Here is a 107,500-nt window from a genome sequence, read left to right as displayed (position 1 = left end):
TAAGACATACTAAATAATTAGGTGAACAATAATGTTAATTCATGAATATTAAATGAATAATGTGTGGATACAGGCTCTCGGGACGTGGCATTGAGATTGATAGTACAGCCTTGATAAGACCTTCTCCACTGCTAGGAAGACACTGCTGTTGCTGTTGCCTCGCATTGGCAATATTCACCCTGGTACCATCATCTCACCACTGTAGTTACACACTCATGTATTATTTACCAGAAGTGTGGTAAATGTGAGGGTCAATGTGGCTTGGCCTGGCTGCTGTATCCATCTTTGTGTAAAGCTGTGTTTTCATTGGTTGATTGATTGATTGATTGATTGGTTGGTTGATTGGTTGGTTGATTTCTGAATGACTGTGTGTTTTGATTTCAAGAGCAGATTCATACCACCTGGTTCTGGCCACCCTAACCCATACCACCTGGTTCTGGCCACCCTAACCCCATACCACCTGGTTCTGGCCACCCTAACCCATACCACCTCACTCACTTACTGTTCTTCTCCTTCTATTCCAACTTGGCCTTTGTGGAGAGAGATCTTCTAGTTGGTGTGCATGTGTATGTGCATGTGTGCATGTGTGTGTCCACAGTGTGGCAAGTAGAGTGGTTGGGGTTGGGTTTGATATGTGGACGAGATAGACACCAGTGAGGCAGAGTGAGTCTGGTACCAAAATAATACAATAATGGTTACCAACTGATATAAATCCAGTGTGTGTGTGTGTGAGAGAGAGAGAGAGAGGAGTGAGAGAGAGAGAGAGAGAGAGAGAGAGAGAACACACACACACACAACCCTCCAGTCCAGTGGAGAGCCCATTGCGTGAGAGCCTGTTTCATTACATTTCAGATTAGGTCAAGCTGCTGTTACCTGCTAAGGCTTCTTGGGAAATGAGGCTGGCTGCATTCTCCCTGCTTCTCGTGACCTTGGAGGTCATTTGGAGGAAGGATGCATTCATCACTGTGACACATGTATGCTGTGGTAGAGAGGAGGAGGAAGGGAGAAGGGGGAGGAGAGAGAGGTGATAGCCACCATGCTAGACTGTTATCCCCACCACAACACCCATGCTAGACTGTTATCCCCACCACAACACCCATGCTAGACTGTTATCCCCACCACAACACCCATGCTAGACTGTTATCCCCACCACAACACCCATGCTAGACTGTTATCCCCACCACAACACCCATGCTAGACTGTTATCCCCACCACAACACCCATGCTAGACTGTTATCCCCACCACAACACCCATGCTAGACTGTTATCCCCACCACAACACCCATGCTGACTGTTATCCCCACCACAACACCCATGCTAGACTGTTATCCCCACCACAACACCCATGCTAGACTGTTATCCCCACCACAACACCCATGCTAGACTGTTATCCCCACCACAACACCCATGCTAGACTGTTATCCCCACCACAACACCCATGCTAGACTGTTATCCCCACCACAACACCCATGCTAGACTGTTATCCCCACCACAACACCCATGCTAGACTGTTATCCCCACCACAACACCCATGCTAGACTGTTATCCCCACCACAACACACTCCAGCAACCCTTTGAGAAAACACAGTGCTATACCTCAGATTGCAGATTGAAAACACAGCCTCATTTTCCCCCTCTATAACACTAAATGAAGAGTTACTTTACGTTACGGCAATACTTTTGTTTGCCTCATAAGAGCTTAGAATATGCATAATAGAATATTCATGCCGTGACCTCTACTTCTTAGTGTTTTTAATACACATACTAGGTTAAAGGATAACAACTGGCACTGGGAATCAAGTTTAGCTGTTTGTCTTTAGTGTTTTTAATACCATACTAGGTTAAAGGATAACAACTGGCACTGGGAATCAAGTTTAGCTGTTTGTCTTTAGTGTTTTTAATACACATACTAGGTTAAGGATAACAACTGGCACTGGGAATCAAGTTTAGCTGTTTGTCTTTAGTGTTTTTAATACCATACTAGGTTAAAGGATAACAACTGGCACTGGGAATCAAGTTTAGCTGTTTGTCTTTAGTGTTTTTAATACACATACTAGGTTAAAGGATAACAACTGGCACTGGGAATCAAGTTTAGCTGTTTGTCTTTAGTGTTTTTAATACGCATACTAGGTTAAAGGATAACAACTGGCACTGGGAATCAAGTTTAGCTGTTTGTCTTTAGTGTTTTTAATACACATACTAGGTTAAGGGATAACAACTGGCACTGGGAATCAAGTTTAGCTGTTTGTCTTTAGTGTTTTTAATACACATACTAGGTTAAAGGATAACAACTGGCACTGGGAATCAAGTTTGCTGTTTGTCTTTAGTGTTTTTAATACACATACTAGGTTAAAGGATAACAACTGGCACTGGGAATCAAGTTTAGCTGTTTGTCTTTAGTGTTTTTAATACACATACTAGGTTAAGGGATAACAACTGGCACTGGGAATCAAGTTTAGCTGTTTGTCTTTAGTGTTTTTAATACACATACTAGGTTAAAGGATAACAACTGGCACTGGGAATCAAGTTTAGCTGTTTGTCTTTAGTGTTTTTAATACGCATACTAGGTTAAAGGATAACAACTGGCACTGGGAATCAAGTTTAGCTGTTTGTCTTTAGTGTTTTAAATACGCATACTAGGTTAAAGGATAACAACTGGCACTGGGAATCAAGTTTAGCTGTTTGTCTTTAGTGTTTTTAATACACATACTAGGTTAAAGGATAACAACTGGATCTGGGAATCAAGTTTAGCTGTTTGTCTTTAGTGTTTTTAATACACATACTAGGTTAAAGGATAACAACTGGCACTGGGAATCAAGTTTAGCTGTTTGTCTTTTGTGTTTTTAATACACATACTAGGTTAAAGGATAACAACTGGCACTGGGAATCAAGTTTAGCTGTTTGTCTTTAGTGTTTTTAATACACATACTAGGTTAAAGGATAACAACTGGCACTGGGAATCAAGTTTAGCTGTTTGTCTTTAGTGTTTTTAATACACATAATATGTTAAAGGATAACAACTGGCACTGGGAATCAAGTTTAGCTGTTTGTCTTTAGTGTTTTTAATACACATACTAGGTTAAGGGATAACAACTGGCACTGGGAATCAAGTTTAGCTGTTTGTCTTTAGTGTTTTTAATACACATACTAGGTTAAAGGATAACAACTGGCACTGGGAATCAAGTTTAGCTGTTTGTCTTTAGTGTTTTTAATACGCATACTAGGTTAAAGGATAACAACTGGCACTGGGAATCAAGTTTAGCTGTTTGTCTTTAGTGTTTTTAATACAGGTTAAAGGATAACAACTGGCACTGGGAATCAAGTTTAGCTGTTTGTCTTTAGTGTTTTTAATACACATACTAGGTTAAAGGATAACAACTGGCACTGGGAATCAAGTTTAGCTGTTTGTCTTTAGTGTTTTTAATACACATACTAGGTTAAAGGATAACAACTGGCACTGGGAATCAAGTTTAGCTGTTTGTCTTTAGTGTTTTTAATACACATACTAGGTTAAAGGATAACAACTGGCACTGGGAATCAAGTTTAGCTGTTTGTCTTTAGTGTTTTTAATACACATACTAGGTTAAAGGATAACAACTGGCACTGGGAATCAAGTTTAGCTGTTTGTCTTTAGTGTTTTTAATACACATACTAGGTTAAAGGATAACAACTGGCACTGGGAATCAAGTTTAGCTGTTTGTCTTCCTAGTCCAGTTCCTATTCACATTCATTAACTCATCCACGTCTCCTTTTGGTCCATGGCTTCAAATGCACTCATGTCCTGCTCATCAATATGACACACACACACACGCACACAGGGAGCGTCTGAGGGGATAAGAGTATTGATCAGAGTGAAGTCAAGATCAGCCTCTATTGTGTCTGACTCCCCAGCCCAGAATGACAGACAGATGATGGGTGGCAACATTCGGCCAGCGGGCCAAAACCGTCCTGCAAGGGATTTTTTGCCCCCCAAAGTTTTAGACGTTAGCACTTAGCGCTGCTAGCACACCTCCTCCGAAACAACCGCGAGTGAACATGTCAGGTGCTGCTGAGGCGCCAGCAGGTTTTGAAGGATAACAGTGTGAAGAGGCTTTGATGGCTGTGCTGCTCTTCACTTCCAGCCCCTCAGAAAGACATGCTCATCACAAGTGTAGATAAACAGAGTGTGTGCGTGTTTGTTAGTGGTGTGTGCGTGCGTGTTTGTTAGTGGTGTGCAGGTCAGCTGTTTCTTCACACTACCCGCCCACAATTAAAAATAACCCATCCACAACCGCCCAACTATATGTGATAAAGTAAAAATCTGATGCTCCCCATGTCGCTTCTCTCTTGTCATTATATGTTGCCCCAGAAGAATAAATAAATACTTGCTCAACAGAATAATGATCGATAGAATGAATGCTTCAATCTAGTCTCTGTCATCTTTGTTCAGGGAGCAAAGACCTTTAGGGACTGGGGAGAAAATGCAATATCACAAAAAAATGAAAAGATTTTCTGTGTAAAGGGAGGCTGCATGGCCTCCCTGACAAAGGCCATGCAGCCGAAACACTTCAGAGTTATTACACTTTGTTCCCATTGAACATACAAATAAAGGCCTTTTAATGAATTATATGAAGAGTGCCTTGGTCCTCCTTTCTTTTTCATGACATCAGTTAGACCGGTTGTAAGGAAAAAGAAAGCTGTGAAAACGACCCAATGTTTTTCTGATAAGGTTTCAGTTTGGCTTCGATGCATATGTGATGTGGTTGAAATAGTCTACTATCAGCTTTTATGATGAAGACAGCACATCTACAGATCTGGAGGGACACAGAAATGGAGCGATAGAGAAAGAGAGCAATCACAAGCCAATGTTTGCCGGTAGTTAATTGTTCATTTGTATCCCATAAAGGTAGCCAATTATGTTTGTGTATAATAAATCTGATAAACAGTGTGGTTGTGACTCTCTATCTTACAATTGAGCCACAATAGACTATCTAATGCCCACGAGGCTAGCATCGGTAGCATGTTTCTACTTGAGTGAAATTGAGTAAAGTAACAGTACTTTTACTTGAGTAAAATGTCATTCAAGTAACAGTACAGGAACCCACCAGATACAACCCTAATTCTGTAAACAAGGGCACCCTCATAGACGTCATCCTGACCAACTGGCCCTCCAAATACACCTCCGCCGTCTTCAACCAGGATCTCAGCGATCACTGCCTCATTGCCTGTATCCGCTACGGAGCCGCAGTCAAACGACCACCCCTCATCACTGTCAAACGCTCCCTAAAACACTTCTGTGAGCAGGGCTTTCTAATCGACCTGGCCTGGGTATCCTGGAAGGACATTGACCTCATCCCGTCAGTTGAGGATGCCTGGTCATTCTTTAAAAGTAACTTCCTCACCATTTTAGATAAGCATGCTCCGTTCAAAAAATGCAGAACTAAGAACAGATATAGCCCTTGGTTCACTCCAGACCTGACTGCCCTCGACCAGCACAAAAACATCCTGTGGCGGACTGCAATAGCATCGAATAGTCCCCGCGATATGAAACTGTTCAGGGAAGTCAGGAACCAATACACGCAGTCAGTCAGGAAAGCTAAGGCCAGCTTCTTCAGGCAGAAATTTGCATCCTGTAGCTCCAACTCCAAAAAGTTCTGGGACACTGTGAAGTCCATGGAGAACAAGAGCACCTCCTCCCAGCTGCCCACTGCACTGAGGCTCGGTAACACGGTCACCACCGATAAATCCATGATTATCGAAAACTTCAACAAGCATTTCTCAACGGCTGGCCATGCCTTCCGCCTGGCTACTCCAACCTCGGCCAACAGCCCCCCCCCCCCCCCCGCAGCTACTCGCCCAAGCCTCTCCAGGTTCTCCTTTACCCAAATCCAGATAGCAGATGTTCTGAAAGAGCTGCAAAACCTGGACCCGTACAAATCAGCTGGGCTTGACAATCTGGACCCTCTATTTCTGAAACTATCCGCCGCCATTGTCGCAACCCCTATTACCAGCCTGTTCAACCTCTCTTTCATATCGTCTGAGATCCCCAAGGATTGGAAAGCTGCCGTAGTCATCCCCCTCTTCAAAGGGGAGACACCCTGGACCCAAACTGTTACAGACCTATATCCATCCTGCCCTGCCTATCTAAGGTCTTCGAAAGCCAAGTCAACAAACAGGTCACTGATCATCTCGAATCACACCGTACCTTCTCCGCTGTGCAATCTGGTTTCCGAGCCGGTCACGGGTGCACCTCAGCCACGCTCAAGGTACTAAACGATATCATAACGGCCATCGATAAAAGACAGTACTGTGCAGCCGTCTTCATCGACCTTACCAAGGCTTTTGACTCTGTCAATCACCATATTCTTATCGGCAGACTCAGTAGCCTTGGTTTTTCTGATGACTGCCTTACCTGGTTCACCAACTACTTTGCAGACAGAGTGCAGTGTGTCAAATCGGAGGGCATGCTGTCCGGTCCTCTGGCAGTCTCTATGGGGGTGCCACAGGTTCTATTCTCGGGCCGACTCTTTTCTCTGTATATATCAATGATGTTGCTCTTGCTGCAGGTGATTCCCTGATCCACCTCTACGCAGACGACACCATTCTATATACTTCCAGCCCGTCCTTGGACACTGTGCTATCTAACCTCCAAACAAGCTTCAATGCCATACCACACTCCTTCCGTGGCCTCCAACTGCTCTTAAACGCTAGTAAAACCAAATGCATGCTGTTCAACCGTTCGCTGCCTGCACCCGCACGCCTGACTAGTATCACCACCCTGGATGGTTCCGACTTTGAATATTTGGACATCTATAAGTACCTAGGTGTCTGGTTAGACTGTAAACTCTCCTTCCAGACTCATATCAAACATCTCCAATCGAAAATCAAATCTAGAGTCGGCTTTCTATTTCGCAACAAAGCCTCCTTCACTCATGCCACCAAACTTACCCTAGTAAAACTGACTATCCTACCGATCCTCGACTTCGGCGACGTCATCTACAAAATAGCTTCCAACACTCCACTCAGCAAACTGGATGCAGTTTATCACAGTGCCATCCGTTTTGTCACTAAAGCACCTTATACCACCCACCACTTTGTATGCTCTAGGGCTGGCCCTCGCTTTATTCGTTGGATGACCCACTGGTTCCAGGTCATCTACAAATCCATGCTAGGTAAAGCTCCGCCTTATCTCAGTTCACTGGTCACGATGGCAACACCCACCCGTAGCACGCGCTCCAGCAGGTGTATCTCACTGATCATCCCTGTTAAAAAAAGATGCCTGAGGGAGTGACTGAGTGACCAAGTGTGAATAGGTGAGTGAGTGAATGTCAGCTGGTCCCATGAACAAGTAACAGATGAGGGATTGAATGGGTGAAAGAATGACGTGGCTACCACGTTGCAAGAGCGTGAAGCAAACCTGTGCCCATGAGCAGATATGAAGAGTGCCTTGGTCCTCCTTTATTTTGATGACATCAGTTAGACCGGTTGTAAGAAAAAAGACTGTGTGACTGTGTAAGAATGAAGTCTTGCTTCTCGCTTCTCCTCATCCAATGTTGCTAGTGCAACATCATTTTGTTGACTCTACCTTAAATATATGGAGAAGGTCATTTGTAACAACGTTCAGGTAACCTTAGCAAAATGATCTAATTATCAAGGTCAATGTACCATACTACTATGGCTTACCCTGTAAAACAACACATTTCACTGCACCTACTGTATCTATCTGGTGTATGTGACAGAAAAAATATTTGTATTTTATTTACTTTTTAAAAACTTTTTGGTGAGTCTGCGTTCCAGCGTGCATCTGTGTGGATCCATCTGCCCCTGTGTTAATGGCTGTCCCTGTGTTAATGGCTGTCCCTGTGTTAATGGCTGTCCCTGTGTTAATGGCTGTCTCTGTGTTTATGGATGTCCCTGTGTTTATGGATGTCTCTGTGTTTATGGATGTCTCTGTGTTTATGGATGTCTCTGTGTTTATGGATGTCTCTGTGTTTATGGCTGTCCCTGTGTTAATGGATGTCTCTGTGTTTATGGATGTCTCTGTGTTTATGGATGTCTCTGTGTTTATGGATGTCTCTGTGTTTATGGATGTCCCTGTGTTTATGGATGTCCCTGTGTTATTGGCTGTCCCTGTGTTAATTGCTGTCTCTGTGTTTATGGATGTCTCTGTGTTTATGGATGTCCCTGTGTTTATGAATGTCCCTGTGTTAATGGCTGTCCCTGTGTTTATGGATGTCTCTGTGTTTATGGCTGTCCCTGTGTTTATGGATGTCCCTGTGTTTATGGATGTCTCTGTGTTTATGGATGTCTCTGTGTTTATGGATGTCTCTGTGTTTATGGCTGTCTCTGTGTTTATGGCTGTCCCTGTGTTTATGGATGTCCCTGTGTTTATGGATGTCCCTGTGTTTATGGCTGTCCCTGTGTTTATGGATGTCCCTGTGTTTATGGCTGTCCCTGTGTTAATGGATGTCTCTGTGTTAATGGATGTCTCTGTGTTTATGGATGTCTCTGTGTTTATGGATGTCTCTGTGTTTATGGATGTCCCTGTGTTTATGGATGTCCCTGTGTTAATGGCTGTCCCTGTGTTAATGGCTGTCTCTGTGTTAATGGCTGTCTCTGTGTTTATGGATGTCTCTGTGTTTATGGATGTCCCTGTGTTTATGAATGTCCCTGTGTTTATGAATGTCCCTGTGTTTATGAATGTCCCTGTGTTTATGGCTGTCCCTGTGTTAATGGCTGTCTCTGTGTTAATGGCTGTCTCTGTGTTTATGGATGTCCCTGTGTTTATGGATGTCTCTGTGTTTATGGATGTCTCTGTGTTTATGGCTGTCTCTGTGTTTATGGCTGTCTCTGTGTTTATGGATGTCCCTGTGTTAATGGCTGTCCCTGTGTTAATGGCTGTCCCTGTGTTAATGGCTGTCCCTGTGTTTATGGATGTCTCTGTGTTTATGGATGTCTCTGTGTTTATGGCTGCCCCAGTTTATGGATGTCCCTGTGTTTATGGCTGTCTCTGTGTTTATGGATGTCCCTGTGTTAATGGCTGTCCCTGTGTTTATGGATGTCTCTGTGTTTATGGCTGTCCCTGTGTTTATGGCTGTCTCTGTGTTTATGGATGTCTCTGTGTTTATGGTTGTCTCTGTGTTTATGGATGTTTCTGTGTTTATGGCTGTCTCTGTGTTTATGGCTGTCCATGTGTTTATGGATGTCTGTGTTTATGGATGTCTGTGTTTATGGCTGTCCCTGTGTTTATGGCTGTCTCTGTGTTTATGGCTGTCTCTGTGTTTATGGCTGTCTCTGTGTTTATGGCTGTCTCTGTGTTTATGGCTGTCTCTGTGTTTATGGATGTCTCTGTGTTTATGGATGTCTCTGTGTTTATGGCTGTCTCTGTGTTTATGGATGTCTCTGTGTTTATGGCTGTCTCTGTGTTTATGGCTGTCCCTGTGTTAATGGCTGTCCCTGTGTTTATGGATGTCTCTGTGTTTATGGATGTCTCTGTTTATGGCTGCACCTGTGTTTATGGATGTCCCTGTGTTTATGGCTGTCTCTGTGTTTATGGATGTCCCTGTGTTAATGGCTGTCCCTGTGTTTATGGATGGCTCTGTGTTTATGGCTGTCCCTGTGTTTATGGCTGTCTCTGTGTTTATGGATGTCTCTGTGTTTATGGTTGTCTCTGTGTTTATGGATGTTTCTGTGTTTATGGCTGTCTCTGTGTTTATGGCTGTCCATGTGTTTATGGATGTCTGTGTTTATGGATGTCTGTGTTTATGGCTGTCCCTGTGTTTATGGCTGTCTCTGTGTTTATGGATGTCTCTGTGTTTATGGCTGTCTCTGTGTTTATGGCTGTCTCTGTGTTTATGGATGTCTCTGTGTTTATGGATGTCTCTGTGTTTATGGCTGTCTCTGTGTTTATGGCTGTCTCTGTGTTTATGGATGTCTCTGTGTTTATGGCTGTCTCTGTGTTTATGGCTGTCTCTGTGTTTATGGCTGTCTCTGTGTTTATGGATGTCTCTGTGTTTATGGCTGTCTCTGTGTTTATGGCTGTCCCTGTGTTTATGGATGTCTCTGTGTTTATGGTTGTCTCTGTGTTTATGGCTGTCTCTGTGTTTATGGTTGTCTCTGTGTTTATGGCTGTCTCTGTGTTTATGGCTGTCTCTGTGTTTATGGCTGTCTCTGTGTTTATGGCTGTCTCTGTGTTTATGGATGTCTCTGTGTTTATGGCTGTCTCTGTGTTTATGGCTGTCTCTGTGTTTATGGATGTCTCTGTGTTTATGGCTGTCTCTGTGTTTATGGATGTCCCTGTGTTTATGGATGTCTCTGTGTTAATGGATGTCTCTGTGTTTATGGATGTCTCTGTGTTTATGGATGTCTCTGTGTTTATGGATGTCCCTGTGTTTATGGATGTCCCTGTGTTAATGGCTGCCCCTGTGTTAATGGCTGCCTCTGTGTTTATGGATGTCTCTGTGTTTATGGATGTCCCTGTGTTTATGAATGTCCCTGTGTTTATGAATGTCCCTGTGTTTATGAATGTCCCTGTGTTTATGAATGTCCCTGTGTTTATGGCTGTCCCTGTGTTAATGGCTGTCTCTGTGTTAATGGCTGTCTCTGTGTTTATGGATGTCCCTGTGTTTATGGATGTCTCTGTGTTTATGGATGTCTCTGTGTTTATGGATGTCTCTGTGTTTATGGATGTCTCTGTGTTTATGGATGTCCCTGTGTTAATGGCTGTCCCTGTGTTAATGGCTGTCCCTGTGTTTATGGATGTCTCTGTGTTTATGGATGTCTCTGTGTTTATGGCTGTCTCTGTGTTTATGGATGTCTCTGTGTTTATGGCTGTCCCTGTGTTTATGGATGTCTCTGTGTTTATGGTTGTCTCTGTGTTTATGGCTGTCTCTGTGTTTATGGTTGTCTCTGTGTTTATGGCTGTCTCTGTGTTTATGGCTGTCTCTGTGTTTATGGCTGTCTCTGTGTTTATGGCTGTCTCTGTGTTTATGGCTGTCTCTGTGTTTATGGCTGTCTCTGTGTTTATGGCTGTCTCTGTGTTTATGGATGTCTCTGTGTTTATGGCTGTCTCTGTGTTTATGGATGTCCCTGTGTTTATGGATGTCTCTGTGTTTATGGCTGTCTCTGTGTTTATGGTTGTCCCTGTGTTTATGGATGTCCCTGTGTTTATGGATGTCCCTGTGTTTATGGCTGTCCCTGTGTTTATGGATGTCCCTGTGTTTATGGCTGTCCCTGTGTTAATGGATGTCTCTGTGTTAATGGATGTCTCTGTGTTTATGGATGTCTCTGTGTTTATGGATGTCTCTGTGTTTATGGATGTCCCTGTGTTTATGGATGTCCCTGTGTTAATGGATGTTTCTGTGTTTATGGCTGTCTCTGTGTTTATGGCTGTCCATGTGTTTATGGATGTCTGTGTTTATGGATGTCTGTGTTTATGGCTGTCCCTGTGTTTATGAATGTCCCTGTGTTTATGAATGTCCCTGTGTTTATGGCTGTCCCTGTGTTAATGGCTGTCTCTGTGTTAATGGCTGTCTCTGTGTTTATGGATGTCCCTGTGTTTATGGATGTCTCTGTGTTTATGGATGTCTCTGTGTTTATGGATGTCTCTGTGTTTATGGATGTCTCTGTGTTTATGGCTGTCTCTGTGTTTATGGATGTCCCTGTGTTAATGGCTGTCCCTGTGTTAATGGCTGTCCCTGTGTTTATGGATGTCTCTGTGTTTATGGATGTCTCTGTGTTTATGGCTGTCTCTGTGTTTATGGATGTCCCTGTGTTAATGGCTGTCCCTGTGTTTATGGATGTCTCTGTGTTTATGGCTGTCCCTGTGTTTATGGCTGTCTCTGTGTTTATGGATGTCTCTGTGTTTATGATTGTCTCTGTGTTTATGGATGTTTCTGTGTTTATGGCTGTCTCTGTTTATTGCTGTCCATGTGTTTATGGATGTCTGTGTTTATGGATGTCTGTGTTTATGGCTGTCCCTGTGTTTATGGCTGTCTCTGTGTTTATGGATGTCTCTGTGTTTATGGCTGTCTCTGTGTTTATGGATGTCTCTGTGTTTATGGATGTCTCTGTGTTTATGGCTGTCTCTGTGTTTATGGCTGTCTCTGTGTTTATGGCCGTCTCTGTGTTTATGGATGTCTCTGTGTTTATGGCTGTCTCTGTGTTTATGGCTGTCCCTGTGTTAATGGCTGTCCCTGTGTTTATGGATGTCTCTGTGTTTATGGATGTCTCTGTGTTTATGGCTGCCCCTGTGTTTATGGATGTCCCTGTGTTTATGGCTGTCTCTGTGTTTATGGATGTCCCTGTGTTAATGGCTGTCCCTGTGTTTATGGATGTCTCTGTGTTTATGGCTGTCCCTGTGTTTATGGCTGTCTCTGTGTTTATGGATGTCTCTGTGTTTATGGTTGTCTCTGTGTTTATGGATGTTTCTGTGTTTATGGCTGTCTCTGTGTTTATGGCTGTCCATGTGTTTATGGATGTCTGTGTTTATGGATGTCTGTGTTTATGGCTGTCCCTGTGTTTATGGCTGTCTCTGTGTTTATGGATGTCTCTGTGTTTATGGCTGTCTCTGTGTTTATGGCTGTCCCTGTGTTTATGGATGTCTCTGTGTTTATGGATGTCTCTGTGGTTATGGCTGTCTCTGTGTTTATGGCTGTCTCTGTGTTTATGGCTGTCTCTGTGTTTATGGCTGTCTCTGTGTTTATGGCTGTCTCTGTGTTTATGGCTGTCTCTGTGTTTATGGCTGTCTCTGTGTTTATGGCTGTCTCTGTGTTTATGGCTGTCTCTGTGTTTATGGCTGTCTCTGTGTTTATTGCTGTCCATGTGTTTATGGATGTCTGTGTTTATGGATGTCTGTGTTTATGGCTGTCCCTGTGTTTATGGCTGTCTCTGTGTTTATGGATGTCTCTGTGTTTATGGCTGTCTCTGTGTTTATGGATGTCTCTGTGTTTATGGATGTCTCTGTGTTTATGGCTGTCTCTGTGTTTATGGCTGTCTCTGTGTTTATGGCCGTCTCTGTGTTTATGGATGTCTCTGTGTTAATGGCTGTCCCTGTGTTAATGGCTGTCCCTGTGTTAATGGCTGTCTCTGTGTTTATGGATGTCTCTGTGTTTATGGATGTCCCTGTGTTTATGAATGTCTCTGTGTTTATGGATTTCTCTGTGTTTATGGATGTCCCTGTGTTAATGGCTGTCTCTGTGTTTATGGATGTCCCTGTGTTTATGGCTGTCTCTGTGTTAATGGCTGTCCCTGTGTTTATGGATGTCTCTGTGTTTATGGATTTCTCTGTGTTTATGAATGTCCCTGTGTTAATGGCTGTCTCTGTGTTTATGGATGTCCCTGTGTTTATGAATGTCCCTGTGTTTATGGATGTCCCTGTGTTAATGGCTGTCCCTGTGTTAATGGCTGTCCCTGTGTTAATGGCTGTCCCTGTGTTAATGGCTGTTTCTGTGTTTATGGATGTCCCTGTGTTTATGAATGTCCCTGTGTTTATGGATGTTCCTGTGTTTATGGATGTCCCTGTGTTTATGGATGTCCCTGTGTTAATGGTTGTATCTGTGTTAATGGCTGTCCCTGTGTTAATGGCTGTCCCTGTGTTAATGGCTGTCCCTGTGTTTATGGATGTCTCTGTGTTTATGGATGTCTCTGTGTTTATGGCTGTCCCTGTGTTTATGGATGTCTCTGTGTTTATGGCTTTCTCTGTGTTTATGGCTGTCCCTGTGTTTATGGATGTCTCTGTGTTTATGGTTGTCTCTGTGTTTATGGCTGTCTCTGTGTTTATGGCTGTCCCTGTGTTTATGGATGTCTGTGTTTGTCTGTATCTGTATATTAAACCGATTATACCCTTAACTGAATCTATAAAGCAGTTCTCCTATCCGAGACTCTTCTTTCCTCCACCCCTCCTCTCCCCAGTGACAATTCCTCCTTTAACTTACCTCCTGTGTTTGCCACGGGGCCAAGTTGTTACACGTTAACAGCCTGACCTTTTATCTCTGGCAGACAGATGTCGCGGGGTCGGCAAGGGTCATAATTGAATCTCTAACCGGCTCCACGGCGTACGTTGACTCCCTGTGACAGCGATCAATACTAACGTCCACTCTGGTGACATCAAGTTCAACAACCCCTGTCTGGCCCCCTGAGTCTGCCTAAGATGACACTTAACCCTTTATAGGATCAGACAGACAGACAGACAGACAGACAGACAGACAGACAGACAGACAGACAGACCAGACAGACAGACAGACAGACAGAGAGAGAGCCTGGTAGCTACCAGGGGACATTGAATTATGAACGTCTGTAGAGGCCATGACACCCCCAGGAGTATTTTCCATAAGCCATGCTTAGTGTCTCTCTCTTCCTCCACGCCTCTCCATGTACTTCATCATGATGTAGGCTGAGTCATTGTGCTTTGCTACTGTCGCCGTAAGGCTTATCTCTGCCATAATCCATGTGGGTGACGTGAGTCCAGATGGTTATTTCATTGTGTGTACTCATGGGGGGCTGTCATCCCATTTATTATCAGAGTCATAGTTTTATGGTCATGTATATGATGTCTTCTGATAGACACATATTCATCTAAGCCTCTAAGCAACAGTATCAGATGGGGTTTGCTTAGCCTGGGTGTGAATGGTAGATCAGAGCTCACGAGAGAGAGAGATGTGGGTCCTTCGTGAGATCCAGATTTGGCTCGTTGCACAGTGAAATATTTGTCCGGCACTCTGATCGTATTTGTTTGTCTCTTGAGAGAGCGAGAGAAGGATGACAGAGATAAACTGGAAGTGGGGGATAGAGAAGTTTATCGTTATCATTCCAGCATGACTAAAATATTCTCTTGTGGCGGTAATTGTGTTTTCCTACCCTACCAGATAGTAGATAGCATACAAGCCCATTGTAGCCTTCAATCTTCCATGCTGAGTCTCATTTTGTAGATTTGAATTGGCCCAGTTGGAATCATCACCTTAAGCTGCTAGAGAACCCTGTGGAATCCACTTAAAAATCTATTTCATTCTTTGTTTGCAACAACAACAAGAAATAATATAGAAAAAGAAGGCATGGTGTGGAGTACTGCTGGTGTGTATGTGTGTGTTATGCAAATAGGAACGGAATGCTGGGCTGGCAGCGAGCACTAACATGTTTGTAAGTGCTGGTGTATGATCAACATAAGATGTGTTGAAATTGTGCCCTCTGTTGGTGGAAAGTACATAACCAGAGAAGCATAAACATTGCACTTGCTCGCATAACACATGAGGAACTAAACATTCTAAATCTTCAAAAGCTACAGAACTGTGAGCTTAAACACTGTATAGCTATTGCATTGCATTGCTTTCTTAGTAAGCAAGTCAGAAAGGGAGAGGAAGGAAGGCATGGAAACAAGGAGGTAGAGAGAGGTTGGCCACTGTAGTTGTCATGGAAACGGCGAGGCGGAGCATGTGGAGCCTCTTTGAGTGGGACCAGTTTGTTATTGGAGGTCACGTGGCCAGTCGCTAGGGACAGATGCACGTCCTGTACCTCGGATTGAAGCGTCGCGAGCTGCTGCTATCGCTAGTTTGAACAAAATGGCTGCAGAGGCACCACTAACGAAAGCCCGCTGAACGGTAGGAATTATCATCGACGATGTTTTAATGGATATCTTGGAAATACCCCCTCTCCAAATATTGGATTTTGCAAGAATTTGCTCTCTTGGATTCTTCTATTTGCGAACATTTCACAGTCGCGTGCTGTAAAACATTTTTTTTTTGCACTTTAAAAATGTCAGCTCATCAAAGACAAGGTAGGTTACTGAAAATGCATATGGTGTTCGTTTTTATATTTAGCTGGAAAAGTACACAAGTTGCACCGATATACTTTATCTTGCTTGACATTAGCTAGCTTGTTTGCTTAAATATCGCACTCTGCTGCCATTTCTTCCTTTCTCTGACACTTGCTCTATTTCACGTTGTTTCCTGAGATAATCAACATTTGCTTTGGTTGTTTGCAATTAAATTCGAGACTAGAGAACACGTTTTGAACCTAAAACTTTGCCAAATGGTTAGGACTACAGAGAGCTAACGGTAGCTGTATTGCTTTGCTACTGTAGCTTCTTGCTGCGACCGAAATATTGGTCTGTAATAATGGTATCAAGGACAGAACATCGATTATTGTCATGCAAATTACACCTCAAATCGATTTCAAATTCACTAAAGCCCATAGTGGGAAATGAGGTAAGACGTATTGTAATTTCTAATCTTTTAACATGATTTATTTAGAGAAATATTTATAGAGGGGCGGGGATTCGCATCCAAGCAAAGCGCCCCTGATATGCGGCTGCAGCTTCCGATTGATAAACAGCATCAATTTATCAAAACAGTGCCTAATGCCTTCGTGTTTGAGTATTGCAACATTGTTGGGAATTTTCTAAATTTGACTACCAAGGTCTTGGTTATTACAATGAAGTGATTTAATAAAAACATCTTTAAAATGTATTCATAAAAGGAAACAAAACTGATCTGAAATGCAAACATAATGCACACTGGGAGGAAAATTATCAGTATAGCTAGAAAGAAGCAACTTTGACCGTGACATTTGTATTAACCAATGACATTTAATAATGGGCTTCAACAACATCCCACATGCGCATGCCGACTGGCATATGTGTTTGAAATGCTAAACACATAGATCTATTCTAGAGTAAGCAGGTAGGCATTCGGTACTGCTGTGGTGATAAAACAGACAATGTAGTCAAATACAGATACAAAATGAGCTGGTTGGGGTCACAAGCAGGACTACTATCCAATGGGTTAGGGTTATGGGGGTGGTTAAACAAATTAGCCAAGGAATTGCGGGCTCTATCTGAGGTTATACACATTTGAGATTAGAGTGGTTTGGAAGTCCATCTTGGATCCTTTCCAATTCTCATGGCACTTCCGGTTAATTGCTTTGGCCCTGGTCTTGTCTAGAAGCAATACAGTATTTGTCCAAATGGACTTTTCGTTGCAGGTTAGGAGAATTGGGTTAGGGCAACAACTTTTGGCGTCAAATTTGACAAGCTGCATCCCATCTAGACATAACCTTTGGCCCTTGTGTGGTCGGAATACAGCCAATCAAATCTCTCTAGTCTAACCAAACAGACATGGCTGAAGCTGGGTCCACACTTACAAGCTTGGTTCTCTGCTTAAGCCTTCCATGTTTCTGTTGGTTGCTGATTTTTAAAAGGTAGCGACGAGCAAGCGATTTCCTCCTCTTGCTTTCTCTGGCATGAATACACATTTATTGTTGATGACAACTGCCTCCTGCTCTGGGCATGCAGTCATAATGGCTGGGCTGCCCTGGCATGAGTCTCCCAGAGAGGAAGGGGCTTGCCAGGCTGAAAGATGTGCCATGTTGCCAGAGTTGGATTGCGCTCCAGAGGAAGGTTGCTTTATTGTTCACAGGGCTTTGTTTATTTGAATAGAGACATGAAAGCACATGGTTATTTGTGAACATGGAGAGACCCATCAGATGTTGCAGCAGTTTATGCCAGTCAACACCCGTCCCTAGATGTGTTTATAGGAAGATGGCCCCTACCATTATTTTAACGAGAGGGACTCCATGGCACAATGAGCTGTTCTTCTACAGTTCGAATCCTTTGAACTGTCAATATGTCATAATCTCTTTTTAATTTAAACACATTTTCTCTTCCTGTATCCCCTTATCCCTGTGACATCTGTCATTACACTGTCTTCACAGTCAGTTGACATCGACCACCCCACACACACTCTTAATGCTCTGATTACTATACAGATCAGGTCTTAGGCCTGCACTCAGTTCCTCTCCTCAGCTCAGCATACACACAGTGGCCTGATGGTTAGGTTTCTGTGGCAGCTCTGGTAGTTTGGCTTACATAGTAGTTGTTTGCCTATGAAATGACTAACCTTGCTCTTTGTGAAATGCTCTGATGTCAAACTGTTTCTTAGAGAAAGGTTTACATGTTTTGACTTTGCATGCCACACTATTGGCTAACCAGGACAGGATCTCTGAGGTAATGGTTTTGATTGGCTCTATTTCTTACAATTTAGCATTGTTGATAGTCCCAAATGATTCCCTGATCTGCCCCCCCAGATTTGCCAGGCAAGGCCGAGAAGAAGAACACACACATATCAACAACTCAAGAACTGTCAGAAGAATCCATCTTCTTATTAATCAGCTCTGAATAAGTACAAAGCGATCGAAGCACAGATCAGCATAACTAAAGCATATCACTCTCCTAGTCCCAACTCAGCAGTTTGGTCCTCGGGCGTTCTCTAAGCAGCCAGAAAGGCAAATTCATTCTTGATAATTGAGTGCCATACAAGTGGATGTACTAGGCTGAATATGAAGTATAGTGTATGCCTAAGTGAGGAAAATCCTTGATCCACAGCCTCTTCACATGAATCACTTAATCTGATTCTGAATACCGCCAACACCCAGCAGGTTCTGTCGCTAACTAGTCATTAGCTCAACTCTATTAAACATCTTTTTGTTGATGATTTAAAGAGTGGACCTTTTCATTCTTTGTTGTGGGTTTCATATGTTAGTGTAACTAAGCAGTCAACAGCCAGTCTGTTTGATTTGTCAGATAGCCTTGCAATAGATTGTCGTTTGCGTTCAGCTCACACACTGTGCAAATTGTGCAGACTTGCAAGGGAAATATCAGTTTGGGAAGGAACCACACTTGAAGATTTTCTCCCCACTACCCACTATTAGAATCTCTCTGTTCTAGATTAAACATCGATCTCAGTGGGAGATCCTGGTGATTTTATAACTGCAAATTCAAAGAGATGTGCAAGCTGGCAATGGAAATATCACAGTCTGAAAACCCCACTTTGAGATATTCTCCAAGATATCCTCGTGAATTCATGAACGGATATGGACGTCCATCCTCCTAACTAGTCTACCAGACCTGAAACGGAATGGACGCCATATCTGTTGATAAGATGTAGACTAGACCTCTGAAGCACAATCCTTCTGTTTCCTTATAAACAACTCCCTTTATAATGTCATCGTTGTCTTTTGCCCTATTATGGGCAGCAGTCATTCAATGGCACCATGTTGGTAAACGTTAGGCCAGGTTTAACGAGCCATGAAGCTGGGGCTTTTCTCTCTGCTAACGCATGTTCACTCCCAGAGGGGCTGAGCTCTGGGGCAGAACACTTGTCATTCTCCAAGTAGACCTAAATGAGGCAAAGGGGAGATTATTGAAAGGCCCTTGAAGTGAACAGTAGGGTTTGTCCCCCTGAGGTCTGACTGAAGGCTTGGCTTTCTGGTTTCGTAGACTTCTGAAGAGAGGCCCACTTGACGTGACCAATTTGTGAGTCATCCACTGATTCCACTCTCTAACGGCCTCTCAAGCCCAGTGTCAGTACTTCAATAGACTTTATATCCTTTAGCCTTGTATGTAAAAATATTTAGTATAATATATATATTTTTAAATTACACTAAGAAATGCAGACTAGGCTACTTGGCCAAAGTGGCCATTGAACATGTTAATGGCAGTTAGCTCATCAGTTGGACCTTCAGCAAGTCTAGCAAGTTGTTTTTATTGAATTTACACAAAGTTCTGGAGTTCTTCACCTGCTTCAGTAAAAATTGTTCCTGACTGCCCAGCCCTGCACAAAGAAGCATTTATTACGTTGATTGGTCTTAATTTAGTCTTCTTTCTACGCGAGTTTCCCTTCACATACAGCCCTTTCACTCTTCAGACCTGCTGGATAATGGATTTTTATGAAGATGAATGTGGAAACAGAGCAAGTGCCACGTGATTGGAGTCTAATGCGTTATTTTGTTGGGGACGTTCTGTGATCTATTGGAGCAGTAAGTTGTTTGACCGGGCTCGTGAAACGGCTGCTCTGGTTACTGACGGAGAGGATGAAAGTCATCGGGAACTTCAACTGCTGGAGCCGATCCGTAGCTTTTATTTCTGGGGGCCTGCTAAGAGTGCCAGGAAGAGTGTAGCATCTGAAACATCTCCTGGCCAGAGCATTAGCATGACTTCATAGACAATAGCTTCTAGTTCTTTGAAGCGGGAGATCCTCTTCGCTATGTTAGAGGAATATCATCAACTATTGCCCAGTTGTTGTTTTTTCTCTTTCCTTATACAGTACCACTCAAACGTTTGGACACACCTACTCCATGCTGTCATCAAGGCAAAGAGTGGCTACTTTGAAGAATCTCAAATATAAAATATATTTCAATTGGTTTAACACTTTTTTGGTTACATGTGTTATTTCATAGTTTTTATGTCTTAACTATTATTCTACAATGTAGAAAATAGTCAAATTTAAAGAAAACCCCTTTAATGAGTAGGTGTTTCCAGACTTTTGATTGGTAGTGAGTGTGTGTGTGTGTGTGTGGATAATTCTCTCTCACACACATACGCGTTTGTTTCATGAGCAAAAATTAAAGATCCTGGAAATGTTCCATACGCACAACGTGTATTTCTCCAATTTTGTGTACAAAAATGTTTACATCCTTATTAGTGAGCATTTCTCCTTTTGCCATGATAATCCATCCACTTGACGTGTGGCATGTCAAGAAACTGATTAAACAGCATGATCCTTACATAGGTGCACCTTGTGCTGGCTACAACAAGGGCCCTCTAAAAAGTGCAATTTTGACACACAACAATGCCACAGATGTCTCAAGTTTTAGGGAGTGTGCAATTGGAATGCTGACTGCAGGAATGTCCACAAGAGTTGTTGCCTCAAGTCTTTTTAGAGAATTTGTCAGTAGGTCCAACCGGCCTCACAACCGCAGACCACGTGGAACCGCCCAGGACCTCCACACCTGGCTTCTTCACCTGTGGGATCGTCTGAGAACAGCCACATTTAGTCATTTTAAGTCCCACCCTTCAGCTACCATCAACCCCTGCCATCTATCTCTGAACACCATCCAGTTATGATTTCTATTTGCCATATATTTTTCAGATGTGATGTTTCACAAATGTTCTAAACCTTTCTTTTCTCATAGTTTCTACAGATTGTAAATTTAAAGAAACATTTTTGTTCAGATTATTATTATGTTATTGGTGAATTGACTATGACTTTTCAAATCACCCAGCAGTGCTATTTGCAGAGTTTGCTCCTGGTAAATTCTATAGCCATTCCTGAACCTGCAACCAAAAACAAGCTACATATTTGACAGTACCAAAACAAGTACTCAAATGATTCTTTCTTCGCAGCAAAGTCTGCAGTGCTGGGATGGTTGTATCACCCATTAATATAACATTTAATTGGTAATTGACATTTAATTTGCAAGAATTTTGTATAATTTAAATTGAAAAACAAAGTTTTGCGTATCAGTTCATAAACCATGTGCCATGGAATTGGTACATGGAGAATCTCCTCTCAACTATCTTGCAATCTGTATGGCACAGTGGTCACTTTGTTGTTGTCCTGAAATGAAACTGCTATACTTTTTATCACCATTTAAAAAAACAAAACAAATGTTGGTATTTAATGCAGGGCCGACAGACAGGTTCCTTACCTTCTCCCCTTCCAAGTGCTTTTTCCATTTATGTGGTAATGCTGCAATTAGTTGGTTTTAATTTTAGATTGAGAAGACATTTGTGTTACCTGCATGTGTGACAAGTCAACCAGTCCTATAATTTGTAATTTTATAATTTATTTTCAAATTATTATTTTTTTGATCAATTAGTATATTTGAGTTTTAACCATAGTATTTGTTGGAATATTTGTTCTGCCTTTTCTGGTGGATTAAACTGAAATTGCAACCAGCTTTCTATTGCTTGTTTTAAATATAGCGATATTTTGGAGATTTCATTTTCAAATAACAGGAAGAGAGCGGTTGTAATTGGGGAAAAAGGCCATTCTTGAACATGGGGTGAGCCATTCTTACTAAGCTGCTAGAGAACCAGTTTGAATTTAAGTGTTGTTGTTGTATGATTGAAGCCTTTCGTGAGATGATTTATTATTGAATCGTTTATGCTCTCCAAATTAATATTCATTATAATTTTGTCTGGCTTACCAAATAAAATATAATGAACCCATTTGTATAAGAGATTCTCCAAAATTGAAATATTCCAGGCTTTTATGTATACATTCCAGTCATACTTTATCAAAAGCCTTTTTCAAATTCCGCTGTGAATACCAGCCTGGTTTCCCAGATTACTTTAATTTAACTGTCCTTTTTTGGCAGATGGATGGAGAATTTTAAGCAGTGTTTTGGGATAGCCGAAGGGCTCCAATGTGGCACATCAGATCTCGTTTTCCAGAGCGTTTTGGGAAGTGTGGTCTGTCTTCCTAATGTACGATCGTGCCAAACAGAGGGGCTGCAGTCTGATTCCGCCATTGCGGCTGCTGCGGTTGCTAGCGAGCAAGCAACCCTTCTCCCAGGTGCTCAGCAGCCTCACTCTTATTTGTCTTGCAGTGCTGTCATTCCTGGCTCTGTGCCCAGTGACTATCGTCTCTCGCAAGCCCCCTTCCCCCCACCAAGCGCACACCCACCACCTCCCCCCTTCCTTGTATGTGTTCTCACATACACCCACCACCTCCCCCCTTCCTTGTGTGTGTTCTCACATACACCAGAGTGTCTGGATATCAAAAGCAACCTGCACACCCACCACCTTCCCCCTTCCTTGTATGTGTTCTCACACCCACCACTTTCCCCCTTCCTTGTATGTGTTCTCACATCCACCACTTTCCCCCTTCCTTGTATGTGTTCTCACATCACACCCACACTTTCCCCCTTCCTTGTATGTGTTCTCACACCCACCACTTTCCCCCTTCCTTGTATGTGTTCTCACATCCACCACTTTCCCCCTTCCTTGTATGTGTTCTCACACCACCACTTTCCCCCTTCCTTGTATGTGTTCTCACATCCACCACTTTCCCCCTTCCTTGTATGTGTTCTCACACCCACCACTTTCCCCCTTCCTTGTATGTGTTCTCACATCCACCACTTTCCCCCTTCCTTGTATGTGTTCTCACATACACCAGAGTGACTGGATATCAAAAGCAACCTGCACACCCACCTTCCCACCCCATCATACCATTACCCTCTTTATTGTACGGTCCTTCCTCTACCCTCTCTCTGATTGCCTTTTGTCTGCCTTTGTTCCCAGAAGCAGTCTGGTTTAATAGACATCACCTCTCTAATCCTCTTGTTGTGTTTTAGTGGTTCAATCCTCCAGCACCATTGTTGTAAGGGGTTTACCTCAAGAAGCAGTATCAAGCTCAAGGCTGTACGTTTAGCTTATCAATCACTGTCTTCCTGCTCCAAACTGACTGGCATTGCCTCTGTCCATGTCAGTCATTCAACCATCTGACTGTCAAAACAACTCATTTTTTCAATGTCTCTCTCATTTAGGTACCTTATTTTGCCATTTCTTGGGGATCCACCTCCCTAGACCATGCACGCTTTCTCACACGCACACACTAGGGCTGCACAATTAATCGGATTCACATTGAAATTGCAATATGGATTAGATCCACGTCACGTGATATTTTGAAAGGCATCTCAGCCCAGTGTAACAGACGTTTCTATAGTTATTTTCCTCTTGCAGTGGCTTCCCCCACACCACGCGCTACTCTGTCACGCAAGCAGCACCGTTCCTCCTCCTCGCTGTTAATTACTATATGTTTGCATGCTGTTCTGTTGGGTCAAATGCAGTCAACCGATTGTTCCAAACAAGAACGATGCTGCTTTCAACTTCCCTTCTTAAATAAGTCATTCTATGATTCCGGCAGTTCATCCAAGTGATTTGATCTTTGTTCCACGTCAAATTGCAATCGTAATATTTGGTTTAAAAAAAATGAAAGTCCTTGTTTCACAGTCCTTTTACCAGAGTTGTCTTACACAAGGACCAACTGATCCTGAACAGAAATGATTCTGGACAGTTTCCAGTATGTGTAGCCGAGGTCTATGTTTTCTGGCTCAGCCTGTGCCTAGACAGACAGCAGTTTAGATCAGCTGGGCCTTCACTCCATTCCTCTGATACTGTGTGACACTCGCACGGTGCATCAATGTTGAATGGAGACCGTGGCTATATTTAGCCAGCAGCTGTAGCTAGGCTTAATAGCTGGGCTGTGGGCCCCACAAAAATAAATATTTATGGATCTAATGGGTTAGCCGTGGTATGGAAGCACATCGGAGTTCTGAGGCAAATTTCCATCCACATAATCTCAGGTCTTCAACCCTAAAAACAGCCAGACAGTAGGAGTTGCCTATTAATAACTCTGTTCTTTCCTGCTGCTGCTCTTTGGAACCAAATAGGCCAACATGGAGAACGCTGCAGCGGCTTATGGCTAGTCAACAGTTTTCCATTTAACACATGGAGCTACATGGAGCACTCAGCTCTGTTCCAAGCTAGTCTGTGGCCCATGCTGTGAGGTAACTCCCGGTGAAGTGTTAAGAGGACCAAAGCCAAGATTAGCCCCCGAGATTGGCTGATTAGCCCGTCGGCTGGCCAATCAGTGCATGGCTACGTGGATATGTTAGATACGGCGTTTTTTGTGTGCGATTTTTTTTCTTTGAGACATCCGCCAGCCTACACACGTTACTATGATCAGGTCAGTTGTTTTAGCTTAGTTGCTAATTGCCTGCGTGAGCAACTGCACCTCCTTATGTTGTATTGAAGTCTGTGGTAGACTTGCCTTATTGTGCTTCAGCCTGCTTCTTTGCCTTCTGTTTATATTGTATCCTAATGGAAGAAGAGGAGCAGACTGTTTTGGTTATGGTAGTTGTGTTTTTATAGGCTAGGCATTTTTCTCAAACCTCCCTCAGACATGTTGAATTCCAACAAAAACACACCTGATTTGGGCTCCCGAGTGGGGCGGTGGTCTAAGGCACTGCATCTCCGTGCTAGACGCGTCACTACATCTCAGTGCTAGACGCGTCACTACATCTCAGTGCTAGACGCGTCACTACATCTCAGTGCTAGACGTGTCACTACAGATCCTGGTTCGATTCCAGGCTGTATCACAACCGTCCGTGATTGGGAGTCCCGTAGGGCTGCGCACAATTGTCCCAGCGTCATCCGGGTTTGGCCGGGGTAGGCCGTCATTGTAAATAAGAATTTGTTCTTAACTGACTTGCCTAATTTAAATAAATAAAAATAACTAATCAAATTTGGTCTTTCTAGAGACTGTGTCAACCCTGATGCCCCGAAGACTGGTGACTAATGCAGTGCACTGTGCAGCGGTCTAAAAACCTAACTGACTCTGGATCAGTGCTTAAGGGCCAACATCCACCACCTCTCCACCTGGCTGCACACTCATCAGGCCTCGGGAGCTCTTGTTGCCAGGCGATGGCACGGCATTGCAGCACATGCTTGGCTTACATTTTTAGATGCAATTTCTCATCTCCGGTTCAAGGAAACCGGATTCCAATTTATGTATTTTTCCATGCAGTTATTATTCTCCCATCTCTGTCCTTAAATGCTGGAGCTTTTTAAGTGAAAAGAGAAAAGGCCTAGGCTTGTTAAGGCTAAATATAGGATTGGGACGCATCCCAAATGGCACCCTATTCCCTAATATAGTGCTCTGGTCAAAAGTAGTGGACAATGTAGGGAATAGGGTGCCATTTGGTACGCTTAATATACCCAATTCTCCTCTGGAACAGCTGGCTGCTCGTGAAAGGATGTGGAAATGTCAGGTCGTTTTTGTGTGTTTTTTTTTAATGGCTTTGGAGCATGTGTGTGGAGTGGAGGCTTGGCAGGCCTTTGTCTCTGAGAGCTGGGTCCCGACCAGGTAAGATGCAGTACTCTGAGGGATCTGGGGAGTGGCAGTTTGTACTGAGTGTGGCTGTGCCTCACTTTACCTGGGCCATTCAATACTGGTCATAGAGATGTCAGGCAGACGGTCAAAAGCAGTGCACTGTATTGTGAATAACAGGGTGAGATGCAGCCTTACTCAGCCTACTGAGTCTGGGTTGTCTTGGAGGTGGCAGGAGGTACTGGCTGGATGTCTGGGGATTGAAGAATGGGGCCTCATATCAAGGGTTTCAGTAACACTAAGAGGACCACAGCTCTGGCCTCCACCAGCACCACAATGCCTCCTAATAATTTCCAGACCACACAAGTCATCCACACAAGTCAACCCAAGCCAATACAACCCAATCCACACACACACGCAGGTCAATTTGTTCATGGTGTTTCTATTGTCTGTACATTCCCTCAGTAAAGAGTGTGGAATGGATTTCATGGGAGGATTCCAGGTGTTCACGTGCAGACAGTCCTCACCTCGCCAGCAACCACGTTGTAAAACATGTCTGTCTTTTGATCCTCTGTTCCAGCCGAGAGAAGAAGCAGGGAACACGAGACCAGAACCATTTGATGGAAGAAAAGAAAAAGAGAAAGCAAGAAGAAAAGAAAAAGAAGGAAGCTGCTCAGAAAAAGGTGTGACGTCATCTGGTTCTTGTTGTTTGGACACACTTCTATCATACTACCTCATACAGCACCAACCCCTGTTTTTATCATACTACCTCATACAGCACCAACCCTGTTTTTATCATACTACCTCATACAGCACCAACCCCTGTTTTTATCATACTACCTCATACAGCACCAACCCCTGTTTTTATCATACTACCTCATACAGCGCCAACCCCTGTTTTTATCATACTACCTCATACAGCGCCAACCCCTGTTTTTATCATACTACCTCATACAGCGCCAACCCCTGTTTTTATCATACTACCTCATACAGCGCCAACCCCTGTTTTTGTCATACACAGCTGTTTTTATCATACTACCTCATACTACCTCATACAGCACCAACCCCTGCGCCAACCCCTGTTTTTATCATACTACCTCATACAGCGCCAACCCCTGTTTTTGTCATACAGCGCCAACCCCTGTTTTTGTCATACAGTGCCAACAGCGCCGATTTTAATTAGGGCCGATTTCAAGTTTTCATAACAATCGGCAATCAGCGTTTTTTTGACACCCATTCTGGCCGATTACATTACATTGCACTCCAGGAGGACACTGCGTGGCAGGCTGACTACCTGTTACCTTGGCTCCTTGCTGCACTCACGTAAGGTGCTACCTAGCATTAAATGTATCTTATAAAAAACAATCAATCTAAACATAATCACTAGTTAACTACACATGGTTGATGATATTACTAGTTTAACTAGCTTGTCCTGCGTTGCATATAATCGGTGTGGTGCCTGTTAATATATCATTGAGTCATAGCCTACTTCGCCAAACGGGTGTTTTAACAAGCGCATTCGCGAAAAAAGCACTGTCGTTGCACCAATGTGTACCGAACCATAAACATCAATGCCTTTCTTAATCAATACAAGTATATATTTTTAAACCTGCATATATAGTTAATATTGCCTGCTAACATTAATTTCTTTGAACTATGGAAATTGTCACTTCTCTTGCGTTCTGTTCTGTGCAACAGAGTCAGGGTATATGCAGAAGTTTGGGCCGTCTGGCTCATTGCGAACTGTGTGAAGACCATTTCTTGCTAACAAAGACCGTGATTAATTTGCCAGAATTGTACATATAATTATAACATTGAAGGTTGTGCAATGTAACAGCAATATTCAGACTTAGGGTTGCCACTCGTTCTATAAAATACGGAACCGTTCCTGAAAGAATAAATATTTTGTTTTTCAAAATGATAGTTTCCGGATTTGACCATATTAATGACCTAAGGCTCGTATTTCTGTGTGGTATTATATTATAATTAAGTCTCTGATTTGATAGAGCAGTCTGTCTGAGCGGTGGTAGGCAGCAGCAGGCTCGTATGCATTCATTCAAACAACACTTTCCTGCATTTGCCAGCAGATATTTGACTTAAAGCCTATCAACTCCAGAGATTAGGCTGGAAATACTAAAGTACCTATTTGAACATCCACTAGTCAATGAAAGGAAATACAAATGATATAGAGACAAATAGTCCTATAATGACTACAACAAAAAACTTCTTACCTGGGAATATTGAAGACTCATGTTAAAAGGAACCACCAGCTTTCATATGTTCTGAGCAAGGAACTTAAATGTTTTTACATGGCACATATTGCACTTTTACTTCTCCAACACTTTGTTTTTACATTATTTAAACCAAATTGAACATGTTTCATTATTTATTTGAGACTAAATTTATTTTGATGCATTATAATAAGTGTTCTTTCAGTATTGTTGTAATTGTCATTATTATAAATATATATAAATAAAAATCGTCCAATTTAATCGGTATCGACCTTTTTTGGTCCTCCAATAATCGGTATCGGCATGAAAAATCATAATCGGTCGACCTCTAGCACCAACCTGCGTTTTTATGGTACTACCTCATACAAACACCAACCCCTGTTTTTAATGGTGTAGCTTTACACAAAGCAAGATGATGATATCAGCCTGTACCCTGTGCCCTGCTCTCTTCCTCTCCTCTTTCACCCTCCCTCCCTCTCTCTCTCTGCTCTGAACCGTGGCAGTAAGTGATCCCTTTCCACTCCGTTGGCTAAACAGGCTAACGTGTCATGCTGCTTCTCTTTATCACATGCAGCCTCCTGCGAGGCTGAGGAAAGCAGAGCTGAAGGGGGAGCGGGCCAGCGTGTGTGTTCCTGCATACGCCACTGTACCTGTGTGTGTGTGTGTGTGTGTGTGTGTGTGTGTTCCTGCATACGCCACTGTACCTGTGTGTGTGTGTTGTCTGCCTCTTATTTCACTTTCTGGCTAACTAATCCACATGACCCACCAGGCAAAAGCCCCTAAGCTCAGCCGGTGGAGGGATGAACATAAAACGTGTAGCATTATAATAGGCTAATAAGAACATTTCCCTGAACATTCTGTTCCAATGGAATGGGCTGGCTTTCAGTCAGAGCAAGGCTGAAGTGCAGTCAGCCAACCCAGTAGCATGCTAACGCTAGCAGGCTAACTCCGAGAGAGGAGACCTATTGATTGTCTGTGTTGCTTTAAATATTGACATAAAACACATACTTCAGTTAGGACTCCTTTCTTTATTATGTGTATTTGACAGGGACAATAGGCCTACACATCAACATTTCAATAAATGTAGCAGTTTTATCCAGCCAGCTCATTTTCATTTTTTACGTGAACTCTTTAAAAAAATCTGTTGCTAATATGTTCTTCCTCTTTCTTTCCAGGTCACTGAACTGAAAACCAAAGGTGCGTTGTTCTCATCTTTTCCAACATTCTGCAACCACTCCTACCTCTTATTACCTTAGACTGACTGACTGATTGAAAAGAGAGGGGGATGGAGGGAGAATGACAGTCGGAGCAACAGAAAGTGAGAGTATGCACAGTGTGCACTTAGCTGGCAGGGTTTTGAAGTGAATTGAACCCAGAGCACTGTAGATGGAACACATCCTCTCACTTCCCTCTGTGCCAAAGCTCTTAATGAGCGAGAGAGAAGGACTGGCGAGAGGGAGAGGACCTGTTATGTGGTGTGACTGGCCAGATGGGGCCGGGAGGGGCTTATGTTTTGAGGGAAAGCCTCTAGGAAAGCTCATTAGGGCATCCGTTAATGGTCCTGTAACGGCCTTCTAGCACTTAACAGGAGGTTGGGGAAGTGGGGGGTTTAAAGGTCAACATGAGGAAGGGACATCTTAATGTAATAACCCTACAGGGTATAGTAGGCTGCAAGACTGCATCTACTGGAGCCTGTCTGTGCTGCTGAGCTGCAATAATGAGCAGTAATCTGGGTTAGTTTTCTTGGTTAGCATGTTTCCATCCAGTTAGCAGTAATCTGGGTTAGTTTTCTTGGTTAGCATGTTTCCACCAAGACATGTATGGCTGAAAAGTCCTCTGAAAGCTGGCTGTGACACATTAGAATGTGGTGTTGACTGTTGAGGAGAGCAGGGTTAGTGTGAAAGTGCAGGGTAGAGGTAACAACAGGCAAGGAGAGACCACCAGTGTAATACTGCACTTTTCTACTGTGGTTGGAATGGGGAGGCCCAACCTTGGTCTGGTGGAGGGAGGAGGAGAATATATATGGGGGTGGATGGAGGAATAGAGAGAGTGGGGTGAAAAAGGCAGAAGGAAATTCACCTGGCTTGTCACAAACATATTCCCGAGAAGGAAATGACAAAAGTGAAAGAAAGGGTCTGAAGGAAAGAGACCGCAGGAACAAAGTACATGAAAGAAACTGAGAGAGTATTGTGTGAAAGTGAGCGAGAACACACTAGTTTCCTGTCTACAGTTTACACATACAGTAAGCAGTGCGCATCGAGATCAACATAAAAGGCACGTGTACCCACATGGCTGAGGCATACAGTACATTCATATAAATAAGTTCCCTCTGCCTCACCGACCTCCACTGGGACTGTGTATGTAGTACAGGCACTCATACAAACAATTATATCAATGCATAGGTCAACAGACTTTTATGAATACATTAGTACAATCACATGTGCATCTGTATAAACCAGGTATATTCAACTCCTACCCTAAAAGGTCTGTCGCCTGCTGGTTTCCTGTTCTACCTGATAATTAATTGCACACACCTGGTGTCCCGGGTCAAAATCAGTCCCTGATTAGAGGGAAACCATGAAAAAACACAGTGGAACTGGCTTTGAAGTCCAGAGGTTAGTTTGAAGGGGTCTAGATTGTCACATAGAAAAGTTGACAAGTACACACAGACACACGTGTCCTTATGTTTACAATTGGCTCATTCATCCCCCTCCTCTCCCCTGTAACTATTTCCCAGGTCGTTGCTGTAAATGAGAATGTGTTCTCAGTCAACGTATCTGGTAAAATAACGGATACAGTGGGGCAAAAAAGTATTTAGTCAGCCACCAATTGTGCAAGTTCTCCCACTTAAAAATATGAGAAAGGCCTGTAATTTTCATCATAGGTACACTTCAACTATGACAGACAAAAAGAGAAATAACATCCAGAAAATCACATTGTAGGATTTTTAATGAATTTATTTGCAAATTATGGTGGAAAATAAGTATTTGGTCACCTACAAACAAGCAAGATTTCTGGCTCTCACAGACCTGTAACTCCTTCTTTAAGAGGCTCCTCTGTCCTCCACTCGTTACCTGTATTAATGGCACCTGTTTGAACTTGCTGTCAGTATTAAAGACACCTGTCCACAACCTCAAACAGTCACACTCCAAACTCCGCTATGGCCAATACCAAAGAGCTGTCAAAGGACACCAGAAACAAAACTGTAGACCTGCACCAGGCTGGGAAGACTGAATCTGCAATAGGTAAGCAGCTTGGTTTGAAGAAATCAACTGTGTGAGCAATTATTAGGAAATGGAAGACATACAAGACCACTGATAATCTCCCTCGATCCGGGGCTCCACGCAAGGTCTCACCCCGTAGTGTCAAAATGATCACAAGAACGGTGAGCAAAAATCCCAGAACCACACGGGGGGACCTAGTGAATGACCTGCAGAGAGCTGGGACCAAAGTAACAAAGCCTACCATCAGTAACACACTACGCCGCCAGGGACTCAAATCCTGCAGTGCCAGGCGTGTCCCCCTGCTTAAGCCAGTACATGTCCAGGCCCGTCTGAAGTTTGCTAGAGAGCATTTGGATGATCCAGAAGAAGATTGGGAGAATGTCATATGGTCAGATGAAACCAAAATAGACCTTTTTGGTAAAAACTCAACTCGTCGTGTTTGGAGGACAAAGAATGCTGAGTTGCATCCAAAGAACCTACTGTGAAGCATGGGGGTGGAAACATCATGTTTTGGGGCTGTTTTTCAGCAAAGGGACCAAGACAACTGATCCGTGTAAAGGAAAGAATGAATGGGGCCATGTATCATGAGATTTTGAGTGAAAACCTCCTTCCATCAGCAAGGGCATTGAAGCTGAAACGTGGCTGGGTCTTTCAGCATGACAATGATCCCAAACACACTGCCCGGGCAACGAAAGAGTGGCTTCGTAAGAAGCATTTCAAGGTCCTGGAGTGGCCGAGCCAGTCTCCAGATCTCAACCCCATAGAAAATCTTTGGAGGGAGTTGAAAGTCTGTGTTGCCCAGCAACAGCCCCAGAACATCACTGCTCTAGAGTAGATCTGCATGGAGGAATGGGCCAAAATACCAGCAACAGCGTGTGACAACCTTGTGAAGACTTACAGAAAACGTTTGACCTCTGTCATTCCCAAACAAAGGGTATATAACAAAGTATTGAGATAAACTTTTGTTATTGACCAAATACATATTTTCCACCATAATTTGCAAATAAATTCACAAAAAAATCCTACAATGTGATTTTCTGGAGAAAAAAATTATCATTTTGTCTGTCATAGGTGAAGTGTACCTATGATGAAAATTACAGGCCTCTCCCATCTTTTTAAGTGGGAGAACTTGCACAATTGGTGGCTGACTAAATACTTTTTTGGCCCACTGTAAATGTATGGTTTCCAACAGCCAGTCCCTAGCGTGAAAGCAGCACGTATTGCCTTTGGTGATCATCTCCTACCTCTACAGTGTCTTCCTGGCTGTGGCCTAGTTACAGCTCATCAGCCTCTCTCCATGCTGTTCTGGTTCATAGCCATTTCTCTGTCTCTATAGAGCGAGAGGTATTCTACCACCACCATCTAGTGTTACAACACAACCATGCCTTAGTTTCTACCACCACCACCATCTAGTGTTACAACACAACCGTGCCTTAGTTTCTACCACCACTACCTTCTAGAGTTACAACACAACCGTGCCTCTACCACCACTACCATCTAGTGTTACAACACAACCGTGCCTTAGTTTCTACCACCACTACCTTCTAGAGTTACAACACAACCGTGCCTTAGTTTCTACCACCACTACCATCTAGTGTTACAACACAACCGTGCCTTAGTTTCTACCACCACTACCATCTAGTGTTACAACACAACCGTGCCTTAGTTTCTACCACCACCACCATCTAGTGTTACAACACAACCGTGCCTTAGTTTCTACCACCACTACCATCTAGTGTTACAACACAACCGTGCCTTAGTTTCTACCACCACTACCATCTAGTGTTACAACACAGTCGTGCCTTAGTTTCTACCACCACTACCATCTAGTGTTACAACACAGTCGTGCCTTAGTTTTTACCACCACTACCATCTAGTGTTACAACACAACCGTGCTTAGTTTCTACCACCACTACCATCTAGTGTTACAACACAACCATTCCTTAGTTTCTACCACCACTACCATCTAGTGTTACAACACAGTCGTGCCTTAGTTTTTACCACCACTACCATTTACAACACAGCTGTGCCTGAATCTCTCCTGTCTATGGCAGGTAGCATGCCCCCATGGCAGGTAGCATGCCCCCACCCCATTAGACACCAGTCCTCCCTGTCTACTGGACCATCACCCATGTGGAGGCATTTTCTCCCTGGCGCGGCATGACGAGGGGATAGTGTAACATAGGGATACATACCTGGTAACTCTGTTAGCATGGATAGGTCGTTGGTAGACCTGGATGGATGGATGGATTAAGGAGGAGTAGGAGGGAGCATACTCACAGCATCCAGTCCAGAAGGAGCTGCAGCCACCACATTCACATAGCGCCATAAGATCACATTGTTACTCCAAATCTGCGGCGACTCAACACTGTCATTTCATAAGATTAATTTGCCGTTTCACATTGACTTAATTACACCCAGCGCTTTGTGTTGCAGCAGAGCCATAAATAGCAGTGTATTCCGGGGGGAATTTATTTATTCCATACGCTGCCGTCGCTGTCATGTTGTCTCTTCAGCGGCTAAACGCTATGAGAATGAATACAGTGAAGATGGTTATTAGCCAATCACTGAACAGAGGCAAGGGGGGCATTCATTCAGTTGTTTATGCTGTATTGTCTAGGAGTATGTTTAGGTTAGAGCTGATATATGTTTGTTGAGATTGTATATAGCAGAGGAGGCTGGTGGGAGGAGCTGTAGGAGGATGGGCTCATTGTAATGACTGGAACGGAATAATGGAACGATATCAAACATGGAAACCACGTGTTTGATTCATTCCATTCCAACCATTACAATGAACCCGTCCTCCTATAGCTCCTCCCACCATCCTCCTCTGGTATAGCTGTATCAGATCAAAGTTTATTGGTTGCGTACACAGATTAGCAGGTGCATCTAAATGCTTATGTTACTAGCTCCAACAGTGAAGCAGAATGGCTCGCAAATCACATGTGATGTGAATTATACAAATGACTGAGATAGGACAGTGGCTATATATATGAGAGCTGTCATTAGGCATCACATAATGATAGATGCCCATTTATTTTTCACTCACTCTCTCGTAAGGATTCATATTTTCCTGAAAATATACCAAGTTTCAATACTAGTAATAATTCCAGTGCCCACTTTAAAGCGTTTAAAACCAAGATATCGTCACTATGCCAGGATTCTCCCCCAAAAAGAGGGGAGCTGTGCCACCTTGTCGGCTTGGCTGCGCCACTATGTAAAGATTTCAGCGCAAATGAAACTGATGTTTATTGGTGATAGTTACTCGATCTTTGATCGCCAATGACATTGTTGTGAATTGCGGAACATGTTGTTCATAAATTCTGACCTTTATCATGTTCCTCAATTATTTGAGTGCATTTCAGCACATCTTGACACAAAGCACACCCGGAGAATAGTGTTGTCCAATCATAGACTTTGTAACGGCAGTCGAACAAGTAAAATGACCAACGTTGTTAAGCTTGCTAGATAACCTCCTTCAACGAATGACAGAATATCTCCTATATTTGCCCAAAATGAGTGGATGATTATACAGACAGCAGATCAGCTCATCAGTAACTGGGAGATGAAGAGTGGAACTGGATATTTTAATCTATTTATCTTAACGGGGACAAACTCTGTTTTAAAAATATCCGTATCTACGTTTGTTGATTCTCTACAGAAGCTCTCGTATGGGCAGCAAGTACGAGACAGCGCGGAGGAGATGTGCTAGCAGTATTTTCACATGCATAGGCCAGAGACTAGATTTGATAATGTAACCTATGGATTACAGAATGAAGTTAGGAATTTTCATGCTCGACAAGAGTTAGGATTTTAGGTTTCAGTGTGATTGGGACTGGATAGGAAAATGGGCTGAGCTCTAGGACAGGAGAAGATATACTTTTCTCTCATGCCTCTGAATTGGTAACATAATTAATTTCCGTGACAGAGATGCCTATTTAGTGAATTGTGCATAGGTCTGTGAAATGTGTGACTGTCGAAATGAGAGCTGGAAGAGGCCCATGTTATTTTGTAGGCCTACTGAAGCCTGCTGTAGATGTTTCCTGTAGGGTTTATTAACTGTGTGTGGGCAGCGTGTGCAGTCCCCCAGTGTTAATTATGTGTGTGCTGCACATGTTGTGTATTTTGTGGAATTGCATTAATGCGACGTTGGGGGGGAAATGTTGTAGGCTAATTTTCCAGGTCTTGTCATTTTGTTTTTGGGGAAACTGACCAGTCCCGGGATCCCAGTTATCCATGTTAATACCTACTCCTAGGTTGTCCAAGCCAAAGCCCACATTTCCAGCGACCACTCCATAACCCACACTACCTTCAGGAAGACATGAATCTATAGCTGTGTACGTTGAGGCGAGCAGGCTGAGTGTAAGGCTTGCGCTGGCTGCTGAGGGAGTTGTGGTGGGATGATGGATGGGGTGGACAGGCAGGGTTGAGTGGGCAGGTGAAGTAGCAGTGGAGTGTAGGAAACTGGGCAGTCAGGTAGAGGAGTTGGACTTAATGGGTTACTGGAATAGGGGACGCAGTGGGCCAGTTGGATCTCTCATTAGGTCAGTTGTATAACATTGACACTTTGTCACACACACTCCTACCTGTGTGTGTGTGTGACTGAGAGTTCCACCTCTGAACAGGTCTCTCTCTCTCTCCCAGCCACCAGCTGCAGCTACTCCCCAGCACATTCCACCAATGTTTTATGGTGGGGAAATGGTGTGTGTGAAAGAGAAGTCTCCTGTCCTGCTGACCTGAACCAGCTCCAGTCCCTGTGCCTTCATCCTGTCTGTCTGGCCTCCATCTTGGGTGCACACAAACACTCAAAGCCTTATGTAACGTTTTGGGCAACCTGACCAAATCTACATAGACATGTGTGTTATAGATCAGTCATTCTCATTTAAATCAAGTCTAAGAAGCGGTATACTGTATCTGTTCTATGTGTGCTATTTCTATGGTTCCCATTCTTAAGTGTTGTTTTTGCATATTTTACTTTCGGTTTTGTACACCAGCTGTAAATACAATATTTTGGGTTATGGAAAATATATTTCATAGCGGTTGAAATGGTACAATGATTCTCTACATTGCTTGTTTTGTCACAAACTGAAATTAGGCAAACTATTAGAATTTTAGAAACCAGGAAAAGGTGGGGTGATATCTGCATAGTGCATCTTTAAAATGTTTTAAATTGTTGAATAAAAGTATAGTGCCATTTCAATATACAGTAGTCAGACCAAGGTGATTTGAGTCCTCCTGCCTTTTAGAACTCTATATGAGTTATCAGGAGCCCTCAGAGAGCTGTTCCTCTAAACTACAGACCTCCTGCCTCTGACGGATCAGGAGACCTGGGAGAGAGCTGTTCCTCTAAACTACAGCCCTCCTGCCTTTTAGAACTCTATATGAGTTATCAGGAGCCCTCAGAGAGCTGTTCCTCTAAACTACAGACCTCCTGCCTCTGACGGATCAGGAGACCTGGGAGAGAGCTGTTCCTCTAAACTACAGACCTCCTGCCTCTGACAGATCAGGAGACCTGGGAGAGAGCTGTTCCTCTAAACTACAGCCCTCCTGCCTCTGACGGATCAGGAGACCTGGGAGAGAGCTGTTCCTCTAAACTACAGCCCTCCTGCCTCTGACGGATCAGGAGACCTGGGAGAGAGCTGTTCCTCTAAACTACAGACCTCCTGCCTTTTAGAACTCTATATGAGTTATCAGGAGACCTGGTAGAGAGCTGTTCCTCTAAACTACAGACCTCCTGCCTTTTAGAACTCAGACCTATGAGTTATCAGGAGACCTGGGAGAGAGCTGTTCCTCTAAACTACAGACCTCCTGCCTTTTAGACTCTATATGAGTTATCAGGAGACCTGGTAGAGAGCTGTTCCTCTAAACTACAGACCTCCTGCCTTTTAGAACTCTATATGAGTTATCAGGAGACCTGGGAGAGAGCTGTTCCTCTAAACTACAGACCTCCTGCCTTTTAGAACTCTATATGATTATCAGGAGACCTGGAGAGAGCTGTTCCTCTAAACTACAGACCTCCTGCCTTTTAGAACTCTATATGAGTTATCAGGAGACCTGGGAGAGAGCTGTTCCTCTAAACTACAGACCTCCTGCCTTTTAGAACTCTATATGAGTTATCAGGAGACCTGGTAGAGAGCTGTTCCTCTAAACTACAGACCTCCTGCCTTTTAGAACTCTATATGAGTTATCAGGAGACCTGGGAGAGAGCTGTTCCTCTAAACTACAGACCTCCTGCCTTTTAGAACTCTATATGAGTTATCAGGAGACCTGGTAGAGAGCTGTTCCTCTAAACTACAGACCTCCTGCCTCTGACGGATCAGGAGACCTGGGAGAGAGCTGTTCCTCTAAACTACAGACCTCCTGCCTTTTAGAACTCTATATGAGTTATCAGGAGACCTGGTAGAGAGCTGTTCCTCTAAACTACAGACCTCCTGCCTTTTAGAACTCTATATGAGTTATCAGGAGACCTGGGAGAGAGCTGTTCCTCTAAACTACAGACCTCCTGCCTTTTAGAACTCTAGAGTTATCAGGAGACCTGGTAGAGAGCTGTTCCTCTAAACTACAGACCTCCTGCCTCTGACGGATCAGGAGACCTGGGAGAGAGCTGTTCCTCTAAACTACAGACCTCCTGCCTTTTAGAACTCTATATGAGTTATCAGGAGACCTGGTAGAGAGCTGTTCCTCTAAACTACAGCCCTCCTGCCTCTCAGACCTCTGAGGGATCAGGAGACCTAGGAGAGAGCTGTTCCTCTAAACTACAGCCCTCCTGCCTCTCAGACCTCTGAGGGATCAGGAGACCTAGGAGAGAGCTGTTCCTCTAAACTACAGCCCTCCTGCCTCTCAGACCTCTGAGGGATCAGGAGACCTAGGAGAGAGCTGTTCCTCTAAACTACAGCCCTCCTGCCTCTCAGACCTCTGAGGGATCAGGAGACCTAGGAGAGAGCTGTTCCTCTAAACTACAGCCCTCCTGCCTCTCAGACCTCTGAGGGATCAGGAGACCTAGGAGAGAGCTGTTCCTCTAAACTACAGCCCTCCTGCCTCTCAGACCTCTGAGGGATCAGGAGACCTAGGAGAGAGCTGTTCCTCTAAACTACAGCCCTCCTGCCTCTCAGACCTCTGAGGGATCAGGAGACCTAGGAGAGAGCTGTTCCTCTAAACTACAGCCCTCCTGCCTCTCAGACCTCTGAGGGATCAGGAGACCTAGGAGAGAGCTGTTCCTCTAAACTACAGCCCTCCTGCCTCTCAGACCTCTGAGGGATCAGGAGACCTAGGAGAGAGCTGTTCCTCTAAACTACAGCCCTCCTGCCTCTCAGACCTCTGAGGGATCAGGAGACCTAGGAGAGAGCTGTTCCTCTAAACTCCAGCCCCATATTTAATCAGGATTAATTAAGCCCTATCATCTCCACCTCCCCTCTGAGGCCCTCTGCTCAGTATGGCAGCTCAGCTCAACACGCTGAGGAGAGGAGGCGGAGACAGACGAGCCCTTCAGAGACCCTAAGGGAGAGACACACTCCACACACAAACATGGACGGATACATGCGTGTAAATGCACACACACTCTCGTTCTTATATGATTGTTACATTAACCTCAGTCTCTCATCTGATCTTATTTTCAGATCAGTATCTTTATACAGTATTCTTCTGTGATTAATCGACTAGCTCATGTGGTTCTGATTAGGCCTGGTATCTATATGACTGACGTTACCTGTAAGCAACAGATGTTGTTGTTTTTTGCCAACATTGACTGTCATTCATTGGTCTGCATTGTGAAGCTATTCAATAATGTATTCAGCTCTATTGCACGCTGCCATCTTGGTAAGGCCATGACACATCCCATCCTTTTCTTGGCTGCATTCTATTTTTACATCCATAGCTTCCCTGAACCCAATATGCCACAGTATTAAAGTCAACACTTGTAGTGACTTGCTTTCCAAGACCCGCCACTGCTGTGAAATGGAGTTGAACACTTTCTCTCCTGAACACAGCCCATTATAGCAGAGAAGCCCTAGCAATTAATCTCTCCGATCTACCCATGTGTCGTCGTCCACCCCCCCCAACATTGGGCAATAGTAGCCTGTTTAGAGCAGTGTGAGCTGTTGTCGAGGCCTCGGGTATGAAAGCTCTCCATTCAGTTCCTCTCTCTGGCCGATTTTAAAGACGTAAGCTATGGAAAAGCCTATAATTGTGTGTGTGTGTATGGCCCGATTTTGATGAGTGGAGAGCAGTCTGCATGGTGCGAACACACACAGACACTGAGACAGACAGATTAAGGGCACCTCAAACTTCAGACATTTGGCCTCCTTTTTTTACTTGTGTGGCTACGAGCCAAATAGCTATGCACTTCTGTCATCTGATGAAAATGATGCTACTTTCTGCTGAATGTGCTGCACTAATATCTTTTCTGTGAATGAAAATTATAGTTGCACCCCAATCACTATTGAAGCAAAAAACGTTCAAAATAAAATGCAGGTGAAATGGTTTGAAACACAAATGTTTATTTTATTTATATTTTTTTGATTGTGTTTTGAAAATGCAGATTTTTGAACTCTAACGTGACCCCTGGTGGGTGGGTGTGTGTGAGATCGTCAGAAAATGAAGGGCTCTTTTAAAGTATAAAATGGGATCCCATTCCCTTCCTTTGCGTGAGGCTGTAGGGTCTCAGGGCCGTAGTTTGATGTGCATCTTTGATGAACTGGGAATCCACACAACTCTCTCCAGCTGACGACTGTGTATCTTACCAAACAGGCTCATCACACAGCTTAGAACTGTGTAATCTCTTTTTTCTTCTCGCTTTCCATCTACTATTTTCCATCTCTTTCACTGTATTCATCACACCTCATAGACTCTGTTTTTAGAGGAAGAATAGGGGTGCAGAGGAAGAATAGGGGTGCAGAGGAAGAATAGGGGTGCAGAGGAAGAATAGGGGTGCAGAGGAAGAATAGTGCTCTAATTGTAAGTGGATTAGAGGGAGGGCTGGATTCAGACAGACACAGATAGACAGACATGGGGGTGGTGGGACTGTGACACACACTATTCTCTGCACCATGTTGTGATTGGTGTAGCCAGAGAACAGACCGCTAGCCCCGCCTCTTTGCTCCCTCCACCCGTCCCCAGTACTTCCAGAAGCATCTACGTCAGAGAGACCACCATCACTCTAATACTGTTTAAAGGCGGGACGTAGAATACTCCCAGTTTTAACAGGAAAATCCCCTCTGAATCAGCAGCAGGGAGAATTAGGCAGCGTAATGTATGTGCCTTCCATCTGCTTGGCCTAATGTAGCCATCTTTGGCTATAAACAATGAGGAATGGATGAACGAGGAGGGGTAGAGGAGAGGTAGAGAGAGAGAAGTCTGATGCGAGGCACACTCTAGCTCGAGCTTTCCTGCCTGGTTCCTATGCTACAGGCAGGCTGAGGTAGAGCTGGAGCTGGTCAGGGGGCTGGTGGCAACAGCTGTAGCCCACAATGATGCTCTGCTGCGGGGGCAGAGGGAGAACCAATCAAATTTTAAAAATCAAAGCAAACGTTATTAGTCACATGCGTCGAATACAACGGGTGTAGACCTTACAGTGAAATACTCTCTTATGAGCCCCGACACAACAATGCAGTACAAATATGAATAAGAAATAAAAGTAACAAGTAATTAAAGAGCAGCAGTAAAATAACAATGGCGGGACTATATACAGAGGGGTACATGTAGGTAGAGTTATTACAGTGACTTTGCATAGATGATAACTAAAGAGTAGCAGCAGTGTAAATGAGGGGGAGGGGCAATGCAAATAGTCTGTGAAGCCATTTGATTAGATGTTCAGGGGTCTTATGGCTTGGGGGATAGAAGCTGTTTCGTAGCCTCTTGGACCTAGACTTGGTCCTCCAGTACCGCTTGCTGTGCGGTAGCAGAGAGAGCAGTCTATGACTAGGGTGGCTGGAGTCTTTGACAATTTTTAGGGCCTTCCTCTGACACAGCCTGGATGTCAGGAAGCTTTGCCCCAGTGATGTACTGGGCCGTACGCACTACCCTCTAGTATCTTGCTGTAGGAGGCCAAGCAGTTGCCATACCAGGCAGTGATGCAACCAGTCAGAATGCTCTCGATGGTGCAGCTGTAGAACCTTTTGAGGATCTGAGGACCCATGCCAAATCTTTTCAGTCTCCTGAGAGGGAATGGGTTTTGTCATGACTGTCTTGGTGTGCTTGGACCATGTTAGTTTGTTGGTGATGTGGACACCAAGGAACTTGAAGCTCTCAACCTGCTCCACTACAGCCCCGTCGATGAGAATGGGGGCGTCCTCTTTTTCCTTTAGTCCACAATCATCTCCTTTTGTCTTGATTATGTTGAGGGAGAGGTTGTTGTCCTGGCCACACACGGCCAGGTCTCTGACCTCTTCCCTATAGGCTGTCTCATCGTTATTGGTGATCAGGCCTACCACTGTCATCAGAACTTAATGATGGCGTTGGAGTCGTGCCTGGCCGTGCAGTCATGAGTGAACAGGGAGTACAGGAGTGGACTGAGCACGCACCCCTGAGGGGCCCCTGTGTTGAGGATCAGCGTGGCAGATGTGTTGCTACCTGCCCTTACCACCTGGGGGCGGCCCGTTAGGAAGTCCAGGATCCAGTTGCAGAGGGATGTGTTTCGTCCCAGGGTCCTTAGCTTATTGATGAGCTTTGAGGGCACTATTGTTGTACGTACGTACGTACGCATGTACGGTCACTGTGGAGACGACGTCATCAATGCACTTATTGATGAAGCCTGTTATTGCATATAGCCTGTTATTGAACACGCAACTTCTATTATGAAGCACCTAATAAAACTTAATTTTCAAAGATTTACCCAAATGTAATTAGCGGGAAACACCATTCTCAACAGAACACCTAATGTGAGCAGTTCCATATGTGACAGGGATGAACATCTCTTTTAGAAACGTAGAAAGAGGGGGAATCTAATAGCAGCTACTATGATGGGTTGCTAATATGACTAGGATAATGCATTTGGCTTCTGGACAACAAAAGAATGTTGATATGAAAACCAATAAAAGAATTGCCTCCCCGTTTCTATGGATGGGTTTTCACAAGGCTACTTTGAAGCAAGAGAAGACTGATTTATGTGACGTAAAGTGAAAACGTTCAGGTTTCAACCTCGCACTGCAAAGTGGTGGCTGATGTGCTGATAGTCAACGGTAGACAGGCTATAGCCTATGCTGCTGAATTCACTGCAGTAGCCTACGCAGGCTTTCTGAGGAGCTACTCTTGTGCTGTCTGACAGATGGTAGGCTATTCCGCTCCTCAAACTCGCCTGTGTATGCTGTGCACGTGTGATAAATTAAAATGCATGACGACTAACAAATACACACGAACCAATTTTTTTTCATTCCACAAAATTATGCAAATTTACTCTAGACCGATAAGCAAGACCGGTCAAATGTGTTTTTGGGGGCTAACCGATTAACCGGTGTCTTCCCTAATGCAAACGTATTGAGAAAGTATTTTTCTAATAATCTATCATTGACTAAAGGTATTTATTGGTGCTTCGATAAGATATTTGAATTGAAGGTTATTTGTGGATGTGAATCTAAATGTACTTTTTTATTTTAAGGTTGTTTCGATTTGGGGCGGGGTGGGGTCGTCAGAAATTCTGGCCAAAAAAATGGGGTTACCCCAGTCTCAGGGATGGCTAACTCTGGAAATTCCTTTTGTCTCTACACAGTTAGGTAAATCTGCAGTTAGTTTCTTTGCACCTTACTTGTGAAAAAATGTATGTTTGTTTGTTTTCTATGACTGTGTTGTGTATCTCTGCTTTTCATGTTGTATTAATGTGTATATTTTTGTAATTACAGGCCTCTTTATAAGAGACCTTGGTCTCAGTATGACTCCCTGCTAAAATAAAGGTTAAATACATGTTTTTGTATGACACCGTTCTGTGCTCTTCCCCCTTGCTGTGGGCCTCCCGGTTACATAACTGTGTGTGAGCTGTTCACCGTTCACTGCACAAACATTGGGCTGTGGTCAATGGAGCAGCACCGTTCCCATACAGCGGCGTACGCAGAACCCACACATGATTCTCTGTGGGTTACTTAATCAATAAGGCCTGGGGGAGTGTGTGGTATATGGGCAATATACCACGGCCAAGGGCTGTTCTTGGGCACAACGCAATACCACAACCCCCCCCGAGGTGCCTTATTGCTATCATAAACTGGTTACCAATGTAATTAGAGCAGTAAAAAAAAAAATGTCATACCCGTGGTATATGGTCTGATATACCACAGCTGTCCGCCAGTCAGCATTCAGGGCTCAAACCACCCAGTTTATAATGAGCTTTTTACTTTGTGAGAATATTTAGCCACAGGATTGTTTCCTGTCTCACACATTGATTCTCTCGTACTGTAAAACACATCACAATCTCACGCTAGTTTGTTTGGCTTCTGGTCTGTGTTGCTGGATCCTGGTGATGTTTTTACTAGTGTTGCCATGCCAGATCTTTCTCTCTTGCTCCCTCTGGCTGTGTGATTTAACAGGCATGTCTTTGTTTAGACTGCATCCCACTACTGTCAACGTGTGTCTGTGAGCACTCCTCTATTCCCAAGTTATTTCAATCACAATTTTGGTGAATAATTTTTTGGGGAAGCATAACAAAACAGTGGAACATAAAACAATGAATCAATAATCTGTTTCTACGGAATTTTTCAGAGCGCGGTATAGTCAGCTTCTTTTGCTGTGTTTTTAACCCTTTGTCTTTTACCCTCACCATGTTTTCTACTCAATACACTTACACATGCATTAACATATTGGTAATTGAGCAGATGTTCTTATCCAGAGCGACTTACAAGCATCTCTTTTACTTGGTATAATAGGTTAGTGCTCTGCCCCATGCTTGAGTCCATTTCAGGAGGACCTTTCTAGTGCCCGAAAATAAAACGATGATAATTTACTAGCATGGTAAAAATGATCATGCATTTAATGAATTAAATGGCAGAGCGGCAGTAGGCTCTTTGCTGACTATCACATTTATTATGTAAGCACCAGTACAGAGATTATGACCAGAATACATCTCGTTTCCATAATGCACCTGATGCCTGTCGTTCCAAATCTGATCCTCTTGCTACTTGGCCTCTCATACTGATTGAGCCCTGACCTTTTTGAGCACTTCCCCTCTGTTGCTAATACTTGAGGTGCTAGCCTACAAAACTGCTAATATTGAGCCCGGAAATTAATGAGTACAGTACTTAGCATGCTAGGCTGCTAAGAAGCTGAAACAGTTGAGGCAATACATGAAAATAGTACTTTGCAAACATGCTTAATGGTGCTTGCTAGCTTTTACTGAGCTGAGGAAATTAATGAGTTGAGTAATTAGCTAGCATACCATGCTAAACAGTGCTAGCTGGCTTATGTTAATGCTAGAATGAGGAAGTGGGTGAGTGGAGTTTGTCATGGGGGCTGGAAGCGTAGACATAATAGACGGTCAGGGTGGAATATAAATGTGAGAAGGAGAAGTCAAGATTAGGTCAGTAGGATGGGTGGGGGGGTTACAGAGGGAAGAGTAGCTCTAAAACTGCCCTCTTTTTCCAGGGTTAGGATGTGATTGTCCTTATAAACACTGATCTAAGATCAGTTAGTGGGCTTTGCCTTAAGCCTACTAATGCTTAAGAGCGAGGGATGGTGAGCTGATGATGCCTCGGTATCATCAATAGACTGCTAAGCATGTGGATGTGTGAATATGTGTGTGTGTGTGTGTGTGAATAAATCAAAATCAGCTTCTGCCCGGTGCCTTGACTTCCTGCCTCCTCTCTCTTCCCTCCACAGTGCCAGACTCAGCCAAGCCCGGCCCCACCCCTCCTCCCCCCGCCAACCCCAGTGCCACCCCGTCTGTGCCCCCCACCAGCAGCAGTGGCAGTAATGGCAAGCGCGCCCCCTCCAGTGCCCAGCAGCAGTCCCAGCCCTCGCCCGCCCAACAGCGTTACCCGCCAAGAGAGATCCCTCCGCGCTTCCGCCAGCAGGAGCACAAGCAGCTGCTGAAGAGGGGTCAGCCGCTGCCCCCTGGGACCCTTCCAACTGTACCAGGACGCCCCGAACCTGACTCGAGTCAGAAATCCTCTGGTGCATCGCACACAGGTTAGCACTTTACTTTGAGCTTTTTCCTTTGTGACCTTTTGACCTCTGGGAATGTTCCACAACCCTGAACTTGACCACAGTCGACAGTCCAACTTGTTTTCTCTATGATTATGTGTTGTACATTTTATTCAGTGGAGCTTTTCCGGGATTCATATCTTATATTGATGGTAGTTCAAGTGTTTTCCCCGTATTTTGTTTAGTTTGCCACTTTGCATTCTCCTTTTAGATATGTATAGTGTATGCCATTGTTGTTTCCTTGCCTGTTTCCTTGGGTCTGCTGTGTATCACACTGTGCTTCAGACTGCTGTCTAGTTCACCTGCAGGGCAGTGTGCACCGCTGTGTGGGAGGATCTGTTGTTGTGTTCGTTGTTTGTTTGAATGTGCTCTACCTGGCCTGGGATTCTAAATATAGAGAGTAAATTACAGCAGGGGGCCACTGTGGAGGGGCGGAGAGTAAACACAGCTGGCATGTGTGAGAGAGATTGGATCTGATTTTAAACAACCTGAAGACCAGTCTAAAGATTTCAACTCAGTCATACTTAGGTACTATAAGTAAAGTTTGTGTCTGCAGGGTTTTTTTCTGCATAGAAAAGTATTGGGCGGGCCGCCTAATAGTGTTGCATGGTATACCGACCATTCTGTACTTTTTCAATACTAGAACATGAAAAATGGTTCGGGAATAGAATTTATTTTATTTCCGGTACTTCTGTCAAATGTGTCTCATTGATCAAGTCTGTCTATCAGCGCAGCCAATGTCCACCTTATAGTGCGAGTGCACCGTGCCTGCTCCACTTAGCCTGTACTGGGAGTCTGGGCTACATCATGTTAGCTCCACTTAGCCTGTACTGGGAGTCTGGGCTACATCATGTTAGCTCCACTTAGCCTGTACTGGGAGTCTGGGCTACATCATGTTAGCTCCACTTAGCCTGTACTGGGAGTCTGGGCTACATCATGTTAGCTCCACTTCATACTGTACTGGGAGTCTGGGCTCTGTTAGCTCCACACATCATGTTGGGAGTCTGGGCTACATCATGTTAGCCTGTACTGGGAGTCTGGGCTACATCATGTTAGCTCCACTTAGCCTGTACTGGGAGTCTGGGCTACATCATGTTAGCTCCACTTAGCCTGTACTGGGAGTCTGGGCTACATCATGTTAGCTCCACTTAGCCTGTACTGGGAGTCTGGGCTACATCATGTTAGCTCCACACTCATACTGTACTGGGAGTCTGGGCTACATCATGTTAGCTCCACTTAGCCTGTACTGGGAGTCTGGGCTGTATCATGTTAGCTCCACTTAGTCTGTACTGGGAGTCTGGGCTGCATCATGTTAGCTCCACTTAGCCTGTACTGGGAGTCTGGGCTGGGAGTCATCATGTTAGCTCCACTTAGCCTGTACTGGGAGTCTGGGCTACATCATGTTAGCTCCACTTAGCCTGTACTGGGAGTCTGGGCTACATCATGTTAGCTCCACTCATAGCCTGTACTGGGAGTCTGGGCTATCATCATGTTGGGAGCTCCATCATGTTAGCCTGTACTGGGAGTCTGGGCTACATCATGTTAGCTCCACTTAGCCTGTACTGGGAGTCTGGGCTGCATCATGTTAGCTCCACACTCATACTGTACTGGGAGTCTGGGCTACATCATGTTAGCTCCACACTCATACTGTACTGGGAGTCTGGGCTACATCATGTTCATAGCTCCCTGGGCACATCATCATACTGTACTGGGAGTCTGGGCTGCATCATGTTAGCTCCCCACTCATACTGTACTGGGAGTCTGGGCTACATCATGTTAGCTCCACACTCATACTGTACTGGGAGTCTGGGCTACATCATGTTAGCTCCCCACTCATACTGTACTGGGAGTCTGGGCTACATCATGTTAGCTCCCCACTCATGCTGTACTGGGAGTCTGGGCTGCATCATGTTAGCTCCACACTCATACTGTACTGGGAGTCTGGGCTACATCATGTTAGCTCCACTTAGCCTGTACTGGGAGTCTGGGCTGCATCATGTTAGCTCCACACTCATACTGTACTGGGAGTCTGGGCTACATCATGTTAGCTCCACACTCATGCTGTACTGGGAGTCTGGGCTACATCATGTTAGCTCCACACTCATACTGTACTGGGAGTCTGGGCTACATCATGTTAGCTACACACTCATACTGTACTGGGAGTCTGGGCTGCATCATGTTAGCTCTGGGCATCATGTTCACTCATACTGTACTGGGAGTCTGTTAGCTCCACTCAGGCTGTACTGGGATCTGGGCTCATCATGTTAGCTCCACACTCATACTGTACTGGGAGTCTGGGCTACATCATGTTAGCTACACACTCATACTGTACTGGGAGTCTGGGCTGCATCATGTTAGCTGTCTCATCACTCATACTGTACTGGGAGTCTGGGCTACATCATGTTAGCTACACACTCATACTGTACTGGGAGTCTGGGCTACATCATGTTAGCTCCACACTCATGCTGTACTGGGAGTCTGGGCTACATCATGTTAGCTCCACACTCATACTGTACTGGGAGTCTGGGCTATGAACATCATGTTAGCTCCCACTATGAACAGTTAACTGGGAGTCTGGGCTACATCATGTTAGCTCCACATCAGTTACTGTACTGGGAGTCTGGAACAGTTACAGTCTCCATCAGGAACACTATGGGACTTACATCATGTCAGCTCCACACTCATACTGTACTGGGAGTCTGGGCTGCATCATGTTAAACTGTCTCCATCACACTCATACTGTACTGGGAGTCTGGGCTGCATCATGTTAGCTCCCCACTCATACTGTACTGGGAGTCTGGGCTGTATCATGTTAGCTCCACAGAAGTTAACAGACTTGAATGATGCAGCACTTTACAGGCAACACTAGAACAGTTAAACTGTCTCCATCAGGAACACTTTGAACAGTTCAACTGTCTCCATCAGGAACATGAACAGTTATGTCTCCATCAGAACAGTTAAACTGTCTCCATCAGGAACACTATGAACAGTTACACTGTCTCCATCAGGAACACTATGAACAGTTTTTTTACCTTTATTTAACTAGGCAAGTTAGTTAAGAACAAATTCTTAGTTTCAATGGCCTAGGAACAGTGGGTTAACTGCCTGTTCAGGGGCAGAATGACAGATTCGTACCTTGTCACCTTCCGGTTACTAGTCCAACGCTCTAAACACTAGGCTACCCTGCTAGCTTACAGCTGAAGCTACAGTGGTTCCTCCTTTAAAAGTTGCGTCATACTGCAGCATTCCTTGCAGGCTGATGCAGGATTCTGTGCTACGTTATTTAATTGTCAGCCAGTTTTACCATTAATGCAAGTTAGTGTTAGTTTGACCACCAGAGGGCATCTTTGAGAAGCATTTGATAGTCTTCAATATTGGCATTACTAGAGAATTTAAAATCTTTTCTGTAAGAGCATAGTATATGGGATTGTTTTTAAGAAATTTAGCGTAATTAATTTGATTAATATTATGGTGCTTCTATTCCAAGAAAAATGAAACCCTCAGGGTTTCCGTTAGGATGGAACGGAAAATATGTCGCTGTACAGCGTGACAGTCAGGAGTATGCTACAGTACTAAGAGCATAAGAGGATTGGAGGATTCTAAATTAATATCTAAGGGGCATAACATTTCCTCACCCTAATTGTAGTGTAACCAATACCCAAACGGAGATTCAGTGAAAATAAAAATCTGTCAAGACCAGTCCCCGTGTTGTTTCATAGCAACGCGAAAGGATGCTGAAATAGCTATTGCTTCAAATCCTATTGCTTCTATCTTCAATATACTTTTTAAATAAATAACAATGGAACAGAAAATATGGCGCTGTACAACGTGACATTCGGGAGTAGGCTACAGTACTAGGCTATTCAACTAAAGAATCCCTGTGTCGTGCTGGCACACGGGAGTCTGGGGTTCAATTCCCTGAAGGGGAGGAAGGAGTAGGCTGTTCTTGTAAATAATAATTTGTTCTTAACTGACTTGCCTAGTTAAATAAAGGTTACACTAAAAGCACAACATTTCTACACCCTAATTCTATAATTGTAGTCTTCTAACCAGTACTGAAAATAAATTTATCAAGACCGGTCCCTATGCTTGTCTTAGAGCAGCGCAAAAATGGTGCTAAAATAGTTGGAGGCTATTTCTTCAAATCCTATTGCTTCTAACTTCAATATGCTCTTTAAATGAATAAGACCTACACCACTTTTAACAGCACATTACTCAACACTAGTGAGACTCATGTCGCCTACGGTAGGCCTACAGTATATTGAAAAATATGACGTGACTCTCCGCCAATAATTACATATTGGGGGATTCTAAATGAATGAATGAATGAATGAATTAAAACCAAAAGCCGCCTCATGAATCTCCCGGTGGCGGCCGACACGGGTATCAAACCTGCATCTGTAGCAATGCATTTTGCACTGCGATGCAGTGTCTTAGACAGCTGCGCCACTCGGTAGGCCCAAATGAAAGTGAGCGATTTGTTATCTGAATTAATTAAGGCCCTCCAAATTTTTCATGCCATTATTATTTACGTGGTTTTAGTTTGAACGTGCAGAATGGCACTAAGAAGAGTGGGATTGTTTCCCTCGTCAGCGCCATTATTATTGCAATGCCGCTTAAAGTGTTGCTCTGTGCTACCCAGTGGGGCGGGGTGGGGGTCCACCCTCCCTCCCCTTCCTCCTCCTCCCTTCCACATGGGCTAGGTCCGTCTTCTGTGCGTGGCTCTACCGCCCATCCTGTGCCCCATGCCCTCGTGCCATGAACCTTGCGTGCCCACCGCTATTTCAGTGGATACAGCTGGAGAACTGCAAGGCAATCCCATTGTGCGCCACTCGGGAGCCATGACCAATATAAACTCAGAAAAAAAAGAAACATCCATTTTATTTTCAGCAAACTTAACATTTGTAAATATTTGTATGAACATAAGATTCAACAACTGAGACATAAACTGAACAAGTTCCACAGACATGTGACTAACAGAAATAGAATAATGTGTCCCTAAACAAAGGGGGGGGTCAAAATAAAAAGTTACAGTCAGTATCTTATGTGGCCACCAGCTGCATTAAATACTGCAGTGCATCTCCTCCTCATGGACGCCACCACATTTGCCAGTTCTTGCTGTTACTTCACTCTTCCACCAAGGCACCTGCAAGTTCCCTGACATTTCTCGGGGGAATGGCCCTAGCCCTCACCCTCAGATCCAACAGGTCCCAGGCGTGCTCAATGGGATTGAGATCCGGGCTCTTCGCTGGCCATGGCAGAACACTGACATTCCTGTCTTGCAGGAAATCACGCACAGAACTAAGAGTACGGCTGGTGGCATTGTCATGCTGGAGGGTCATGTCGGATGAGCCTGCAGGAAGGGTACCACATGAGGAAGGAGGATGTCTTCCCTGTAACGCACAGCGTTGAGATAGAGCTTGTTGTCATTGTATGCAGTCTAAGGATGCTGTGACTCACCGCCCCAGACCATGACGGACCCTCCACCTCCAAATCGATCCCACTCCAGAGTACAGGCCTCGGTGTAATGCTCATTCCTTCGACGATAAACGCAAATCCGACCATCATCTCTGGTGAGACAAAACCGTGACTCGTCAGTGAAGAGCACTTTTTGCCAGTCCTGTCTGGTCCAGCGACGGGGGGTTTGTGCTCATAGGCGACATTGTTGACAATGATGATGTCTGGTGAGGACCTACCTTACAACAGGCCTACAAGCCCTCAGTTCAGCCTCTCAGCCTATTGCGGACAGTCTGAGCACTGATGGAGGGATTATGAGTTCCTGGTGTAACTTGTTGTTGTCGTCATCCTGTACCTGTCCCACAGGTGTGATGTTCGGATGTACCGATCCTGTGCAGGTGTTGTTACACGTGGTCTGCCACTGCGAGGATGATCCGCAGTCCGTCCTGTCTCCCTGTAGCTGTAGCTGTCTTAGGTGTCTCACAGTACGGACATTGCAATTTATTGCCCTGGCCACATCTGCAGTCCTCCTCCTCGGAAAACAGTGTTTAAACACTTTACAATGAAGATCTGTGAAGTTATTTGGATTTTACGAATGATCTTTGAAAGACAGGGTCCTGAAAACGGGACGTTTCTTTTTTTGCTGAGTTTGTATTGTCCTGCAAATAACAGGGTTAATGATATATCTGTGAGAATATCCAAGAGGCTTTTAGATCTAAATTAATCATCATCATCGCTTTGTTTAAAGAAAAGAAAAGATGTAATATTCAAATAACGTAAAATGAGCAAGGGGGAAAAGTGCCATTCTGGAACATGGGGTGAGACATTGTTACTAATTTATAAATAAAACCAGTTTGTTATTTAGAATTATTTCTGTTTTTAGAGGGAGAGAAACCAAAAACCTACAGTCATCTCATGGGTCTTCCAGTCGAGGCTGGCACGGGTGTTGAACCAGCATCTGTAGCAACACAGCTTGCACTGGGATGCAGTGTCTTGTACAACATGACTGGTCGGGTGTAAGCTACAGTACTACAGAGACACAGTAGCGCCTTGGGACCCAAACGCGTAATCAGTGCTCTAACTCCCCTTGCGCTGGTCTGGAGCAATGAAGTAGTGATGCAGGGTACCGTACTAAACCACAAATAACCCCTAAGTCCCGCAGCATAATCACAACACTTTTAGTGGGGCAACTACTGTAGCATCTATTCACTACCCTAGTTCTTTGTTTGTGATAATATGCAAACTATAAAGCAAAATATGCTGATTGCAAAGATGAATGCCAACAAAACTTTATTAATTCACTTATTCGGTCTCTCCAAAAGATTCTGTTGCCTCTGCAAACTGACTGTGTGTGTGTGAATATGGCTTCAACTGGCCTCCCCCCTCTTGCCTCATGAATGATGTCATTACTGGTTAAAAGCGCACACTTTTATAAAATAACTTACTTCTATGCAAATTCTGTTGATCAGTACAAGAAAACAAGGCCCAAATAGAAGGGGAAACTGATCATTTGTCTTCTGTAGCCCCATGAAAATCAGCCAACATGCTAAATAATGCATGCAAACACTATTGAATATGCATTCACCTATATTGTGAATAGGCCTCGGCCACATGATTTACCCAGATTATCAATAGAGATACAAAAATAAAAACTTGCACCCCTTGGGGTACCGAGGACCGAGTTTGGGAAACGCTGGATTATGCATACATGGCTGTCTCTGAAAAATATTCAACTGTAAAGATGCCCAACAGAGCAGTAGCTGAGTTTATCTGTCTGGATCCAGTGTCAGTCTGGGACTTTGGCGAACATGCCTTCTTTTTTTGATGTGACGGAATTGAGTATTGTGGTACTAAACCTGGTATCTGTATTGAAGTCAACATTCTGGTATCGTGACAACACTACCGCCCAAGTTTTTTTCTCTTCGTACCGCCTGTGTCCAAACAGTAAATATATATATATATATATATATATATATATATTTGCAAATAATGTTCTGAATGGAAAAACCTTTTCAGTGTAAACTAAAACAAAATGGGAGGTATACCCAAAAGATAATGGACCTATGGGAACAAAATAAAAGCTAGACAGTCAGGGAGAATCTAAAGTGTAAAAATGATGCCTTCAGGAGTATGTTTGTAATGGCATGAGGCCCCCATTGACTTTGTTATAATGTTGAGTCACTCCGATTAGCGTAAACCATGGCAAAATGTGTAGAATTGCAGGAGATTGGCATTAAAACAGTTACATTTTGTCACTGCGGCCAACAGGAGGGCCTCTAAATGTTTTGTTTGGCCACGCCCACCACCTAAGCCCCATTTTGATCTGGAAAAAACTGGTCTGTGTGTAGTGTTTCAAACGTTTGTAGTCTAGATACATTTCATGTTAAGATTTCATGTTTGTCCTTCATTTCCTTTTTCTGAAAATGTAACATTTTTGGCACTTGTTTTTCTTGTTTGCTGGTTAGAGGGAGTCTCTGAAAGAGTTCTGTTGTGTGTTAGTACTGTCTGAAGAGCTTTGAGTTGTGCTGACCAGAGCTATTTCCTGTAATGGTGGAGTGATGAAGACCTGGCAGGGCCTGAGTGGGACTGGTCTGGCACAGATAAAGACAGGGAGCAGGGTAGAGAAGGAAAGAGGGAGAGAAGGAGAAATAAGGAAATCTGAGTGAAATGAGAGAACGAGAGGCCCAGGCCTGTGGGCTGGGTGACTCATGCCTTACGGTAAAAGCTCATGATTCACTTCACTCCTTTGGCAGACTTCTCTGCTCACTCGCGCGCTCTCTGTCTCTCTTCTCTGGGCTGCTGGGATAGGCCAGGGAGACACTGTAGGCCGTAAGATGGTGCTGGACCAGCATACAGCTCTATCTCCTCTGACACGCTACACTACAGTACAGACACGTAGCATACAGAGTCGTACAGCTCATACGCATGCTCCCTCCCACCCGCTCTCTCTTTAATCTTCCTGGCGCAGGCGTTCCACTAGCGACCCACAACGACAAAATCCTGTGAAATTGCAGAGCGCCAAATTCAAAATACAGAAATAGTCATAATAAACATTCATAAAAATACAAGTGTTATACATCGGCTTAAAGATGAACTTCTTGTTAACCTCTCTGGGATATGTGGGATGCTAGGGTCCCACCTGGCCAAAAGCCAGGGAAAATGCAGAGCGCCAAATTCAAATAAATGACTATAAAAATCAAACTTTCAGTAAATCACACATGCAAGATAGCAAATTAAAGCTACACTTGTTGTCAATCCAGCCAACGTGTCATATTTCAAAAAGGCTTTTTGACGCACAACAAGAAGTTTCCCCATCCCTCCTGCATTTTTTTGTTGTCTGAGTAAATGAAGAGGACTCGGTGTACAATATTTTTGAAAGATGAGACATTAAGGATTATAATAAATCCACTGATGTCATACAAGACAAACACCCAGGAGTCCAAATGTGCACTTCACACTTCCATATCATAAAACGAATGGAATATACAGTGTCAAAACATGTCCATGTCAGTGTCAACATTTATAATCGCTGTATTTGATGTACAGTTACAAGATGACCTGGTGTTTTACCCTGGGTTATCCTGAACACAATGAGCCTGTGTTTGTTGTATTATGGACAACATTTGCCACAGACCACGCATCGGAATGCACTTATGTTCACCAACATTATGAACTGCCTTGGATCACGTAAACAACAACTGTAATTGTGTGATGGCAGGGATGCAGGCCTGTATTCCAAACAAAACACCAAGTGTGCTTGCAGAGCGCCCTAGTTCCTCAACAGCACAGCTAGGAGAGCTAAAAACAAAATGCACCTTTTTGTTGAAGACCTCTTTCAGTCATAAAAGTGCATTGCAATGACTTACTGTGCAGACTAGAGAGGTGTGGGCTCTTGGAGACACTAGTTTGACCTCTCACTCAAACCTTGTCATTTTTTTGTCTTATGTTGCACCTACCCCAAATTATTACAAATGTATTTTAATTTTATTTTACCTTTTTATTTAACTAGTCAAGTCAGTTAAGAACAAATTATTAATTTCAATGACGGCCCAGGAACAGTGGGTTAACTGCCTGCAGAACGACAGATTTGTACCTTGTCAGCTTGGGGATTCGAACTTGCAACCTTCCGGTTACTAGTCCAACGCTCTAACCACTAGGCTACCCTGCCGCCCCAAATGCATCAGAAAGAACAGTCACTGTAAAATGCACATAAATACGGCTGTGACGGTAATTGAATAACCCTGTAACTGACAGTTATGGATGAAATATGAAAATAAAATAAAGGTCAACCATTGAAATAGGCATACAATCATTTTGAGGGGAAATATTTAAGATTAACTTTAAGGTAGATCAACTTGGTTTAATAGCGGGAGTATTTACTAATGACTATAAGCAATTGTTTTACTGACTTAGTCTATTAAACTGTCTACGTCTCCTCTTTCCAACGGTTGTTTGATGCTCCAGCAGCTCAACCTCTCGATGCACAGGGGTGTAGAAGTGCTAGAGTTCTTCTAGCCTACACTGCACCTTATCATTCCTTGCTAATAGATGAATAACTCTTATCTTTTTAAAAAGGTTGGATGTGTCTATTTATTCATTATTCAACAGCAGTCGACAAGGTGGTTCTGGCTCTGAGGCCTATAATGCGCCAATGTTGTGTCAAATGGACAATGTGCCCGTCCTCTCCAACCTGGCATGGTATAATTTGACACAGAATCGTTTCTTAATTTGATAGACTAATCAACGCTGATAAATAGGCTATGGACATTTAGCCTTTTTATTTGTTGCTATTTTAATGATAGTATGACAATCACATCTGTTTCTCCTCTTCATACTTTCCTTGCCAATTCATTACCTCATAGCCTAGTTTCAGAAAGCCTATGGTAGGCCTAGGTTTTTTAATATGTTTTAAGGAAGGGAGAAATATTTGCTCTTGACTGTGTGTTAAATTGTCACATTTTGGTATTGACAATCTGACATTTCTTAATTAGAATACTAGACTTCTATTTAGAGGTAGTAATAACTTGAATAATAATTGAAATGCTATTGATGATAAAGTGTAATGGTAATAGTGAAGTTGCAGAGAAAAGACACTGGTTTCTTTTGAGTCTATGTTCCAATCCTGGTTGACTTGGCAAATGACCCCAACTTCAACTTCCAACACCGCCACAGCCCTACACAAAATCAACCGTGTTATGTTTGGATTCCATCTTGTCAGGTGAACAGTTGTCCTCACTTTTAGATGAATCATTTTCCCATAATCTCCAAACGGCTTTCTTTTGATTGTTACCATGGTTATGCATTTGCTTTCCATATTTCTTCTGTAAGAAATTTTTTAAATTTAGCCCTGTCCATACAGACCAATTCCCACAAGTGTATGTACAGGGTTAAAGATCCCCTCTTGAAGCAGTGTGTCACCCACTGAATGTATTGATTTGACAGTATTACCCCTCACCCTATAGGGCAGCACTTCGCCAGGCTGTGGGTGTGCAGGATGTTACTTAACGGCCCATACGGAGTGCTACGTGGTCCCGTAACCAGATCCCTCCCCGCTGCTGTTTCTCACTCTCTCTACCTACAGTGCATTTGGAAAGTATTCATACTCCTTGATTTTTCCCACATTTTGTTACGTTACAACCTTATTCTAAAATTGATTAAATAAAAAAATAATCAATTTACACACTACCCCATAATGACAACTAAAACAGGTTTCAAAGAAATTTCTGAAAATGTATTAAAAATAAATAGATACCTTATTTACATAAGTACAGTGCATATCAGAGAAAACAAGGTTGAAGGAATTGTCTGTAGAGCTCTGAGACAGGATTGTGCGAGGCACAGATCTGGGGAAGGGTACCAAAACATTTCTTTAGCATTTGAAGTTCCTCAAGAACACAGTGGCCTCCTCATTATTGAATTGAAGAAGTTTGGAAACACCAATACTATTCCTAGAGCTGGCCGCCCGGCCAAACTGAGCAATCGGGGGAGAAGGGCCTTTGTCAGGGAAGTGACCAAGAACCAGATGGTCACTCTGACAGAGCTCCAGAGATCCTCTTTGAAAATGGGAGAACCACCCAGAAGGACAACCATCTCTGCAGCACTCCACCAATCAGACCTTTTATGATGGAGGGGCCAGACGGAAGCCACTCAGTAAAATGCACATGACAGCCTGCTTGGAGTTTGCCAGAAGGCGCCTAAAGGACTCTCAGACCATGAGAAACTAGACTCTCTGGTCTGATGAAACCAAGATTGAACTCTTTTTGGTCTGAATGCAAAGTGTCACGTCCGGAGGACACCTGGCACCATCCCTACGGTGAAGCATGGTGGTGGCAGAATCATGTGGTGGGGATGTTTTTCAGCAGCAAGGAAAAAGATGAATGGAGGAAAGTACAAAGATCCTTGACGAAAACCTGCTCCAGAGCTCTCAGGACCTCAGACTGGTTCACCTTCCAACAGGACAACAACCCTAAGCACACAACCAAGACAATACAGGAGTGGCTTCGGGACAAGTCTCTGAATGTCATTGCGTGGCCCAGCCACAGCCCGGACTTGAACCCGATTGAACATCTCTGGAGTAGTGGTCGGCCGATTATTATTTTCAACGCCGATACCGATTATTGGAGGACCAAAATTATAACGAGACTGAATGAGTACTTATTTTAACTTATTTAAACATGTTCAATTTGGTTTAAATAATGCAAAAACAAAGTGTTGGAGAAGAAAGTAAAAGTGCAATATGTGCAATATGTAAGAAAGCTAACGTTTAAGTTCCTTGCTCAGAACATGAGAACATATGAAAGCTGGTGGTTCCTTTTAACATGAGTCTTCAATATTCCCAGGTAAGAAGTTTTAGGTTGTAGTTATTTTAGGAATTGTAGGACTATTTCTATACCATTTGTATTCCATATACCTTTGACTTTTGAATGATCTTATAGGCACTTTATTGCCAGTGTAACAGTATAGCTTCCGTCTCTCATCCTCGCCCCTACCTGGGCTCGAACCAGGAACACATCGACAACAGCCATCCTCGAAGCATCGTTACCCATGCGGAGCAAGGGGAACAACCACTCCAATTCTCAGAGCACGTGACGTTTGAAACGCTATTAGTGCGCACCCCGCTAACTAGCTAGCCATTTCACATCGGTTACACCAGCCTAATCTCGGGAGTTGATAGGCTTGAAGTCATAAACAGCACAATGCTTAAAGCATTGCGAAGAGCTGCTGGCAGAACGCACAAAAGTGCTGTTTGAATGAATGCTTACGAGCCTGCTGGTGCCGACCATCGCTCAGTCAGACTGCTCTATCAAATCAGAGACTTAATTATAACAAAATCGCACACAGAAATACGAGCCTTATGTCATTAATTCACTGAAATATTCTTTCAGTGAAATACGGAACCGTTCCGTATTTTATCTAATGGGTGGCATCCCTAAGTCTAAATATTCCTGTTACATTTCACAACCTTCAATGGTATGTCATAATTACGTAAAATTTTGGCAAATTAGGCAGCCCAAACTGTTGCAAAAACCCTGACTCTGCGTGCAATGAACGCAAGAGAAGTGACACAATTTCACCTGGTTAATATTGCCTGCTAACCTGGACTTCTTTTAGCTAAATATGCAGGTTTAAAAATATATACTTCTGTGTATTGATTTTAAGAAAGTCATTGATGTTTATGGTTAGGTACACATTGGAGCAAGGACAGTCCTTTTTCGCGAATATGCACCGCATCGATTGTATGCAACGCAGGACAAGCCAGATAAACTAGTAATATCAACCATGTGTAGTTAACTAGTTTAATGCTAGCTAGCAACTTACCTTGGCTTACTGGATTCACGTAACAGGCAGGCTCCTTGTGGAGTGCAATGAGAGGCAGGTGGTTGGAGCATTGGACTAGTTAACTGTAAGGTTGCAAGATTGAATCCCCGAGCTGACAAGGTAAAAATCTATTGTTCTGCCCCTGAACAAGGCAGTTAACCCACTGTTCTTAGGCCGTCATTGAAAGTAAGAATGTGTTCTTAACTGACTTGCCTAGTGAAATAAAGATTAAATAAAGGTGTTAAAAATAAAAATTGTCCAAATCGGTGTCCAAAAATACAGATTTCCGATTGTTATGAGAACTTGAAATCGCCCTAATTTATCGGCCATTCCGATTAATCGGTCGACCTCTACTCTGGAGAGACCTAAAAATAGCTGTGCAGCAAAACTCCCCATCCAGCCTGACAGAGCTTGAGAGGACCTGCAGAGAAGAATGGGAGAAACTCACCAAATACATGTGTGCCAAGCTTGTAGCGTCACACCCAAGAAGACTCAAGGCTGTAACCGCTGCCAAAGGTGCTTCAACAAAGTACTGAGTAAAGGGTCTGAATACTTACACTACCGTTCAAAAGTTTGGAGTCACTTAGAAATGTCATTGTTTTCCATGAATACATACATGAATAGGAAATATAGTCAAGCCGTTGACAAGTTTAGAAATAATGATTTTTAATTGAAATAATAATTGTGTCCTTCAAACTTTGCTTTTGTCAAAGAATCCTCCATTTGCAATTACAGCCTACAAGCGTGCTGTCATGTGCCTTTTACTGAGTGGCTTCCGTCTGGCCCCTCGATCTTTATCTTTTCTTTTTTTGCAACTCTGCCTAGAAGGCCAGCATCCCGGAGTTGCCTCTTCACTGTTGACTTTGAGACTGGTGTTTTGCTGGTAGTATTTATTGAAGCTCCCAGTTGAGAACTTGTGAGGTGTCTGTTTCTCAAACTAGACACTCTAATGTATTTGTCCTCTTGCTCAGTTGTGCACCAGGGCCTCCCACTCCTCTTTCTATTCTGGTTAGGGCCAGTTTGCGCTGTTCTGTGAAGGGAGTAGAACACAGCATTGTACAAGATCTTCAGTTTCTTGGCAATTTCTAGCCTTCATTTCTCAAAACAAGAAGAAAGGTTTTTGTTTCTAGCCATTTTGAGCCTGTAATCGAACCCACAAATTTTGATGCTCCAGATTGTCAACTAGTCTAAAGAAGGCCAGTTGTATTGCTTCTTTAATCAGAACAACAGTTTTCAGCTGTGTTAACATAATTTCAGAAGGGATTTCTAATGATCAATTAGCCTTTTAAAATGATAAACTTGGATTAGCTAACACAATGTGCCATTGGAATTTAGTGATGGTTGCTGGTAATGGGCCTCTGTACGCCTATGTAGATATTCCATTAAAAATCAGCCATTTCCGGCAACAATGGTCATTTACAACATTAACAATGTTTCTGATCAATTTGATGTTATTTTAATGGACAAATGTGCTTTTCTTTCAAAAACAAGTACATTTCTAAGTGACCCCAAACTTTTGATCAGTAGTGTATGTAAATGTGATATTTCAGTTTGAACTTTTTTATAAATTATCAAAAATGTAAAAAATAATAATAATAAAAATAAAGAACGTTTTTGCTTGGTCATTATGGGGTAATGCCTGTAGATTGATGGGGGAAAAAATTATTTATTCAATTTTAGAATAAGGCTGAATGTAATAAAATCGAGGTATCTTAATTTGAGGATGTTTGCTACAGCAGGGAAATAGTCCTGCACCAACAGGAAATATGGATTATAATTAATGCACATTTTCGTAGCAGTTGATCCATTTTTTGTAAGGGAAATTTCTGTGGAAATTACAAACTTCTGAAGTCTTTTTAAACCTCAAAAACAATACACATTTGAAATGTCCTGCATTGCAGGAAAGTTGTCCTGCAACAGGGTGATCAAATTATGATCCTACATCTGTAGTTGGCTTTTATGAGGGCGTTTTGCATTGCTTTTTAAAGTATGGCTGTGTCCTGTTAACAGCACTCATAGAAGTGTTACCTTTACATATTTTAGCAGTAGGGTTGTTGTGCATTAACGCCTATGCACTAAGCTCCATCCCAATGATACTCGATACAATTCTACAGTGTAGGAGTCCTCTACCAGATTCTTATTTTATCAAGAGCAAGCTGAAACAACTGCATAACACTGGAAGCTGTAGGACCCCAGCGATAGGCTGCCATCCTAGTGTCTGTCTGTTGGTGTCTCCTCTCTTTGAGCTGAGGACCCAGCTTGCCTTCTCTGTGGCCCAATGGCCGCCAGTGGTGTTGTCAGATTGTGTCCTGTCGCATTTACGTCACGTCGTCATGCACACATGCAACAGGAGAACAGGGACACAGTGGAGGTTGTTGTGTAAGACCCTATCTGTCTTCCTCACACTGCCCCCTCCCCTCTGCCCGTCTAAACGTTTTGTAACCGTACAGTGACGGGCTCCACACACACACACACACACACACACACACTACTTGCATGGTGGTTACGTTATTATTAGACGACCTGTGCCACCTGGGGCTTAGTCAATAGTCCTTTGTCTCAGCACTATTCTTCAGATTGTACTCCACTGAATCTATTAGAACAGGTATGGTCAATAATACAAGACTCGGTGGCCTTGAACAAACTGAGACAAACATCCAGCTATCTCTACTTCATAGTAGTCAAAGCAATACAAGGACGTCCCTGCTGTATGTAATGCTGCCATTTTCTACTATCAGTTATTCACCCACATTACAGTTTGTTGTGGTAATCTCCGTGTTTGCATGGCCTGCTTTGTTTTCGTCTCAGACCCAATGTTTGTTGCTCTTGCTCTTGTTGCTCTAATCAAGATGATGTTGAATAAAGTCTGCCACTCGAAGTTGCAGCTTTTCTGGGTTACATCTGTTTATAGCATACTGGGCTTGTGCCTTACTCAGGGTGAGTGTGTTGACAGGACAGCACACAATTGAGTTGAGCATGTTTTCATCTAATATTGTTTCTCTATGGGCCAATAGTCATCAGACTGTAGGCTAATCATGGGAATGGTAGAGGAGGTTTGATGGTGGGGGTGCAGCAGTGGGTGTGTATGGTAAGTAATAGTGTGTGTCTGGTTGGAAGGATTGAAAGAGCAGCAGTCTTTCTCTCTACAAGCCTCTCCTCTCCTGCCCCCGGGGGTCTTCATTATGCCTGGACCAACCCAGCTGAGACCTGACTAACACATCCATCTCTTCTTCACCCTCTCTTCCTCTTTTTCTCATTCTCTGTGCTGACTGTGACTATCAAGCTCTCCTCCTGCTCTCACTTTCTTTCACACTCTCTTCCTCTCCTTATCTCCCTCACCTTCACACTCTCTTCCTCTCCTCATCTCCCTCACCTTCACACTCTCTTCCTCTCCTTATCTCCCTCACCTTCACACTCTCTTCCTCTCCTCATCTCCCTCACTTTCACACTCTCACCCTACAAACCCAACTTGTTGAAACAAAATGAAAGGAAAAACTACCAAACAAAAACCTTATCAACAGCAATGTCTAGGCTGAGATTGCAATTCACCATCCGTCCGCGTTTCTGGGAAACAGCAGCGAGGTAGTGGATTGGAGGTTTGGGTAAGTGCCATCCAGACAGTTTACATGAAGGGCATTATTTATACACAAAGCACCAATCAGAGGGTCTTTGATGACCTCACTGCACGTTGACACACACCACACACACAGTGGAAAAGGCTGGGGCCTGGGCTTCCACATGAGGAACCACTGTTCTTCTGGTGGGACTTTGACGTATTGTGTGTTGGAGCAGTAGAGGTTTGTTTGTAAATAATACCCACCTTCAGTTAGCTTAGGAGCTGCTGCTGTTACTGCTTCTCTTTTGAAAGCCTCTAGCTAGCGCCCGATAGTGGCCAGCCTCTAGCTAGCGCACGACAGCGGCCTGCCTCTAGCTAGCGCACGATAGCGGCCTGCCTCTAGCTAGCGCCCGATAGCGGCCTGCCTCTAGCTAGCGCCCGGTAGCGGCCTGCCTCTAGCTAGCGCCCGGTAGCGGCCTGCCTCTAGCTAGCGCCCGATAGCGGCCTGCCTCTAGCTAGCGCCCGATAGCGGCCTGCCTCTTGCTAGCGCCCGATAGTGGCCTGCCCCTCCTCTGTTTAGCTCTACCTCATTTTCTCTCTTCTTCTCCCCGTCTTTGCCATGCTTTCCCTTTCCTCCCCTCCTTCCCTCTATCTCTCTCTCTGTCACTCCAGACCTCACTGTGTAAAGACAGATGTTTAGCTCTTCTTGGCCTCCTGCCCACCTCCATGTGAGCTTCATTTAATGTGTTTATGCTGTTTTCCATGCAGCCGTTGAAGTGGTAGTGTTTCTCCGGGCCAAACTGGGTCTGTTTTGCATTCCAGGGAGCTGCTGTGTCGTCCCGCTGCAGACTAGTCTGTCTCTGTTTGGGACGTCACACAACAGCAGTTTTTGCATCATCTGCCAGCATACTATAGGGAATCGTTGTGAAGCAGGAGGGGGAGGGTTGTGTGTGTGTGTGTGTGTGTGTGTGTGTGTGTGTGTGTACACACACATGCATATGATATGTGTACATGCATATGTATCTGGATGCATATGTGCATAGAATGTGTCTGCATACCTGCATGTGTCTGGATGCGTGTTATTGTCTGAGTGTGCAGGTGAACATGTATGTTTTTGTGCGTATGTGTGTGCACATTTGAGTGTGATTCCTGAACACTCAACGATGCAGCAAAAACTCTTCTTCTCTTCTGCTTTTGGAGAGGCTTCCATTGTGGCCAAGCTGTGCTCAATGTAAATGGAGTGGTCCTGGCTAAACATTTAGTGACGACTCCAAAAGCATGAAAGCGGGAGGGAGGGAGGCAGCAAAAAGGAATCTCCCTTTTGTTTAGTTTTTTCTCTCTCATGAGCGAGCGGATTGAGTGCACAATGAAATGCTCTCGGCTTTAACCATAACCCTATACGCCTGCCCCTACTCTCTCTGAGAGAGAGAATATCCTCTCTCCATGGATAGGAATAGAGCTGAGTTCTAAATAAAGCCAGAGAGAAAGAGAGAGGGGCAGGATGGCTCTAGCCAAGCCAAAGCAGGCTGGAGCAGAGCAGAGGGGGGAGGGAGTGTCTCTCTCTCTCTCATGCCGCGAGAGCTCGCAGCTTCTTGGCAGTATTTCAAAAATGAGTCTCTGAAAGCCCTGGCGAGCCGAGCAGACATATTGAGACTAGAGACACACGGGGATGGCCGCCTGCGCCACCACCGCTTCGCTCCAAACGTAGCGCTCGCTCACCATGGTCGGAAGGTACCTCTCCTCAGGTATTGTTCCTGCTTTTCGCCCGTGATCCCCCCTCTCTTTCTCTTTATTCACTGGGCGTCTTTCACTGCGTTGTGCATTGTAGTGCGCGATTGCCTTTAAATGCATGCAAGTACTAAGATAAGTACGATTTTGCAACGGAAAACATCCAGCAGCGACAGATGACATTCTGATGAATATCTTCATGAGGATAGTTTTAGTGTGTTTTTTCAGAGAAGCGACCGTGCTGCAGGAAGAGAGGGCGAGAGAGAGAAACAGATACAGACTGGAGCTCTGAGCGTTTTTGGCTCTGGTTCAGATTTGATAAAATGGCGTCCTGTACTACACCACAGAAACCACACCGCTGTGTCTGAGACACTGCCCTTTCTCCCTCCCTCTCTTTCTGTTTTTCCATTTGTATATAATCATTGGAAGAAGCCTAAGCTCTGCAGAGAGTGAGAGACAGACAGCCAGCAAAAGCTTGCAGACAAACAGCATCTCTCGCCATTTAAAGATCAGACAAAAGCAGACGCTGTGTGTGTGCAGTCCGTTCCGCTCACACATGCATGTGGAGGCACACCAAAAACAAGGAGAGGAACTGAGGCGGCGGCAGAGTGATTACCACGGCAGTGCATCTAGAGCAGCTGCTGCTTTTGGACTGACTCACTACTTATGCACCAAGCTGCTTCAGGGGATACTTCTAGAACTGTTGTTACCCAAGCCTCTCTCAGCAGTGGTTTCTTTATTGGAAGAGAAAGAAATCCTACTGTTTGGGTTTGAGGAGTAGAGGCAGTAGAGAGATTTGAAGGGACTGGGAGGCAAACTTCTGTACAGCAGGGGTGCAACGTTACGAAACATTCAGATATAAATGTTGTATTGTGTAGTTTAGGTACTTGTGTTTGTCATATCAGCTGTACACATCACAATGTCGGAACAAATGTAAAGTGTTTCACCTAATACACTCCAGGGCAGAGTGGTTATCAGTCGAGCCAAATGTTTGTGAAGCTGGTGTCAGGACCAGACTGAGGCTGAACTGCAGGACTCAAGGGGTCAAGGGTTAGGACAGAGGATGGGTGTCTTCGGATCTGCCGGTGGACTCCACCTAGGCCTCCCACTTTATTCCAAGATGGCTGCAACTAGGGTAAAGCTGTTGCGATTACTAGGCTTGGGCGTTATACCGTTAATACTGTATACCGAGGTATTTCAAAATATGCAGAATAAACAGAACTCCCACAACATTTCAACCAGGGTTGGACAGTAGACAGATTGTCATACTGTACCATACTGGGGTATACTGTATTACCAGAAGTGCACACAAGGGGAGCTATTTAGTTATCAAAATAATGACACACAAAATAATTTAGGCAACCGGGTTCTTGATCCAGGAGGGGATTGAATGTCTCTGCTGTAACCAAGAAGCTTGATCTTAACATCGAGCCATTTAGCTAACAAGTTAGCAAATCAAATGACATCTTATAGTTTTACTTAACTTATAGTTAGTTATAAGCAGTCGCGTATTCGCACCGAACTGTTCTGTATGGGGACCTCGGTTCGGTCAGTACTGTGAACCTGAAATGAATACAGAAAACCAATAAAAACTCTAGCCTATACCTACACTGAGTTGTGTGCCATCGCCTCGTGAGTAAATTTGAGCTGAATAAACATTGTAGGCTATTAAAACAAGTACAGCCTATGCGCACGTTGTAATCGGAATTCTAATCTTAACTGGCTGATTTAAAAGGATCCTTTTGTGCGGCGCAGCCGGGAACTGTGTAGATGGGGACTGGTGGGCTCCATAAGCCAGAAGGGTCCTCCATCGTCGGTTACATCTCCAGTGTGGGAACATTTTGGCATCTACATTACCGGTCAAACGTTTAACACTTACTCATTCAAAGGTTTTTCTTTATTTTTACTCATTTCTACTCTGTAAAATTATAGTGAAGACATAAACTATGTAATAACACATATGGAATCATGTAGTAACCAAAAAAGTGTTAACGTGTTCACGCTACACGTTCCCCAAGGGCACCACCCCCCACCCCCTCAACTCAAAAAGTGGCGCACAGAATGCAAAAATATTCTTAGAAATATTTAACCTCCACACATTAACAAGTCCAATAGATCAAATGAAAGATAAACACCTTGTTCATCTACCCAGCGAGTCAGATTTCTAAAATGTTTTACGGCAAAAACATAGCACATATGTATGTCAAACCACCACAAAGACACAGACGATATGGAGCCATTTTGTCGAACAAAAGATGCAATCACAAACGCAGGATTAAAAGAAAAATAATTCACTAACCTTTGGAAAATCTTCATCAGATGACAGTAATAGGACATGTTACACAGAACATTTATGTTTTTTTTCAATAATATGCAATTTATATCCATAAATCTCCGTTTACATTGACGCCATGTTCAGAAAATGCTAAAAAATGTCCGGAGAAATTATAGATAATAACGCCAGATAACAGCAATACACATCATAAACTTTGACCAAATATACATGTTCTACATATAGTTAGAAAGATACACTGCTTCTTAATGCAATCGCTTTGTCACATTTATTTTTAATGTTACAGAAATCGTTCACTATTCAATAATCTGAGACGGCGCTCAGACATAAGCAATATTTCTCCGCTATGTTGTAGTCAACAGAAACACAAAATTACAACATCTATTTTCTCGCGACACCCAGTATTTTGCCTGCCAAAGGGTCAAAGCTCGCGGGATTTGCACAATTAAATGCTCTACTGATAGAAGACATCTCGCGGAAGACATAGAAACTGTTCCCAGATCCATAGCTGGTTGGGAAGGGTGGGGGCGATGACGTCAAAGTTGGCCCAACTTTCCCAGATCCATAGCTGGTTGGGAAGGGTGGGGGCGATGACGTCAAAGTTGGCCCAACTTTCCTGATGAGAAAACTAGTTTGGGAGATTGGCTGCCCTGTGAGTTCTGCTATACATACAGACATAATTCAAACGGTTTTAGAAGCTTTAGAGTTTTTTTCTATTCAATAATTATTATTATATGCATATATTAGCAATTTTGGACAGATTTTTTTTCACTTTACTATGGGCACGCAATTCATCCAAAGGGGGCAGTATTGTCCCGAGCCTTAACAGGTTTTAAACAAATAAAAAAATCTATATTCAATTTGAGATTCTTCAAAGTAGCCACCCTTTGCCTTGAGGACAGCTTTGCACACTCTTGGTATATGTTTAGATGCCAACTGTTGTCATGTTATCTTCTAGGTATGAAGACATACTAACCTTGTCCCTTTCTCCCTCTCTCTCCATCCATCCTCTCTTTCTCTCCATCCTCTCTCATTCAACAGAGCTGCCCCCACAGAGTGGCCCGGGAGCCCATTATGAGAATCCCCACTTTGGACACCAGCCAGCCAATCGGAGTGCCACTTCCGCCTCAGCGTCGGCCAATCACAGTGGCTGGGATACAGTGATCATCGACGAGAGCGACACCGAGGCCTGGCCCTCCATTTCCCGCAGCAGCCAGAGCCAGGGCCCTGCAGGAGGATGCCCCTCGGACACTGACCCGGCCAGCAGCAGCAGCAGTATGAGCATGGCCACGGGGGCCAACGGCCAGACAGGCCACTTTCCTGCCAACTACCCCAGCAGCAAAGGAGCCAGCTCTGGGCCCGGCAGCTCAGCCAATCACCCCGGGGCAGGCACGGTCAGCATGGCCTCAAGCCAAGGAGCAGCCAATCGGGGATGGGGATCTGGTCCCGGTCCCTCCCCCCATGGCCCTCCTCAGTCCTCATCTGTCGGGGGTGGGGAGGGGAAGAGTGATGGCCCAATGGGAGGAGGAGGAGGCAGGGGTTGGGGCTCCTCTTCCTCCACCACCTCCAACTTGAACCTCAACCCCAATGCCAACCCCTCGGCCTGGCCCGTTCTGGGGCACGACGGGGGCGGAGGAGCGGGGGCAAGCAGCTCAGGGGGAGCCAACCCCAATCAACCCCCTTCTTCTCAACCCCCTCCAAACCTCTGCGACCCGCCAGGCACCTCTCACGCCCAGGGGAACGGCATCAGAGGAGGAACCATGGTGGGCGGCACCAACGGCAACCTTCCGGTTGGGGGAGGCGGCACCTGGGGAGAATCATCTGAGCCACACCCATCCTCATCCACGAATGTGTCTTTCAGCTCAGAACCTCAGAACCTTAACACTGACGGACCAAATCATACTAGCAAGCAACAGGAGCCCCCTATCCACAGCGTGTCCGGCTGGAGTGGCCCCTCCGGAGGTAAGGGCTCCCTGGGCCAGCCTCCTCCTGGAGCTTCCCAGCTGGTCAATGGAGAGGATGGCAGCTCCGTCTGGGGCAACAATGGAGACTCCAAGTCAGTTGCCTCCTCCACGGAGCCTTCGGGCTGGGACTCTGGGGCCGGGGGCTGGGGGAGCCATGGAAGCAGTGGTGGTGGAACCTCTGGAGGCTGGGGAGGCCAGAGCAGCAGAGACGCCTGGGGGAAGCAGCATTCTGGCGAGGTCCAGGGGGGCTGGGACGCCCCCAGCTCTCCTCCCCAGCAGGCCAGATCCTGGAGCACCCGAGCCCCTAGCACCACGGCGGCCAGCGAGGGCAGCAGCGAGGGCATGGATGGAGCGGGACACTCCCTCCGACAGGACCGGTCGTCCAGGGATGAGCCTGCCCCCCTGCTCCCAGCCCCTGACCTGGACCCCAGGGTGCTGTGCAACACAGGCTGGGGCCAGACCCCCGTCCGCCAGCACACGTCCTGGGACATGGAGGAGGCGGCACGCACCCAACGAAAGGCAGATGCTGCCGGGACGGACTCTTGGGGAGGCTCAGGCCCCAACACTCCCACCGAGCCAGCCCAAGGGCCCTCCAACCCCAGCCACTTACCCCCTCATCGGGTAGACCACAAGAGCGAGGGCCCCGGTCCTGGTCCTCAGGCTGCCCCTGGCTGGGGTGGTTCCAAGCCTCCAGCCAGCCAACCCGGCTCTGGCTGGGGTGAGCCACCGAGCAGCAAGAATCCCCCCAACGGTCCTGGGGGCTGGGGGAATCCCCCACCAGGAGGCCCCGGGTCAGGCCCCAACTTGCCCAAAGCTGGGAGCCAGTCCTGGGGTGCTCCAGAGGAGAAGTCCCCAAGCTGGGATGGTTCCCACGGCAAGGCCCCCAAGCCCCAGGGCTGGGGAGATGGGCCCAAGCCGCCCCACAGTGGCTGGGGCAACAGCGCTGGAGGAGGGGGCAATGGAGGAGGGGGGGAATGGAGAGAGCCTGCAGATGGCAAGAAGAACAGTCCCACCACCAACCCTCCCTGGGAGGGAGAAGGAGCAGGAGGCTGGAAAGAGAGCAACCGAGGCTGGGGAAAACCTGGTCCGGGGATGGGGGGAAATGTTGGTGGAGGCTGGGGAGAGCCAGCGATGGCCCAGCAGCGCCCAAGTTGCCCTGCCCAAGGATGGGGCGGCAAGCCCCAGGAGAGCTCCAACGGCAATAGCGGAGGAGTTAGAGGGAGCATGGGCGGGGCAGGAGGTGGAGAAGGGAGCATGGGATCCTGGGGAGGCCCTGGCCCCGTGAAGCCCAGTGTATCAGGCCGGGAGGGCAACGGGGGAGGAGGAGGGAGCAAGCCGGACCCCTCAGGAGGAGAGCCCACAGGGTGGGAGGAACCTTCCCCACCCTCCATTCGACGCAAGATGGAGATTGACGACGGCACCTCGGCTTGGGGCGACCCGGGTGCCTACAACAAGACGGTCAACCTCTGGGACAAGAACAACCCTGGGGGAGGAGGTCCACCCCAAGGTAGACCCCCAGGGAACGCCCCCGCATGCCCCCCTGGAAACAACAACAACCACCCACCACATCACACCTACCACGGCCCCCCACCACCCCTCCAGAGCCATGGCGGCCACAACCCCCAGGGCCCAGGCCAGAACAGTGGGCCCATGGACACAGCCATGCCTCACCAGACTGCGCCTCCACCACACAGCAGACCACCCCTCATGGGTCCAGGTGAGAAGACATACTCTATGAATGGACGGCTTATAGTGTTACTGTGATTGTGTCCTTGATAATCTTGTGTTTTGACAATGCCATCTAGCTTTTAGATCAGGAGTCTTATGAAGTTGTGAAGCGTCCTGCAATGTTGGGTTTATGTTTTGCACATGTAGTCATGGGAGTAGAACCGTGTTGGGTTTACGTTTTGTACATGTAGTCATGGGAGGAGAACAGTGTTGGGTTTACGTTTTGTACATGTAGTCATTGGAGGAGAACCGTGTTGGGTTTACGTTTTGTACATGTAGTCATGGGAGGAGAACAGTGTTGGGTTTACGTTTTGTACATGTAGTCATGGGAGGAGAACAGTGTTGGGTTTACGTTTTGTACATGTAGTTATGGGAGGAGAACCGTGTTGGGTTTACGTTTTGTACATGTAGTCATGGGAGGAGAACAGTGTTGGGTTTACGTTTTGTACATGGGAGGAGAACAGTGTTGGGTTTACGTTTTGTACATGTAGTCATGGGAGGAGAACAGTGTTGGGTTTACGTTTTGTACATGTAGTCATGGGAGGAGAACAGTGTTGGGTTTACGTTTTGTACATGTAGTCATGGGAGGAGAACAGTGGGGTTTAGGTAGTCATGGGAAGAACAGTGTTGGGTTTACGTTTTGTACATGTAGTCATGGGAGGAGAACAGTGTTGGGTTTACGTTTTGTACATGTAGTCATTGGAGGAGAACAGTGTTGGGTTTACGTTTTGTACATGTAGTTATGGGAGGAGAACAGTGTTGGGTTTACGTTTTGTACATGTAGTCATGGGAGGAGAACAGTGTTGGGTTTACGTTTTGTACATGGGAGGAGAACAGTGTTGGGTTTACGTTTTGTACATGTAGTCATGGGAGGAGAACAGTGTTGTGGGTTTTACAACCCTAACAGGCAGAATGAATTCACTGTGCCAGGCCTGATAAAGATTAGTCTTTTTGTTAAAAAGCGGCAGCTTAAAACCGTTGTTGCAGTTCAATCAACTGTTATTATACTGTGAACACACAAGAACAAGGAAATAGTTGTCTGTTCTACCTATGACTTAACACAAAATCTTGTTAGGTGGCGCACAGCGAACACATGCTTGGCTCCAAAACGTTGATCCGTTTTTAAAGGTAAAACCTCGCCTCTTAGATTTCCATCTAAATGAAGAACCAAATTGGCGAAAGCGATGCCAGCCCGCCCTGGCCCCACCCCCTTTACTTCTCTGAAGCTCGCTCTCCTCTGATTTCACAACAACAACACGGTCACCCCCATCTGTGTGCGTAACTGTGGCAACCTCACGTGGGCACACGTGGCGGAGGAAGCCCAAGAATGCTGTTTACTAACCCGGCTTGTGAAAATAGCGATTGGAGCCACAAAACGTTTGCGCTGTGGAGGAAGTGTGTGATTATAGGAGTAACCACCATCTGTCAGTAGTTAGAGGAGGAGAGAGCGAGAGGGAGGGGGGGGCGAAGGAGGGGGGAGAGGGGAGGAGGAGGGGGAGGGGGAGGGGGGGGGGAGGAGGGGGAGGGGGAGGGGGGAGGGGAGGGGGAGAGAGGGGAGGAGGGGGGGAGAGGGGGGAGGAGGAGGGGGAGAGAGGGAGGGGGGAGGAGGGGGGAGAGGAGAGGGAGGAGGGGGAGAGAGGGGGGGAGGGGAGGGGGGGGGGAGAGCGGAGGAGGGGGGGAGAGAGGGGGAGCGGAGGAGGGGGGGGGGAGAGGAGGGGGAGAGGGGGGGAGCGGAGGAGGAGGGGGGGGAGCGGAGGGGAGGGAGGAGGAGAGGGGAGAGAGGAGGGGAGGGGAGGGAGGGAGGAGGGGGGGGAGAGGGAGCGGAGGAGGAGGAGGAGGAGGGGGAGAGATGGAGCGGAGGAGGGAGGGGGGAGAGAGGGGAGCGGAGGAGGAGGAGGGAGCGGAGGAGGAGAAGGGGGGAAGAGAGGGAGCGGAGGAAGAGGAGGGGGCGGAGGGGGAGCGGAGGAGGAGGGGGGGGTGGTGCGGAGGAGGAGGGGGGAGAGAGGGAGCGGAGGAGGAGGGGGGGAGAGAGGGAGCGGAGGAGGGGGGGGTGCGGAGGAGGAGGGGGGAGAGAGGGAGAGTTTAGATCCCCTGCTGGTTCTGGCTAGTCACTGCCCCATATGCTGCTCTTTTATGCACCACAATCAACCATGCAACACAAAATAATACAATACAAGTTTTGTGTCCATACAGTATACACTGAAATATGTCTTTAGTTTCCTTCACTCCTTTCCCACATAACCCTGATACTTAAAATGACAAGCTATTTATTTCTTTAACATCAGTGGTCATGACGGAAAGGAGATGAGGAGATAATCATAACTGAGAGAGTGAAATCTGATCCAGGAAGTAGACCTCTTGGAGCAATAGACAAACTGGCACAGGCAGAGATGGGGCTGCCTGACTCTCAGCCAGGCCAACTGGTTACTACGGACAGGGCCAAGAGTTAAACGGCCTCCTCTGTCCTGGACTGGCCAAGGTCCAGCCTGTCCTGCATAAAGGGGCATTGTAGAAAGCAGGAAAAGGTTAGGAATGGTACATTTTAGCAATATGATTTTCTTAGATGTTTTTGTTACATTGTGACTGTTTAAACTTAGATTTAGAACAAGGATGCACACAATGTTGAAATTGACAATACATGCTTTTTGTTAGGTGTATGAATGCCAGTGCAGGGGGTTTCTCCTGTAGGATCAAAAACAAATCACATGCGCTGAACACAACAGGTGTATGTAGATCTTACAGTGAAATGCTTACATTATATTAGGTAGCATTGTTTAAAGTGGCTAGTGATATATTTTACATCATTTCCCATCAATTCCCATTATTAAAGTGGCTGGAGTTGAGTCAGTGTGTTGGCAGCAGACACTCAATGTTAGTGGTGGCTGTTGAACAGTCTGATGGCCTTGAGATAGAAGCTGTTTTTCAGTCTCTCGGTCCCAGCTTTGATGCACCTATACTGACCTCGCCTTCTGGATGATAGCGGAGTGAACAGGCAGTGGCTCGGGTGGTTGTTGTCCTTGATGATCTTTATGGCCTTCCTGTAACATCGGGTGGTGTAGGTGTCCTGGCGGGCAGGTAGTTTGCCCCCGGTTATGCGTTGTGCAGACCTCACTACCCTCTGGAGAGCCTTACGGTTGTGGGCGGAGCAGTTGCCATACCAGGCGGTGATACAGCCCGCCAGGATGCTCTCGATTGTGCATCTGTAGAAGTTTGTGAGTGCTTTTGGTGACAAGCCGAATTTCTTCAGCCTCCTGAGGTTGAAGAGGCGCTGCTGCGCCTTCACGATGCTGTCTGTGTGGGTGGACCAATTCAGTTTGTCTGTGATGTGTATGCCGAGGAACTTAAAACTTTACTACCCTCTCCACTACTGTTCCATCGATGTGGAGTGTTCCCTCTGCTGTTTCCTGAAGTCCACAATCATCTCCTTAGATTTGTTGACGTTAAGTGTGAGGTTATTTTCCTGACACCACACTCCGAGGGCCCTCACCTCCTCCCTGTAGGCCATCTCGTCGTTGTTGGTAATCAAGCCTACCACTGTTGTGTCGTCCGCAAATTTGATGATTGAGTTGGAGGCGTGCGTGGCCACGCAGTCGTGGGTGAACAGGGAGTACAGGAGAGGGCTCAGAACGCACCCTTGTGGGGCCCCAGTGTTGAGGATCAGCGGGGTGGAGATGTTGTTGCCTACCCTCACCACCTGGAGGCGGCCCATCAGGAAGTCCAGTACCCAGTTGCACAGGGCGGGGTCGAGACCCAGGGTCTCGAGCTTGGAGGGTACTATGGTGTTAAATGCTGAGCTGTAGTCGATGAACAGCATTCTCACATAGGTATTCCTCTTGTCCAGATGGGTTAGGGCAGTGTGCAGTGTGGTTGAGATTGCATCGTCTGTGGACCTATTTGGGCAGTAAGCAAGTTGAAGTGGGTCTAGGGTGTCAGGTAGGGTGGAGGTGATATGGTCCTTGACTAGTCTCTCAAAGCACTTCATGATGACGGAAGTGAGTGCTACGGGGCGGTAGTCGTTTAGCTCAGTTAGCTCAGCTTTCTTGGGAACAGGAACAATGGTGGCCCTCTCGAAGCATGTGGGAACAGCAGACTGGGATAGGGATTGATTGAATATGCCCGTAAACACACCAGCCAGCTGGTCTGCGCATGCTCTGAGGGCGCGGCTGGGGATGCCGTCTGGGCCTGCAGCCTTGCGAGGGTTAACACGTTTAAATGTTTTACTCACCTCGGCTGCAGTGAAGGAGAGTCCTCATGTTTTCGTTGCAGGCCGTGTCAGTGGCACTGTATTGTCCTCAAAGCGGGCAAAAAAGTTATTTAGTCTGCCTGGGAGCAAGACATCCTGGTCTGTGACGGGGCTGGTTTTCTTTTTGTAATCCGTGATTGACTGTAGACCCTGCCACATACCTCTTGTGTCTGAGCTGTTGAATTGAGATTCTACTTTGTCTCTATACTGACGCTTAGCTTGTTTGATTGCCTTGCGGAGGGAATAGCTGCACTGTTTGTATTCGGTCATGTTTCCGGCCACCTTGCCCTGATTAAAAGCAGTGGTTCGCGCTTTCAGTTTCACGCGAATGCTGCCATCAATCCACGGTTTCTGGTTTGGGAATGTTTTAATTGTTGCTATGGGAACGACATCTTCAACGCACGTTCTAATGAACTCGCACACCGAATCAGCGTATTCGTCAATGTTGTTGTCTGACGCAATACGAAACATATCCCAGTCCACGTGATGGAAGCAGTCTTGGAGTGTGGAATCAGATTGGTCGGACCAGTGTTGGACAGACCTCAGCGTGGGAGCTTCTTGTTTTAGTTTCTGTCTGTAGGCAGGGATCAACAAAATGGAGTCGTGGTCAGCTTTTCCGAAAGGAGGGCGGGGCAGGGCCTTATATGCGTTGCGGAAGTTAGAATAGCAATGATCCAAGGTTTTGCCAGCCCTGGTTGTGCAATCGATATGCTGATACAATTTAGGGAATCTTGTTTTCAGATTAGCCTTGTAAAAATCCCCAGCTACAATGAATGCAGCCTCAGGATGTATGGATTCCAGTTTGCAAAGAGTCAAATAAAGTTCGTTCAGAGCCATCGATGTGTCTGCTTGGGGGGGAATATATACGGCTGTGATTATAATCGAAGAAAATTCCCTTGGTTGATAATGCGGTCGACATTTGATTGTGAGGAATTCTAAATCAGGTGAACAGAAGGATTTGAGTTCCTGTATGTTTTTGTGATCACACCACGTCTCGTTAGCCATAAGGCATACGCCCCCGCCCCTCTTCTTACCAGAAAGATGTTTGTTTCTGTCGGCGCGATGCATGGAGAAACCAGCTGGCTGCACCGACTCCGATAGCGTCTCTCCAGTGAGCCATGTTTCCGTGAAGCAATGGGGTTTCCCGCCATTTTAGGTAGGGGTAGAGTGACTATGCATAGATAATAAACAGTGGGAGGGGCAGCCATTTGATTAATTTTTCAGCCGTCTTATGGCTTGGGGGTAGAAACTGATAAGGAGCCTTTTGGACCTATAACATGTGAACAAAATGGACCTAAGGTTCCTGAGCAAGAGTTTGTTTTGGGTCCGTTCTTTGTACTGTTATCCAATCCACGTGTGCCCTTATCAAAGTCATCCTGTTCCTAGGCTGGGGGGAGCCTTCCAGTGCCCACCCCAAACCAGAGCCCTCCTGGGGGGAGCCTGCTCCCCCTCTGGTCAGCGTGGACAACGGGACCTCCGCCTGGGGGAAACCCACCGGGAGCCATGGGGGCTGGGGTGTGGGTGACAACAGCCCTGAACCCTACCGACGGGGCAACCCACCCCTTGGATCTGCACCTTGCAAACCAGGTGAGAAGGAGACTAGTACTTTTTATAGATTAGATCAGACATTTCCTGATTAATCGAAATTGCTGATGTTTTTACTATGGCTGGGACCTCATGACATTACAAAATGTTTAACATTTGAGTCATTTAGCAGACACTCTTATCCAGAGCAACTTACAGTAACTATTAGGTTTAAGTGCCTTGATCAAGGGCACGTCAACAGATTTTGCACCTAGTCGGCTCAAGGATTCAAACCAACAACCGGCAGGGTACGCAACCTGCAGACACTAGACAGGCTACTAGACACTAGACCTCTAGGCTACCTGGCTACCTGCAGACACTCTAGGCTACCTGCAGACACTAGGCTACCTGCAGACACTAGACCTCTAGGCTACCTGCAGACACTAGACCTCTAGGCTACCTGCAGACTACCTGCAGACACTAGACCTCTAGGCTACCTGCAGACACTAGACCTCTAGGCTCCTCTAGGCTACCTGCAGACTACCTGCAGACACTAGACCTCTAGGCTACCTGCAGACACTAGACCTCACTAGGCTACCTGCAGACACTAGACCTCTAGGCTACCTGCAGGCTACATTGCGTGCTGATAGAATCATGAGAATCACAATACATATCCTATGTGTAATACGAATTGATACTGTGATTTTATTGCGTTTCGATGTTCCTAACATATTGCTCACCATATGTCTGCTGCAGAGGAACAGGAAAGCCATGAGAAAACACGTTTTGATCAGTCATGGAAATATAATTGCTGAAAACAAATTGACTCCCTATTTAGTATGCAGCTACACTGACCTCTGGTGGCAGGCTGAATACACAGAATGTATTCTCCAGTAGTCTTTCAATACGAACTTTACCAGTGCATGGCTGTGCTATACTAAAATAATTCTAAATCAACTGACAATTCAAATACCCCAATGTGGAGGAACCAATACAAATACCCCACTGTCAGAACCAATACAAATACCCCACTGTCAGAACCAATACAAATACCCCACTGTCAGAACCAATACAAATACCCCACTGTCAGAACCAATACAAATACCCCACTGTCAGAACCAATACATATACCCCACTGTCAGAACCAATACATATACCCCACTGTCAGAACCAATACAAATACCCCACTGTCAGAACCAATACAAATACCCCACTGTCAGAACCAATACAAATACCCCACTGTCAGAACCAATACAAATACCCCACTGTCAGAACCAATACAAATACCCCACTGTCAGAACCAATACAAATACCCCACTGTCAGAACCAATACAAATACCCCACTGTCAGAACCAATACAAATACCCCACTGTCAGAACCAATACAAATACCCCACTGTCAGAACCAATACAAATACCCCACTGTCAGAACCAATACAAATACCCCACTGTCAGAACCAATACAAATACCCCACTGTCAGAACCAATACAAATACCCCACTGTCAGAACCAATACAAATACCCCACTGTCAGAACCAATACAAATACCCCACTGTCAGAAAATACCCCAATACAAATACCCCACTGTCAGAACCAATACAAATACCCCACTGTCAAACCAATACATATACCCCACTGTCAGAACCAATACATATACCCCACTGTCAGAACCAATACAAATACCCCACTGTCAGAACCAATACAAATACCCCACTGTCAGAACCAATACAAACCCCACTGTCAGAACCCAAATACCCCACTGTCAGAACCAATACAAATACCCCACTGTCAGAACCAATACAAATACCCCACTGTCAGAACCAATACAAATACCCCACTGTCAGAACCAATACAAATACCCCACTGTCAGAACCAATACAAATACCCCACTGTCAGAACCAATACAAATACCCCACTGTCAGAACCAATACATATACCCCACTGTCAGAACCAATACATATACCCCACTGTCAGAACCAATACATATACCCCACTGTCAGAACCAATACATATACCCCACTGTCAGAACCAATACAATACCCCACTGTCAGAACCAATACAAAAATATTCTGTCATAATCAGTGGCAGCTGGTGACTTAAAACATTGTGGAGGATTGTGGATGAAAATGAATTTGAAAAGATAGTAACACAACATTTCCTCCTCTCCCTCTGCAGCCCCCAAATCTATGCAAGACGGCTGGGGTGGCGGAGGTGGCGGGGAGGACATGGGTTTGTCTGGGGGCCAGTGGGACCCTGACGACGGGGACATGTGGAGCAGCCAGGCCTCCCAGGAGAGCAACTCCTGGGGCAACAGACCCAGGAAGGCCCCACCCAAGGGGAAGATTCCGGGCAAGCAGGAGGAAGCCTGGATCATGAATCGCCTGATCAAGCAGCTGACAGACATGGGCTTCCCTGTGAGTGCTGCTACCTGCTACTACCTCTGGAGTCAAACTCCACACTGATGTAATCTGTATACTTAGAAATCTGATGATAATATAACATGCCATATAGCAGACGCTTTAATACAACAGTGAATGCATTTATTTTGTTAGCCCCCGCGGGAATCAAACCCGCCTTCCTGGCGTGGCTATAGCTCCATGTTCCCGCCTTCCTGGCGTGGCTAGCTCCATGTTCCCGCCTTCCTGGCGTGGCTAGCTCCATGTTCCCGCCTTCCTGGCGTGGCTAGCTCCATGTTCCCGCCTTCCTGGCGTGGCTAGCTCCATGTTCCCGCCTTCCTGGCGTGGCTAGCTCCATGTTCCCGCCTTCCTGGCGTGGCTAGCTCCATGTTCCCGCCTTCCTGGCGTGGCTATAGCTCCATGTTCCCGCCTTCCTGGCGTGGCTATAGCTCCATGTTCCCGCCTTCCTGGCGTGGCTATAGCTCCATGTTCCCGCCTTCCTGGCGTGGCTAGCTCCATGTTCCCGCCTTCCTGGCGTGACTATAGCTCCATGTTCCTACCAACTGAGCCACACAGGACCGCACGTACACATGCATGTTTGTGAGATATTTCTGCTGACAGCTGTTTGTGTGTGTGTCCAGAGAGATCCAGCCGAGGAGGCTCTGAAGAGGAACAACATGAACCTGGACCAGGCCATGAGTAAGTCTCTTCTCCCAGTCTTCAATACACTATGTTAACTCCTTGTTCCTGATGCAGTCCATATCACTGTCACTGACTGTATCAGTGTTGGTGATATCCCTGTGTTCTCTCACTGCTCTCTGTTTGCCACTACTCTCGCTACTCTGTCTCTCTCAGGTGCTCTGTTGGAGAAGAAGACGGAGCTCGACAGGCGGGGGATGGGCATGTCCGACTACAACAACTGTCTGATCAACAAGGGGCCAATGGGCTGCCGGCCTCCCCTCCACTCCAAAGAGTCCTCCTCAGATCGCTCCCCTTTCCTCGACAAGGTAATGACCCCTGACCCACTCCCCAACATCACACACTCCTATATTGTCCATGGGTTCTTCAATGAGAAGATGCTGTATAGCCAGGGCAGACTAGTGTTCTGGGGAACCATGGAAAATAACTTATCAAGGAATCAAAAAATATATATTTTTAAAAAGCGAACAATATAATACTGTACATCACACTGTTGTGTAACTCACTCAATAGTGTGTTTGTTCTATTCTTCACTAGTTGTGAGGGTACAGATTCTGTTCTGAACAGGGCAAGGTTCAGTTTCTATGTATCCACCCATTGAGAGTGTAATGGTGACGCTCTCCCTCTGTGGCTGTCTGTGTGGGCGCAGGACGGTGTTGGTAGCCTGGTGGAGGACGTCCATACCTCCTCACCGTTTATGCCTTGTTCCCCCGGCCCCCTCGGTCCTGAAACTCCCTCCCTGCCTCTATCCAGCCAGGGCCTGGGCGGCCCACAGGGCCTAGCCATGCAAAACTTGAACAACAGACAGGTAGGCAGCACACTGTCTACGGCTATGTGGGGTTTAGACAGCAGACAGGCAACAGACAGGTAGGCAGCACACTGTCTACGGCTATGTGGGGTTTAGACAGCAGATAGGCAGGCACACACTGTCTACATCTATGTGGGGTTTAGACAGCAGATAGGCAACAGGCAGGTAGGTAGCACACTGTCTACGGCTATGTGGGGTTTAGACAGCAGGTAGGTAGCACACTGTCTACGGCTATGTGGGGTTTAGACAGCAGGTAGGCAGCACACTGTCTACGGCTATGTGGGGTTTAGACAGCAGACAGGCAACAGACAGGTAGGCAGCACACTGTCTACGGCTATGTGGGGTTTAGACAGCAGACAGGCAACAGACAGGTAGGCAGCACACTGTCTACGGCTATGTGGGGTTTAGACAGCAGACAGGCAACAGGCAGGTAGGCAGCACACTGTCTACGGCTATGTGGGGTTTAGACAGCAGACAGGCAACAGGCAGGTAGGCAGCACACTGTCTACGGCTATGTGGGGTTTAGACAGCAGACAGGCAACAGACAGGTAGGCAGCACACTGTCTACGGCTATGTGGGGTTTAGACAGCAGACAGGCAACAGGCAGGTAGGCAGCACACTGTCTACGGCTATGTGGGGTTTAGACAGCAGACAGGCAACAGACAGGTAGGCAGCACACTGTCTACGGCTATGTGGGGTTTAGACAGCAGACAGGCAACAGACAGGTAGGCAGCACACTGTCTACGGCTATGTGGGGTTTAGACAGCAGACAGGCAACAGGCAGGTAGGCAGCACACTGTCTACAGCTATGTGGGGTTTAGACAGCAGACAGGTAGGTAGCACACTGTCTACGGCTATGTGGGGTTTAGACAGCAGATAGGCAACAGGCAGGTAGGCAGCACACTGTCTACGGCTATGTGGGGTTTAGACAGCAGGTAGGTAGCACACTGTCTACAGCTATGTGGGGTTTAGACAGCAGACAGGCAACAGGCAGGTAGGCAGCACACTGTCTACGGCTATGTGGGGTTTAGACAGCACAGCAGGGTAGGCAGCACACTGTCTACGGCTATGTGGGGTTTAGACAGCAGACAGGCAACAGACAGGTAGGCAGCACACTGTCTACGGCTATGTGGGGTTTAGACAGCAGACAGGCAACAGACAGGTAGGCAGCACACTGTCTACGGCTATGTGGGGTTTAGACAGCAGACAGGCAACAGGCAGGTAGGCAGCACACTGTCTACGGCTATGTGGGGTTTAGACAGCAGACAGGCAACAGACAGGTAGGCAGCACACTGTCTACGGCTATGTGGGGTTTAGACAGCAGACAGGCAACAGGCAGGTAGGCAGCACACTGTCTACGGCTATGTGGGGTTTAGACAGCAGACAGGCAACAGACAGGTAGGCACACTGTCTACGGCTATGTGGGGTTTAGACAGCAGATAGGCAACAGACAGGTAGGCAGCACACTGTCTACGGCTATGTGGGGTTTAGACAGCAGACAGGCAACTGTCTACGGTCTATGTGGGGTTTAGACAGCAGGGCAACAGACAGGTAGGCAGCACACTGTCTACGGCTATGTGGGGTTTAGACAGCAGACAGGCAACAGACAGGTAGGCAGCACACTGTCTACGGCTATGTGGGGTTTAGACAGCAGACAGGCAACAGGCAGGTAGGCAGCACACTGTCTACGGCTATGTGGGGTTTAGACAGCAGACAGGCAACAGACAGGTAGGCAGCACACTGTCTACGGCTATGTGGGGTTTAGACAGCAGACAGGCAACAGACAGGTAGGCTAGGTGGGGTTTAGACAGCACACTGTCTACGGCTATGTGGGGTTTAGACAGCAGGCAACAGACAGGTAGGCAGCACACTGTCTACGGCTATGTGGGGTTTAGACAGCAGACAGGCAACAGGCAGGTAGGCAGCACACTGTCTACGGCTATGTGGGGTTTAGACAGCAGACAGGCAACAGGCAGGTAGGCAGCACACTGTCTACGGCTATGTGGGGTTTAGACAGCAGACAGGCAACAGGCAGGTAGGCAGCACACTGTCTACGGCTATGTGGGGTTTAGACAGCAGACAGGCAACAGACAGGTAGGCAGCACACTGTCTACGGCTATGTGGGGTTTAGACAGCAGACAGGCAACAGGCAGGTAGGCAGCACACTGTCTACGGCTATGTGGGGTTTAGACAGCAGACAGGCAACAGGCAGGTAGGCAGCACACTGTCTACGGCTATGTGGGGTTTAGACAGCAGACAGGCAACAGACAGGTAGGCAGCACACTGTCTACGGCTATGTGGGGTTTAGACAGCAGACAGGCAACAGACAGGTAGGCAGCACACTGTCTACGGCTATGTGGGGTTTAGACAGCAGGTAGGTAGCACACTGTCTACAGCTATGTGGGGTTTAGACAGCAGACAGGCAACAGGCAGGTAGGCAGCACACTGTCTACGGCTATGTGGGGTTTAGACAGCAGACAGGCAACAGACAGGTAGGCAGCACACTGTCTACGGCTATGTGGGGTTTAGACAGCAGACAGGCAACAGGCAGGTAGGCAGCACACTGTCTACGGCTATGTGGGGTTTAGACAGCAGACAGGCAACAGACAGGTAGGCAGCACACTGTCTACGGCTATGTGGGGTTTAGACAGCAGACACTGGCAGACAGCAGGTAGGCAGCACACTGTCTACGGCTATGTGGGGTTTAGACAGCAGACAGGCAACAGGCAGGTAGGCAGCACACTGTCTACGGCTATGTGGGGTTTAGACAGCAGGTAGGTAGCACACTGTCTACGGCTATGTGGGGTTTAGACAGCAGGGCAACAGGCAGGTAGGCAGCACACTGTCTACGGCTATGTGGGGTTTAGACAGCAGACAGGCAACAGGCAGGTAGGCAGCACACTGTCTACGGCTATGTGGGGTTTAGACAGCAGACAGGCAACAGACAGGTAGGCAGCACACTGTCTACGGCTATGTGGGGATTAGACAGCAGACAGGCAACAGGCAGGTAGGCAGCACACTGTCTACGGCTATGTGGGGTTTAGACAGCAGACAGGCAACAGACAGGTAGGTAGCACACTGTCTACGGCTATGTGGGGTTTAGACAGCAGACAGGCACACTGTCTACGGCTATGTGGGGTTTAGACAGCAGGTAGGCAGCACACTGTCTACGGCTATGTGGGGTTTAGACAGCAGGTAGGTAGCACACTGTCTACGGCTATGTGGGGTTTAGACAGCAGACAGGCAACAGGCAGGTAGGGCTAGCACAGACAGGCAACAGACAGGTAGGCAGCACACTGTCTACGGCTATGTGGGGTTTAGACAGCAGACAGGCAACAGGCAGGTAGGCAGCACACTGTCTACGGCTATGTGGGGTTTAGACAGCAGACAGGCAACAGGCAGGTAGGCAGCACACTGTCTACGGCTATGTGGGGTTTAGACAGCAGACAGGCAACAGACAGGTAGGCAGCACACTGTCTACGGCTATGTGGGGTTTAGACAGCAGACAGGCAACAGACAGGTAGGCAGCACACTGTCTACGGCTATGTGGGGTTTAGACAGCAGACAGGCAACAGACAGGTAGGCAGCACACTGTCTACGGCTATGTGGGGTTTAGACAGCAGACAGGCAACAGGCAGGTAGGCAGCACACTGTCTACGGCTATGTGGGGTTTAGACAGCAGGTAGGTAGCACACTGTCTACGGCTATGTGGGGTTTAGACAGCAGACAGGCAACAGGCAGGTAGGCAGCACACTGTCTACGGCTATGTGGGGTTTAGACAGCAGGTAGGTAGCACACTGTCTACGGCTATGTGGGGTTTAGACAGCAGACAGGCAACAGACAGGTAGGTAGCACACTGTCTACGGCTATGTGGGGTTTAGACAGCAGGTAGGTAGCACACTGTCTACGGCTATGTGGGGTTTAGACAGCAGGTAGGTAGCACACTGTCTACGGCTATGTGGGGTTTAGACAGCAGAGAGGCAACAGGCAGGTGCCATAAGCAGAATTGGGGGTAATGTGTAGTTGAATGAAAGACTGCTAGGAGAAGATAGGAGTCTGAGAAGAGGAAGGTCTGGTTGGCACACTGATAGGCAGAGAGGACTGGTTGGCACACTGATAGGCAGAGAGGACTGGTTGGCACACTGATAGGCAGAGAGGACTGGTTGGCACACTGATAGGCAGAGAGGACTGGTTGGCACACTGATAGGCAGAGAGGACTGGTTGGCACACTGATAGGCAGAGAGGACTGGTTGGCACACTGATAGGCAGAGAGGACTGGTTGGCACACTGATAGGCATAGAGGACTGGTTGGCACACTGATAGGCAGAGAGGACTGGTTGGCACACTGATAGGCAGAGAGGACTGGTTGGCACACTGATAGGCATAGAGGACTGGTTGGCACACTGATAGGCAGAGAGGACTGGTTGGCACACTGATTGGCAGAGAGGACTGGTTGACACTGATAGGCAGAGAGGACTGGTTGGCACACTGATAGGCAGAGAGGACTGGTTGGCACACTGATAGCCAGAGAGGACTGGTTGGCACACTGATAGGCAGAGAGGACTGGTTGGCACACTGATAGGCAGAGAGGACTGGTTGGCACACTGATAGGCAGAGAGGACTGGTTGGCACACTGATAGGCAGAGAGGACTGGTTGGAACACTGATAGGCAGAGAGGACTGGTTGGCACACTGATAGGCAGAGAGGACTGGTTGGCACACTGATAGGCAGAGAGGACTGGTTGGCACACTGATAGGCAGAGAGGACTGGTTGGCACACTGATAGGCAGTGAGGACTGGTTGGCACACTGATAGGCAGAGAGGACTGGTTGGAACACTGATAGGCAGAGAGGACTGGTTGGCACACTGATAGGCAGAGAGGACTGGTTGGCACACTGATAGGCAGAGAGGACTGGTTGGCACACTGATAGGCAGAGAGGACTGGTTGGCACACTGATAGGCAGAGAGGACTGGTTGGCACACTGATAGGCAGAGAGGACTGGTTGGCACACTGATAGGCAGAGAGGACTGGTTGGCACACTGATAGGCAGAGAGGACTGGTTGGAACACTGATAGGCAGAGAGGACTGGTTGGCACACTGATAGGCAGAGAGGACTGGTTGGCACACTGATAGGCAGAGAGGACTGGTTGGCACACTGATAGGCAGAGAGGACTGGTTGGCACACTGATAGGCAGAGAGGACTGGCTGGCACACTGATAGGCAGAGAGGACTGGTTGGCACACTGATAGGCAGAGAGGACTGGTTGGCACACTGATAGGCAGAGAGGACTGGTTGGCACACTGATAGGCAGAGAGGACTGGTTGGCACACTGATAGGCAGAGAGGACTGGCTGGCACACTGATAGGCAGAGAGGACTGGTTGGAGCACTGATAGGCAGAGAGGACTGGTTGGCACACTGATAGGCAGAGAGGACTGGTTGGCACACTGATAGGCAGAGAGGACTGGTTGGCACACTGATAGGCAGAGAGGACTGGTTGGCACACTGATAGGCAGAGAGGACTGGTTGGCACACTGATAGGCAGAGAGGACTGGTTGGCACACTGATAGGCAGAGAGGACTGGTTGGCATACTGATAGGCAGAGAGGGAGATGGATGGATGGACGGACGGACTGGCAGGGGACAGACAGAGCTAGAGGGAGCCTGTATTTAAGTTTAGATTTTTCACTGGGGTTTTGTCTAGCCTGTTAAATCTTGTTGGACTTTTTATGAATCTAAATGAAAGTTTATTGTTTACAGTAACGTGGCTGTAAACGGTTCAGAGACATGCAGACTTGCAGTTCTTCTTCAACAGTGCAGAATAGTGGGTCCCTATCATCATGCTGTTCCACCCTGGTTTCCACCTCCCTCTCCTCCCTCCCAGATGCAGAGTGGAATGTTGGGCTGTAGCGGTGCAGCACAAGCCCGGGCCATGCAGCAGCCTCCTCCTCAGCTGCCAGTGCCGCCTCTCGGCTCCTCCCAGCCTAGTCTACGCGCTCAAGTGCCTCAGTTTCTCTCCCCTCAGGTACACACACACAACATGGACCAGGGTTATATTCATTATGGGAAAACTGTAAAACGGTTTTCAACGGACAATGAAAGTGAGAGGTTGTTATTAGACAAGTTCAGGTAGGGAGGGATCCTTGTTTGGATTCATTGTCTCGTATTTAGTGCCTAATGAATACGACCTGGGGAATAGCACACACCTCTCAGCCCCCTCCAAGTATCTCCCCTCACTCACACACACATACACGAACACACTTGCAATCATATATAGAATCATACACACACACACATTTTTCAGCTCCCCTCAGCATAGTTTACGTGCATAAGCGCCTCAGTTCTGTCTAGCGTTTTTTCTCGTACTTAGTTTATGGTTTCTAAAACCGAATCTTTTGGTCTCTCTCTTGTCCAGGTTCAAGCACAGCTCTTACAGTTTGCAGCAAAAAACATTGGTCTGAATCCTGCACTTTTAACCTCACCAATAAACCCTCAACATATGACCCTTTTGAACCAACTATACCAGCTGCAACTGGTGAGTCCTCTTCTGGTCTCCTCTCAGTTTACTTTAGGACTCCTCCATATAAACACTATGCAGATACACTCTGTACACGCTTATATCATACACTTCTCCACTGCCTCGTTGCCTTAGAGATGTGAAAAACCCTTGGGTTTTGACTGATCGCATTCTGTAGCAACCAGAAAATGGTGTGTGTGTGTGTGTGTGTGTCCGCACGTGCATATTTCTGTACATATGTGTCTGTAGATTTGTGTGTAAACGTGTAATCCTCTGCAGGCGTACCAGCGTTTACAAATTCAACAGCAGATGTTGCAGGCGCAGCGTAATGTTTCTGGTCCCATCCGACAGCAGGAGCAGCACGTGAGTGTCCCTCTGTGTCCCTCCCTCTCAAATACAGCCCACTAGTTTCACCCATCTCTGCCTGTCATATCTACTGATCCTGAACCCGGCCAGGCCTCATACTGGGGTAAAACCCAAACGTTTTACCATTCTACTATAGCAGAGGGGGTGTATGTGCTTTGCAGACATACCTGGGTTCCTAGCCTGGTGAATTTGAGAACCTGGGTGGTTAATCCCTAGTAGAAGCAGATGTTGTATGTTATAAGGGGCTGTACTTGCCATTCACTCGACAACTGTCCCATTGAATTTTTTCCTGTGTTCTCTGCTGGCTCACAGATAAACTGACCACCAGCTTTGTGTCTTTCTCTGATGTCACTTCCTCTTCCTGTAGGTTGCACGTACAATCAATAACATGCAGCAGCAGATCCAACAGCACCAGAGACAGCTGGCCCAGGCCCTGCTGATGAAACAGCAGCAGACCCTCGGCTCCCTCTCCTCCTCCGGCCTGCACCACGGCCAAGGCAAATCAGCCCTGGACTTGTTCCCAGGCCACCCCCAGGCTCCGGGCCTACCCGACCTGCAGACCAAAGAGCAGCAGTCGTCCCCCAACTCCTACAGCCCCTACCCTCTCTGTGAGTGGGAACTCTGTTCCACAATGTGCATGACACATACAGTGGGGAGAACAAGTATTTGATACACTGCCGATTTTGCAGGTTATCCTACTTACTAAGCATGTAGAGGTCTGTAATTTTTATCATAGGTACACTTCAACTGTGAGAAACGGAATCTAAAACAAAAATCCAGAAAATCACGTATGATTTTTAAATAATTAATTTGCATTTTATTGCATGACATAAGTATTTAAGTACATAAGTACATCAGAAAAGCAGAACTTAATATTTGGTACAGAAACCTTTGTAATTACAGAGATCATACGTTTCCTGTAGTTCTTGACCAGGTTTAAACACACTGCAGCAGGGATGTTGGCCCACTCCTCCATACAGACCTTCTCCAGACCCTTCAGGTTTCGGGGCTGTCACTGGGCAATACGGACTTTCAGCTCCCTCCAAAGATTTTCTATTGGGTTCAGGTCTGGAGACTGGCTTGGCCACTCCAGGACCTTGAGATGCTTCTTACGGAGCCACTCCTTAGTTGCCCTGGCTGTGTGTTTCGGGTCGTTGTCATGCTGGAAGACCGAGCCACGACCCATCTTCTATGCTCTTACTGAGGGAAGGAGGTTGTTGGCCAAGATCTCGCGATACATGGCCCCATCCATCCTCCCCTCAATACGGTGCAGTCGTCCTCTCCCCTTTGCAGAAAAGCATCCCGAAAGAATGATGTTTCCACCTCCATGCTTCACAGTTGGGATGGTGTTCTTGGGGTTGTACTCATCCTTCTTCTTCTTCCAAACACGGTGAGTGGAGTTTAGACCTCTTTTTGTCTCATCAGACCACATGACCTTCTTCCAATCCTCCTCTGGATCATCCCGATGGTCATTGGCCAACTTCAGACGGGCCTGGACATGCGCTGGCTTGAGCAGGGGGACCTTGCGTGCGCTGCAGGATTTTAATCCATGACGGCGTAGTGTGTTACTAATGGTTTTCTTTGAGACTGTGGTCCCAGCTCTCTTCAGGTCATTGACCAGGTCCTGCCGTGTCGTTCTGGGCTGATCCCTTACCTTCCTCATGATCATTGATGCCCCACGAGGTGAGATCTTGCATGGAGCCCCAGACAGAGGGTGATTGACCGTCATCTTGAACTTCTTCCATTTTCTAATAATTGCGCCAACAGTTGTTGCCTTCTCACCAAGCTGCTTGCCTATTGTCCTGTAGCCCATCCCAGCCTTGTGCAGGTCTACAATTGTATCACCTGATGTTCTTAAACAGCTCTCTGGTCTTGGACATTGTGGAGAGGTTGGAGTCTGTTTTATTGAGTGTGTGGACAGGTGTCTTTTATACAGGTAACAGGTTCAAACGGGTGCAGTTAATACAGGTAATGAGTAGAGAACAGGAGGGCTTCTTAAAGAAAAACTAACAGGTCTGTGAGAGCCGGAATTCTTACTGGTTGGTAGGTTTTCAAATACTTATGTCATGCAATAAAATGCAAATTAATTACTTAAAAATCATACAATGTGATTTTCTGATTTTTGTTTTAGATTCCGTCTCTCACAGTTGAAGTGTAGCTATGATAAAAATTACAGACCTCTACATACTTTGTAAGTAGGAAAACCTGCAAAATCGGTAGTGTATCACATACTTGTTCTCCCCACTAGTAGTTCCACTTTGGGCTCTTGTCAATTTGGGACAGTTGTTGATGTAACAGGGGCTTTATAAATACATTTGATTGATTGATAGCAGGACAGGGACTGGGAATATCATCATTGTTACAGGTCCCAGACCTGTGTGTGCCCTTTCTAAACAGATCATCTTTCTGGTCAATATCTGTCTGTGTTCAAATACAGCTGTTGGGACTTGCTCAGTGTCTAACAGATATCCTGTGGCAAAGGCATTATGATTAATTGTAGTTCTATAAAGAACCATAGCAACAAAGTGCAAAACAAGAAACGAGTGATTCATCCTTAATGCTTTATTGACTTGTTTTGTCTGGTGTTACCTCTCTGCCTGTCTCCCTCTCTGCCTGTCTCCCTCTCTCTGCCTGTCTCCTCTCTCTGCCTGTCTCCCTCTCTCTGCCTGTCTCCCTCTCTCTCTGCCTGTCTCCCCCTCTCTCTGCCTGTCTCCCCCTCTCTCTGCCTGTCTCCCCTCTCTCTGCCTGTCTCCCCCTCTCTGCCTGTCTCCCCCTCTCTCTGCCTGTCTCCCTCTCTCTGCCTGTCTCCCCTCTCTCTGCCTGTCTCCCTCTCTCTGCCTGTCTCCCTCTCTCTCTGCCTGTCTCCCGCTCTCTGCCTGTCTCCCTCTCTCTCTGCCTGTCTCCCGCTCTCTCTGCCTGTCTCCGCTCTCTCTGCCTGTCTCCCTCTGCCTGTCTCCCTCTCTCTGCCTGTCTCCCTCTCTCTGCCTGTCTCCCGCTCTCTCTGCCTGTCTCCCTCTCTCTGCCTGTCTCCCTCGCTCTCTGCCTGTCTCCCTCTCTCTCTGCCTGTCTCTCTCTCTCTCTCTCTGCCTCTCTCTCTGTCTCTCTGCCTGTCTCTCTGCCTGTCTCTCTGCCTCTCTCTCTGCCTCTCTCTCTGCCTCTCTCTCTCTGCCTCTCTCTCTGCCTGCCTCTCCTCTCTCTCTGCCTGTCTCCCTCTCTCTGCCTGTCTCCCTCTCTCTGCCTGTCTCTCTGCCTCTCCCTCTCTCTGCCTGTCTCTCTGCCTGTCTCTCTGCCTCTCTCTGCCTGTCTCTCTGCCTCTCTCCCTCTGAATGCCTGTCTCTTTGTCTCTCTCTCTGCCTCTCTCCCAGCTGGACTGAATCCTAACATGAATGTAACCTGCATAGAGGTGGGAGGCCTGTCCATGAAGGAGCTTCCCCAGCCCCAGTCTCGCCTCTCCCAGTGGACACACCCCAACTCCATGGACAGCCTCTCTGGAGGCTCATCCTCTCTGGAGCCCAACCTGAACAAGCACGGTACAAACTGTTGGGACAATACAGATTTAATGAACTCTACTGAGCTGGACTGAGTAGAACTGGGGGATATGAAAGGACCATGGTGTATGACACTCAGTTGGCAGCTTCAGAACGGAGTTGTCCTCTTGGGTTTTCAAGTGGAACCTTGACATTTCCATCTCAATGCTACTATATGTTCTAGGAAAGGGGAAGGGGATACCTGGTCAGTTGTACAACTGAATGCATTCAACCCCTCCTGTATTGGTTTCTATTAAACCTGACTAAGTATTTCATTCTCTAGTTCTAATTTATATTGTACTTAACCAACTTCCTGCTTCCCCTCTTGTCTCTGGCAGGTTCCAGCCTGGGCCCTCCCGGGAAGCCCCCCCAAATGGAGGATGGGTACAGCCCCTACGGCATGATGCCTGTCTCCGAGACCCCCACCAACCCCCTGGTGCCCCCAGACAGCTGGAGCCAGGGCAAGAGCCCCAACGACAAGATGGTCAACGGCGCCAACATCACCTGGCCTCCAGGTCAGTTAGTTGGCTAGTTAGACTGGGATGGTGGAAAACAGTCCTGGACAGCTACAGTGACTGCTTACTGTCCAGCCAAAACATATTCACCTAATATGATGATCATGGAACTAATGTAGCCAAATGAGTTCTGTTTTCAAGAGAATTTGTTTCATTGCAAGCACCACCTTTTGTATTTTTGTATTTTGTACATTACTGAACCAGGTAGTCATGTAAATGAATGAGAGGAATGACAATTGTAATACTTCCTCCTCCAGAGTTCTGCCCAGGCGTGCCCTGGAAGGGCCTGCAGAACATCGACCCAGAGAATGACCCCAACATGACCCCGGGGAGCGTGCCCAGCGGCCCCACCATCAACACCAACATCCAGGACGTCAACCGCTACCTGCAGAGAGACCGCAGCGGAGGTGAGGACGGAGGATGAGGGAAACAGAGAGGGAGGGTGAGGGAGATGTGGAGAAGGAAGGGAGAGAGGGGGAGGTGAGAGACAGGGGAGGTGAGAGACAGGGGAGGTGAGAGACAGGGGAGGTGAGAGACAGGGGAGGTGAGAGACAGGGGAGGTGAGAGACAGGGGAGGGGGAGGTGAGGACAGGGGAGGTGAGAGACAGGGGAGGTGAGGGAGACAGGGGAGGTAGGGGGAGGTGAGAGACAGGGGAGGTGAGAGACACAGGGGAGGGGGTGGAGAGACAGGGAGGTGAGAGACAGGGAGGTGAGGTGGAGACAGGGGAGGTGAGGGACAGGGGGTAGGTGGAGAGGGACAGGGGAGGTGAGAGACAGGGAGGTGAGAGACAGGGGAGGTGAGAGACAGGGGAGACAGGGGTGGTGAGGACAGGGGAGGTGAGAGACAGGGGAGGTGAGGTGGAGACAGGGGAGGTGAGAGACAGGGAGGTGAGGACAGGGGGAGGTAGTGGTGGAGAGGGACAGGGGTGGTGAGAGGGACAGGGGAGGAGGGGAGGTGAGGGAGAGGGAGGTGAGGGGGGGAGAGGGACAGGGGTGGTGAGGGACGGGGAGAAGGACAGGGGAGGTAGGGGGGGAGAGGGACAGGGGAGGTGAGGGTGGAGAGGGGGGGGAGGGGAGAAGGGGAGGTGAGGGTGGAGAAGGGCAGGAGAGGTGAGGGGGGGAGGGGACAGGAGAGGGACAGGGGGAGAAGGACAGAGGGGGTGGAGGGAGGGACAGGGGGGTGAGGGAGGGGGAGAAGGACAGGTGGGAGGAAGGGAGGGGAGTGTTCATGTTCTAAGTAGTCTTATACATACGTAATGACGGTGCTCTCCCTCTGGTAGACTTGGTCTTGAGGGGAGAGGAGAGCTGGGGGTCTGAGATGACCTGAATCATTCAAAGAAAACTGCTGCGGGCAAAATCCGATACTGTGCCTGCAATGTGTCCCAATGGGTTGGAGAGACTGATTCTCTGTAACAGTTCAGTCACTGGAGGAGCCTGCTTTTTCTCTTCTGGTCCTGCTGCTTCTTCACTTAACTGCATGTACAATCTGACACTCGTATATCTACACTACTAGGTCATCTTATTCCCAACACTTTGAACTCTCCCATATCACACAGCCACAGAGCACCACAGCTGTTCAGTCATCCACTTTCATTTATTCTGTTTCTTTATTAGATTCTCTCTCTTCCATTCCCTTCTTCTGTTTTTGTTTTGCTGGATGCGATGCCCCCATAGGCTCCTCCCCCACCTCATCTCAGAACGAGGCCCTGCCCCCCTCCACCGATTGGCCAGTCAGTGCCTACTCTAGCTCGTTCAGTCTATCGTCCCCGGAAACGGACGACCCAGGTACACAGTTTGTCGGAGTAGGCGGAAGTCGCCTCTAACCGCTGATACAGGGTCAAATGTTATGTCCTACCATATTCCCTGTGGTTATGTTTAGGTGATATGATAATCTGGTCCTAGATCTGTGGGTAGGGGTGACTTCCGCTTTGAGCTAGTTTGTCCCCCTGCCCCCATCAGTGTTGATGTCTCTGGTGGCTCAGTATCTGGTCCAGAGGAGGACCCCATCCTTACCATCACATCTGTTTTGTGTGCCCTTCCCTCATTAGTTGTACCCCTCATACATCTTCCCTCTGGTGGTGTTGATGTATCCCCACCCCTGTGTGTAGCATGGGGGGGGGACTGGGAGGAGGGTGTATATAGTATAGTTCTAGTCTATCTGTGTTCCTGGCCTGATCTGTCCCATACCGTGAGGCATGGACTGAGACTGACCCTGGGCTGTACTCCTTACTGTGTGTGTGTGTGTGTGTGTGTGTGTGTGTGTGTGTGTGTGTGTGTGTGTGTGTGTGTGTGTGTGTGTGTGTGTGAAGTCTAGCTGTATTCCTGATCTGTCCCATACTGTGAGACATGGACTGAGACTGACCCTGTGCTGTACTCCTTACTGTGCAGTCTGGGACTGTGTGTGTGTGAAGTCTACCTGTGTTTACGCCCATTTTTGGTTCAACACATCCAGGAAAAGCAGAATGATTGCTCTGCTCTACCGTCAACAACCCCTCTCCCAGGGTATTATTCTGACTAGTGTTTTGGGTTGTTTAGTTCCCTGTGTGTTGTTGATAGAAGAATGCCAGGTATCTCCAATTGTTGCCAAGCAATCAATGTGTTTCTTTTCTTCTCTCTCTTTCAGGTAAATTGTCGGACATGAAGTCCACCTGGTCCCCGGGGCCCATCTCCCACCCCTCCCAGGTCTCTCTGTCCCATGAGTTGTGGAAGGTCCCCCAGGGGCCCCGTAGTAACACAGCCGCCCCCACACGGCCCCCCGGGCCTCACCAACCCCACCAAGCACTCCTCCACCTGGGGAGGCAACTCCCTGGGCCTGGCCCAAGGCTGGAGCAGCTCCTACTCCTCAGGTAAATCAAATTATATTTGTCAAATAGAGTGACTATGGTAATAAACAGTGAGTAGCAGCAGTGTACATGTAGGTCGGGGTAGAGTGACTATGGTAATAAACAGTAAGTAGCAGCAGTGTACATGTAGGTCGGGGTAGAGTGACTATGGTAATAAACAGTAAGTAGCAGTAGAGGGGTAGAGTGACTATGCATGGTAATAAACAGTAAGCAGTGTACATGTAGGTAGGGGTAGAGTGACATGCAGTGTAAACAGTGAGTAGCAGCAGTGTACATGTAGGTAGGGGTAGAGTGACTATGCATGGTAATAAACAGTGAGTAGCAGCAGTGTACATGTAGGTAGGGGTAGAGTGACTATGCATGGTAATAAACAGTGAGTAGCAGCAGTGTACATGTAGGTAGGGGTAGAGTGACTATGCATGGTAATAAACAGTGAGTAGCAGCAGTGTACATGTAGGTAGGGGTAGAGTGACTATGCATGGTAATAAACAGTGAGTAGCAGCAGTGTACATGTAGGTAGGGGTAGAGTGACTATGCATGGTAATAAACAGTGAGTAGCAGCAGTGTACATGTAGGTAGGGGTAGAGTGACTATGCATGGTAATAAACAGTGAGTAGCAGCAGTGTACATGTAGGTAGGGGTAGAGTGACTATGCATGGTAATAAACAGTGAGTAGCAGCAGTGTACATGTAGGTAGGGGTAGAGTGACTATGCATGGTAATAAACAGTGAGTAGCAGCAGTGTACATGTAGGTAGGGGTAGAGTGACTATGCATGGTAATAAACAGTGAGTAGCAGCAGTGTACATGTAGGTAGGGGTAGAGTGACTATGCATGGTAATAAACAGTGAGTAGCAGCAGTGTACATGTAGGTAGGGGTAGAGTGACTATGCATGGTAATAAACAGTGAGTAGCAGCAGTGTACATGTAGGTAGGGGTAGAGTGACTATGCATGGTAATAAACAGTGAGTAGCAGCAGTGTACATGTAGGTAGGGGTAGAGTGACTATGCATGGTAATAAACAGTGAGTAGCAGCAGTGTACATGTAGGTAGGGGTAGAGTGACTATGCATGGTAATAAACAGTGAGTAGCAGCAGTGTACATGTAGGTAGGGGTAGAGTGACTATGCATGGTAATAAACAGTGAGTAGCAGCAGTGTACATGTAGGTAGGGGTAGAGTGACTATGCATGGTAATAAACAGTGAGTAGCAGCAGTGTACATGTAGGTAGGGGTAGAGTGACTATGCATGGTAATAAACAGTGAGTAGCAGCAGTGTAAAAACAAAGGGGGGATCAATGCAAATAGTCAGTGTCTATTTGATTAGCTGTTAAGTAATTGGATGGGGAGGATGGCGACTTGCTGACTGACTGGATAAATGAATTGACTGACTGGGTTTTGGTCCAACCAGTGCAACCAGTTGATCAGTTATGAAGTTCACGTAACAGCTGTCTTACTCTCCAAAAAATGTAGTGTATTTGTTGTGCTTGCCATAAAAACTGCAGCCCTCATAAATGTTCAGTTAGAGTAGAAGATCACTGAAGGTCAGGTTCTAGAGGTGTTGTGATACAGACTAAATGTCAGGTTCTAGAGGTGTTGTGATACAGACTAAATGTCAGGTTCTAGAGGTGTTGTGATACAGACTAAATGTCAGGTTCTAGAGGTGTTGTGATACAGACTAAATGTCAGGTTCTAGAGGTGTTGTGATACAGACTAAAGGACGGGTTCTAGAAGTGATACAGACTAAAGGACAGGTTCTAGAGGTGTTGTGATACAGACTAAAGGACGGGTTCTAGAAGTGATACAGACTAAAGGACAGGTTCTAGAGGTGTTGTGATACAGACTAAAGGCCAGGTTCTAGAGGTGTTGTGATACAGACTAAATGTCAGGTTCTAGAGGTGTTGTGATACAGACTAAATGTCAGGTTCTAGAGGTGTTGTGATACAGACTAAAGGCCATGTTCTAGAGGTGTTGTGATACAGACTAAAGGCCAGGTTCTAGAGGTGATACAGACTAAAGGCCAGGTTCTAGAGGTGATACAGACTAAAGGCCAGGTTCTAGAGGTGATACAGACTGAAGGCCAGGTTCTAGAGGTGTTGTGATACAGACTAGCGGTCAGGTTCTAGAGGTGATACAGACTGAAGGCCGGGTTCTAGAGGTGTTGTGATACAGACTAAATGACAGGTTCTAGAGGTGTTGTGATACAGACTTAAGGTCAGGTTCTAGACGTGCATGTTGTAGCCTTGCAGGCAGAGACTAGGTGCCCTTTTGGTACAGCCAAGGCGGTCTAGACAACGCCCCGAGAATGCCTTGTTGTGGTTGAACGCACCTCTCTTGATCAACTGACACTGTGGTTTACCTAAACTACAGAGCGTACTGCTTAGAATCCACCACCCATCTTACTAACTGACTGTCCTAGCTCCTTGGAGAATCCATTTGACATTGTGACGACATGGTGTTAGATGTAGCGCAATTCTGCATTTTAGGTTTATTTAGCTTTCCTCCCTCTATCCCCCTCTTCTCTCCTTCTCCATCCCCGTCTTCTCTCCTTCTCCTCCCCCTCTTCTCTCCTTCTCCATCTCCGTCTTCTCTCCTTCTCCTCCCCCTCTACTCTCCTTCTCCATCTCCGTCTTCTCTCCTTCTCCTCCCCCTCTTCTCTCCTTCTCCTCCCCCTCTATCCTTCTAGCAGCTACCACATGGAGTACAGACAGCTCCAACAGGACCAGTAGCTGGTTGGTCCTGAGGAACCTCACTCCCCAGATAGACGGCTCCACCCTGCGGACGCTATGCATGCAGCACGGCCCCCTCATCACATTCCACCTCAACCTGACCCAGGGCAACGCATTGGTGCGCTACAGCTCCAAGGAGGAGGCCGCCAAGGCCCAGAAGTCCCTGCACATGTACGGAGATGTTGTTGGCACTTTTCCTGCCCCTCTTACTGCTCAAAGGCAGAAACACTTAAGTCATGTCAATTGTCAGGTGTGAAAGGACTTAGAACTGGGAGAACTTGGAAAGCTTAGAATTTGGAAAAATGAGAACTTAGAGAGATCTTTTAGTGGGTGCCCAGCCTGCTTCCACAAAGGGTAGAAACAGTATCTATTCCATCACACGTGGTGTATGAGAATGGCCACTTCAACGAGGCTAACTAAATAACACCTCTCTGTTTGTCTCTCTTCCTGTCCAGGTGCGTTCTGGGTAACACCACCATCCTGGCAGAGTTTGCTGGGGAGGAAGAGGTCCAGCGCTTCTTTGCACAGGGCCAGCAGCTCGCCTCAACTTCCAGCTGGCAGGCTGACCCAGGTGTCAATCAGACGCGGATGGGTGGTTCCGGGCCCAGATCCTCGCACCCCATTGGCCACCCCCACTGGAACTCTGGCGGCAGCAGTGGCAGCATGGGAGGAGGTGGAGCCAAGACGGGCGGAGATCTGCTCTGGGGGGGCGTGCCCCAGTACTCCAGCCTATGGGGACCGCCCAGCGGAGAGGAGGGGCGGGTCATGGGGAGTCCTACTCCAATCAACACGCTGCTGCCTGGGGACCTGCTGAGCGGGGAGTCCATGTAGGACCACGTCACAGAGCTCCATGCTAGAAAAAGGAGGAATGGAATACTACACAGTAATACATATATACATGTATACAAACAGAAGAGCAAAAACCAAGCAAATCATTGTGGTGATAATCAGTGTGGGTGGGATGATCGAGGGACAGACTTGAGGAGGACGAGGTGACTCTTCTGTGTCCACGCTGCTCACCCTCTTCCAATTTTTCTGTTTGTTTAAAAATAAACATTTCATTTTAGATTTGTTTGGCGAGAGGCTCTGGTTACAGTGTTTTAAGTTTGGACTTTCGGAAAAGCACGAGTATGCCTTTGACTCAACCAACAAAGGAAGAGAAACATTTGAACTTTACTCTGAGAACTATTTGTCATGTGAAACGTGTTTTAGACTAACTGCTTCAAACAATGAGCTGCCATCTTCAAAACTCCCATAATCCCTTGCTGCATGGCAGCAGTCAATCCACACCTCAGAGAAACCATAGATACACGTCATTCCCAAAGCCCATCCCCTTCCTGTCGGGAAGGTTCCAGAACTTTCTACCAGTCCGGAATTTCTCTTGTTTGTTTTTTCTCAGCACTAATTTCTAGCCTTAACCTCCCCCCTGGCCTCGTTCCCCTCCTTTATTCACTGATTCTCATTCACTCTGTACTTACTGAAGAAAACGTACTGAGAATTGCACACTCATTTCTGAGCCAGCGAAAACCGAGGGAGAGGATGTGCTTGTGAGAGACTGAGGCCACAGCAGCTCTCGACTGGAATCCTCGGCGGTCACAAGCATATTATTCAGTCCCCACCACTCTTAAAGGGATTGATGATGCAAACGCAAAGATCTTCGCCTTGTTCATTTTAAAGCCATTTTTGTCATGGAGGAGTTTTGTTTCCCCGTAACCATTCGCAAAATAAGCGGAGAAATATGACTCCAGTGTGTGAATATTTCCGGGGCGTGTGTTTACATGTGTGTATGACCGTCTTGTTGAAGTCTAGTAACCACTGCTCTATGGAACTGTAACGAAACACTTGTTTTGAAATGCACCTCAACTCGTTTAAGGACGAACTTGTGGTCTGGTTCCCCCCCTTTCTGTGACTGTGGAAGACCTCAGTCGTTACCGTGGTCCACTAATCTCTCCTTTACACCAACACACCATTTCAAGTGACGTGCAATATAAGCCACAGACTACTCTCTACTACCGTCCACACCAAGTACTCAAAGGGTTTCTCTCACAAACCTCTTTCAAGAGCAGAGACAGAATCAGCAAGGACTCTCTATATCCATGCCCCCTGGGTGTGTGAGCTGGCTGGACCTACTTATCCGTGAAACACAAGGATATACAACAAGCACTTGTTATTCAGACTAGGTCTTTCTAATCCAGCCTCACAGTGACGGACTAGAGGGGCACAGGGGTAAGGAAGGGGGTGTATGGGGCATTATACCAAAACGAGACTTGTTCCTTATCTACCCACAAGACGAAACCATGCATTTTTTTCTTTCCATTGTTGTATTTGGTACAAAAAAGTATGGAACAAATATATAACTGCTTTATAAAAAGAGGTGGTTTATCATAGCACTTAGCAAAGAGCGTCAAGCTCCTTCACTTCAATGCCAACGAATCAGAAGAGGAGAAGCGTGTGACACTGAAAAACTCTAGGAAAAAAAACAACAAAAAAACAAGCAATCTACTACAACGTGGCTTCTGTGTAACTCTTTATGAACTGTAACACAACTGAAAATAGTTTCACATCTTTCATATTGTTTTTTTATTTTAAACCTTCCCTTTCTCGCTGCCTGTGTGTGGTACCAGGAACCTTTCTGAAATGGTAGCAAAATGAAGGGATGGAAATGAAAGAAAGACTTTGGGCACTATCGGGTGTGAGACCCCGAAGCACTCGCCTATTTTCCCTTTCACTCTATCAAAGTAAATATCACTGTTACATGACTGAAAATCTTTAGCCTTGTTGTCTGGAGACGCAACTAGATGCTGCGGAAATGTTCTGGAGATGGATTCTGCAGGGGGATCGTCATTTTCTCTCTGTCTTCTCAACCTTTTCACAAGCCCTGCCAACCTGTATGATCGTGTGGCCATTGAGTGCCTGCCTGCTGCGGAGGGGGTGGACTTCATAGAAGCTCCACACCAGGCCTCTGCAGCAGCTCTCACCCCACCTTCCCCTCTCCATCCCTGGGGAGCCTCACAGACTGGTTCCCCCAGGGACCTCCCGGGCCTCTGGTGCCCAAGAGCAGCTGTCAGAACTGTCCGATTCGTATTAACTACTACTACTGCGCCAGCTTCTGTTGTTCATCACCTCTACTCTATCCTCTCTCTTTCCCTCTCTCTTCTGTTGTTCATCACCTCCACTCTATCCTCTCTCTATCCCTCTCTCTGTTGTTCATCACCTCCACTCTATCCTCTCTCTATCCCGCTCTCTGTTGTTCATCACCTCCACTCTATTCCTCGTTGTTCATCTCCACTTATCCCTCTCTCTTCTGTTGTTCATCACCTCCACTCTATCCTTTCTCTCTCTCTGTTGTTCATCACCTCCACTCTCCTCTCTTTCCCTCTATCTCTCTGTTGTTCATCACCTCCACTCTATCCCTCTCTGTTGTTCATCACCTCCACTCTATCCCTCTCTCTGTTGTTCATCACCTCCACTCTATCCCTCTCTGTTGTTCATCACCTCCACTCTATCCCTCTCTGTTGTTCATCACCTCCACTCTATCCCTCTCTCTGTTGTTCATCACCTCCACTCTATCCCTCTCTCTGTTGTTCATCACCTCCACTCTATCCCTCTCTCTGTCCCTGTTCATCACCTCCACTCTATCCTCTCTCTACCTCCACTCTATCCCTCTCTGTTGTTCATCACCTCCACTCTATCCCTCGCTCTTTCCCCTCTCTCTTCTGTTGTTCATCACCTCCACTCTATCTGTTGTTCTCCTCTATCCCTCTCTCTGTTGTTCATCACCTCCACTCTATCCCTCCACTCTCTTCTGTTGTTCATCACCTCCACTCTATCCCTCTCTTCTGTTGTTCATCACCTCCACTCTATCCCTCCACCCTCTATCCCTCTATCTCTCTTCTGTTGTTCATCACCTCCACTCTATCCCTCTATCTCTGTCTCTCATGCAAGGATCACTTTAGCCAGAGATGGAGAGGTTTTTGAATTGTGTTCATTTTTGGGGGTTTTCATTTTTTAGTTTATTATTTTCATTTCTGGAAAAATCTCCAGAGTTGTTATTTTAGTTTTTGTCAAACTTGCTGTTGTTGATGTTTGTTTTATGATGATTACAATGATTTTTACGGATGTTTTTTCAATGGCTCCATGCAGTGTTCAGCTGCTCTCCTGTCCCCTGCTCTTACTGCTCGTAAGCAGAAGCTAAAATACTTCTGGTTCGACGCGCACCTCAGCAAACGCAGCCCACCACAGGAATGTTATGGATACGGACACTGCAGATCTCAGTGGGGGTGGTTAATTTGGTGTGGTTGTTGGACAGTCAGTGTTTTGGTTCAGGAGCGGACCTAATGGTTCTAATGTATAGTCAGATCAGGTGTGAGATTGAGGGTATCTATCTACCCGGCCTGTCCTGCTCCCCCTCTCTCTCAGCCTCTGCTGCCCAGCCCACCCTCTCTCCCTTCCCATCCCCATGTTGTCCGCTCCACACACATACACATCCTCCACTCCAGTCAGGCCTCACTCACACTGGTGCTTTATTTTCCATAGGCTGTCTAGGAGCTTTCTGGCAGAATGAAAAGACAGACTCCTAACCACTATCCCTCTCCGTCACCCTGAATACCATATAAACTGACGCAGCACTCGATTTCTATGCAAAGACAGAGGTTCGCGCTCAGAACCATCAACCATCAGCCAATTGTCTAACCCCCTCCTTTCCACCCCCTGGCATTTTTCATACCCGGCAGCACTGGGCAGACTCCAAACAACCCTCCCCACTGTCCCATCACTGTGGTGTGTTTGTAATTCAGTCTCACTGATATCCCTCATACATACACGCCTCAGGAGGACCACTGAGTGGACTCTGCTTTCCCCTGTTGGCGCTCTAGCATTGTGTAAAGTACAGTTCTTCATTGTGATGACTTCAAGAGCTTTTAGGTAACACTAATAATGACCTGCTGAGTGGTATGAGAAGTATGAGTGGTGGGGATGGGGGTTTCTGGGAGTCCTTCCTCATGTCATGTGCCAACTGGACTAAAATATATACTTCAGCCCTGCCATTTTCCATTGAGTTTCTCTGCTGTCAAATGAGCCTTCAATTCCCAAGATTCAGTAGTTTTGAGACAACATTTCCTCCTGAATCCTAGACTTAAAGGCACATGGGTCATGGAGGAATGTGGTGTGGGAGGAGGGGGTAATATTTGGGCCAGGACATATGAGGCAGTCCCTTGTCCCAGCTATCAAAAGAAAACAGGCAGTCTATGTGTACTGTTGATGGGTCACATTGGGTACACCTTTTATAAAACCAAAAACATGTTATCTTGTTTTTTTTGGGGGACAAAAAGTAGAAACTAAAGTACAAAAAAAAAAACAGTTTAAAAAAAAAGTCCTAAAGTATGTTTTTTGCTGTGTACTCCTTGGCTGAGAGGCCTCGTTCTGTCTCTGCAAGCCTTTCCCCCCAACGGTGGCCCTCTGACTGGGGCTTTCTTCTGGAACACTGTGTTGATGCTGTTCGTTTCTGACCTCCAGCCTCGACTGCACCACCCACAGAACATTGCCCCAGACCTGGGGTTTTGGGTTGGGGTCCAGGTGGGGCCCACCGTATCAGCAGGGCCAGGACACACCTCACAGTTTTGTTGTTCGGTACCAAGTCTTAAAAGGGGAAAGGCCTCTTCCAAGAGTTGTTTTTCGTACTCGTCATTGTCGTGTGACATTAGCAACAATCACTAATTGCCTGTTTCTGAAAAACCTGAATTGTTTTGCTCCACGCTGGGCGCCCAAGGCTACAGACTGGAATATGGTCACCAATATACACCATGGATGACTGGTGTAGGAAGTCAAGAGAATCTCCCTTTTTAAATCACTCAAAGGCAACTGGAGTTGAAGCAAAGTATGCTTCTCAATCATGGACCAGAGTAGGTTCTGGGATAGGGACCCCATTTCAAGAGGAAAACAAATCTTTGTCAAGGGCCTGGGTTGAATATGCACATGCTAGTTTATATACATGTATACATCCAAGTGTGCATATGTATACAGCTAGGTTTCTCTTTCCACTTTACCCTAAACCCGCTCTCTGCCCCAGGTCCAACCTTACCCCTATGTATTCTCCTTCTCTGTATATTTCCCAGAAGATAAATATAATATTAACATATCAGAGTAATACAAAAATAAAGAATACAAATACTTGAATCAAAAGAAGCGCCAATATTGTAATGTGAACACTTTGTAATAATTTTGTCTCATTCATACACTTCCTGGATATTTGAGAATATCTGTTCAGTGTGAACTAAATTAGAAAAATGAGGATTGTTAAAAACAAAGATTGGTATAAAAAAAGGCTAAATGACATCTGTTGTATCTGAGTGTTTGCACAAGGTTGCCTGTACTGTATGGTTCATGGGTGGGTGGATGGATGTGTCTGTTTGACAGACTGTGTGTATGAGGTTTCAAACGATTGTGAGCCTGTGATTTACAGTGGGAATTATCTCCGCTTTTTCATTTTATTTCTATTCAGTATATTAGTTTTATTTTTGGCTTATCAAAGTATATTGTGATGTTTATTGTTATTAGACTCTAGCGTTGCACTGAGTGTCAGCCCTCCCCTCAAGCTAATCGAACAACGCCAGATAAAATACTGGGGGCAGACGGCGACTTCACGTGTAAATGTTTACTCAAGGACTTAAGAAAATAAGTGTTTTTAATCTGTAATATGTTTATATACCTTGTAGTGGCTTTCATTGTGGAATAATCCAAGAAGAAATATGGATTATTAAGTATAAGTATTGCACCATTTTTTTCAGATTATAAACTTAAAAAGTATACAAAAGCAACAAAAAAAACAAATATTGAAAAAAGTTACAAAAAAAGTATTTTTGAAGACCTGTGGCCATAGAGTTTGGGTAGAGAGACTTGTAGCTCTCCCTGTCTATTCAGGGAGAAACCGAAGGACAAGACATCAGAAGGAGGGTTGATTACAAGGCTCACTTCAGAGGTGCCTACCTTTTGGTTTGTTAGCTTTTGTTCAGTTTCATTTTTGTTAAAATCTCATGCGTTATGTCTGCTTGTTTTCTGCAAGGCCACTGACGGTTTACAACCATTTTTGTTTGTCTGAAGTTCGAGGAAAATGAATTAACTGTATGAAAATGTTGGAAAAACAAAAGAAAAGGACAAATACTTCCATTTTTAAAAAGAATAACAAAAACACTTTTACAGAATGAAGATTTTAATATTGTGCTACTTTCAGAACTCTGGGATCCAACAGTGTTGTCATGTTATATTTGACCTTTGACATCTTTGTTCTATGTTGATTTCATGGACTATCTAAAGCCTGTGCATTTTTATTACATTTTTCCTTTGTAAAAAAACACACAAAAAAACATTATTGCTCACTATCTTGCACACACAAAGTGGATCTTGTCTCAGGAAGGCCAGGGTTCCAGAGTTCCAACTCCACTCCATTTTAATGTACGAAGAAAAAAAAAACATTAAAAAAAATGAAGCACTGAAAAACTTATGAATTTCAGAAAGAGAGAAAATGTTTGTTTTTAAATCCGTAGCAGTTTACAGTGCCTTCAGAAAGTATTCACACCCCTTGACCTTTACCAAATTTTGTTGTTATAGCCTGAATTTAAAATGTATTAAATGTAGATTTTCACTGGAATTTAAAATGTATTAAATGTAGATTTTCACTGGCCTACACACAATACCCCATAACGTCAAAGTGGAATTATGATTTTCTAAATTTCTAAATTCAATGAGTATTCAACCCCTTTGTTATGGAAAGCCAAAATACATTCAGGAGTAAAAATGTGCTAAAGTCACACAAGTTACATGGACTCTGTGTGCAGTAATAGTGTTTAACATGATTTTTGAATGACGACCTCATCTTTGTACCCCACACATACAATTATCTTTAGTCAGCAGTGAATTTCAAACGGATTCAATCATAAAGACCAGGAGGTTTTCCAATTCCTCGCAAAGAAGGCCACCTATTGGTAGATGGCTTAAAAAAAAACACAAAAAAACAGGCATAGAATATCCCTTTGAGCATGGTGGTTATTAATTACACTTTGGATAGTGTCTCAATGCACCCAGTCACTACAGAGATACAGGCGTCCTTCCTAACTGCGTTGCCGGAGAGGAAGGAAACTGCTCAGGGATTTCACCACGAGGACAATGGAGACATTAAAACAGTTACAGCGTATAGTGGCTGACAGGAGAAAACCGAGGATGGATCACCAACATTGTGGTGACTTCACAATACTAACCTCATTGACGGGGTGAAAAGAAGGAAGCCTGTATAGAATCAAACTATTCTGAAACATGTTTCCTGTTTGCCACAAGGCACTAAAGTAATGCTTCAAAAAAATGTGGCAAAGCAATAAACTTTTTGTCCTGAATACAAAGTGTTATGTTTGAGAGTACCACCCTCCATATTTTCAAGCAGTGATGGCTGCATCTTGTTATGGGTATGCTTGTAATTGTTAAAATCCTATAGGAAAACCTTGTTCAGTCTGCTTTCCACTAGACTAGACACTGGGAGAGGAATTCACCTTTCAGCAGAACAATAACCTAAAACACGAGGCCAAATCTAAGCTGGGGTTGCATACCGTGAATGTTCCAGAGTGGCCGAGTTAGTTTTGACTTAAATCTGCTTGAATCGCAATACCTAAAAATGGTTGTCTAACATTGATCAACAAACAATTTGACAGAGCTTGAAGGATTCTAAAAAGAATAATGGACAAATGTTGCACAATCCAGGTGTCGAAAGAGACTTACTCAGACTCAAATGTGATTCCAGCATGTATTGACTCAGGGGGTTGAATACTTATCTAATCAAGATATATTTGTGTTTTATTTTTCATGAATTTTGCACAAATATTAGATTTTTTCTTACACTTTGAAATTAGAGAATTGTGTATATCATTGCCTAAAAAAATCCCACTAAGTAACAACAAAATGTGGAAAAAGTCAAGGGTGTGAATACTTTATGAAGGCACTGTACATATTAACCAAATAATGGGCTTTAAATGAACTTACAAAAAATGGAGTGCTTTATATACATTTTTATTAAAATTGCTTTACATTTAAAAACAAAATTATCATTCGATTTTGATTGTTACAAAAAAATGACCGTGAAAGAACATGCAAATTCTGTATGTTTTGAATCTTTATTGTATTTCCTTAGAAGTCCTGTCCTGACTGAATAAGGACCATTGTGCATTACTCTCTTCCTCTGTCATTCTCTCTTATGTCGGGTATTAAAGAACAGGGAAAATAACTGACATCAATTTATTTGGAGGATGTTTTTAAAACTAGCTGGTTGTAAAGGATCATGATCTATGCACAAGTTTAGGAGGGGGGGCTTTGATGGGTACAAGGCACATTTTATGCAGGGGTTTTGGGATCCACTGTTTTTATTTGGTTGGGTAGGCCTACCCCCCCCCCACCCCAAGACCCCAACATCTGGCTTCTTTAATTCAGATTGACATCGTGCTATAGCTATGCAGTGCTATTCAGATTGACATCGCGCTATAGATTGACATCGCCAACATGGCTATGCTGTTATTCAGATTGACATCGCGCTAAATAGCTATGCTGTGTATTCAGATTGACATCGCGCTACATGGCTATGCTGTGTATTCAGATTGACATCGCGCTACATGGCTATGCTGTGTATTCAGATTGACATCGCGCTATGCTGTGTATTCAGATTGACATCGCGCTACATGGCTATGCTGTGTATTCAGATTGACATCGCGCTACATGGCTATACTGTGTATTCAGATTGACATCGCTACATGGCTATGCTGTGTATTCAGATTGACATCGCGCTACATGGCTATGCTGTGTATTCAGATTGACATCGCGCTATGGCTATGGTGTATTCTTGATACTGTGTTATTCAGATTGACATCGCGCTACATGGCCATGCTGTGTATTCAGATTGACATCGCGCTACATGGCTATGCTGTGTTATTCAGATTGACATTCAGATTGACATCGCTACATGGCTATACTGTGTTATTCAGATTGACATCGCGCTACATGGCTATGCTGTGTATTCAGATTGACTATACTGTATTCAGATTGACATCGCGCTACATGGCTATACTGTGTATTCCTAAACCAATGAGCATCTTACTCTTTAGCACTGTGCCCGTCACCCCATCTGTATGTTCTGTCGTTTCATTCAGTTATTGTGTTTTTGTTGGGATGATGGGTGGGGAATTAGGGGTTAGGGCTGCTTTTTGCCTTTTTTGTTTTTGAAATATTAAGGAAAAATGTCTGTACTGAGATTTAAAGAAGAGTCAGTTGGCTTGTAATGATTTATTTTCTCAATGTATCTCTTTCTCCTCATAGAATGTGATTGTTAAATGACATGCACCGAAAACAATGTTTTCATGAACTATGGAGCTTCTTTCATCTATTAATAAAATTGCAGTTTTGTTCTGGTCTGTTAAAGGGTGTTGTGGTCAGTTCTTGATGTTGGTGTTTGTCAATTAGTTTGCAGATTGGAGTTTTCCCTATTAGATCCTGTTCTGAGGGCATCACCACTAGTACACCTATACAGGCCCAGTGACCTATGTACTAGCTCTGACTTTTCCATTCTCATCCTGTAGGTGGGTTTGTTGGGCAACCATAGTTGGGTGACTCCTTGACACTGTAGAAAAGAGAGGTGAGGTGTGGGACCAATAGTTTATGATCTTGCACACACTTGAAAAAGCAATTCTTTCCCACCACCTGTCAGAGTGGGTTAGAACATGTATATATCTACATCTGGAACTCTGGTACTGTTATTTTTACCATCCACTCCCCCTTTAAAAACATTAGGGGACATTACACGCACCCTCTGTGGTTCGCTCAGGGCTTCAGAGTGATCTGTCGGGGCGTAATGGTTCTCCTGTGCTTGTCTGGCCTGGGGGTTGGCGTAGTGGTTCTCCTGTGCTTGTCTGGCCTGGGGTTGTAGTGGTTCTCCTGTGCTTGTCTGGCCTGGGGGTTGGCGTAGTGGTTCTCCTGTGCTTGTCTGGCCTGGGGGTTGGCGTACACAGGGGACTCTGTTTCCTCCAGGTGTGTAGGCACGGGATGGTTATTTTGGGCACTTCCAGCTCCTCGACACCCACTGTTCATTTCCTCATAGATGGGGATGGGGGCTTGTGTTTTATGACGTTTTCTCAGCTTAGCCTGAAATGGATATGAGGCATACTTTTATACTGACAAATTGACTCATGACTTTATACCTGACTACAATTAGATGAGGAAACCATGTTCATCATGTGTCTGAGAAATAAACTGCAGTAATTCTGAGAGTAACAGTGAGGACTGCCCCTTTAAGTTCCCACATTAACAGACTTTGGTTGTGGTATGGTGGTAAGGTTCGGGTTGATTAGGCTACTTACACACTCTACTGCACACAGGCAGATGAGGACGAGGAGAAGCAGGCCAGCTGCTGCAGAGATGGGTGTAGATCAGTGGGGGGTAGCTGGAGCACTGACACACACTCTCTGCACAATCAACACCCACACACTTTTATCCAAATACATAGTAAGTGTAAATCCAGGACACTCCAATTAGTATGATATGTTTTGTATGGTAT

General features: G+C 45.9%; 1 protein-coding gene and 1 long non-coding RNA gene across 2 annotated transcripts; one reads left to right on the top strand and one right to left on the bottom strand.

Moving 5' to 3' along the window:
- The first annotated feature begins 15,436 nt into the window (after positions 1-15,436).
- LOC135531041 (trinucleotide repeat-containing gene 6C protein-like) lies at positions 15,437-97,446 on the top strand. The gene is given in 21 exon segments (XM_064959180.1): positions 15,437-15,748; positions 26,224-26,326; positions 29,050-29,071; positions 44,893-45,201; positions 67,110-69,749; positions 75,390-75,590; positions 77,702-77,940; positions 78,564-78,621; positions 78,778-78,929; positions 79,271-79,429; positions 85,311-85,451; positions 85,842-85,961; positions 86,223-86,306; positions 86,677-86,917; positions 89,675-89,839; positions 90,175-90,351; positions 90,609-90,758; positions 92,975-93,101; positions 93,103-93,197; positions 95,877-96,090; positions 96,375-97,446. Coding segments are annotated over 20 exon segments (5,733 nt in total). The 5' UTR covers positions 15,437-15,748; positions 26,224-26,263; the 3' UTR covers positions 96,751-97,446.
- Positions 97,447-98,976: 1,530 nt separating this feature from the next.
- LOC135531042 (uncharacterized) lies at positions 98,977-99,553 on the bottom strand. Its single transcript, XR_010453943.1, has 4 exons — positions 99,446-99,553; positions 99,351-99,383; positions 99,090-99,133; positions 98,977-99,042 (listed from the first exon to the last, which is right to left on the bottom strand). It is a non-coding gene; the product is annotated as an uncharacterized LOC135531042 (long non-coding RNA).
- Positions 99,554-107,500: the final 7,947 nt, after the last annotated feature.

The sequence above is a fragment of the Oncorhynchus masou genome, unplaced genomic scaffold (genome assembly GCF_036934945.1).
Source record: "Oncorhynchus masou masou isolate Uvic2021 unplaced genomic scaffold, UVic_Omas_1.1 unplaced_scaffold_1499, whole genome shotgun sequence".
In the NCBI taxonomy this organism is placed as follows: Eukaryota; Metazoa; Chordata; class Actinopteri; order Salmoniformes; family Salmonidae; genus Oncorhynchus; species Oncorhynchus masou.
This window is presented reverse-complemented; position numbering and strand designations above follow the sequence as displayed.